We start from the raw sequence: 144179 nt of genomic DNA on the forward strand, positions 1-144179 counted from the left end.
ATCTCACTCTTCATGTTCTATAAACGATTCGCCTAGTAAGCCGTTGGAAACCAAAGCCTCATTTATAAAGACATGATAGACAACTAGTGAAGTATGTCACATTACATAACGTGAATGACTCCTTGTCATTTGCTATTGGTAATCTTCTGATTCATTATGTTGACTGAGAAATATTATATGCACTGATGGGAATTGTATTAAGTCAACTGTAAAATAATTCCTCTTTTTAGGGGTCTAATCCCTGTCAAGCAATCTGTGACCTCTTGCATGGTAAAAGTGGTGTGCATATTTGCAGTGGTGCAAAACATGAGGGCATCCGACACCTGACAGAGCTATGACTCCCCACACCGAGATCACCGATCCCTGCTTAGTCTTCTATCTGCGAGGAAACATTACTTCCTCTGGCCCTCACCTTAACAAGGGATACATCTTAGACCAGACAGACCTCATCTTCAGTCAGTGTGTGCTTGTGTACCAAGTATGTAATATAATGCCTGTATAAATGAAACTTAGCTATTAGGCAGAAGGAATTTGATGCACTATTCAGTGCTCAATTTGAAATTAGGTTTAATACAAAAACAATGCTTCAGATATGCCTCATGATTTTTTAATAAATAGGTTATCCAGAACAATAGGCTGTATTTAATGACAAGTTTCAGTGTGCAAGCTTCTTGCGTCTGCCCTTGAGAATAACCTGACACACCCACGACTGATTCACTCCTTCAGAGCAGGTGCAGATTGCTCTGCTCAATAATCTTTACAATTAGACCTTATACAATGAGCCCAATCAACCTTAACACTCTGTACCAAGAAAGAGAGAACTCACAGATTCACGGCAGGCAGATAGAATGTGAATAAAAATGGAATGTAATGATGCGGAAGTTGCTAATTTCAAAATGTATACAGAATACAACATAGATGACATATCAAATGTTTAAACTGATATGTTTTGGAATGTGTGGGGATAAAAATAAGGCTGTCTCCGGAAATGTCATTTGCTGTTCTTGTTTTGTATAGGCCTCCGACATCAAATAATGTATTTTTTGATCACCTAATTGACATTCTTAAAAAATGTGATGCGAAAGAAATACTTCTCATTGGGGATTTTAATATAATTTGGATTGATAAAAATGGTAGAAAAAAGCTAAAGGAGATTACTCAAAAATACAATTTTACTCAAATGATTGAAAAAGCAACTCGGATTACGAAGACATCTCAAACACTTATTGATCTAGTCTTTACTAACAAAGCTGACCGTATCGGTAAAGTTTATAATTTAATAACGGGTCTTTCTGATCATAATTTATCATTAGTTGCAAGGAAAATGTCAAAAGCACGCTACCGAAATTTAAATACGGTTGATATTAATGAATCAGTACTCTATATCTCCAGGAAAGATATTAAGAGGTTTGATAATGAAATAAGAAAGGTAAACTGGTTTGAAATGGTAAATGGTAAAGACAGTAATGCGGCTTCTAGTGAGTTGATAACGATGTTTCAACAGCTTGTTTTTAAATATTCTAAAGGAAAAAAGGTAAAGCCTAAAGGCAAAATCCCTCTACCTTGGTTAAATAATAATATATGGAAATTGATGAGAACTCAAGACTCCCCATTAAAAAAGTCCCATAAAACGACACTCACTACTGATCGCCTGATCTTTAATGGACTTCGAAATAAAGTCATTCAACAGCTAAGACAAGCAAAAGCAATGTTTTTTTCTGAACATAATTAAACAAGCAAAGGGCAATTCTAAACAACTTTGGCAAACTATAGACAAATTAACTGGAAAGACGCAAATTAAGAGTGGAATAATAGAGCTGAAAATAGATGACAAAAACCACAAGGATGGTCTAACAGTTTCAAAATTTTAATAACTATTTTATTGATTCAGTGAGTGAAATTATCCAACACGCCTCTGGATTGCCTCATCCTTGTTTATCACCTCAGCCCTCCACTTATGATCATGAGGTTCTGTGTTTTAAACACAATGATTATTCTAGAACAGATAAAATAATACAATCCTTATCTAACTCAAAAGCTAAAGATTTGTGGGGACTTGATAGCCCTCTCATTAAAAAACATAGGGAGATTTTAACACCAGCTATTACATATATTGTGAATAAATCTATTGATGAGAGTATCTTCCCCAGTGTCTTTAAAACAGCAGTTATAACCCCAATTTATAAATCTGGAAGCAAAAATAAAATGATTAACTACAGACCTATAAGTATATTGCCTATAGTATCTACGTAAAATTCTTGAGAAAGCCATCATAGAGCAGCTAACCGATCACTTAGACTATAATAATTTGTTCGGATTTAGATGTAACCATTCCACCGACGCAGCCTGCTGCTATTTGATAGAAAGGCCGACTTGGACAAGGGGGGCACGGTGGGTGCCATGTTTCTGGACTTGCGAAAAGCCTTCGACACGGTAAACCACCATGTCCTCCTGTCTAAGCTCTCTAAGTATAATCTGTCCATGGAGACATTGCATTGGATACAATCATATCTCTCAAACCGGATGCAATGTGTGAGGGTAAAAAATGTGTTGTCCTCTCTGAAGCCCTGCACAACCGGGGTCCCACAAGGATGAATTCTGGGACCCTTGTTGTTCAGTATTTACATCAATGACCTTCCGGCTGTGTGCGAGGGCGTAGACATCATCATGAACGCAGATGATGCTGTCATCTACGTACATGGGAGGGATATGGAGCAAGTAGCCACTAAACTGTCCTTAGCCATGGACAAGATAAGTAATTGGCTTAAATCTTCTTGCTTAACATTAAATATTGGAAAAACTGTTGGAATGTATTTCGCTAAGTCCAATAAAGTTAAAGATATGCCTAACATCTATGTTAATGGACAAAAAAAATTAACATTGTGACTGAGACAAAATATTTAGGTGTCCATTTTGGACCAAACTCTAAGTTTTAAAAAACATATTAAAAGAATGTGCAACTCTATTAAATATAATATCTCTATTTTTAGACACATTAGGAATAGTCTGACAACTGAAGCATCTTTCATGTATTTTAATGCCATGATTTCTTCACACATCACCTACAGTTTGTCCTGTTGGTCTCAGGCCAACGAGACCACACTCAAACCGCTCAGATCGGTATATAATCAGGCATTAAAGGTGCTTGACAGGAAAGCCTCGCTATCATCACTGTAATATTCTTAGTAAATATAAAATATTAAGTTTTGACACTCTAATTCGATATACAAATTTAAGAAACATTTTCAAAATTGTTAATAATATTGCTCCACCATCAATGAAAAAAATTGTAAAACTTTATTCTGAACAAACGAACCGAACATCTCGCTCCACTGCTCACAGAAATTGTGCTATCCCGAAGAGATCTTCTGCCTTCGCACAGACAGCCTTCTCATTTAAAACCATTAAACAATGGAATCAACTCCCAGACAGTCTAAAGTTGTCTGTAGATCTGAGTAATTTCTCTCAAAACTTAAAGAAATACATCCTCGATAACCAGTTGTGTCAGCATCAGCAGACTTCAAGTTTACAAATGTTACATTGAGGTAAATATTTTTGACTATGTTTTATATATTTTAGGTTGTGATGTTTTCATTTGACTATCTGATTTTTCTGAGTTTTAAATATTATCACTTAATTATCATATAATCACTATCTGAAATCTGAGTTTTAAATATTCATTGTTTAACTAATATTGCATGTATTTGTTAGTTCTACTGACAGTTATTTGTAATGTAATGTTTTAATATTGTGTGCACCTGCCCGGGACTGCAGATGGAAATTAGCATTTGCTAACTCTGGTACAAAACATCTCTTCGTAAGATTAATGTATTTTGTACATTTTCCCTGACAAATAAACTGAATAAGAATAAGAATAAAATGTATCATTTTAAGGGACAAATAAGTTGATTTTAAATTTCATGGTATCAACACATCTCAAAAAAGGTCAAGGCCATGTTTACCACTGTGTGGCATCCCCTCTTCTTTTTATAACAGTCTGCAACGTCTGGGGACTGAGGAGACAAGTTGCTCAAGTTTAAGAGTAGGAATGTTGTCCCATTCTTGTCCCAATTTGCCATAGTCCATTTTAAATTAGCTTTGGCCCAGAGAAAACTACTGCACTTCTGGATCATGTTTAGATATGGCTTCTTTTTTTACCTATAGAGTTTTCGCCGGCAACGGCGAATGGCACGGTGGATTGTGTTCACAACAATGTTTTCTGGAAGTATTCCTGAGCCCATGTTGTGATTTCCATTACAGTAGCATTCCTGTATGTGATGCAGTGCCGTCTAAGAGCCCGAAGATCACGGGCATCCAGTTTGGTTTTCCGGCCTTGACCCTTACGCACAGCGATTGTTCCAGATTCTCTGTCTGAATCTTTGGATGATATTATGCACTGTCGATGAAACTCCTTTCTGATATTGCTCCACTATTTTTCGCCACAGCATTGGGGGAATTGGTGATTCTTTGCCCATCTTGACTTTTGAGAGACACTGCCACTCTGAGAGGCTCTTTTTATACCCAATCATGTTGCCAGTTGACCTAATAAGTTGCAAATTGGTCCTCCAGCTGTTCCTTACATGTACATTTAACTTTTCCGGCCTCTTATTGCTACCTGTCCCAACTTTTTTGGAATGTGTAGCTCTCATGAAATCCAAAATGAGACAATATTTGTCATGACATTTCAAAATGTCTCACTTTCAACATTTGATATGTTATCTATATTTTATTGTGAATAAAATATAAGTTTATGAGATTTTTTAATTATTCCATTCCTTTTTTTACTCTTTTTTTTACAATTACTTTTTTGGAATCGGGTTTGTACATAGTAATATTCTAATATATTTTGTGCATAATAATGTGTATAATGTAGCTGCATATTTGTTTCAAAACAATTTCACATTCACCCTGGACATGTTTAATGAGGAGCAGCAGCAACTGATAAATTATGCTAACAATATATAATTAGAGCCCACTTGAGAATGTTGATGAGTTGTGCATAATCAAGAGACTCTTCACCCTTGTTTCATGTGAGTCTCTGAAGAGGGCAGAGTGCAGGGACATGCCTGTGCTATTTGTGTCATTAAAGACATAATACATCTGCACAGAGGATTCTATTGTTCTCAAATAGACAATAAATATATAAATATAAAAAATTTATATAAGGGGGACACATATCTGTTTATTATCCACATCCCCCATTTTCAAGTATTTTGAATATCCCATTCCAAAACTCATATTTACCACTTGCCTATATTCATTTTTTGTCTACTATTTCAGCTGTGCTTTGTACAATATGCTTTGCTTACACTTAACACACTAATATGCTTCTAATATCCAAATCCGTTAAAGGGATTTTTAGGCTGCATTAATTAGGTAATCCGGAACCGGAAACACTTCCCATAACACCCGATGTACTTGCTACATTGTTAGAAGAATGGCATATACGCTAATATTAGTCTGTTTCTCTCTTATTCCAAGGTCACTGTAGCCACCAGATCCAGTCTGTATCCAGATCAGATGATGGATCAGCACCTAGAAAGGACCTCTGCTGCAGCCTGGAATTGAACTGCTGGTTTCATCTGGCCAGATGAGAACTTGGCCCCCCGACTGAGCCTTTTTCTCAATTTTGTAACCGATGGAGTTTTGGCTCCTTGACGCTGTCAACTCTGGCTTGCTTAGCGTGGGACACTTCATTTACAGCAATATCATTGATTAGATTGCAAATGATTGCACAGATACTATTTAAACTGAACTGAGCTGCATTATGACATCACTGAATTCAATGATGAACTGCCTTTAAGTGTCATTTTGCATTATTGACACACTGTTTTAATTAATGTTGTTCAGTTGCTTTGAGACAAACTGTTTTGTTTAAAGCGCTATATAAATAAAAGTGACTATGCATGCTAAACAATACATATATATGCTATTATAATCACATCTGGAGCTCATGTCTTAATCTTTTCAGGGTCATTTCAGTCTCATGTACTAAAACGCAGCATCAACCTCTACATGAAAGGGTATTTTTTCCATATGTGAAATGGTTATATTTGGGCTAGAAATGTCCAGGATGTCCGTCCCGGTTACGAAATCAAACACTGGCTTCTGAATCTCATGAGAGCGAGCATATCGAACTCTACATGCTCGGCTGCCCTAATGCAGCAGCGACATGCACTCATGCAGGATATCCTACAACAGAGTCGGAATGGTGACTCCCTTGTTTGCTTGTTTTTATTCTGCTCCATTCCAAGCCCCACATCCGTCCACTGGTTCAAAGAGGGTTCACCAAGTCTCGAAGACTGTGGAATCAGAATTCCTTTCTTGCCTATCACACAGAAAGGGAGAAAGATAGAAAGAAGCCGACTTTGTAGAAGACAGAGCAGCAGGGGAGTGTATTCAGTGAAGCCTCATAAATATCTACAATGTCTATGATAAGCAGAGAGGACCTTGTGTTCTCACAGCTGGTTCTCTGCCTCACTCTGAGTCGAAACATGCATCATTCCTGTCGCCCGAAACACTAAAAAGTGACCCCTCCACAAACAATGGCCAGGACATGTCTGTACCTGAGTTATAAAATGATGACACAATGAAAATCTGATGCTTTAGAAGCTACAGAATTTTGTATTTTTAATTATTTTAATAATATAAAACATTTTTAATATTTCCTGCATTTATTTGATCAAAAAATATATAATGTTATTATTAAAATATGTATAAAATATGTTATTATTTTCACCCAAACTACATTTATTTGATCAATTGAAATTCAATATTCTAATATTATTATTTTTATTATTTTTAATCGTATTTTAAAATGTTTATTTATTCCTGTGATGGAAAAGCTGAAATTTTCATGATTTTAGAAATCATTCTAATATGTTGATTTGCTGCTTAAGAAATGTTTATTATTTTTTATCAAGGCTGAAAACAGCTGAGCTGCACTGTAATCATTTTATAGAATTTATAGAATAGAAAGAATAGCATTTATTTGTTTAAATTGTATTATTATTAATTAATAAGAATGAAGGAAACCGCTGATGCCGTCATCCATTAGATTCCACTACAGGGATCTGCTTCAGGATCTGAACTGCAACAATAAAGTAAAATTCGACACCTGTTGACCACACCATGTTTGCTGACCACCATTTCCAAGCCAAAAGGTTCTCAGGACACGGAGTGGGCAGTCATATCCTGTTTCACTGCCCCCATGTGCACACCATTTCTCATTAGCATACAGATGGACAGTGTGTTGGAATCATATTGTGTGTCCTCCTGCTCTTTGTTTGCCGGTCATAACTCCAGAGGTGGGCACAATGCTTGCTGCTCTTCAAAGAGCTGGTCACACCTGGGAGTGTTCTGAGAAAGGGAGTAGGCACCCATAGCCAGCTGCACAGATGGCCTCTCACGCTAAAGCACAATGGGTGAGCTGTAAGAGGTCCATGTGTCGGGTTACATATGAAAGTGCTTAGCAAAACTTTGGGGAGCTATGATGCATAAGAGGAGCTCATTACTATTTCATCATCAGTAGTGACATAGTGGAATCATCATATTGTGATGAGCTTGTGGTGTATGGTAGGGTTTCTCATTACCTGCAAACCATAAATACCCTTTAAGAACCCTTTCAAGGGATAAAAAAAAAAAGAGTAATTGCAATTTTATCTCACAATTCTTAGGGGGAAAAGTCATAATTGTGAGTCATAGTACTAGATTTATGAGATATAAACTCAGAATTCTAAGAAAAAAAACGTTTATTGAGTATATTGAGCCAATGCGGGTTTTCATGATTTAAAAAAAAAATGACAAAACGTTAAAAAAAGTGGTTTATACCATTTAAAGCTTTATAATATTTTAAAGAAAAAAAAAGACTAAACATAAAGCAATAAGGGTAACACTTTAGTATAAGGACCAGTTCTCATGATTAACTAGTTGCTTATTAACATGCCTATTATCAAGATATTAGTTGGTTTTTAGTACTTGTAAAGCACATATTCTGCGTGACCATATTCTACATCCCTTATTCCCAATACCATAATCGTAACAACTACCTTACTAGTTATTAATATGCAGCACATTAGGAGTTTATTGAGGCAAAAGTCATAGTCACTGGTTTGTTAATAGTGAGAACTGAACCTTAAAATAAAGTGTGACTGCAAAAATGTGTTTTATGTGATTTTATATACATATACATATATATGTAGATAGTTTGGTTCAGAAATGGTATTCTGTTTATAATAAGCAGCAAAACATTTTTTTTTCTCCTACTTTTAATTTGTGTTATTTTTTTTTTATTTTTTAGGAAATAAGCTTAACTTTATAATGTCAGGACAGTTGTGTTACACTGATATTTTTTACCCTACAACCCCACCCCCAATATATAAAATTAGTTTTAATTCAGAGAATACTAATATGCTCATCATTGCACTTTTTATGTATTAATGCTCATCATTGCATTTTTCAAGTTACTAGATGTGCATTATGACATTGATGTAATATACATTGATAAAACCAAAATGAGTAAAAATGTGCTTGGAACATGCAATAACTGATGTTCAGTTAAGGAAGAATACTACCACAGGCCTTAAGAAGATACACTGAAGGTTAGCAAATGTTCTAAGAAGCAAAACAAACAGACAGGAAGACTTGCATCACATTGAACAAAACCCTGAGGGGGTGTTCTATGACCTGTTCCCATCTCGTTTCCTGGCAACAAGTTTTTCATGCAGCGCTGGTTGTACTATAGAAGTTTTGAGGAATGCTGTAGGTGGATTGAAGTCAAGTCACGATTCATAAAATCCACCTTTTCCAAGAAACTCAGCCTTCAGGTCTGCAGTGATAACATCTGTTCTGTACAGTACCTCAATCCAAGAACTCACAGCATCCATTTCAATGCGATAAACCCCAAGGAGCTGCACTTACAGTGTGGAGCAAACTTAAAATACTTAAGAGAGATCTGAACACAAGCACGTCAGTGTGGGTGATCCATAGCCGAGGGCGGTGGAAAATGAAGCCCTTATCTGTAACACAAACCCACATGCTGGTCATGAGATGCTCAGAAGCTGGTGTAGCTTGAAAGAGGAAACAAATGATCACTTACATGTCAGATTCTGAGTGCCCTGTCCTGAGGCACTGGAAGCAGAGTGAAAGTGAAATCAGGAATTACTGGAAACCAGGACCAGTCTCAGCAGGACAATTAAAAAATAAATAAATAAAAGACTTCATAGCAGGCAAGGCATGATGATGCCATGAAATGATTATTATGATAATATGATTATTATTCCAAAGGCTCAAATGCAAAATAGGCCTACTAAAGAATTAAAAGACCAGTTGATGCACATTTGCAAAATAATAAGATTATATGGTTAGATCATAATTCTTTAAACACAGACAGATGGTAAGTTGGGGCTATAACTATAAAAAGACTACCTAAAGATTTCATGCCACAGGCTATGTTTGAGTAGGTAGACTTGGGAGGAAATAACAGGAAGGGAGGACAATCCCTTGTTGACACCTGCAGTCTCATGTGCGCTGATTACTGGCAGCTTAGCTTGGCTTTAGTGTCATCTGCGCATCCACATCCACACAGTTAGCCTTATTGAAATATTCCTCTCATTTGTTGACATTTTATGTCATTATTAAGCAAGAAAATGTATGCTGAGCTGTTGGCATAAAATTCACATTAAGTCGATAATATATGTAAACAAAATCATCACAATTTTCACAGCATGTTGCTTAACAGGAGTGGTGCAAAGAGACTCCAGCGGCAAGCATTTCTGTCGATTTGTGCTGCTACCCTGTCAGATTTAGCTACAATCACAATAACACAGCCAATCAGAACAGTTTCACTCTGTTTGGCGCTTTCTCAAAATCACAAAACGTGGCTACTGAACAGCGTTAGAGTTAAATATTAAAACACATACCATGTATATTTGCAATGTATTTAGCAGTGATTTTAATGGCTTATTAATAGTATTAATGGTAGCCTTTTGTAACTTTAAAATTTTGTCACAGAAAATCCCATTCTAAACATCTATAATCGATCAATATGCCCCCGTGCATGTTTGATGCTAACTGGTCCAGTAAGATTTCAGTGTGGGCGGGGCTACCTGACGCAATGCCGCCAGGGTTTCCGCTTGTTGGTTTTCATATGTTTGAAGATTCCAATACCTAAAATCTATTTACAATCTGATAAACAAGTATATTAATGTAAGTTAAACATTTCCATATTTTTTATTTTATTATTTTTTTTTCCCATTGTAATTTTCTATTTCTTTTTCTTTGTGAAATAACCCCCTGGCTGCAGTAAAATGTTTAATTTGAGTGATTCAATAAAAAAAAAAAATGAATAAAAAATTAGGAGATTCCGCCAGTATTAGGCTACACACTATATATATATTTTTTTATAATAAATTTAAATTATATATGCTGAAAAAGTTTTCAATTTGTATCTTTACCCCTATTAAAAAAAAAAAAAAATCTAAAATCCATTTGATTTATAAACATCAAAGAGCCCTATGAATTTTTTAATTGGTATTTTCTTGTAATTCTTCTTGAAATTGTTGTGCGATATGTTTGTTGGTAATAAAAAATATTTTGAAGAAGGAGGAGAGCAAAAAAAGGGTACCGGTACATGTTATCTATCAAAAACGATAATGTATCAGAACTGAAATCAATAGCTAGATTCGCACCAATGTTAGACATGTTTCAGTTAACGCACTTCCCTTACGATAAATGTTCCATGGTGGCTTTCAAACGGGCTACATGAGTAAGGGTGATACATTAGGCAGCTAAAGATGTTGGCTTAACTCAGTTGGCTGTAAGTTAATATGACATAGGCCCGTCCGTGGCTCGCATGGAAGTAACAATATGGGCTATCCTTCTACATTTAAAGCCCAAAACAGAAAACAACAGGCCTTAATTTATCACCCTCCAACAACCTAGCGTGACAGAGCTCCCGGAGGATGTCTGGGTATTCCCCGCTGAAGCGCACTGCTAATCAGTCCTGTGGTAAGCTGCTGCTAGAAGCCAAGTCAGCACATTACAGGGAGCCAGCAGTTGATATGGGGCAAGTTCAAATAAACATTCAGCAGCACCATTAATGCATTAAGCTCGAATGATCTACAGTGAATCTTATCAGCTGCTTAGTGTGTGGAGCAGGATGGGGGAGTGATGACAGATCAGGACTTCAGGGAAATGGAAGTGCCCTGTCCTTCAGCAAAGGGAAAGATCGGAACCTGCATGAAATTTAGAAGCTGCCGCTCAGCATGAGCTGAAATACTGACCTCATCAAGAACATTGTGTTGATACATTTTCCTCCATGTAGATGATTTATGAAAGCAATGACAGTGAAGAATAACAATGAGAGTGAACAACTCCCAACAAGTCAGCCCGTATTTAAAAAAATGGAAAAATAGAAAGGTTTTAGGAAATGTAGCTGGTTGCAATGGAAAACAAAACCCACACTTTCCTGATACAAATAACTGAGCTTTTCTCCATATTTCCATATACTTTTGCTGGAAGCTCAGAAGATAGGTATATATTAACAGGTGGACTATGTATGCAAATAATTTGAAACTATAAAATGCATAACTGACTGAAGAAATTGGCAGCCTTAAGATAACCGTTAATGATATTTGCTCACAACATGGGATTCTGAAACCGGTTTCTGCCTCACAGATTAAAAAGGTACTATTACTGTAAAAACAAAGTTAGAGTCACACTGTGAAATAGTCACAGTTATGGGAAAAAGAAGTCACATAAATGCATAAATTGAAGTATAAAGTCACAAATAAATTTTGTGCCTGATAAAAGTGTGCAGAGAAAATGATGAAGTCAGCACAAAACATAAAGCAGTGCAAAACATGCCTCCCACACATCATTTTCAGTGTAAAGTGAGTCTCCCTCTGCAAATCAAACCAATGACACAAAGACAACATCTGGAATATTCAGAATTCAGACTGGTGTTTAAGAGATAATTCAGACAAAAATGTCCATTCTGTCATCATTTATTCACCCTCATGTTGTTCCAAACCTGAATGTTTTTTTTTCTTCTTCTGCCGAACACAAAAGAAGATCATTTGAAGAAAGTCATACAATATAAGAGTTAGGTGAATATACGTATATATACTGTAAATATATATATCTAACCATCTAACTTTTTTTTATTTTAATTTTATTTATTTTTTAGCAAGTGAAAGGCCTTTTAGTTTAATTGTAAAAGGTTGTGGTTCATATTTCAAGATAATCACTAACTGGAATCAATTTAGGTTTATTTGATTTTATATACAGTAGGCTACAATATAATTTTTTTGTCATGTTAAAATGTATCAAACATGACACATCAGGCTTTGAGCATTTATTCGTATATCTTTCGATCATTTAATGTCCATACTAAGACATATCATTGGGAGATATAGAGTGACAGTAACTGATATTTAAACACTTTTTAGGTAGGTTTGCAATGCTGTTATAAATATATCATTGATATTACAAGCTACAGAATTTCAGAATTGCACCTTTTTTGGCCATATAAATATCAGCAACTGCATCAAACTGCATATTTTTGCTCCGTTTGGAGCTTCTTTTATTTTTTCTTAATATATCATATTTTATATATACCATAAAAACCAATGTGTCAAATATGATAGTAAACAAAAACACACATGCAAACTTTTTTTTATTAATATTTTGTTACTACAATTTCAAACAAATTAAACTGATCTAATATCTCATGTCGGGCATTACAAGGTTAATTAAAAAAAATGCACCTGAAAGAAACACAACCAAGGCAAAATCTTCATGTAAATTTGTCCCACGCCCACCATTAATTTCTCTTAGCAAGCTAATCCCATTAGGGTGTATTATGAAATAATCATAGCATCTCTAGAGAGGTTTCTAGTTCATTACATTAAACGGCCAACAAGAAAAAAGGCACAAAAAAAAAAAAAAAAAAGGGCTTAGGGCCTGACAAATGAAAGATTGTTTTGTATTGATAATGTATTCAGTCTGCGTACAGTGCACAATCCCTTTCTGGGTCATCTGAACAAAGCCATCAGTAAATCAAGAAGCATAGAAAGCATGCTTAAGTTCCCTTGCCATGTCTTCTCCTCTCTCCTGCCCCACAGATCACACTTGTTGTGTGTCTTGTTGTGAGGCGTGTGGTTGCTATAGCAAAGTCGTGGTAGTTACACTCAGTTATTTAATGCTATTATTTGTGACCCCCTCACCCAACCACCTGTCTGTCCCTCCTCCACAATCCCTCGCCCCGGACATCCGCCAGTAAGGCTGTCTAATGATTACCAATGTGCCTAAAAAGAGCAGAGACGAAAGCAAACATTACCCTCACAACTCGACTCCTCTCGAAGCTCTACATAACGAAGAGCTCAATCTGACCCCTATAGAGCTCTGGATGAGAAGGACTTGACAAATTGTTCAACACACTCATTTGGCACATGAAAGAAAAGCCTAATATTACCTAAAGTTCTTTTTTGTTCATGGCCATAATTCTAACCTTGAAATCAGGATTAGGTAAAAAATAAATAAATAAAAGAATTAAATAAAAAAAAATAACACCTTCAAACTCAAACACGTGAAAATTGGCAGGGAATTTAATAAATAGTTGTAACCTGGATAAAGGAAGATAGGAATTATGTCTTTGTGGCAGATTTGCGGATGATTAAGGGGTAATACAAGACTTGTTCACCTTAAAAATGGTTGTCGAAAGCAAAAATGCATTAAAATGCACATTTTGTGGAAAAGTGTGATGTGCTAGAGCAAAACATGCACAATATTTTGGAGTCGGCACTCCAGAATTAGTAAGAAACAAGTTCTGGATTTCATTGAGCAAATATAATGCAAAATAGTGTTGTTTATGAGTCATTACACCCCTTTAAAATTTTGCATATGTATAATAATGAAACAAATATAGACTCCATGACCTAAGACCGTAACCTCTTTATTCATTTAAACTGAATGCAGATCAATGTAATACAGAGTGCACATGCAATATTTCATTTCTGAAATATATATATTTTCAAATTTCAAAAGATTGTATGTGTGTGTGTGTGTGTGTGTGTGTATATATATATATATATATATATATATATATATATATATATATATATTCATTTGAGGTGCCATAAATGAAAACAATCTGTAAACAAATGTGAGATTCAAAAGAAATGTAAATGCAGTAGTGAACACCTCTCTTGAAATACTGAGTCTGAAAATCAAGCATTAATAAAAGTAGCACATGACAATAAATCAACAATTTATACATTTTTAAAAGAAATCGAACCCTATCCTGAGATAAATGTACAAAACACTCAAACAAGTTAAACGTTTCTTTTATAAGAAGAGATTAAGAAAATGAGGAAATTATATCTGAGGCATTGTGATATGAAATAATGCTTCCAAAACAAATGCATAATTCTTAAATGTCTCATTTGCATACTTGAAGAGGAGTGCTTGAAGTTAATAACACTCTTATTGTGGACCAAACCAAACCAGTTTTGTCTTTTTCCACACTTGTTTTGACTGATTATATGAACATGGTAATTTGTAAATTTGCACATTGACCATATGTATTGATAAAGTTATAACACTCAATCACAATAGAATATAGACTACAGAGTACAGTGATAGGACAAAGGAGAATGCTTTACAGTAAGATCCAATCAGCTGACAATAGTATTCAACACTGTAGTGATCATTGTCATAAGTACAAAGATAGTATTAACAAATGTTTGTGCACTTCAATATCATTCACAAAAGAATTAAGCCAACAAAATATAGGAAAAATGATCGACTGATTAATTGATCGATTGAACTTAAACTAGTGTATGCTTTGCGCATACGAGAATCTGAACTGAACCACAACAGAGCGAAAATCTGATTCAGAAAGCTTCAGCTCACCTTAATAAAAAGTTGTAAGCAGCCTCTCAAATTCCGGAGGTATCGTGGAGAAAATTGAGGGCATATTGATTATATTCAAGCATTTATAGACATCACCCTATATATTCATACAGGAAACGGCAACAAATGATTTTCAAGTATCGCATTCAAGGGTTTTCAGAAAATCACTAAGTTTTGCTGCTGTGACTTTAGGAGGTACCAGTCTTCTGACACTGTATGGTATTTGAAAATATTAATTTCTATTATTTTTTATTTTTTACTTCAGCAGGCAAGCTCATGCACCCCTCGTACATTCTGTTCCGTAAGTTCTGAAAGAATTCAGAACACTGTTATAGATTTGATGATTATGGCAAAGCAGCTTTAAACCTGTAGCACTAGCACTGTACTCACACTTTAGGTTATTGTAGTAGATATTTCATAAATAAATTCTGTGCAAAACACACACTCAGAGTATCAACTTAATTTTGAGCGGCATTAAAAAAACATCTCAGCATTTTTCAGCATCACCACTAACCCTGAATGTCCCAAAGTCAGCTTTGGACCTGAGATTTAGCAAGAGCGTAATTGTTTTTCTTTGTCATTGATTGTTCTATAAGTGGCTCTCAAGTTCTCTCATTTGTGTAGCTGCCTGTGTGTTGTTCACATAATTCACATTAATTATTGTTATTATTTATTTTCTTATTTTTATTTAAAAATGCATGTCATTCTACTAAATAACCTGCAAAAGTGGTGGGAATATGGCTAGAGGTCTCACTTTCTGACCACAAAGTACAGCTTCAATCAGGATTGATCCAGTTTGTGATTTTCAGTCTGATGGTATCAACACAGTCTTTCAGATCTTACCCTCTCAAATTAGAGTGGAACAGATCACCATTACAAAGTCTTTAAGGGCCGTGGTGTGATTTCAAATGGCTGGCTGAAATTCCTGGCATGTTAAAAACAAAGCATTCAGTTACACAAAACAAAGTCACAATGAACCTTTTCAGCAGATAGCACACAAGTGCGGCTTCAGTCTGAAATAAGACAATAGCTAGAACCACAACAAACAGATAAAAGTGTAAAAAATAGCAAAATAATTACCAGTTAGTGACCATTTTGATTACTATATATAAAAATGTATGCAATGACTTGTATTTCTCGATGGCTTGGAACTGTTATGTTACACGTTGGTGGAGATCTTGTACTTTGGTGACATGTTGCTGTGGAACCAGATGAAGCTGAAAATAACGCCCATTGTTTTCGGGATGCTCTCGTCAAAGGCGAAGGTCATGGCTTCATGAAGGGGAACTTTGACCACCTCGATCAATTCGCCCTCTTGGGGTTTACCTCCTCCCTCTCCGACGCGATTCTCCTCAGACACCTCAGCGTAGAACATGGTCTGCTTCGATCCGGTCACTCCAACTCCTGACCTGTGGGGGAGGAAAGCACAAGGGACTCAGGACACCCGATAATGACAAGCCAAAAGGAGCAACACAAGAATCACCGAAACCTTGAGATGCCTCAGTTTTCTTTCATAAGACACAATAGCTATGAATGTTTTGCAAGATTTAAGCTCAAGAAGCAACATTTGTGTGAAATAAATGCTAATGCTTTAATACAGCTACAAACTATATTATTTCTGATTTCAAATGTTATTAAACTGCAGCTTCACAAACAGTGTAGTACATTTTTAGCAAGATTTGAGCTAAAAACATCACATTTTTGGTAAATATTAATGTCAAATGCAGTTGGTTACAAATGTTATTGAACTAGCTGCCCATGGGTGTTACCCAGATGGTGAGTCAATGTTCTAACTGCCATTAAAAGCACTTAGTCATGAAAAAAAAAAAACTTCCATCCATTAACTGATGTATAAAAAAAAAAAAAAAACAACATAATGGATTCCACAAATGAGGAAATATACACCACTCACTAGCTTTAATGTGAAATGGCAAGACTAGGTAGAGGCACAGAGGTCTACTATAAAGACCTGAAGGCATGGAGAAAGACCTTTCAAACCTTAATGGACAACAACATAGCAGCATCTGGTAAGCTCCACTGTGACTGAGGCGTTACCTCACCTGAGACTCTGTCATGGAGATGTCACCATGGAGAATCTCCCTGACACCCCAGAGCATTACAGAGATGGGAAGCTTCCAAAAGCCCCTTCGTTTCCTAGTATTTTGTAGACTGAAACAGATTTTTTAAAATGAGCTCATGAAATATGGAAGAAAATTACAAGGCTGTGATGCCTGCGCACCACTGAAGTGATGGATGATGGCCTGAGGAGATAAAAATGGAACAAGCCCCGGAAATCAGTTTCTAGGATGAGTTTAAACTAACCACAATGTGTGCATTGAAAAACATGAATCTATATTTGAGCGACGAATTTCAAGAGAATCTGCAGGACTCCACTGCGTCTGTCACCAATGAAGAATGGGGTCTATGCTGACACCCACTCATGAAGAATAGAGACAAGATATGACAAATGAACTCTTCTGAAACCCTCCTGGAGCTCTAAAGGAGCCAGAAAATATGGTACAGTACTTTTACAGTATTTCTATGGAAACTATGGAAAATGCATCATCTTTCATAATTGAATCCTCCCTTATTTAGTAAAAAGTTTAGCACTGACAAATTACACTAATTTTGCAAATTGTAAACTCAATGCAGATTACTCATGTTCCTTCAGTACTGCCCAAAATAACTTGGATTAATGGGGTCATGAACTGAGAAATCAAAATTGCCTTGATCTTTTGACATATAGGAGGTCATTGAGGTATAATAATATCCTGTAAGTTTCAGAAATCTTCAACTGAAAACTTTATCATTAATTTAAAAACAGCTTATTAAAGTAAGTCTACCAAAACGACAGCTTGTGGAATGTACCACTCTGTGATGTCATAGTATGGATAAGCACCGCCTCCGCAGAAGATCATCAAAGCCTTCTTCAACACCACTGCCTGCTGAGCCCCGCCCTCCTATTCGCAAATATGGTAGGTAAATGACAAAAGGCAAACGCAGGTCTACGCAGAAACCAAATGATAAAGATGACTCTGAAGAAAACAGTATGCTGTGCAGTGTGAAGTTATGAAAAAACACAGTCTTTGTAATGCCATCCCTTCTGATCCCAAAGTTAGGAAAGAGTGGATGAACTTTATTTTTAATGAAGATCCATTCCACATCAGTAGGAACCTGGTCCTGTTTACTTCATTTTACAGCAGATTCGTTTACAAATGACACTCAATTCAACAAGATTTTCAGAAAGATTGAAACTAAAATACTGTACATATTTTTCTAAATGTTTTCTTTACGTATTCACTATAGCTGTCTGTTATTAGAGATCGTTTGATATGTGCATATATTGATATACTGCAGTGGGCGTTTACTTCTGAGTCTACAATCCACCACACCTATTCAAACAGAACATATTGGGGGGGGGGGGGGGATTAAAAAACAATAGCCTATTAATTGTAAATTATGTACAAATCTTGATAACATTATAAGTGGACCACAGAGAACAGAACGAAAAAAGCAGTTAATGCAATGCTTTGATAGAGCCATAGTGCTTACACATTTCTACTAAAACCTTATGAGGCTCAATGTTTTCAAAATTCATAGGAAGAAAAGCTTCTTGAGCATGAAATCAGCATATTAGAATTTTTTCCTAAAGGATCACGTGACACTGAAGACTGAAGTAATGACTGCTGAAAATTCAGCTTTGCCAGGAATAAATGGCATTTTAAAATATAAAAGTTATTTTAAACTATAATAATATTTCACAATGTTAATGCGAGATTTTTTACTAAATAAATGCAGCCTTAGTGACTATAAGAGTCTGTGGGTTTAAGAATTTTATTAAATGATAAACAATGCCAGAAAGAAGGAGAGAGTAAGTTCATTTTGGCTGCTTCTTCCAAGTTTACATATTTATAAAGCAGACTGGTTGGTGCTGTGGTCTAGTGGTCGTGTAAATGCCTATATGGACAATGTGTCATTTCCTCACCATCTTCTCCACAACATTTCCTCTTCCCTCTCTCTTCTAATTTGGAAATTTGGAAAACAATTTCACTGTTTAACACAATCAAACAGAAGTAGGTCATCCTCTCTTTGCATTCCTTCATGTCCTTGCCAAGCCCATGAAAGCAGCAGGTGCAGCTTGAGGTCCACAGGTGGTGCAGTTTATGATGCTTCAGTCTGCAGGTGCGTCTGACCATGTGCATTTTAGAGGAGGATCCTTTGCGACTCCATGTGGTATTTTAGCTAATCAGAGATTGCTGTGGCACAGGTCACAACAAACAGCACCAGGCAGATGTTGCAGGCTCACACACACACACATGCAGACAGACAGGTGTGTGAATCTAGCAGGTGTGAGGCGGCAGAGGTTTACGGCAGCCTCATCATTAAAGACTGATAAGAGCATAATGCAGCACTGTTTCTTCTTCTTTTACAAGAGATCAGGACACATTTAACCCCTGAATACTTTATCTGAGGTTCTTTATTCTGGGGGTATAGGGCTGGTAATGATGGAGAAGAAGGTTAAATATTAAATAGGGAGAGAAAAATCAGTTGAGATAAAAATGTATGTCAGCCATGACAAAGTGCATTTTACCAGATATTTATACATTCCCTTCACACACACTTTCTTATATACTGTTCAAAAATTTGGAGTGAGTACTATTATATTACTATTAAGTCTCTTATGCTCATTGCTCACCAAATGTATTTTATTCCTCTTATGACAAAGCTGCATTTTTAGTAGGCATTACTTAATTATTTAGTGTCACATGATCCTTTAAAAATCATTCGAATATGATGATTTGGTGCTCCAGTAACACTTTTTATATTATCTTTAATTTTTTTCAGTTCTTTTGCTTAACATTTTTGTGGAAATTGTTATTTAGTTTTTCAGGAATGTTTGATGAATTGTAAATTCAAAAGAACAGCGTTTATTTGAAATATATATATTTTTTTATATAAATGTATTTACTGTCACTTTCTGAGTGATCAGTATTAATGCATCCTTGCAGAACCAAAAATAAAAACTGATAGTAACAGATGTAGTATACAGTATAAATAAGCAAATATTATTTTCTTAATATATGTAAATGATAAATATAAAGTCCTGCAGGGGATCATTTTGCAATGATGATGGGGACACTACAAAAATATCTACTTGCAGAAAGCTGTGATTGACCAATCAGAATCAAGAATTTCAGAGAGACATCTAATAAAGAAAACAAATAAGCCTGTATAAACCTCATGACTTGTTTCATTAACAGTGTATCACTGATGAGACTGCTTGTGTTATTATTAACCACTTTCACACTTGAAAGCTGCTAAATTTCCAGAACAACGTTCCCACATTCATTATTAGCAAAAGCAGCAGCTTTCAGGGTTCTATACTCACTGACATCACCAAAATACATTACATCTGACACCCTTTGCAAGAAATAACTTGCTGAAATTTAATTTGATCACATTTCTTAATACAATGCCGCTAGCTAGCTACTAGCATGCTAAAAAAATGTGACTGCATCATATGGGCTGATAACTTTGTGTGAACTATGCTTATGAACTTACCATAACATAAGAAATGTGACTTCTTTAAGATGGGTTCTCACCTGTATGATGTGATCTTTCTCAGTTTGGTGACTGATACATCATAGCCACACTCTTCTAGCACTTCCTGCCTGGCAATCTCTTCCAGAGAGAGGTTGGGTTTGTCCACCAATCCTGCGCACAGCTCGTAGGTCACGCCAGCCGAAGCGGGAGGTTGGTGGCTCGACGTCCCTTCACTTGTCTCTCCTGCTTTATCATCTTCCGGGACTTTAGGTTCTGCTGGTGCAGCCTCCGCTGACTCTTCCTCTGCAGGTTGCAGGGGTTTCGGTTTGCTGCGCTCCCATTCGCTCATGTATACAGCTGTGGAGAAAGAAGACGTGTCACTCATCGTTCAAGAGCGCTTCTAAATACAAAGAGAGAATTTGATTGATGAGGTCTCAAACATAATCTTTGAGATCATGTAGGCAACAAGTATGTGTTTGAGAAGAAGTTGCAGAGGGGTCAATAAGGGTGCCCAAGACAAAGAAAAAAAGAAGTTTTTAGAAAAGTATAAATAAATAATTCATTAGGGTTGTCAAATCCATTAATTGCATCTGAAATAAAGGTTTACATAACGAGAAGGTACTGCGTGTGTATATATTTAAGAACTATGTAATAAGTTAAGTAAATAAGCTAAGTAAATATTTATAAAATTTATACATATATGTGTGTGTAGCTACATACATACAAACATACACTGTACATACTCGTTATGTAAACACAAACTTTTATTTTGGATGCAATTAATCAAATTAACAGCCCAACTTTTTAATACATATTTACTATTTACATATAATGTAACCATTACCAGCATAATAACAATTCTCTTTATCTTAAATACTCAAGTACACAGAATCATTATTTTCAAAATGGGTTTTAAATATATTTTAAAACCATTTATATAAATATTTATATAATTGTAAAATATCATGAATGTATGAATATATATATGTGTGTGTGTGTGTGATTTTTTACATTTATAAGCATTATGTTTTTTAAGATAAATAGATGTTTTTTTGGGGAAATTATCTTATACTTTAAGAGACTTACTGACCTTGTAATAACAGCAATGGATTGCACAATATGTCTATAATTGTAATATTTCTACATAGATTTTATAATGTTTTAGTTATTTTAGTGCTAAATGCAAATCAGAAATCCTTGGCAACTATCTATAATAAAAGGATTTGGATATGTTATTTTATTTCAGTTAATGACATTTCTTTTATGGTTTTAGCTTTAGTTAACAATAATAACCCTGAGCTGAACTCATGGTTCACCACACATACAGTAGGTCTGAGCCTACAACCATACAGATATCTATACCCAGATCTTTAGTACTACGCCCTTCAGACGAATGTGCTGTACATTTGGGACTGACTGAGAACTCACTTAAAGGAAAGCCATCCTTGAGAAGACTTGTTCTTATGTTTCCCTGCACAAGGCCTGCCTTTTCATTTAAAGCATTGTTTGAAGACTACAGAAAAAAAAACTGTAGAAAGACGTCTCTCTTTCAATGCAAGGCTTTCCTTCCATTCTGAGAAGCAGGGCGCCGTCCCTGGCGAGCATGTATAGAACAATAGTGTAACAGTGTAGCCCGCGCGGGGCCAAAGCTTCACAGAGAGCACTGAAAAATGCTCTGTTTGCACGACGACCATCGACATGAAAAATGTTCCATTAGGAGACTCTTATTGTTTTAGAGGCTTTCTACACTGCATTAGGTCAATATATGCCTTTGTGGTTTTCTCTACGTGTAATCTAAACACTGAACGTTTCATTTAGAAGTGACTAAAGATGGTACCAGTTCACTAGACCAAATGAAAAAGCCTAAAAAGTCATAGAAAGTGCAACACATTTGAGGGAAATTACCTGAATGGATGTGGCAAGGTCCTAAACTGTGTTTTACCAGAAAAATTTCTATCATCCATGTTATTGTCAACCAAACATTTCAACATAGCAACACTAATAGCGGTTATAAAACGGCACCTGATATCTGTTGCGTATCAGATGTTTTTAAAAATCTGCAGCAGAACAAAAGATATTTTATCATCTCTTTCAAATAGAGATAACAGAGGGATCTGGGTGTTGTACGTCACTTTGTAACAAGATACATTGTGAATGAAGTATGTGTGAGAAAGTTTGGATGCAAATCTTTGTAAAATCCATGTCAAGCTGTTGTTCTGCTGTGAAATCATACTACAAAAAAGTTAGAATAACCCATAAAAAGAAGATTTTAGGGAAGCACAACTCGGAAAGATATGAAACAAACAGGAAGCATTAGTTTGCAAATTTCACAATTGAATTGAGATTGGATATTAAAAGCAAAATCAATTCCTGAATTAAACAGATGCAGCATCGCAATTCAAATTTAAGAAAGCAGAATTGCATTACCAGTGCTGGATTTTTTTCTTATTAGAATGAAAGGGAGTGGAATTTCTAATTCCAACTCATTAAGTAAATGGGAGTCATAACCCTGATATCTATAGTAATTGAAAAACCTTACAGCCTTAAACCTTCTGAAAGAATCAGGGAAGTAATTAAAGATAAAGATTACAACTAAAATCAATCAAAAGTGTGGACAAACATCAGGAATGAACAAAGACTGCAGGGCATTACCTGGGCGGAACTGCTTGACCAGGATGAAACAGTGTGAGGTGGTGTTGAAAATCAGCACAGAGACACTGGAAAGAGGGAAAAGCAACAAATTTAGAAGTTGAGTTGGCATTTAGAGAAGCGGTTCCAGTTTGATCAGTACTCAACAACGGATGTCTTTGCTTCTTGTTAATGCATCCAGTCCTGCCAGAGCAACAACACACTGATCCAACAACTCATCTAGACTTAGTGATAAAGAGAGAAAGTGAACATAAGCATGTGTGTGTGAGAGAGGCACATGGAAACCCTTGCTCCATCAAGCCCCAACAAATCACCCAGGATTAACACCTTGGATGTGGTCTTGGCTTTTCACTTTATCGTGATTTGAGACTGACCATAATGCCCTAAGAAGAAGAGAATAAATCCGTGTCTTAAGGATCCCTGTATAATAGGATTTACCCACTGATGCATACTGGGATAGCCAGGCCTCTGTGGACTGAAAGCAAGCTAATAGCTCAGCATGGCAGGAGGTCAGAGGACAGAGCGTTTCTGTACAGCACTTTCACACTCATACAAGCAACATCTTCCCTACTCTTCAACCAGGACACATACCTGACATAACATCTGTTGCCATCATTATGAGACTTATTAAAATTGAAAAATCATTGAAAATATGCTGAAAGTAAAATTTATTTAGTCGATTTTCTTTATTAATTGAACTTTAAGGGACAGATCTTAATAGTACAAGGCCTTAAAGTAATATTTCAATGAAAATTTACTGAAAATTTGCTCACCCTCAGGCCATCCAAGATGAAGTTGAGTTTGTTTCTACATCGGAACAGATTTGGAGAAATTCAGCAATACATCACTTGCTCACCAATAGATCCTTTGCAGTGAATGGGTGCCAATAATTGCAAAAAGCTAAGTGTGTTTATAAGTAATAAATCAAACATTAAGGCGTTCATCTTTAAACCATCGCTTCCGACCCCTTAATCCACTGTATAATAACATTTCCTTCACTTGTATATGGTGCTTAATTTATTCATATTTCTCTCCAATGTTCCTCTGGAGAAAGCAATAATATGGATATAGGACTCGTATTTTAGCTTGAAACAACAATTTAAAGTTAAATTTAAAAGTTCTGAGTCATGTGGATTACTTGTGGATTATTGTGACATTTTTATCAGTCGTTTGGGAGGATCCATTGGTGAGCAAGTGATGTAATGCTACATTTCTCCAAATCTGTATCTTTTTGGGGGTGATGTTTTCCTTTAAGGTGTGGAAACAATGACACATTAAAAAAATTTCGGCAAAATACTGCATTTAGCAATGCATGTATTGCAGCTTGCAAATAAGTCACTTTCAAAACAAGCAACTTCCTATCGGTCAACATGGCAAATGCGTGGGCAATTTGAACCAGCTGCGAAATCTGTTTGGGCAAATCTTTCGGCTTTACATGAAATTCCCAATTGTCTGACAGCGCTCTATTGAAATGAGTGGATTTTGCCTGCAAAATTTGGCACAAGGCGGCAAATGTGACCACACCTTTCGAGTGCAAGATTTTCCGATTGTCACAGGCCTCAGATCATATGCTATAATACGTTGTATTAGTGTGATTGTTTCAGTGGCAATGGAAAGAGACGGCTCTTTGAGTGGGGAAAGCGGATATGTCTGTAGAAGCAGGAAGCCCTGCCCTGCCTTTCCCATGGTGAATGCGTGCCAGAGATTACCACACAGCCTGAATGTAAACCAACACACACTCTTGAATCTTGCCCACAATATGTATTCACATACAAGCATTTGTTTTCTCCTGTAATATTTTTTTTACATGGCTACACATAGAAATAAGTCTTAGCAATAGGACGCACAAAAAGGTACATCAGTAGCATTTTGGTTAAACTTATCAATTATGGATATTTAGTTCATGCTCATTTTTCATATTTTACTAAGATCAACTTACAGTTAATCTTTAAAAACACTTATATCTTAGTGATGCACCAAAACTTCAGCAATTAAATATTCACACGAGGCTGCAATAAATTAAAAATGTATTTATTTATTTATTTCCAGTTTCGGTCTTAATAGTTTTGGAGGACCACAATCATTGACCAAAAAATGTCAGAGCTCCTTCAATGATGAAAGTGCTTCTGAAATGATATAACTCAGATCATGCACATGCACAGATCATGCACAAACATTAGGAATGAAAGCTATCATCGGGAGACACAATGATCTGATGGTTTGACGCCTGATTAAGAGCCGTCCTGTAAATTTTAAGGCACAAATCCAATGTCTATCAGTTAAGATCCTCCCGTGGATCTAGTGTACTGTCCCAAATGAAAAGTGCAGTCTAGATCAACCTTTGAAAACTGTGCAGCTGACAGGTCAGTGCCCCAGCGAGCTAAGGCATGTCTGAATGGCGTGCTCCTCGCCGCTTCACCTCTCCACCCTGGAAATACTGTCGAAGTCATGCAGGATGTGTCACACACCGTTAAGCATGCTATCCATTAGGGTTGTTTGGCTCTCGCTGCAGAATGCAATGCAACCGGAGCAGCGAAAAAAAAAGAAGAGGACTGGTGCTGGTGATCATAAGTATCAACGCATCACAACACTGATGCACATCATTGTAGTAAGTTCGTGAGAGCAAAGGAAGAGAACAAAGGGGTCGGCTGGACTGCTGACGAATTTATTAACTCAAATTCAAACTTAAACTTTATAAACACCAATGGTGACTTTTACTCTGACATCAACACAGACACGATCGCACAACACTTCCGGTGTACTCGTTCCGGTTCCGTTTCCGGTTCGCGTCAGCAGTCCGTCTCTCTCTCGACTGCTTCCGTCTCTCCTGGCGTTTTATACTCTCTCCGCGCCATTTACTGAAACAAGAGACAGGTGTTGATAGTTTTTGCCCAAACCACTCACTTACCGCTCGTCTCCTGATTCTCTCTCCCGCTGCAGACTTCGCTAAACCACACCCCCCTGCCACATACCCCCACCGCCCGTCTCAGGCCGGGGAAATATCTGGTCCACAGCCCCCCCCCCCCCCCCCCATTTCTGGAAAGGAAGTCGGCCACCGCCATCTGAACACCCGGCCTGTGGATCACCTTGAACTTAAAAGGCTGAAGAGCCAGATACCAACGAGTGATCCGCGCGTTGGTATCCTTCATGCGGTGGAGCCACTGCAGCGGATCGTGGTCCGAACAGAGGGTGAACTCCCGTCCCAGGAGATAATAGCGGAGGGTGAGGACGGCCCATCTGATGGCAAGGCACTCTTTCTCTATGGTGCTGTACTTAGCCTCTCTCTTCGAGAGCTTCTGGCTAATATACAGCACCGGCCGTTCCTCCCCCTCTATCTCCTGTGACAGGACTGCACCCAGCCCCCTGTCCGACGTGTCTGTCTGCAATAGAGTTGTGACGTTCGCGAACGAACCGATTCTTTTGAACGGCTCATAAACATGAACGATGGGAGCCGAGTCGCGGCTGGAGGGGAGCCGTTCTTTCTGTCGTTCTTTTTTCCTATGCGTGTTTCACACAGATGCACACAAATGAGCTCCTCCGCGAGACAGAACAGTTATAGGGGGAGGGGCGCACCCAGCGCAGGCCAACCCTTTATAGCGTTATGTTATTAGTTATTAGTTGTGCATGTTCATTGCAGCCCACTTTGTTATTGTTCATTGACTTGAAGGGGCTGATGTCCTATTTGCAAAGTTTACAGTAGTAATAGTATGTAGTATGTAGACATTTCCATTTTATTTATTCTAATTTTATCTACTTTAAATATTTTTTGTTTTCTATCAAAATGTTCTTGTGTGATAACAATGTTCTTGTGTGAAAGTGTTTGTAGTAAAAGCTGTTTTGCACAGAAATTCATTGCAGCCGGCTTTGTTTTTGATGTTTATTTGAGTAGGTATTGTATGAATAACATAAGTCAACGTAGCTTTACACACACACACACACTTTGTACTAAAGGTAAATCCAAAATAGTGATGTCACTGTCTAAGCAGAGGGATTTGTGCAACCCTATGGAATATAGTCCACACATGACAAACGAGGTAATAATCAATATTTCAGAATAATTCAAACTCAGATATTGGTGTTTGATATCTGAGTTTTAATTATTTGACTACAAATCTCACCTCATTTTTCCTCCCAGTAATTATTTCCAGGATAAACTGAGATGCCCCCAAGCTGGCTTCTTAAAACTGACTAAATATTTAAAAAGAGCCAAAAGAGCCGTTCTTTTGAACGGCTCTTTGAAAGGAACGGATCGCGAAGATCCGGATCCCCTCAAAGAGCCATAAATCCCATCACTAGTCTGCAACAGAAAAGGGAGAGAGAAATCAGGAGAGTGTAACAACGGCCCGCCACACAGGGCAGCCTTGACCTGGGTAAATGCCTGCTGACATGGCTCCGTCCACTGGACCGTATCTGGCACCTCCTTTTTAGTAAGGTCAGTCAAAGGGCTGGTGAGGTCCGAATAATTAGGAATAAACCGTCTATAATATCCCGCCAGCCCCAAGAACTGCCTTACCCCCTTTTTTGGTCTTGTGGTGGGCGACGTCGGCTGTCTTGTCAATTTGGGGACGCACCTGTCCATGCCCCAAGTGGAAGCCCAGATACCTTACTTCCACACGCCCAATCGCACACTTCTTTGGGTTGGCCGTGAGTCCCGCCCCCCTCAGCGATCTCAGGACAGCCCTCAGATGCTGCATATGCCGCTGCCAATCATTACTAAATATAATGATATCATCCAGGTAGGCAGCCGCATATGCATATCTTATCCATGAGGCGCTGAAAGGTAGCCGGTGGCCCGAACAACCCAAATGGAAGGGTAACAAACTGGTGTAATCCAAACGGCGTTGTGAAAGCTGTCTTTTCTTTGGATAATGGAGACAAGGGGATCTGCCAATAACCCTTTGTTAAGTCCAATGTCGAATAAAAACGAGCCGTGCCTAGCCGATCAAGCAACTCGTCAACCCGCGGCATTGGATAAGCATCGAATTTCGACACAGCATTCACCTTGCGGTAATCCACACAGAACCGGACTGAGCCGTCCGTTTTCGGAACTAAAACTATCGGGCTCGCCCAGTTACTATTGGATTCTTCTATTACCCCCATGTCAAGCATTGCGCCCAATTCAGCCTGAACTACCTTTCTCTTGTGCTCAGGTAAGCAATACGGCCCGCTGCAAACTACCATGTCTGGCTCGGTCTCGACATGGTGCTAAATCAGGTTAGTATGGCCCGGTAGGGGCGAGAAGACGTAGGCAAACTCTGCCTGTAATTTCGTTAAATCAGTGAGTTGGGACGGCGAGAGGTGATCTCCCCCTGGGGCCAGGGCGAGGGATTGTGGTTTGACATTCGCCTCTGGTCCGAGATCATCCTCCCCGCCAATCACCGTTGCCAACATCACTGATTCCGCCTCATTCCATTTTTTTTAGGAGGTTGAGGTGATAGATCTGACGGGCCCCGTTCCTATCGGACCGTATTACCTCATAATTGAGATCTCAGACTTGTCGTGCGACCTCAAACGGTCCCTGCCACTTAGCCATTAATTTAGAGCTCGACGTTGGGAGTAATACAAGTACTTTCTCTCCCGGTGCAAATTTGCATAATCTAGTTCCCCTGTTATACAGCTGGCTCTGGTGGTCCTGGGCTTGTAACAAATTCTCCATTGATAGCCGCCCCAACGTGTGGAGTTTTGTTCTCAAGTCCAGCACATACTGAATTTCGTTTTTGCCCTGAGATGGCCCCTCCTCCCAAGTTTCTCTCAGTTCATCCAGCACCCCTCGGGGCTGGCGTCCATAGAGAAGCTCAAACGGGGTTCACCAACTGACATTCCGGACAAGATGCGCACCACCTGCGCACGTTGTCGTGAATGCCCGGCCAAAAGAAACGGGTCATGAGGCGATTCAGTGTTGCTGCCTGTCCCAAATAGCCCGCCATAGGATTAGAATGAGCCACATGGAAAAGCATTTCCCTGCAGCTCTTCGGAATCAACAACTGGGTTGTATTCACTTTTGTCAGAGCGTCTTGGGTCACTCGATACAACCGATCTCTTAAAATGGCAAAATACGTATAGGTGAGCGGGTGGGCAGGTTGGAGAGGCTGGCCATCGATGGAGCAGACCTGTTGAAACGCGTGTTTTAATGTCTCATCCTGAGACTGCTCCAGAGGAAAGTCATCACGCTCCGAGAGAATAAGTCTCCCGATTTCCCCGGATCATCGTCCCCACCTCCATCACTGGACACCTGTTCACGAAATGCTCCGGGTCCCCGCAATGCCAACAGGCCAGCCCAGACCTCCCCGCCGCCGGGGCGGGACACGAGGAGGGCCGGGTGGACGGGACTTAGGGAGAGGGACAGGTCGAGAGAGAGAAGGGGAGGAGAGAGAGGGAGAGAGAGAGAGAGAGAGAGAGATGGTAAGGGTTCGCCGACCCCTGGGCACGCCACCATGTGGTCCTCTGCTAGATGGATGGCCGAGTCCAGTGACGGGTCGATGATATGTTCCACGTCACTCCCCTCGGCCAGTAGCCAATTGCGGCAGGAGTCCCGGAGCTGCTGGGCCATCGCGAAGGGCCGACCGGATTCCCCCAGGTCCAGGGAACGGAAGCGCTGGCGATGCTGCTCCGGGGTCCGGCCGACCCGCTGACTGATGGCCCATCTTTAGGTCATCAAAGACTAGGAGGTTCGCCACCGGTAGCTGTTGTGCGACCATCTGGGACTCGCCCGAGAGCAGGGGGATCAGACGGACTGGCCATTGGTCGCGGGGCCAGCCGCACGCTTCCGCGGATTTTTTTAAACAGTTCTAGGAAGACTTCTGGGTCGTCTTGTGGTCCCATCTTGTGGAGGGGTAAGTGAGCGGGAACCGCGGGCAGTCCCGTGGTTTTTGCCCAAACCACTCACTTACCGCTTGTCTCCTGATTCTCTCTCCCACTGCAGACTTCGCTAAACCAGGCCCCCCCCTGCCAAAATCATATCACACTCACACATGATACACACTCATCAACACTCTTCAAAGTCCTCACAAAAGACAATGGCATCCAACTCGTCACCTCCCAAACATCAGCAGAGCTCTCATTAGAATATAGCAGTGGCACTAATGACCTGAACAGATGCTGCTTTTAATGACTTTACCTTTCAACTGCAGATCACCTCATTCATCAAGCCACCAAACAGTGCAACAAAACAATGACTAGGTCAAATGGTGACATCAAATATGAGCACGCGCATACACAAAGTTTGGGGTTGGTAAGTTTTTTAGTTTTTTTTTATAAATATGTTAATGCTCACCAAAGCTACTTTATTTGATCAAAATACAGTAATTGTTCAGAAATCATTATAATACAATGATTTGGTGCTCCAAAACATTTCAGAATTTTGAAAACAGTTCTACTGCTTGTGAAATCTTTTGTAACAAAAACTGTCTTTGTCACATTTGATCAATTTAATGTGCCTTTGCTGAACAAAAGCATTTATTTCTTCAAAAAATCTTATTGACCTCAACCCTTTCAATGGTAGTGTTCGTCAAAATAAAACCACAAACTCCCATATTCAAATAAAGTGTTCAACCTTCAATGGATTTACAACTAAACCTCCATGGTTTTAGTGGTGAGTACCTTGGTTTTAGTGACTTCATCTCAACTCAGTCTTGTCCATGCACCTTGTCCTGAACTAGTTTGATACTATGGTTTGATATTGTGACAATCTTTTTATTTGAGTTTTTCTTATTCCCGTTGTTGCTTGAATTGTGCTGGTGGTCCAAAATCCATTTTCTTAATTTGAATTTAATGAGGAAGGAAAAAGACTTGTCATGTTGTGAATGGTTAGAATATGGAGTTTCAAGCCCACAGAAATCACGTTTTGGTTCGCAGACCATTTTCTCACAGACATGGTCCAGACGCTCCTCATCGAAGAACAAAGGCCTTCTTAAGAAACGTAATTTAGGAATGTGCTGTTACTCTTTTTATATTATTGGCCAGAGACTTTGTAGTCGCTTTGTTCTCCTTTCTGAAAATGATTGAATCTCCATACATCTCCATGAGAAAATAAAAGTGTCTTGCAGTATTGACACATGGTCCACTGAGGTATTCATTCCTTGCTGATAGCTTTAATGAACCCTGTATGAAAGGTCAGCCGTGATCTCAAGGCAGCAGTTGACAACTGGAGAGGTACAAAGAGGCTGCTCTTAGGTGTGTAATGACCCAAAAACCACTTTGGGTCGGTGGGAAGGGGTTGTGTGGGAAACAGAGCTGAAGTTTAACTGCTTCTGCCTCTCTCTTGGACACTTCAAACTTGGTCAGGGATCAGCGAGTGCATTGAGGACAGGTGGAGGGCTGCAAATGCCTACCTGAACCTACTAAAACAGAACTGTGTATCAAAGTGAGAAAAAAGGGACAGATTTATTGTGACAAAGCTCAATGGAGACATGATCATGTAAAAGACAACTGAAGAGAGATCAAGATGTGCACACATAAAGACTTGTGGGACAGGGGAGACCTTATTGTTGCACTGTAGTGAGACATTCAAGCACCAAAAGCCTCAGATCCTTCCAGGTTTAAAGTCGTCTTTAAGTATTATGTGAAAACATGCAGCTTAAAGGTATAGTTCACCCCAAAATTAAAATTCTGTCATTAATTAATCACCCTCATGTCGTTCCAAACCCGTAAGATTTTCATTTATCTTCGGAACACAAATTAAGATACACGCATACGTTGTTTACATTGAGATCAAAACATGCGCATACATCGTGAAACTCTCCAAAATGGCACCAGGGTGACGCGACAAACAAGGAGACAAATTGTTGAATAAAGTCGTTATTTCTCTTTTCTGTGTGCACAAAAAAAGTATTCTTGCACCTTCGAAAAAATACGGTTGAACCACTGATTTCACATGGACTATTTTAATCTTGTCCTTACTATGTTTCTGGACCTTAATCATGGTAGGATCATTGCTGTCTATGGGAGGGACAGAGATCTATCAGAATTTGTAGAAAAAAATCTAAATTTGTGTTCTGAAGATGAACAAAGGTATTACGGTTTGGAACGACATGAGGGTGCATAATCAATTACAGAATTTTCATTTTTTGATGAATTATCCCTTTAATGCAAAGGACAGCTTTCTGAGAATATGGTTAGATAGACAAAATGGAAAGTCAAATCTTAATTTCTCACTACAGCAGAATGTTCCAATTACTGTAAAAAATGATAGTGATTTTAACAGTAAAAGACTGTAAAATGCTTTGGTTAGCAAGCTTCCATACTTTAAACGGTTAAATAACTGTCATTATATTTATTGTAATTTTACAGTAAAATAATATTTTATTTTTTAATTGAAAAAGAACAAATCATTGTATAATTTACAGCGAGAAACCGTAAATAGACATTCCCAGAATTCCCTGCATAACACTTCAAATTTGATGTTTTTTCATTGAAATAAGTGTTTCTTCTTAGTTTTGTCAGTTGTGTACATTAGGGTTTTATCTTAGATGTCGTGTGTTACCATGATGGTGTTTAGTGTCTGTGTGAATGACACTGTACACCTTCCATATATATATATATATATATATATATATATCAGTATTTGCTTTCTCAGCTTGTGGAAAAGCCTTTTTGTGATGAGCTTTGATTCATCATGTGACTTCATCATCATCACCACCAGTTTTAGGTGGTTATCAGTGTATTAAAATGGTACAAAACAGATTAGTACTTCGATAGGTTGGTATATTAACATTATACTTGTTTTTCTCTGTTTTTTTGTGTGTGTGTATATAAATAAATAAAATACCTTGCTATGTGTTCTGCATTAGCTAACAGACTTGTCATTTGCACTTACATATTGTTGCTCTTTTGTTAGTTTTGATTGCTTCTACTGTTCTCAAGTCAATTTGGATAAAAGCATCTGCTAAATGACAAAATTTAAGAGTAATATCAGTTAATGAAATATGTTTTTTTTTTTTTTTTTACAGTGAATTTAAGTCTGTAAAACCTATAATGTTGATACCATATTTTTTTTCTGTAAAGTTCTGGCAACCAAAGCTGCCTGTATTTTACTTGTAAATGTTACAGAGTTTTTTGTTTACAGTGTACACTCCAGAAAAATAAATAAATAAATAAATAGAATAAATAAAAACAGTAAGACACATCCTCACCTATCATGGGTTTGCATACAGTCCAAGGACTTCTTTGTTCCATTCTGTGAAATAAAAGCAAATTTAAAATATCATATAATTTCTTAAATAACACAGTTCAGATAAAGATGTAAAACAAACAAACAACTGAGACAGACAGTCTGAATATACAAAACTGTAAAAAGCCTTAATCATTGCATTGATGATGGCTTACATTTAAAAAAATAATAACCAAACTATTGTAAACTTTTAGAAACCACATCGAAAGATGGCCTGTAAAAAAATCTTAGTTCCATTGGAAAAGTGGTTAATGTAAAAGATTTTTGAAGGTTTCATACAAAACACAGATCTTTCATTAATGTAAAGTTTAATGAAAGGGATAAAAAGATGTTCAATAATAATAATAATAATAATAATATTGTTGCTGTTTAAGCCAAAATAAATAAAAAAAAAACATGCTGGATTGCTATAACAATGAGCATGTTCACATTAAAGTTCTCATGGATATAGAAAAGATACCAAAGTTAAAGAGATGTTATATAAACTATGAAATTGCAACTTTCGGATTTAAGTTTGATACGAAGGTTTGTGTATTTGAGTTCTCAAAACACCCCAGCAATATTGGGAAAGGGTGTGCAGCTCTTAAAATGTTAGTATTAACAGCCTAGGCTTATGTTTTGTGTACAATACATGTACAGTACTAAGTGTCTCTCACCCTTTTATATAAACCTCTAGCACGCTTGATCACCACAGTGCCTGAGGACAGGGATTCTGAGACATGAATCTCACAAGAACAGACATGTTTCTGAAAAAGGTTGTTGGTGTTGCCTAAGATGATGGGGGATCGGCATAGTGCATGTGCGTTTGTACTCTGTTTGAAGAGGCATTACCTCCTGTTCAATCTACATACTTGTAAATCATTGCCATTTCTTTATACTTTATACTTGTCGTTAGGGCTGGGCGATTTTGCATATTTTATAGATTAATCTGAATTTATTGTTATGCCACGATTTAATTTTTTAGAAATCGAGAAATAGCGATTTTGATAGAAATAGACAATTTGACAATATGCCAGTGATAACAGTAAATAGAAAAGAATGATCCAAGCGCATGTCAGCGCACGTGATTAACCGCTCACGTGTGAAATGCTCTCTGAAGGACCATAAATTTAGTGCTAGGCAGAATTTACACAGCGTTTTTGTGTTGACAAAGATGCGACGCGGCAGTCGAATAGGTAAAACATGCAAGATGGGATGGGAGTGAACTTAACTTGAGCCCAGTGTTTTAAGAATGGGGTTTCATGTATGGGTCAAACAAATCCATGTTTACACAGAAAAAACTATGGAAAAGCAGCGCGATCTAACAAAAAACTTGTAAAGAACTACTGCTGTATGTCTGATATTTTATGTTTACATCATGGTGACAGGCTAAAAGCTGCTATTGTTTTAAAAGAACCTGTATAATGAAAAGTCTACTGGTGTCATACTTTCAGTCATTTTGATTTTGAATTACCTTGACTTTTGAGATTTTCTAAAATAATTTTTCTCATATTATTTCTGAACACATATGTATAACACAAGTTTGTGCAATATGTAGTTGTAGTTTTGCATCTTTTCTGCAAATATATTTATCAAGTAATTTCTTTAACATTTACATCATGTTGACAACTTCATGTGTGCTGCACTTGGAATAGAATTTTCTTTAACTAGAAGGTTAATAAAGAAAAAGTGACTTGAATCATGTTGTATTCACATTTACATGTACCTGGTACTTTTTTTTTTTAATACCACTGCAGTTGAGGTTCCAAGTGATCCATACCGTTACCAAAACGTGACGTGTAAACTCTGCTGATCATGGATTGGCCGGAGAGAATCTTGTGACACAAACACAACAGAACCGCAAGATTTAAATCAGCACAGCCAGAGAAGGATCGAACGCAACAGTTTTGAATGACTGCACCTTTTATATCTCCAAAAAGTGGCCGCTTGGTTTTCTGTTGAGGAAGTTCAGACCTTCATCTCTTTGATAGCAGAGAAGCAGATCCAGCAAAAGCTTTATGGGGCAACGCAGAATGTAAAAGTTTTTCAGGAAGTACAGGTGGCGCAACTATAACGACGTGAATAATCCCGCCTACTCTAAAGCAAATCTATACTGTAGTGGAAACGCAAGTCGAGCCAAGCCGTGCCGTACCACGCAGTGAAAAAACTCCTTAATTGAGCTGTGCATCAAAGGTGAAGTGCCCTGTAAGATGCTTGGCATCACAGAAGTGTGTTCTCAGCAGATCCTTTATCATATTTTCCCAAACAGAACAATTCAAATGAAATTAAGTCTATGCTTAACTCTGAGACTTTGCAGCCAATATTTGTCTCAACACATACTAGATCATGTGTCATATCTGTGAACAAGTAGCCTACAGCCTTTATAACAAGAAAGTTTTGAAATTAGTAATTTTCTTTTCATGGATGCTCTTCATGGTTACACCCACAGTAACTATTCACTCACCATAAAAGAAAGAATTAACACATCACTCCCAACTCTGAAAAATTAAGCATAGCTCAGCATAAGCAGCATCTTCCAGGATTGTTATAACTTTAATCAGCTAAAGGATCATGAGACAACTTTCACATTTTGAAGTGATGTTAATTATACAGAATGTGGTTCTTTAAAAAAAAAAATAATACAAATTATGAAGATATATTATATTAAATTATTTTATAGATATATTTTATTGTATTTACTCACTTTTTTGCAGAATGTGGCCTAGCGAAACCCTCAAATTGATGGTCACTTTATGCAGATTTGACAGTTTTTTTTATATGCATATGTAAGTTGGTTGGTGTATAAGCACAAAGCCAGAAATAATCAAAACGCTTCATATCACCTCTCAATGAACAGACACTGTGCTATTTAAAAAATGCAGCACCTTTTTCCAGTTGAACAGCTTAAGCGTGACCTACATAATCATGGTTGCAGGTCTGATCTGTTAATAAGAAGCAAGCTCCATTAATGGAAACACTCATCGGTTACCTGAGGCAGCAGTGTAAAACGAGAGTGTGGAAAGTGAACCTGCATACCAAGCATGGTCAGTGGATCCGACTGGGTCATGTTTGCTTTGGGCAATGCCGCTTTTCGTGCTAATGACCTGTATCTTTTGGCTCCAAAACGTGGCTGTTTTGGAGGGAAGACTGAGAGAGCGGAACAAACTTCAGTCTTGTTGCTCTGTATGGTGTCAGATCTGCTCCATTAATCCAAGAACAGCTAGTTAAATGCCTGAAAGGGTCTTTGTAATCTTCATACTCAAGAATCTGCTGCTTTGCAACATGAAAGAAATGCATCCTAAAAAATTGCATCCTTTTGACAAATGAATTTCCAATCATTGGTGATTGTTTAAAATTCAGTAATTCAGATTTGCTATGATGAATCATTTAGACTAGGGCTGTCACATTTTCTCTATTAAATTTGAGTACTCTATTATTAAAAATCCTTGATTGCATTTATGCCCCAGTCGATTAACTGGCAAAATAATGTAAGTGGTGAAGTCCATGGTCGAGTATCCATGAAAAGCATTACTAAACCATTTTAAAATTTAATTTATGTATTTAGCAGACGCTTTTATCCAAAGCGACTTACAGTGCATTCAGGCTATCAATTTTTACCTATCATGTGTTCCCGGGGAATCGAACCCCCAACCTTGCGCTTGATAGCAGATTTTAAACAGAAACATTTTAGTTTAATATGCCATCTATTTATATGTGGGAAGATTTGCATAACCCCACTGATGATTCAAAGGCGAGTTTTGAGCAGTGTAGAGTAGAGCTTGTTTGCTGTTTCTCCAATCACAAATGCAAACATGTTTTTATGTTTACACAGCGCGATAGGCAATGCAACACGTAAAAAGACAGTATAAGTTGTTATAATCAGTAATTATGTCCCCTCTGGATGGGGTTTTATTGGGGTTTTGTATTGTCGTGCTGGGAGACGCCATCAAAGTATACTAAAGGGCGTAACATTTCCGTCACATGCTTGAGGCATTCAGCCAATCACAAGCACTGGATAGCTGGCTAACCAGCATATACTAAGAGTCTATTGTTTGCTTAGGTCTATTTTTATTACCACTAAAAATGATCAGAGTAGTGTTGTCAAAAGCAGGGCTTGAAATTAACGCTTGTCCGAGACATATAGATTTTGTAAAGGGGCAAGTGAAAGACAATTTTACTTGCCTGACCAGAAAAGTTACTTTTTATTAAAACATCAAAAACAAACAACAACAAGTGCAGCACTGAAACTTTGATGAGAACAATTCAGATTTTATTACTAACAGTGTAAACGGTGACTGATCATGGATAATTTATTGACAGTATCAATCTGTCTTGTGCCCCGTTCGAACATGTTTGAGCAGTGAGTGCGTGATGGTTTGAAAATTCCGGCTGATGATGCACATGATGGACTTGGAAACCAGCATGTAATGGTGAGTCTGTTAACTTTTATATCTTTATCTTTCTGGGAAAATTGATTATCCAAAAGACCGGCTTGATGACAGCATTACTGTAGTTAAATCTAAAGTAGTCTTAATGTGCCGATCAACGGTTTCCCCTGTCGGTTCACAATTCAGCTATATTCAAATCAGTGTTTCTTTTGGTTCACAGTTTAGCTAAAATGCAAATATTTAAATCGATGTTTCTTTTGGCTCACAGTTTAGCTAAAATGCAAATATTTAAATCGATGTTTATTTTGGCTCACAGTTAAGTTTAACAAGTGTGTTTCCATGTTTATTTTAGATGTAACATTTACATTTCATTACCCTTAGCTTCAGTATTTTAACATCAGCATGTGTGCATCAATTAGCTTTTTGTTAAAGCGAAGTTAGCTTGTCTTTTTATATATATTATCGTGTCTAGTATTTATCATTACTGCAACTGAGTTGTTGAGCTGAGCTTAAAGGGTTATGCTTTCATGCTAAAAGTTTATGCTGAAAGTTTCAGTTAGTCTTGAAATGTTTTATTTTATGTTTAAATGTTTTTTTTTCTCTGTTTTAGGTGTTCATGGAGCTCTAATTAACGTAACAGGATTGTGTGCAAGAATCTCAAGCATGAAATCATTGATCAACATAGTCTTTGTCTAACTGAGATATTTCAGTCTAGGAGAGAGAAAGTTGGGCAGCTGTTGACAGCTTTCACAACAAATCAAGGTTGGTCCATATCCATTAAAGACTTGCATTGCATAGTTTTTAACAGCTGAAGTACTGAAAATGTATCACAAAACATTTACAATTGGTTGTGTAATGCAAAAAAATGGTGCTTGATTGGTTCTGCTTTCTTGTGATCATTTCTTTAATTTTATTCATCAGTGATTCATTTTACTCCTAACAGACTAAAGAGCCAACTGATGTCTGGTGCTCAGAGGACTCCCGACCGTCCTTGGCCACAAACCTACAGATTTCTACAAAGTATTCTTTGTAAGTAACCTCTTTTTTTCTCTCAGAATATCTTAAAGAACATAAAAACATAATCATTTCACCATTAATTGATAGTTCCTGTGTTTTATAAAAACTCTGAGAAAGCCTAAAACTATTAAATTATTACAATAGCTCTTTTAACCTCTTTGGGGGATCTGTTTGCTTTAAGGTTTAGTTCATCCAACATTTGCTCACCCTCATGTCGTTACAAACCCTTTGGACTCAAGTTTTTGAGAGGAAATTTTTTTTAATACAATTTTAAGTATAGTTCACAGAAATTTAATTTAAGTAAAATTTAAACTTTAAAGATTTTTAGCTGAAACTGTGGTCTTTGGTGATACATTTAATCCAACTCAATGGCTACCATCACTTGGAGTAAAAAAACAAACAAGGAAAACAAAATTAATACCGGTGTCGCCTGATGATACATTGAGGTGTTATGAAGCAAAACAATCAGTATTTTCAGCATTATTACCTTTAACCCACAACCCCGGCACACAGTCCTGAGGTGTTTACAAATGTCTGGAGAGCAAGCATTGTGTGTCGTATTGGTCATCATCAAAATGGTACTTGCGTGTACTTATCTTGGATCCCACAACCTATATACAAATAAAAAATAATTTGCTTGTGCAGTCAGTTTCAGGAAGATTGCTCATGTGTGAGTTTGCTCCTGCGCATACATTATATGCGACAGGAAACTCACTCTCCAGACTGTTGTAAATGCATTCAGGACTGCTTGCAGAAGACCAATTGTTTTACTTCGTAAGACCTCAGTGTATGGTCAGGAGTATCCACAGGTATTATTTTTGTTTTGCCTGTGCATGTTTTTTTTTTACTATCAAAAATAGTTTCCATTGACTGTTTTATATCAATCACCAAGGACCACAGTTTCAGCTAATAATCTTTTAAGGTTCTACTGAAGAAAAACTCAGCTACACCTTGGATGGCCTGAGGATGTGTAAATTACCAGCAGATTCTCATTTTTGTGTGAACTGTTTTTAATGGAACATCACAAGTTTCTATTCCTGCATTAAAAGTCCATGTTACCAAAATGTAAATAATCGTTGTGAAGACAGAACTCCAGCAGTCGTAACAAATTGCTTAACATTACTGATTATGTAATGAGAAATTTCATGATTGTGCTCTAATGTTGTTAGGACTCTGATGACGATTACTGATGAAATTGGAATCCTCCTCATTAAGCATGAAGGCTCTCGTCTTCTCTCCATCTCAATCCAGCCTCATTGAAGACCATCATTGAAGGAGAAGTTGTGATGGACAATATTGACGACTTGCCAAAAGCTATGTGCATTCTGTATGGACTTGCATACACACTGCATCTCAGCTACCCTAAATCTATGAAAAATACATTCCAGTTCATCCAACAGGTACTTTTCATGATAAAACAGCTTACAATGTAAGGAAATGCGTGAAGCTGCCATGAGAAGCCACTTGTGTTTTGTTGTATAAGACATTAAAGTGTGTTCTGTCACTGCATATTAGTGCTGTTAGTGCTCAGTTAATGTGTGTTCACACAATTTTCACACAAAACACAATTTTCACACAAAAAGGGATATAGCATATATTGTTGACTACTGTGTGCTCATGTTTCTTCCACAAATGAGTTACAATTGTTAGTATGTGCTTTCAAAGATCATTTTTACTTCTGTGTATTTTAGTTCTGTGGCTAAGTTTCATGCATTGTCATGTTACCATTTCTTTGGCAAACAATAAAAAAAATGTGCATTGAAATCTGTTTTCCTTTGTTTTTTTCCAATTTATTTGAAAAAAAAAAATCAGAGAAAAAAATCCCAATATATGTCTAATTATATTGAAATTACATAAATATAACATGTATCATTACTTAAAAACATTGTTAATGTTATTTGCTAATATATTTAAATGTGTAGTTGTAACTTACAATAGTTATTTATCAAATAATTGATGTGAACTTAAGATTTTGAGTAAAGACTACTAATGTAAACTTGATTTGTCTACTGCATGAACTTAAAGTTATATGTTAATACAACTAAAGTGGTTTAGTTTGAATTTGTGTCAAAACTTAAAAAGTTTCGTGCAACGGGTGTCCACGCAATGTTCTAATCAAGTGAACTAATTTGGGCTAAGAGTGTGGTTATTATGTGCAAACAGTGAGAAACTCTATAAAAATCTATTCCGATTTGTAGCTTATGACATATAAACCCGTACATCAACCCGATCACTTTATTTAATGGTCATGTAAACACAACAATCAGATTCATCAATCGTAATGAATTCAGTCCGATTGAACCAAAAAGTGGGCATGTAAATGTAGCCAATGAGTCAATGATTCATAAAGACAGTAACTTGCTTCATTTATTGAATGAATTAGCCATCTACTGGCGGTTTTGTTTCATATTTAAAAGTAGGCCTATCATTGCATTTTTCCAACATTGTGTATTTATATGTATAAAAAAAAAGTGAAACATTTATTCTTATAACTATTTATGCATTTTCAATTTCACCGTGTAAATTATTGTATATTTGCCATTTTTCAAATATCAGCATCAGCCGATAAGTTTTTCTGCTCGGCTGATGTGTTTGAGGCGGGACTTTTATTTTGATAGCGATGAGAACGGCAGCGCCTGATCACACAGCGCTCACATTCTCCCTCTTGTTTACTGTCGTTGTTAACTGTCTAATAATCCAATAAAACGGTTAAACAAAGGAATTAATGTATACAGAAAGTATTACGAATGCTTATATATTATTACTACTAGAAAGGCAAACATGATAATACTTTCTCGTTTGCCATCAGCATTAAGCAAATATGCATTTATATAATTTAAACAAATCTTTGAATGAGTAATGAACATTTAATTTCACAAACTTTAAAAGCTTAGTCAAATCCAGCTGTGAGATCTTGTGAAGTGTGCATTTTTCTCCAGCATGAATTGAATGCTTTAAACTCGTGATTTCAATTTATGCCGTGCTTTATGCATTTGCCCACTGTCATATTCATGTAATTTTCACTGTGTGCTTTATGTAAAATGAGTGTTAACCTTGCTTTATTTGAAAAAATATAAATTCCCAATGCACACAAACTTCCCAGAATACTGAATGCCCGGTTGGTTACAGTGTTTTCTTCCTTTAATTATTATTTTATTAAATATTTATTTGTGAAACATTCTGTCATCTAAAGTATAAGTATTTTTATTTTACACATTTATTTTTTATTCATTGTCAAATGATTTCAAATTTCTTAAATATTAATAATAATTAAAAAATATATATCTGCTTTTTATCTGCAAAAAAACTCCTAAAAGTTTTTGTAGGTGCTAAATTCTTCAATATTTTCCGCAGGGTCAGGCAAGTGGGGATAAAAAGTGCCTTTTCATGGCAAGTGTATACTTGAGTACATACTTGTGGAGGTGAAAGTGGGTATGTAAATGAGTGGAGGAGGATGAAACCTGCAGAGTTTTAGACCGTCAAAGAAAGTCTTTACGCTACTATTATCTGAGCATTTCTTTGGTTCATAAGGGATGATGCCAACTACAGTATCTGAAGCAGAGACAACCCGCAGTTTACGGAGAAGCTTGAACATTTACATTCCACGAATGTAAACCCTTAGTCTTTGTCTGAACACCAGTATTAACCCAACCATCACAAGCAACTTGAAAGAGCACAGAGAGGGAGAGGCTAAGCAAGTTCATGCACCTCAAAGACAAGCCCAAAAACGAAAGAACTTCAAACTGAGCATTAGCTCTTACAGGGTACAAAAAAAAAACACAAGAACGAAGAGTAAGGGCTTTAAGAATGAGGGTACAACAGATTAGAGTTAATGTTTGTTGCTCAACAGAAAGGTGATGCACATTCACATACCTGTTTCTAATAGATGCCATTTTAACAGTAATGAGTGGCTACTGATTTCACAAACTGATTCAATTGCAATAGTGTAAAAATATAAATAAAAAGAGTCATAATAAGAAGGCCTCAGTGAAAAAAGAAATCTGACTGATTTATAAAATTTAGTAATCTCAGTACAGTTTCTAAATTCATGCCACCACACTGTAGAAGTGATCCTAAAAATGGCCTTGATTTCAAAGTAGAGCACCAAATGCTCACAATCTCATCTGCAGATAAACTCTGCAGTTGAATAAACAGCATGTAAACCCCACAAGCCTTTACAAACTATGTGAGATATAAGCAACAGATTGAAGCAGGTACACAGATGCCAGCGTATGTTGAGAAGACGCATTTACTGTCAACATACAGGCAACTGGGAGCAATATGCCATTAGAATGGGAAAGAACAATATTTTGCAATAAAATAATTTTTAAGAGTAATTTAATTTATCACTGTAAGTTGGTTCTTGATGTTGCTTAATGAAATTCTGCAAAGCATCTCGTCTAAACGAAGAAAGTGAAATCAGATTTCAGAGAGTTGCTCTGCATGAATGGATCCTTTAGAACCAGACAACATCCTAATTTATAAATTCAACTTATGGCTGTTAAATGCATATATGGTTGTTGTTTTTAAATCAAACACTTTGTAAGAGGTAATCACAAGATAAAAAACATTTTTAAATAATATGAGTAATAATAATTAGCAATCTACTTTAACACTTTTTACATGAATATAATATTTAATAGCATATAATAGTATATATAAAACAGTATATTATGTTACTTAAACCCAGGTACATAAAGTATTAAGGCTACTGGCTCATAACATATACTGTTGAACTTGAACCCAAGATCAATATACTCTACTGAATAAATGATTCTGTTGTACAAGAAATTCTGGTTTAGTGGAGGGCTATAGGCTTCACTTCACAAGAGAAATGTGGTATACATTTGGCTGCACCACTTGGCTTTCATGGTAAAGCATGTTGTAGTACAAGGCAGTGCAGCATAATGTACAACGTTAAGTCAACATCTGTCTGGGTTCTAGCCAGATTTTGAATCAACAACCTTCAGGTTCCATGACACTTTTGCATCTTTTTCATTAAAGCTTGAATCTGGTCACAATTCACTACCGTTATATGGATAAGAGTGAGCAAGACTTCTATTTTTCAATTTTCTCCTTTTGTGGTCTGACAAACACAGAAGGAGACATTAAAATGACACCACCCTCAGCAAACAATGACTGAATTTTAATTTTTTGGGGTGAAGTATCGCTTTAAAGGGAAAAATCTAAGTGTCCAGTAGAAATATTTTTAATCCATCATTCAATTGTATTGCCTTCAGAAGCTCTGATGAGGTTCTTGCTGCTTTTATGGTTTTCCCCTACAGGTCTTTTCTGTGTGGCCAAACGTGTTTAGGGTCCTCGGTCTTGCACACAGATGGTGGGGGTCCCTCATTATCAGGGCCACTCTCTTTAGGTCAACAAGAAAAGCCTTTTAGGACCCTGGGAATCACAAGCGACATGGATTACAACACAGATTACAGGGAATGGAAGGAGATGCAGGGCCTTGAAATTACTGTGCCCCATTGGTCCTACTCGCAATAAAGGCTTATGAGAGAAAAGGGAGGAGCGAAAGGCCTTGTTCTTTTGCATGCTTAAAGTCTAATTATCATCAGCTTGCAGTTTATAATGCTGTGACCCCGACAGCTGCTGAGAATTCAATTGCCGTCACGCTGCCATTTACAATCAAGGCCTTTAATTCCCACCATGTGCTGTTCAACTTCAAGATTTAATGCCCTCATCGCACATTATTCCCACTAGGATATCATGTGCCAAGCCCTGCTGATATTCATAGTAAGAAAGATGCTGTATGGATCCGTTAGGGTGTGTTGGTGTGAAATTCAAGGGATAATGAGCAAAAGGAATCATTATTTTTAAATCACATTCTTGTTTACTGCACTTAACCATTCATTTTCTTCTAGATCCTGAACATCAGCCCAATATTAGTGCTTTAAATGTAAGATGCGTTTCTTTGGGAAAGCAATTATGTGCCACCAGCCCGGAGAGGGTACAAAGGTTAATTGAGTCCTCAACCATACTTCAGATCTCAAAGGCAAACCAAGACGTTATAACATCAAAACAAACAAAGTAACCAAACCCGCCAACCACCAAAACAAATCACTTTCTGTGTGAACAACAAAACCCCTCCCCGATGTGGACACATGCTGATTGCCCTTACAGCTCATAAATTACGACCAAAAAAAAAAGAGGTTAAACATTTTATGGAAGGTTTCTTGTCAGCCTCTCAGATGTGACCATCATCTTCGTCTGCCATCTTTTTTTACTTCAAATTTGAACAAGTAAGAGCAAATGCAGACGCATCCACCATTTTAACCCAATTGAAAAGGCTTTGTGTCGCTGCTTCTTTTTCCAGTGCTTGCGCTTCAGAGCACAGGGGTAGGGATAAAAGAAATGGGAGAACAGAGGGAGCTCAACCTCTGTGTCTCCATCTGCTTTCTTCGTGCCCTCCACCCCTCATCGACCCCACTCTCCTTCTGCCCTTCCATCCCACAGGTGTGAGCTTACCTCCCCAAATTGCCCCCTCAATGTACCCCCACCCCATTTCAAGCTCCATGCTGGGCTTAAGTAGCGCTCATGCCTCTAAGCCTGGGGCTACAAGTTCCTGCAACCATTACAAATGCCTACTGCTGCCAGTTGATGGGAGGGTAAAATAAACTTGTTTGGTTCTTATGATATTGAACACTGTGACAGGCTTTTCTAAATTGAATCTGTCAATGACAAATAAGTGCGTCCACAAAAAGTAAAAGGGTTAAAAAAAAAGTGTTAAATGCAAAATCGTAGAATTGTTGTTGATTTTATATGGTTTAGAAAACCAGAAAAAAATTATACCATATTCAACATTTTTCACAAATCATTAATTTTATTAATTAAATTATTAATACATAATAATTGTTAAGTTTAAGGGGAGTCTTTTACACTGTTTTATAACCTGAATTAGCCTTGCCTTGCCATACAAAGGACAAATTATACAATATTTGAATTGACGCTTGACAAACAGTCTTTAAGTTAAATTAAAATTACTTTTTAAATTTAGAAATCCAAAACCTGCTTTTAATAAAAGCAATGCACTGAAGTCATTGTCTGTATGAATCGATGTTTGTTTGTTTTTTATTTAAAAAAAAAAATTTTTTACCCTTTGTAACTTTTCTTTCACTAGGGAAAAACAAGCATCAAAAACTAACTCTAACATGTAAGGGAAGACAGCAGCATACATTATATTTTCCACTATGCTACTGATTTATTAACTTTTCAAAGCACCACACATCATTGTTCCTATGAACAATCCACAATCTCACAGGGAAATGATATACAGGACACAAATACAATGCACTGAATTGCGGCTGAAAACCTCTAGCCACAAGATTGTGGCTATGCCATGCAGTGGGAAAATGTTTTTGGTGCAGTCACTTCCAGATTCTCACTGTACAAAACCAACATCTGTAAAGAGAGAGGAAGTCAATGGTGATATAAGGCTACGCAGTCTTGGGAAAGTAACAGTGTCCTGACATCAGTTGTGTTATGGTTTTGGAAACAGTGAATAAGTAGTAAGCTTCACTACGACACTTACCACGCAATGCATGATGACAGGCCAGCCTTGGGTGACAAAGAGTACTTAAGGCTCAATAGCCTTTCTTTCGCTTTTCATCTGCTTGTGCTCTCATTGTTTTAGAGTTTTTCTGTAAAGCAGTCAAAGAGAGGTGGTCTACACAGAGGGTAGGGTTAACGGCTTTCATGGGAAGCGCACATTGGTCACTCTCACCTTTTTCTTGCTCATTGGGCTCTAATGCATTCATTACCTCTCTTGCACACATCTGCCTCACGTAAATCCCATTTCCTGTGTCTATTGAGCGCGCCCAGTGGCCTGGTGCTGGGGCGATGGCTGCCACACGTTTCCCATGGCCTCCTCACCCTTCTGCTCACTCCAGCATCCCTGCCCCTATTGTTCCTCATCTGTTCTTCCCCACCCAATGCACACTGTTGTCTGCCCACCAACCCCTGCTTTAATCCAACACCCCTCCTCTCCCCAATACACTCTCCTTTGAAACCCCCCTTTCATGGCCAAGACCCCTGCTGCTAAAGCAGTAGCCAGGCAGCTGGAGCAGTTGACCATGTTGGCTCAGCTGCTGGTTCTCGGGACCTGAGTGACTCTGGGCTCTGCACGAGAACAACACTGGAAACCGGCTCAGGCTAAATTTCATTATCCAACCACTCTAATTAATTGCAACTTAATCCACTGGAGGTGGATCCCAAGAGAGAGCACTGGATGACTACTGTACCTGAGATACAAGAATCTGCTATAGAATAGGGCTGCACGATAAATTGCATGCAATATTTAATGCACATCTTGTCAGTAAAGCCTGTTCTGTAATCAGCGGTAAATCTTAATCACCTGCGTGCATTCACATGGAGCAGTATTTACTACACCGAGCCATTGTTCACTGACAAGCTGCACAAAACCACAATCATATTTTGTGCATGTTTTACGCAGCTTGTCAGTGAACAATGGCTCTGTGTAGTAAATGCTGCTCCTTGTGAAAGTGCGCAGGTGAGATTTACCACTGATTACAGAACCGGCTTTACTGACAAGATGCGAATTAAATATCGCATGCGATTAATCATGCAGCCCTACTATAGAAGAGCCTGCCATAACAGATGACAGTCAAAAATAATTTCTATCATGACAACTCTCTGAAGGATTGACATGGTTATGTAGAGGATTTTAAAGGTGCACTAAGCGATTTTTGAAAGCACCAAAACAAACATGCCCATACCTAGGGATGGGTACTGAAACCCGGTATTAAAATGGCCCAGGGGCTAAATTATGAAAGACCGTAGTATCAGTAAGATCTGACGGTATCGGTTCTGCTTTCGGTACTGGAGGGGAAAAAATTAATGTACTATGTATTTTTGCTTAATAAAGTTATCATGCACATTTGATCTCACCAAACATTTCTAATGTGCGATCATATTAAGACGTTTGTCTGTGAGATCTGCGAGATCTCTCATGCGTGCTGCCGAGGCTGTCAGTCAGTCTCACACACACCACAACGAGCGCGGCACATGCACAGACATAACAGTATGAAAACTCCCGCTTAATAATAAAGAGTGACGATGGCGAAGAGATTTGCTTAATAATGTTATCGTGCACATTTTATCTTACAAAACATTTCTAATTTGCGATAATATTAAGACGTTTGTCTGTGAAATCTGTGAGATCTCTCATGCGCACCGCGGAGGCTGTCTGTCAGTCACACACACACACACACAACAAGAACGAACGCGGCGCACACACACGCATAAGGGGCCGTTCACATATCGCGTCTTTTGCGCACTCAAGTTCGTTATTTCAAATGTAATGGAAGCGACGCGTCCGCACCGCATCGAGTTAAAAACAACTCAACTTTTCAGAATGCCGCAAGCGCACCGCAGGTCATGTAACTTCCTCACCTTTTCTGTGACAACGTTGAAAGATCAGCCAAGATAAAGGAACAGCTGATAGCTGTATGTGGATTTTTAAATTAATTTAGTAGCAGTGCTACTGCAAGCAATTTTTAGTGCTGCAAATCCATTTATCTATTGCTGAAATTTCCGCGTCTTCATGGAGAGAGCAGGTCATGGTTGCTTAGCAACGGCAGACTCCTCAGGAGCGCAAGTGTCCGAAGGCTTTTGGGAAAAAAATCAGAAAGCAGCGTGCCTAACGTTTTCCACGCGTTTTTAGACGCGATATGTGAACGGCCCCTTACAGTACGAAAACTCCTGTTTAATACAAAGAGTGACGATGGCGGAGACAGCAAAAGGTTCCAAAGTGTGGTTATACTTCACTAGAGTTGATGCTTGTTGTCATAAGTGCAACAAAATTTTTGCATGTAAGGGCAGAAACACAAGCAATCTGTCAAAGCATCTTTCAAAAGTGCATTATGTGCAGACAGAGAAATGCAAAGTTTTCGACTGCCTAACACAACGTACCGATAAGAATACTGTTAAAGTACCGGACCGTTAAGCAGTATCGGTAAGAGTAGTAATACCGTTAAAACCTTAACGATACCCATCCCTACCCATACCCCAACAACACAACCATGGCATAAAGACAATCGCAGAAAGTAGTGAAGATGACACAGGCATATTTAAACAAAAGCCAACGCAGAGAAGTTGTGTGAAATGAAGCAAAATCAACGTTACTCACATGTCAAAAAGAAACAATGCAACCTATTAAGGCTGGGTATCAATTCAGATGTCCCAATTCGATTTGATTTAGATTCACAAGCTCTCGATTCGATTCTCAATTTTTTTTTTATTACATTCATTGAATATAGTTTTAATACAAATACTATTGAAATTTAAAAAAAATGAACAGTAAACATCAGTTTACAAATGGTGAATTTATAAAAAGGAATTAAGAGCCACAGGCCTGTATTTTAAACCTTTTCTCTTTTTTGTATAAGGTCCTTTTTTTAAACAATAATAGGGCCATATAAAATGTTCTTCTTATTTTTTTCTGGTAATCAGACGAAGAAATAAAACAATTTAATTTATCCTAATCAAATGAAAAAAACTTTTTTTTTTGTTGGCAAACAAAGTGCTGTTTACTGTTAAAATTAAAAAGAAAACATGATTATTCCTTTAAAAATAAAGAATAATTAATATTTATTAGTAGTAGTTGCATTGTTGTTATATTGAGTCTTAAGACTGCTAAATAGTCATATATATATTTGACAGTTTCTTCACGTTAAAGTAAACTTTTATTTTGACGGGTTGCCGTGAGGACTTGTAGCTGCTGTGTATGTGATATGATGGTAGTTTTGTCAAATTAAACAAAATGCTAATTAAATGATTCTCAGAGCAGCTGGGGATGAAATTTGTGTATTCATATCATCATAGTGAGACAATTATGTCACCCACGCTTGTGTAAACAAGCACAATCCACCATTTATTTATTCATTTATTGTAGAAATGAAGGTGCCTTTACACGTGATGTCAAAATCCTTCCATAGATTTGTAGTATTACTAGAATTTTACCTGAGAATTGCAAATCATGCTTGGTTCTTGTCAACAGTATCTCTGCCATGATAAGCAATGAATGAGTGAGTTACAGGCTTTCTGTTGTAACATTGCGCAAGGTAAATAAAAGGGTGACATCTAGTGGAGAAGACTAATGAAAAGATTCACATTAATCGGATCTTCTTTTAAATGTTTTCTGAAATAAATACCGGAAAAGATCGTTTCATGGCTTTTGAGAATCAGTATCGAATCAACGTCATTTAAAAAAACGATCAATCGAAAAAAATAAAAATTTTTGCTCAGCCCTACAACCTATGCTATGCTATTCGAGCCCTTCCTGCTCCTTGAGTTCTCTCCACTAGGGATGGGTATCATTTCCATTTAATTGATACCCATACTGCTTATCGATACTGGTACTTATCGATACAGTTATCGATACTACACTCACCTAAAGGATTATTAGGAACACCTGTTCAATTTCTCATTAATGCAATTATCTAATCAACCAATCACATGGCAGTTGCTTCAATGCATTTAGGGGTGTGGTCCTGGTCAAGAATCTCTTGAACTCCTAACTGAATGTCAGAATGGGAAAGAAAGGTGATTTAAGCAATTCTGAGCGTGGCATGGTTGTTGGTGCCAAACAGGCCGGTCTGAGTATTTCACAATCTGCTCAGTTACTGGGATTTTCACGCTCAACCATTTCTAGGGTTTACAAAGAATGGTGTGAAAAGGGAAAAACGTCCAGTATGCGGCAGTCCTGTGGGCGAAAATGCCTCTCTGGCTGAGCGCTGAGTGTGATATTTCTCAGTCCATCTCAATGGACACGCACCCGGGCTCACCGGCAGCGAGTGGTTTTAATAAAAAGGTGAACGGTGAGAAATATGCATTTAAAGTCATAAATATAAGTGGAATATATCAAAGTCATTTATGTGTGTCAATCTTCCTATTGCCAACAGGTGGTGCTATCTAGTGTTGGGCGATATGGTCATTTTTCAAATCGTCATATCGTCAGCCCGTGAGATCGACGATACACAATATTATCGAGCATGGGTGGAGCAAGAGAGAGACTCTTTGTTCTTGTCATAGCATAACTATTTGGTGTTTTAAACCGCGCAGGTGCGCGAGAGAGAGCCTATGGAGTCACCAATAATCAAAAAAAAATTACTTTCAAACATACTGACTGATTTAACTAACGTTTAATAGAAAAATACTGTATTTAAAACAGCTAGTTCATACATAGTCGGACGCAACTGTCATATCGCACGTCCGCATCTGCGCAGGGAAGTTATCTGTCTAAATGTTCTGCAAAATCAGTCAACGGTGAAAATCAATAGCAGATTTCATTTAAATTCCAACAGTTAAACACTAATATTGGGCATAAACGAACATTTAAATATAAAGTATTTAAAACAGGTAAGTTGATATATTTGGAGTAAAGTTGAATTGAACTGATCATCAGTCATACAGCGCTCCGGACCGCGCGCCTCATGACGAGTCTGACCCACCGTCACAGAAACAAGAATGAGATGCATTCTACCATAACTGTGGCATTAAACTCAGTTAGTGAGGGCTTGTTTAATATATTGCACATACAGTATATAGGCTGTTTAGATTACTTGTTAAAGTGCAATGAAATACCTTATATCTGCAGACGATGTACGTCTGTTTGTGGATGGAGACTTTGTAACGGCCAAAACTATGTATTTTGCATGCATCACATTATAGTGCGGTGTGCATGAAAATAATAACAAGGCGGCAGATTGAACTTATTATCCATAGTGGTTTTCACGTAGTCCTTCTACGTCATCACCACATAGTGTGTTACTATGGATGATAAATTCGCTCTGCCGCCTTGTTAATTATTTTGTCTTTACTTTATTTGTGACACCAAGAAAGAGTTAATCTCTCATGTATGAGAAGAGCGCGTTGCCATATACCAGCCATTAAATGTGTGCGCACCAACTCATCGTTTTCTCTTTCATTTCATGGATTTAACTAATTATCCGAGTCAAAGCGTTACAACTTCACCGACTACATGCTCTAATCCTCCTGCGCGTGCGAGGTGTGTGTGTGAAATGCGGGCAGTGAAATTAAGTAAAATAGCTGGGCAGTTTAAAAGCCGAATTATAATAAGCAGCCTAATAAAAATAAAAATAATAGTTATTATTATTATAATCTAATACATTAATAGGAAAATGAGCCTAATATTGTCTTGATTATCGACAGAGAATTCTGCTTATGTCGATATCTCTGACGATCGTTGATACACGATACTATTGTCTATCGGCACAACCCTAGTGCTATCATTATAATGGAATATTGGCCTTCAGATGTGTTCAGGGCAGGACTCTTATCCAACATGTGAAGTTTGGGGAAGATCGAACATTTTATGCCTGAGTTACAACAACATCTCTTGTCAATCTGTTCAGGTTCGGAGTCTTATCAAACATGTGAAGTTTGGGGCACACTGAAAAAAGTGTTTCATTCATCAAATTAAAATTTTTTACTGCAAGCGATTTTTAGTGCTGCAAATCCATTTATCACGTCATGGTTGCTTAGCAACGGCAGACGCCCCAGGGGCGCAACTGCACGAGCGCTTTGGAAAGAATGAGAAAGCGGTGCGACTAGCGATTTCCACGCGTTTTTAGGCGCGATATGTGAACGCCCCTAACGCGTGTTTGAAACCCGCTCCAACACAGACTTACTTTATTTTTAATTTTATCCTTACTTCAGCCGCTAAGGGTGATCATACCAATAACTTGTAATCTTTACAAGAATATCAGAATCATGCAATGAGCAAGTCTGCGTTTATTAGACACTTAATAATATCACATCAGTTTGTGCTTTTAGAATCGCCGAATCTGCTGCGGTCGTTCCATCACATCTGCAGCAGAGACCTGAATCAGGAAGTTGGTCCCCAGATCACACGGTAACCAGTTTAACCGTAACACTGGAGAGCGCCAGGATGTTTTCCTCTGAGGTGCTTGTGCATCGCATTTGTGTTGCCTTGGTACACCATATCGGTTTTGCAAAGGGAACAAAGGGCCATTTTATTTGGCCTCTGTTTAAAGTATTCCCATACTTTTGATAACAGTGGTCTCTGTTTTTGTGATAGAATGCAACTTTCTCCATTCCCAGTATGCCATTACGCGAGATGTAAACAGTGTGACGCGTCGACGCATTTCACGAACGTCGATGTATTTTTGTAGTCAACGTAATCGATGACGTCGACGCGTTGTTGCAGCACTAATCGATAACAGTATTATTTGTCCTGAAGCTTATCGGCATTCCAATATCGACTCAATTAACGTCTTCTCCCTGTCATTCCAAGACATGCCCCCTTACTTCCAATTGGCTAAAAGTGTGTTTTGGGACTCGGTACGATGCTGTGGTCAAGTGTTTTCCAAAATTGTTTAGTGCACCTTTAATGTGTATGGTCTTGACGGAATAGATCTGCTAAAAAAAAAAAAAGAAAAAGTACAGACTACTACTACTGCCAACACATCCACAATATGCTGCCATGAGCATGTAAGAAATACTGCTGCTACATGTATAACATATTAAATAAACCCTATATACCATACATGAATCTCTTTGAGCTGGGGAAGGTTGAGGGTTTCTGAAGTGTGCTGCAATTGGTACAGCAAGCACTAGCCAAGTATCTGAATGTTAAGCTCATTTGCTGCAGATACAAAAAGAACCAATCAGCTGTGCCACGTGACAATGTCATTATGTCTTATTGAGTTTGACCTATACAACTGTGCTGTCTAGAGTTTCATGCCAGATCCTTGGATTTGGTACCAGTGTTGAGACCAGAACATATTTTCATGGTCTTGGTTTTGTTATGGACTCATCTCATCAGTTTTGTCTAGGAGAATCTGGACTTGGTTAGACCCTCATCCAGTATTGGACTCAGCCCTCTCTGTTCTCTGTTTTGACTCCCAAAAGTGCATGTTGAAGCAATGTAACAGTAGACAATTTTTAAAAGAACTATGTTTTAAAGAACAATTTAATAATCTAAAGAACCTTTTTCCACTATAAAGGACCTTTTGTAGAATAAAAGTTTCATGGAGGTTAAAGGTTCTCCATTTAACTACTATCTTGAGTATAACACACTTTAAAAGAATTCACATGCAAAACTTTATTTTCCCCGCATACTGAAAAGCAGTGCATAAAACTCACATATGTAGAACCTTCTAACATGGTACATTACGATTTTTGTTTTTCTAAACCGAGACTTGAATGTGGATGAGCAAGTTTGTTTAGCAGAACACAGTTTGCAGGATGGAAAGTGCCATAATGCAGAAATACATTTTCTCACAGTCACTGAAAACTGATTAAAAGGTGTAGTGCCAAGGTGAGATGTGTGCTGGGCGGTGGCAATATTTGAAAGTACAGGTGGCGGAATGGATTGGCTGCAACTGTCTACTGCTACATGGCAGCAGGGCTGTGTGGGTGGCAAAGAGCTGTGACTCAGTGATGCGGCTGGTGTTGAAAAAACTCAACTTCCTTCACAGAGGCAAAGGCTGGAGGTGTTGCTGCATAGACTGCACTTATCTTCAGCTGCACCTGAAATAGTGTCTGGTATTTTCTAACCTGCACTTTAAAGCGACCACTTTTAATGCATTTAAGACCTCCTACGATCATTCATAATGGAAAAACAGGACAATTGAGGCCTAATTATTCTTATCTACTAGTCTGAATTCATACACATGCAATCCTGACGACACTTTGTAATTATTAACATGAATTATATATATATATATATATATATATATATATATATATATATATATATATATATATATATATATATATATATATATATATATATATGAACTGACAGGCCTAAAAAAAATACACTCTAATGGACCTGTGGAGTATTTCTAACACAAAGAAAATCTATTTAAATGGCGAACATTATTATGACCTACCACAGCATCAATTTCATAGGGGAATCCTGTCTTTTTTTCAACAAATAGGCATGCTTAAGTGTTTAATCAACACTCTGTGAACACTTTACAATGCAAAGGCAGGAAAATGACAGCCTGCCAAACATTTTCACAGGGTAGGGTTAGGGTATACCACTCAGTAATTCCAACATAGAAACTGTTAAAAGAAATGTATTTTGTGCATATGAATGTGCTTGTGAAATGGTTAGCAGAAATCTAACCAAATTGGGAAATCTTTACCAATAATCAGCCCTACCCTGAATGTTGGCATGGTGCTTGGCAAACATTAACATTCTTTTATATAATTATAATTTATAAGTTGGACTTCCAAAGAAATTATTTACCTGGTAAACCATATACAAGCTGAGACCTGAAGACTATGGAACATAAAGGTTCTTTATTGGCACCTTCATTCATAATGTAACTTAGTGGAAAAAAAGTAGGAAAGAAAAAAAAAGGTTCTTCAGAAAGAAGGTTTCCCCAATTGATTCCTTCATGGCATTTCTGTGAAACACTCCTTCTGGAATCTTTTTTTTTTAAACAGAGACTGGAAAAGGGTTGAGTCTAGGGCTGAACCAGAATATTTGATTATCTGAATATTCGTTCGGTGGGTTCGCATTCGATTTTCAATTTTGAGATTCGAATATTCTTTTCTTTTTTTCTCAAACCCCTGGCATCCCCAGCGAAACTGTTCTCATTTGCTTAAATATGAATTACCCATGAGTGAACGTCATGATTCATTTCATCTGGAATAGAAGACAAACATGCCGAAGACCTCAGCGGTGTGGGAACACTTTAAATTGAGTGAGGACAAGACAAAGGCAGTGTGCCAAATATGCAATTTGAAACAGGCCTACAGCAACAGCACATCAAAAAAACAGCTTGGAAAATACTTGCAAATACAGCAGTTATAAAAAAAACAAAAAAAAAAACATACAGTAGCCCAGCCTAATAATAATTTGTCCACATTAAAAGTATTGCTCTTAACAGACCTGTGTGTTTTGTATCACTACTGCAGTTAGGCGCCCGCTTCCGGCTCGCACTGTTCTGTAGTTTAATAAAAATTTATTCATTCTTAATGTGTTGCGTGTCCATATTGCACCAAAATGCGACACTGCACTCCCTTGGGTCCACAGCAACACACCCGCCATGCGCGAAGTCGATTGGATGACCGGTTTTCGACATAATAAAAATGCAAACAGACAGACACAAAGAGATTCCTGCCTTTATTACACTGTGTCTACACCGGATGCGACTTGTCTTGTTGTGCCGCGCCGTAACAGCCTAGTCTGTCTACACTGGATGTGACAAAACGACTGTTGAAAATCATTCGAAATTTCTGTCAGTACATCATAAATACATCATTCCGCGCTGCATCCAGTGTAGACAGCATATGTTCCATTGTTCCAATATTCTGTGTTGATTACTACAGAAGCTTCGAAGCTCAAAAAATGGTATTCGGACCAGCCCTAGTTGAGTCCAAAGCCGCATTTCCACCACAGGAACTTTACCCAGGATCTAGGGACTTTGGGCCGGTACTAAATGCCCCTCAGAAAGTCCCTGCTGGCGAGGTGGTACTTTTTCAAAGTTCCTGAACTCTAGGGGACGGGACTTGGGCACTAAACATGCTAATTGGTTGAGTTCATGCAGCATTGTGATTTCAACCACCATTTATTCGGATCATTTCCAAATATTACTTTTAACAAAATATTACTTTTTTAATTTATTTAACAATGCATGCATACATGATGCTGTTTTGTTTATAGTTCTTTAACCAACTTAATTAATAATAATTGGTTCATAAACATTATTTTAAATATTGTTTTATTCACAGTCATGTATTCTAATGCTTTGAATAAACATGCAGTAATATTTTGCCTCAGAAGAGAAGCAAAAAGCTTTTCTTCACCCTAACAGAAATTATGCATTTAAAATTTGAACACACTTAAAATTTTGATCATATTTAAGTAAAAAATTTGAATTTAATTTTTTTTAGCTATTTTGACAGCCCTAGGCGATTCAAGCCCGAAACTGTATGAGACTGAATACCGGCAGAATTCACATTTCTGTTGTAAAAAGAGAAACATTGTGCAGAAGTATTATTTGTTGTTATGCGTGTTTGTCCGAAGCTGCAGTTGCTGTGTGACGCCTGTTCAAAAAAAAAAAAAAAAAACCTGCACGCGCTCCGAGAAAAGGTCGTTAAAATCATTTTCTTATTTTAGTTTTCGAAACTTGTGTTGGTTGATTCGTGCTTGATTCGTGCAATAGATTTTCGAACATAAAGTGACAGTTGACACGGTCACGGTTTTAGACTAGAGAGGAGAAGGGATGGGAAAAGATCTGGGCACAGTTTTTCCAGAACTTTGTGCCGAGTTAAAGCGGTGTCGAGCTGTTTTAAAGGGGGGGTGAAATGCTATTTCATGCATACTGAGTTTTTTACACTGTTAAAGAGTTGGATTCCCATGCTAAACATGGACAAAGTTTCAAAAATTAAGTTGTACGTTTGAAAATTAAGTCTTCCGGTTTGTCACAAATTTCGGAAAGTTTATTTCGAGTATGGGTCTGTGTGACGTTAGATGGAGCGGAATTTCCTTATATGGGTCCTAAGGGCACTTCTCCCGGAAGAGCGCGCGCGCGCCCGTAGAGCAGAGCAGAGACATTCACTGACCAGAGCGAGAGAGCGAAATGTCACCAAAGAAGTTTGTTTTTGGTTGCCAGGGCAAAACAACCCTGCACAGATTACCAAAAAAAAAAAAACAGCATTAAGGGACCAGTGGATGGAAATTATTTTTACAGAGCATCAACGGAGTTGTGCAAGTGTTTTTGTTTGTTCCCTGCATTTCGAAGATGCTTGTTTTACATACAAGGCCCAGTTTGACGCCGGATTTGCATATCGTTTATTTCTTAAGGATGATGCAGTCCCAACGAGAAAGGGTCACGATCGTGTGTTGGAACCGCAGGCGGTGAGTAAAACTGCTTTAAATATCTCTGTGTTGTTAACTTAACTATCGGCGCGTAAGCACATCAAGTAAACAACATGCGATGTTGGCATCAAACTGCACTTCCCACATGTAACATTACACCGTAAAAAAAAACAAAAAAAAAGAACACAAAGTGGAACTTAGTCATTTTCCAAAACCGCTAAGCAAATATATACGGTTTCAATACATACCACATAGAGACGTCCTGCTGTAGTCGTTGCTGCTGCTGCTCTTGTTCAATTTCAGCCTCGGGATCTGATTCTGGATCATAACTATACGGCTGAATCTGACTGTTAGCCATGGTTTGTTTTGGATGATGGTTTTTTTCCTCACGGTAATGTCACAGTTTCCAGACGCTCTCAACGCAAAAGCCTACTCGCGCTCGTGATTCTTTAGCTCCGCCCACACGTCACGCCTCCAGCCGCTCGTGTTTTTCAGAAAAAAAAATGGTACAGACTATCTTTCTCTTACAAATATAATAAAACTAAAGACTTTTTGGAGATATGAAGGATGCAGTACTACTCTATAGGTACTCAAGATTAACAGGAGATTGAGTGAAAATGAGCATTTCACCCCCCCTTTAATGAATTTTTTTAGATGTATTATGGTGCCCGAACCCTTATGACTTTGACCAGTGACCGCGAACATTTAGTTTACTGCAGCCGCAGCCATCATTACCAAGCGCGAACCGTTGACTCTGACAGTGAGTGAGAGTATGAGACGAAGCGAACGCACAGGCCACAGTGTGACATCCGTGTAAACACAGATGACGTCAAGAGTTTTTTTTTTAATTAAAGAAGATAGCCTTCATTTGTATGTAGGCCTAGGCAATTTATATATTTACAATACTTAAATATAATTAATAGTATTTTATTGCGTTTGTATTAGTTGTTTGAAGAGTAAAAAAATAATTGGTCGGTCTTAACGTAAATTTACAATCGGCAAGTCGGTCGGACTAAAAGCAAAAAAAAAAAAAAACATTGAGTCGGTGCTAAATTGACAGGGTCGGTCGGGTTACGGCAAACAAGAATATTTTTAAGGTTGGCCTAATCATTGGTCTGTATTCAATTTATCTATATGTTAAAATGAAAATAAAAAAGGCAAATTGATATAATATTCAGTTTCATTGTAATGGCTGTATATATATATACATTTCCCTGAACTAAGTACATTCCTGCAGCTATTATTGTGTTTAAATGAAAACGAAAGGAGGAAGTTGTTATTTGATATCCTATTTCATTTTATTTTAAATATACAGTGATGAAAATTGCAGTAGCCAAGGCGAGCTGACTGATGTTATCAAGTGCACTGCTATTTGCAGAATTACTGGATTTGCGTCGTCACAGACATCACACTCCCGAGAGGAATGTGCAAAGTCTGAACTACAGAGGATGCAAGTCCAAAATCATCGTACTTTGTACTGAGAAACGCTCGCAGACCTACGTCACCACTACGTTGCCTAGTCTTCCCGGTACTTTAGACTGCGGTGGAAACGCAGAAAGCAACAGGTCTGGGGGAAAAACAAGTTCCTGGGGGAAAAAAGTTCCTGGTACAAATGTTCCGGGTACTTTCGGTTGAAACGCGGCACAAATCTAGACTGAGACCAGATTTACACAGTGTAAATATGCCTGTACCACGCAACCTAGAAATCATGCTAATGTTAAAAAATTATTATTAAAATCAAATTAGCCTCTGAGCAGGATCTGAACAAGGCAATTCAGCGCAAATTTACTTTTTTTTACTTTTTTAAGAGAATTTACAAATTTACTTTTTAATTAAGAGACTTAATCTAATAGCAAGAGAATCTGGACAGAAAGCCCGGTACATTCCATCCATGCCTGCACAGTGCAACGAATGCAGATGACTAAGACACCTCATGTATGAGGTGGACCCAGGGTCTGCTCGTCAAACTATAGCAGGAGGAAGCATTACTTTACTCCAAAAAATGCAGCACATAGCTTGAGGATAACAATCAAAGAGGAAAAAGTTTTAATGCATGTCAGCACAACAGAAGAAAAAGGATGTCAATTCAGGAAAACACTATGTGTTGACATATTTGCTACCATGGTTTCACAGAAAAGGATGGGGCTGCATGCCAAAAAGCAGTCAGTACCAACAGGTTAAAAGATTAAACCATAACCGTAGGCTTTTTTAATATAATATGTCATATGTCAGCTCCATGCGATCAGCGGGAGCTCAGTGCTCATGTATCCGCTGAGAGCAGTCTCTACTCGGCTAGACCTTCTGACATGTGCCGCTGGCTCTGATGTCTCTTTAGTGGTTAAACATAAAATATAATTGGTTTTGGATATATCTAACAGGTAATCTTTGGTCTGTATTCAATTTATCTATATGTTAAAATGAAAATAAAAAAGGCAAATTGATATAATATTCAGTTTCATTGTAATGGCTGTATATATTTATACATTTCCCTGAACTAAGTACATTCCTGCAGCTATTATTGTGTTTAAATGAAAACGAAAGGAGGTAGTGTTATTTGATATCCTATTTCATTTTATTTTAAATATACAGTGATGAAAATTGCAGTAGCCAAGGCGAGCTGACTGATGTTATCAAGTGCACTGCTATTTGCAGAATTACTGGATTTGCGTCGTCACAGACATCACACTCCCGAGAGGAATGTGCAAAGTCTGAACTACAGAGGATGCAAGTCCAAAATCATCGTACTTTGTACTGAGAAACGCTCGCAGACCTACGTCACCACTACGTTGCCTAGTCTTCCCGGTACTTTAGACTGCGGTGGAAACGCAGAAAGCAACAGGTCTGGGGGGAAAACAAGTTCCTGGGGGAAAAAAGTTCCTGGTACAAATGTTCTGGGTACTTTCGGTTGAAACGCGGCACAAATCTAGACTGAGACCAGATTTACACAGTGTAAATATGCCTGTACCACGCCACCTAGAAATCATGCTAATGTTAAAAAATTATTATTAAAATCAAATTAGCCTCTGAGCAGGATCTGTACATGGCAATTCAGCGCAAATTACTTTTTTTTTTTTACTTTTTTAAGAGAATTTACAAATTTACTTTTTAAGAGACTTAATCTAATAGCAAGAGAATCTGGACAGAAAGCCCGGTACATTCCATCCATGCCTGCACAGTGCAACGAATGCAGATGACTAAGACACCTCATGTATGAGGTGGAACCAGGGTCTGCTAGTCAAACTACAGCAGGAGGAAGCATTACTTTACTCCAAAAAATGCAGCACATAGCTTGAGGATAACAATCAAAGAGGAAAAAGTTTTAATGCATGTCAGCACAACAGAAGAAAAAGGATGTCAATTCAGGAAAACACTGTGTGTTGACATATTTGCTACCACGGTTTCACAGAAAAGGATGGGGCTGCATGCCAAAAAGCAGTCAGTACCAACAGGTTAAAAGATTAAACCATAACCGTAGGCTATTTGAATATAATAGCAAGAGCTACAGATGTGTTGGTATAGGCTTTTTGCTAATAATCTATTTATAGAAATAAGAAAAGGAATGCAACACCAAAGTAGGTTAGAAAATAAAACCAGGGTCACAAAGTAAACACAGTTTCAGGCAAAAAACACTGAGAGTGCCTAAAATATTATTTTACAATTATATTCCTATGTTCCTGTGGCTCAAGTGGTAGAGCATTGCGTTAGCAGTGCAAGGTTGTAGGTAGGGCTGTAGCTATTGAATATTTTAGTAATCGAGTATTCTACCGAAAATTCCATCGATTAATCGAGTAATTGGATAAAATGTGTTTTTGCTTAATTAAAGTGCAATATTAATTATGCAAGAGAAAATAAGACTCATGTTTCCTTTTTTAGATTTTTTTTTTTAATGCATAGAATGCAATGCATACATCAAAAATAAACGTTTAATTATTACACATTGTTTCTTTGTCTGTACTTGTACTGTGAACAATGACAAGAAAGTTGACAGATGAATTAAGTGCATTTAAGTGCCATTCAGTTGGGGTTTTAAATAAAGCATTTTCTGAGATGCACATTAAACATTAAACACATAAAACATTAATTTAATTTATCTTTTAATTATTGAAAATTAAACTTTTCGTCAAACAGAGGGGATTTACTTTGAAAAATAAAACATGGAAGAAATGTTGTGTGAGTAAACCTTAAAAAAAATAATAATAATGTTTTTTAGTAGTAGGCTATGTACATTCTGCTGAACAATAGTAATACATCTCTGGCAAATACTTTTCTTTTAACTAAACCGGACTTTTATTTTTGATGGGTTGACGTACCTTTAAAGTTCTGTGTATGTGATGTAATGCTAGTTTTACTCAAATCAAACGGTCAAATGCTGATGTGACTGTCAGAGCAGTTCTGGAGATGTTGTTCATGTGTTCACGTCCTTATTTAGTGAGACAGCAGATGCTGAAATCACAGAGAGCGTCACGCGCACTTCAGTGTGTGTTAAAGGAAGTCGCGCTTATGCTCCATTCATTAACACAGGCACGCAGAACATGCAGGATTCATATTTAAATAGGAATTAATATTTACAGATATATGTCCATATCGTAATTTGATGCAAGTGCAATGACCTATTTTTGATTAATTCATAAAAAAATTGGCAAATTCCGTGTCATTCTGCGTTAAACTGTAAATTCCGTTTTTATGACTGGACTCCGCGATTCCCTCCGCGTTTTCTGCATCACGGAAATCATAGGGCCCTAGCTGTGTTATGCCAGCTCTATCTTGCAATCGACACACGCCACAAAGTTCTCTTTACGTTTGTCCGCGCCCTCAAATCAAAACACTGCTGACTCCTTGCAGTATGCGATTTTCAGACGCAGCGCTTTAGTCTCCTTCTGCTTTGTCACAGAAGGAGTTGTTGTTGTGTCACATTAAAAAAAATCATTCAAAATCACATCAAATAAATTAAAAGAGGCTTTGAGGCAGAGGAATTTGCCTCGACCATTTTTTGTAATCGAGTTACTCGAGGAATCGTTTCAGCCCTAGTTGTAGGTTCGATTCCCAGGCAACACATGTTAGGTAAAAAATGTTAGCCTGAATGCACTGTAAGTTGCTTTGGATAAAACCGTCTGCTAAATGCATCCATTTTTATTATATATATATATACAGCACAGACCAAAAGTTTGGACACACCTTCTCATTCAAAGAGTTTTCTTTATTTTTCATGACTATGAAAATTGTAGAGTCACACTGAAGGCATCAAGGGCTATTTGACCAAGAAGGAGAGTGATGGGGTGCTGCGCCAGATGACCTGGCCTCCAAAGTCACCGGACCTGAACCCAATCGAGATGGTTTAGGGGTGAGCTGGACCGCAGACTGAAGGCAAAAGGGGCCAACAAGTGCTAAGCATCTCTCGGGTAACTCCTTCAAGACTGTTGGAAGACCATTTCAGGTGACTACCTCTTGAAGCTCATCAAGAGAATGCCAAGAGTGTGCAAAGCAGTAATCAAAGCAAAAGGTGGCTACTTTGAAGAACCTAGATTATGACATATGTTCAGTTGTTTCACACTTTTTTGTTATGTATATAATTCCATATATAATTCCACATGTGTTAATTCATAGTTTTGATGCCTTCAGTGTGAATCTACAATTTTCATAGTCATGAAAATAAAGAAAACTCTTTGAATAAGAAGGTGTGTCCAAACTTTTGGTCTGTACTGTATATATATATATATATATATATATATATTAGGGGTGGCACGGTTCAACTTTTTCACGGTTTGGTTTGTTTCACGGTTTTAGAGTCACGGTTTTCGGTACAGTTCGGTATGTGCTATGTTTGTGGAAAAACGATACTTTCTAATAAAAAAAGAAGAAGAATATTCTATCCAACTACAAGCAACATCACACATAAATACAATAGAGTAAAGATACAAACAATAAACAGTGATTTTCATTTTTTTTTTTTTTTGTCAGGTCTAGCACAAGTTTTTAGGCACAGAAATTTAAAAAGTAATCAAATGTAAAACAGCATTGCATATTGGACTAAATAAATTAAAGATAATTCTTTATTAAAGTTATATAAGCTTTTTAATCAAGAGCAGTGAGTGATTTCTTTGTTGTTGCTGTTTCTATTAATATAAAGACTGTCACTTTAAGAGAATGCACTGATACAGTGGCCTGCGTTCAGCCGGCTATGTCTGCTGTAGGATACTTACCAAGACGGTAATTTTTACATATTTTTTGTCTGAATTTGTCCATTTAAACACAATACTTCAGAGAGATCTTATATTTGCGCGCTTCGGGTTAACGCAGTCACAATTCTTCTCACCGCGTGCGAGCTCGCGTCCTCTGGCTCTTAAATGTTTAAACTGACAAAGCTTAAATGAGTTTAGTTTAAATACATATTAATGTGTGCTGTTCAGGTCTCATCTGTGCGCGTGAGCTTTCAGCAACCGGATTATGACGGAATAAATGACTGCTCATATTCCAGCATAAGTCATTCACATTGATCAAGAGTGAATGGTTTTTCCAGGGATTTTTTTTCTCATCGCTATTGTTGTAATGTCTGGGAATCCAGAATGCGCATCCATCAACAGAAACATATATTAACTGCTAATAAACCATAATAAACCATATTACAGATGCTTTGGATTTAAGTTGAACCGCGGTCCCATCGCGTGCCGAACCGTGTGTGGTGAACCGAACGGTACGGGTTTTTTTCAGCGAACCGTGCCACCCCTAATATATATATATATATATATATATATATATATATATATATATATATATATATATACATATATTATGTGTATATCCCCCTATGTGTTGTGATGGTGAGTGTTGCTGAATGTATAGCTTCAAGCTAATGTTAAAAAAAAGTCTGATAAACTCACTCTCTCTCAAAACTAAATACAAATAAATAAATAAAATACAAAATGATCATTGCAGCCTGATTGGTCAATAGTGTAGCATTGTATCTATGCTAAACCCAAAAATGAATTATTGAGAGTAACTGCTATGATATAAAACATCTGTTCACCCGACTGCACAGTTACCACAGAGAACTGTTTTGCCATCAACATTCTGCTATGCCAAGAATTCTTTTCTAGTAAGGAGAAGGATGCCACTTAATTTTTTAATTTTTAATAATTTATCCTTATATTTAAATTGTATATTTATGAAAGCAAAAAGGCCTCTACTAAGAGATGTCTCCATCAATTGCTTTTACCCATGATAACTATCAAAAATACATAATGCCCTATATCTATAAATATTATGTGTTTATATTCATCTAGCTATCTATCTATCTATCTATATATAACAATCATTATTATTAAATACTTTTTTATTTTTTAACAAATTGTATTTTAACATTTTATATTATTAGAAATTATATTCATAAACACACACACAGACATACATACATACATACACACACACACACACACACACATACATAGACACACACATATTATATATATATATATATATATATATATAGCATTTTAAATAAATGTTTAGATAGATAGGTATATAGATAGATAGATTTAATAACATATCTTGTGTTCTAGCATGTCTATTTATTTCACACGCGTTTCCAGTACTACCAACTGTACAATATTGTGTGTAAAAGCTTTCCTAAGACAGCTGTGCTGCTGCTGCTTGTAATGTAAAGCATGTGCTCGAGGAAAAGTGGCTGCTTTCCTGTCTAACCTTTTAGCGCAATAGCATCTTGTTAGTCATGCTAATATGACATTATACGAAATCAGCAACATTTCCTCTGAAATCCTGAATGACGCAATTGATGTTATGCTCATTGTGAAACATTACAAACAATGTTGGTCGATAAAAGCAATGACAGAATGAATGGGGGTTGGGCAGCTGACAGCAAAATGATGAGGTGTGACCGCATCACTGACAGATGATAACGTGCAATTTAGACTATAGCAACTCACCTGGTTATACTGCACCCTAAACGGTCTCAGATAGTTAGAGCTGGTGCACGGAACCACCTGAATATTATTGATCTGCTCCATGGCTTTGATATAGCTGCCCACGGGTACTTCTCCCCACAGATTGCCCAGCCGCAGACTACTGGAGGAGAATAGGGGAAATGTCTACGGAAGCCTGTGAAGGGCAGAATAAGAACGCTCTATAGTCTTTGCGTTGCAGTAATGTACGGACTATGCTGTGCAGAAAACAGCCAGTCAGCTATTGTTGCGGGAGGATGACGTCATTTATTTATTTAAAGGTTAAACTACGGACTCTGTCGCCTCAGCACACTCCATTTCACCTTTACCGCGCGCGCGCGCCTGACGCGCGAATGCAGGCGTGTCTGGCTCGAGCAGGCGTTACCTCAGATTTAGCGCCAACTTCAGTAAGCGCGTGATTCGCTGAATAAACCGCCAAAACTAGTATACTTGCTAATTTTCTGTAAATCTTTAAAGAAACGGATACTGCCCAAATGCCTGCCAAATAAGGTATTCAACCATCATATTAGCTTTGGCTGTAGTATAATTGTGGAAAAAGAGAAAATGACAACAAAATTAAACACTTTGTACATAATACATTATACAGAGAGTAACAATAATTTATTTTAATTATTTTTTAAATATTTGAAAATATACTAAATGATTTATTTCGCCTATATGCCTTAACATACATATTTCTTTGTTTTCTCTTTCTTGACCAGACCCATTTATTTTGTTAATCTGCCAAACAAGTGCCTTAAAAAGTGAAATAGTCTAACTTTACATTAATAACTTTTACATATGAATTATGTGAGCTAATTAGGTCGTGTCAATAATCTGAAACATTCTTTATAGCCTACTTTTAGGCAGCAGTGTTCTATCCTAGACATATAGCCTTTCTGTCTTCCATAGCAGAAGTGTTTCATCCTCATTGATGTGTTTCAAATACTAAAAACATCTACTACTGCGAAGTAAATCTTTCTGCTTATCTGTTGGCCTTAAAACATCAGTAATCTCAGAGGAAACATCAAAAAATGTGGTTTCAATGTAGTTTGAGGAAACTAATGGAGGTTTCTTTTCTGAACTTATGCCTCTGATAATGTCTCATCAAAACCAGATGAAGAAGCTTATCCTCTCTTCCTTGGAACACCTTTACTTATCTTTACTTTCTTTTCTTTTTTTCTCGATGGTTGAGTCTTGAGTCTTGTTGAATATGTCTTCAAATCAGTGATGAAGTAAGAGAGGAGGATGCTTGTTTGTCACCATCAGCCGACTGCTGTAGCCTATATCCAGGCTACAGCAGTTCAGGGAAGTCGTGGCCTAATGGTTAGAGAGTCGGACTCCCAATCGAAAGGTTGTGAGTTCGAGTCCCGGGCCGGCAGGAATTGTGGGTGGGGGGAGTGCATGTACAGTTCTCTCTCCACCTTCAATAACATGACTTAGGTGCCCTTGAGCAAGGCATCGAACCCCCAACTGCTCCCCGGGTGCCGCAGCATAAATGGCTGCCCACTGCTCCGGGTGTGTGCTCACAGTGTGTGTGTGTTCACTGCTCTGTGTGTGCATTTCGGATGGGTTAAATGCAGAGCACAAATTCTGAGTATGGGTCGCCATACTTGGCTGAATGTCACTTCACTTTCACTTTCACTCACTTTCAGCTTAAGCATGTTCTCCCATTACTTTTAATTTGTGTATATATACTGTTTGAATGACAGCTTGGTAAATCTGTTGGCGATCAAATATTTAATGTCGCCATCATCATAAGTACTTAAATTATCATTAGCACGTAATTTACTCTCTATGATAATCGGTTGATATACCATAAGGGAGGCTAGCCTCCCTTGCGAGGTTTCTTTTTTCACCAATGGAGGCATGGGAGCTTAGCTCTCTCCCGGCCTCCCCCTCCCCTTCTCATTTACTTATCGGTTGTTATTAAATCAGCAGGTTTGACACATTCACAATAGAAAAGTGACACTTTTCAACTGCAGTAGCTTCAGTATGGTATTACAGCTGTGAAATTACAAACAAAAAATACACATTCTGAGACATGAAATGAATTGTGAATTTTATTAACATGAAATCGACCCATTTTCACCTCATAGCTTTGGGAAAGCTGTGCCACCCCCGATGAGTCGCTACTGCCTCTTTGTAGGGTGACAATTTTCCTTTGTCTGCTTTAGATGTCTGTGATCATAGCTCTCACATATAGAAATGACATCTAGTCGGTTCATCATAAACAGGTGGAGAATATGTCTTTTGATGGTTTGACATGATTTCAGAGACAGCAGAAGTGGAGAGAACTGCTAATTGCACTGAGGAAATCACCCTGTATGACTGTCAGGTCAAGGTTACAAGGTACATAAAGAGCATAAAATTAGCTTGCAGTTCTTGAATTATGTACATTATTTTAAATTTTCCAGTGTCTATATATCTTTTTTAAATAATAAAAAAATAAATTATCCAAAATACAAGCATTTAGTGAAAGAAATCAAATTTTTACTAGAAAAGCTCTAGTTTTATAAAGTTGTATGAAATTTTGTTCTCTTAATTGATCATCAAACAAATGTATTTGAATGTGCTTTTGTTTTGCATTAACCTTCTTCTATGTTCAGCAATATCTTTGAGGCTTTTGCCTCTCCAAAAAATCAAACAAATATGATAAAAAAGACACCAAAAAAGACATGTTTTATTTCTCATGTGGTCATGGTTTTCTCTTTATAACCACAGTGATTAATGTGATGGCAATTCAATCCACAATATACTCCACACCCTGTTCTTTCAATCACATTTCTCATACCTCTAATCATAGTTCTCAGAACTCTCCCACACTAACAGTTTCCGCCCCTTGGTTCCTTTTTCCCGCCCTTGCAATCTTCTGAGTTTGACTGGAAAAATACAAGTTCTAATTTGATCTAAATTAGATCGTTTGATTAAGGCTGGGTGGAAGTCAGTCGATAAGGCAATTCAGTGTGGACCCCGGGGGTGTGCACCTTTCCAAACATCTTAAGACGCAATACTGTGTGGTACAGTGATTGTAGTTGCTAACAATAATACAATAATCAGTACAATCACTGAGCACCATACAGGCCCGGGCCAGGAGGTGTTGAGAGGAGCTGAAGACGTGTAACACCCAGGATGCCCTTACTTTGATGGAGAGAGAATGATGTCACCCAAACTGCAATATGGCACTCCATCTCTGACATACCGAGGGTCCCAATCTCTTCAAGCCAGTTTCCTCCTCGGAGGGCCAGAAGTCCCACCCTCCAAACACTGGCAGGATGTAACACTTTTGCTGGCTGATTTACATCTAAATAAACATTGCTAGACCAAACAATGTGCGAATGGAATGGAAATGCAGCCCTTTTTTCTCCACCCGGCCAATTGATATGAACCGATTGAACAAGGCTGCAGTCTATGATAAGCAGTACTGGGGGTTCACAGTTGTGGCTTTCAGAATTGAAGAAGTGGTTCACAGAGAGTTTAAAGGACCTTTTACAGGATTTGAATATGTGTTTCCATATGTATGCATGCTAATTGATATTAATATTTCTTAATTTATTACAAAAACTTTGTTACAAAACTTTGTTCATTTCATAGACATCACTAAATATAACAATAACTTGCAGTTCAGTAGGTGAACTGGATGTTGATTAAGTTAACTGCTCTTGATGGATTCAGTGCAGTGAAGGATTTCTCAGATTGATTCAAATCAGTAACTTGAACTTTACTTTGAGTTCCGACTCGTATAGTCAATAATTTGGGAATAAGACTACATTGGTTGTGCTGTATGTTTTTGAATTACTAAAAGAACCAGCTCATAAGAGTAATTTGCAATTACTCACATTCACAAATCAGTTCAAATGTATCTTTTGCCTAATTTCTGTCTTATTCTCCAAGTTCTATTTCTAGCACGAAGTAAAATGCTTTGTACTGAAAGAGATTAAACATTCACAGGATTTGGAAGATATTTATATCTGCCATTGTAAATATAGCCTTGTGTTCTGCGGCAGAGCTTTTGTGTGAACTGCCCTTGTTTTGAACTTTGCACAGCATCCAAATAAGTAGCCTAAGTAGTGAAAGTCTGAGAACACAAGATAACTCAAGATGAGACATGGCTCATTACACAGTCTGTCTGAATGGAAAACGGATACTGGATATTCTGGTCTTCCTTTCAGTCAACATGAGGCCCCTTGCAAGACCCCTTGTATCTTATCATACCATCTTTTTGGCTCGGGAGCCCCAACAGTGTGCTAATCCCACACCCCTGTGCGCACCTCACGGCGTCGCTGTGGTTTGGACCATCCCTTCACTCTGAATTACACTCTTTGGTGCTGCAACACAAGCCAGGCCACTGCTGGCTCCACAGAATACAGGGTCATGGAGCTTCACACACTCCTTTTTCATATTTCTAGCTTCTCTCTGTCTCCTTTAGTATTCTAGGCACAGTCAGTTTATCAGCATGGGTCAAGCAGGGATTTGTTGTTGCCGGAGATGACAAAGGTCAGACTTCTGGGAATGCACTTAGCTGAGGTGCCTGCTATCCTTCTGTTAGCGTTCACAGGGTGTCGAGCCAGACACGACATCCCGTTATAGATTGTGGTCTTGAAGGTCAGTTGCATATGGGTCAATGACATATAAGAGTGTACACTATAAAGAAAAGGATCTTCTCAAAACATGCAAAATTCTTCTTAGTACTATATTGGGTTCATAGGGTTTTGACTCTAAAGTGACTCTTAAAGTGTCTTTTGTACTTCCAGCTCTAATGTAAGTGTGTATATATATCTAATGTGTGTGTGTATATATATATATATATATATATATATATATATATATATGGGTGCATCTCAATCAGCTCTCTTGTTCAGGGGTCAGGGCATTGGTCAGGGAATTGGCCATTTTAAGGGCAGTCTCAATCGCGAAATCCTTCCAGTGCACTGGAACGTTTGCTCCATGAAAAATCCCACAATGCACCACAAAATCTAGGGAGCATCGGCACTCACTATGCTCCCTTAGTAGAAATAACATTACGTTCCTGAAGCGTGAAACATAAACCACACGAGTTAACTCGATAAATATAATGACACACGATAGAAGATTTTAAAAGACTAGGGCTGGGTAACGAACTTCGATGCCTTTATGGTATCGAACGACAAACTTCGATACTATTACTCAGTCAGAAGCACTAGACTAAGTGGGCGGTTTTCGTCGGGTGTGAATGACAACGCGTAAATTGACAGACACTGTAGATGTGAGAGTCGAGAGATATTTATTTATTTAAATTCTAATATAAATTACTTTATTGGGCATGAAAACTCATTGATGGCATGGTGGTAATAAAAACATTCGGGGCTTTACTGAAAACATTCGGGGCTCCAGCCCCCTTAGCCCACCCCTAATGCCGCCCCTTCTCTCTTCCCGGAATAGACTTCCAGGAGGATTTTTATAACGCTATAATAGTATCGAAAAAATTTTTATCTTTCGGTGCCAAATTTCGGTTCCAAAAGCCAAGCGGCTGTTTTTTTTTTTTTTTTGCCAAGCGGCTGTGTCTGTGTGAGCTTGTAGCATACGTGCATGTAAGGACCTAAATTCGCCGTGATTGGCTGTCCACCACCACGTGACGTGACTGGGAGGATTTCTGAAAATACTCGCAGTCACACAACACAAGTGTAGTTTTCCGTTTTACAATGCCAAAGAGGTCTAAAGTGTGGCAAAGTGCAACATATGCGAATTTCTCTAAGCAGCAGGCCACTGTATACGGTCACTTAAAACATAACCGACTGTGTTTACGAGAATACTTCCAGAGACAATTATTTTTATATAATTCTGTGTGTATGTGTTCATTCAGAAGTTACGATACGCGAAAGTTGAATTCATTCTCTGTACACGCATTGTCTGAAATGCTGCACAAAATCGCATGCTTTGAATGAGTGAGCGCAAGCTCCGAACGCGCGCGAATTGTTTAAAATGCTTGAATCGGCAATATTTATAAACAAGTGCAAACGATCAGCTACGATCCGTTTCACCCCTTCAAGCGAGTGAACAACGCGAATCAAGTTAGGAATTTTACCTCTATTCACGATAGCCCATCGGACTGGAAAACACAACAGCTCTGCACCTCAGATCTTTCCAGTTTGTGAAACCCTGGTTTTCACACTGGTTTCGTTAAACAAAATAAATTATTATTTTAAAAGATTGACTCAAAAGAATCATCGGTTCACTAATCGGATCATGAACTTGTATTACCGAGCCAAAGATTATCTATTATTGAACATCTCGAATGAATAAAGACTTCAAGTTCATCTTTAAAGCACATAAAGCTATCGTTTGAGTTTATAAACTTCTATTTCATGCATGATTCGTATGGATCTGCTAACTGAATGCAAAGTGTGAGTTCTAGAAGAATGTTTGTCTTGATGAGCATGTATCGCTCACTAGGGCTACGTTCACACTGCAAGGCTTAATGCTCAATTCCGATTTTTTTAAAAAATGCGATTTTTTTGCAAGGCGGTTCACATTTCCAATTAAATGGGACCTTTTGTGATCTCCTGTGTGAACGTGAAATGACCCAGAAGTGACCCGCATGCGCAGAAGAGTACTCAACGCTCAACGACGTCACTCGTTGTTTGCAGAAGTAGCTAACGTTAAACATGGATGTCAACAACAGTGTAGTCAACAGCGGAGCTCTTTTTTGCAGTATTAAAGTTATTTTCCCAACGGAGCCAGCACAATTACAATCTTCTCGTTTTAAGAAGAAAATTAAAAAGAAGGAGGAGAGCAAGGTTTTTGGCCATGGCGTTTTGTGGAGCAGTATTAGCAACGTCGGTACAGAGAAACGTGTGGGTGCGGAGTCGCAGCCAGGAGTGGTGGGATACTGATGTCATGTGAGTGGCTTCACTAATACAGAATTCATCAGTTCATCTTCTCGTTCCCGCCTACTTCAACGCAGAATTATGACGTTTGTAGCGTATCAATGACGTACGGGTCGGATACATGTGGCCTGGCCGTTCAGACGGAGGTCGCATTTCAAAAGATCGGATACGTATCGGATTCAGGACCACATACCCAAGTGGCCTGGGTCGCATTTGAAAAGATCGGATCTGTGTCGTTCAGACTGTCATGAAAAGATCAGATACAGGTCGCATAGGGGCAAAAAAATCGGAATTGGGTCGTTTCAGCCTGCAGTGTGAACGTAGCCTAGGAGTCGCTAAATGAACAGCTGCTGTTCTTTTTTTTTTTTCAACAGAAGATCAGTTGCCCTATTGGTTAAAATCCCCAAACTGTTTACTTAAATATTAAATAATAAATGACATCAAAACAGGTGCGTTTGCGTTATGATGTGGTGGGCTGCTGTGGGCCAGAATGTCCAGGGCAACTTTTTGGTCCCAGTCCGCCCCTGAATGGCGCACCCCTATCCAAAAAGCACAACCAGTTGTATTAATAATGTTATCCTGAGTGTGAAGTGTTACCAGAATTTGTTTTAATTAAGGTGAAAAATAAAAGTTTTGTGTTTAATGTGTTTGTGTTGATGTTGAAATGGATTTTAAAACATATGGTATCGAAAAAAAATGTATCGTTAGGAACCGGTATCGAAACTGAGGTATCGAAATTGGCACTGGATCGAAAGATTTTGAACAATACCCAGCCCTATAAAAGACAGAACGTTTTAGTATATTTCGACATAAACACACAGCGCTAGACAGGTAATGAACACATCCAATTATTATTTATAATTCATATTTGGCTGAAATGTTGTAAGAACATGTAACCAAACTATGTGTTTAAAGAGAATAATAAAAAATACATAAAAATTAGATTGGTCCTGCCTGTTGTTTCTTAATTCCAGTGATGACGTTCTACTATGTTGTCCGTTGACACTGTATGTAATCATTTCACTGGAATTCGAGTGACCGAATTCATGTTCACAATCTACTGATTCACGAGCTCGGGAGCTAGGGAGCTGATTGAAATGTGACCATACACACACAAATAGAGAGAGAGAGAGAGAGAGAGAGAGAGAGAGAGAGAGAGAGATAGGTCTATACATATTTGGACACTGACACAATTTTCATAATTTTGGCTCTCTATGGCCCCAGAACAGAATTAAATCTGAAACTCATGGACATCAACAGAGACTGGGTTTCCTCTTTTATGATGCTTTGCCATGCCTTCAATGCAGCTGACTTCAGTTGTTGTTTGTTTGTGGGTCTTTCTGCCTTTAGTTTTGTCTTCAGCAAGTGAAATGCATGTTCAATCGGGTTGACATCAGGAGATTGACTTTTTCTGCCATTCTGCCAAACTCCTGGGTTGCTTTTGCTGTATGGTTTTGGTCATTGACCATTTGTACTAAAAAGTGCAGTCCAGTCAACTTTGCTGCGTTTGGCTGAATCTGGGTGGACAGTATATCCCTATACACTTCAGAATTCTTCTGACTGCTTCTGTCCTGTCACAACATCACTGAAAAGCAGTAACCCAGTGCTACCAGAAACCATGCATGCTTTTGCCATCACACTGCTCCAACATGTTTCACAGATGAGGTTGTGTGCTTTGGATCATGAGCTGTTCCAAGCCTTCTCCATAATTTTTTCTTCTCGTCGTTCTGGTACAGTTTGATCTTAATTTCAGACGGTTTTGAAGCCTAACAATTGTCTGTTTGACCACATGATGTGGGTTCACAGAAACAGATACCAAATGCGAATGGCACACTTAGAATCAACGTAAGACCTTTTACCTGCTTAATTGATGTAGAAATAACAAAAGAATAGCCCAAGCCTGTCCATGAAACAGCTTATGAGTCAATTGTCCAATTACTTATGCACCCTTGAAAAAGGGGGGAGGTACATAGAGCTACAACAGTTTATATATAGTAGTCTACATATATATTACAATAATGAAAATGTCATAAATACGTAAAACATTCTTGTTATAAAAAGGTCAAATTATTTAATATTTTAAGACACTCACTGACCTTGACACACATCCATGAGGGGACTTCCACATCCTCTCTATGATGTCGTTTCCTGTTTCCTGTCATGATGTTTTTCCCCTACATGTGTCTGCATGGTTGGAAAACATGACTTGACATGATTTGGCAGCTTTTTAAATATCTAAGTAAGTAGGTAAAAGTGATGAGTGTTCTAGCATTATATGATTTATCAATTAATGATTTTCATTGATAAATCATATTATGCCAAATCACTGATGTAAAAAGTAGCATGTTACTTTATATTTATAATATTAAAAGCAATATATTGTAAATCTATTAAAAAAAAAGTTTATGAGCAAAAACAAGTAAATAAATATTTGTGTCACCTTGACATTTATGAGCCTGCACCAAATATAGAAAAATTAATTTTTATACAAAAATTTAAATATCCTCATCATAGAAAAGGTTAAAGATAAGTTAAAAATGACAAGTGTCCCATATTCCTTCTTGCATTTCCTTTCAATTCCAGTATTAAAAACTAGAAATGCCTTTATAAAAATCTGAATAAACAATTCAAATATTACTCAAAATAGAAGAAGTTTATCGATACTGTATGGAGACGTTGCTGAGTTCCACTACAGCAATGCAATGAATGCACCGTGACCATCACGAGTCAAAAGCTGGGCTGGAAAATAAAGGGTTCGTACGTGATGCCATGTGGGCAGGTGTGATGTGCGGCTTTGGCTGGGATAAGAATGGCAATTGCCTGTCACATCAAACGAGACTTCGACCCTCCTCCCTTTCCAGGTAGGGCCTAAATTAAGGCAACCCGATCTGTGTGGAACTTGCCTCTCCTGAATAGTCCTTCAAAGCAGCAGGCCTCCCTTCCATCCAAGGCCTTTGTAATGGAATCCACCGCTGTTATTTTGCTTCTTGTATTTTCAGGCAGAGCTATTATTGTTCTCGGCCCCGGATGTGTTACCCAGACAGAATTCCCGCATCCTGCTCTTCATTTTGCACAAAAATTATGATCGCGTTCTCAGACCAACAACTCAAGTGTCACAAATAGAAAAAAGATGGTGAAAGAGGCAGTTTGTGATTCTGATGTGTTGAGAAAGGTGATGGTAAAGTGATAAAGGGGCGCCGGAGGAGGTATTTTTAGAAGTGGACAAAAGTGGCAGTCGTCTTTGGGGATTATAGGGCCACAGGCCTGACAAGCCGACTGAACCTTGATCTCTCACTCTCTCAATTTACTAAGGAACAGCTGACCACCCCCTTTCCTGGAGGGGAGACTATTTTAAATGCCTCGAAATTCAAATCCTATTGTTTTTATATGATGCTTGCACACAGTCGAGCTTGGCCTCAAATTTAGGGCTCTGGCCCAAGTGTGTTTGCGAGATGGGTTGTGCCTCTCATCACCATGGGAATGCACGTTCCCTAGCTAATTACTCGCTTGAATTGGCCCACAGAGGCACAGTTAATGACATGTAACCTGATCCCAAAAACCTGAGACGCTCCACAGAAGGTGCAGGCTGTATATGGAGCAAGGGGTTACGGAGGGCTGCGGCAGCGGGGGCTGTAGTGGAAAAGGTGACAGGAGAGAAACACATTGTGTCACACTAAACCAACTGTGCAAATGCAATTCTGTCTCTAATTCCATAGACCATTCTGTGCCCTGTGACGGTGGGGGGGGAATCGGTGCTGGTCACAGTTGTGGTTGATGAAGTTATTTGGTGGTGATAGGTGGGTAAGGCGCTATGGCAGAGGGCCCTCGGTTGCAGCTGGGTTCATTAACTACAGTCTAAGAATAATAATTAGTGCTTTTGTTGTAGCAGTGGTATGCTAATGACATGGTGGGCTGTAATCACTGCAGAGAGTGGGACTGCAGCGGCACTGTGGCCATAAACATCAACTGCACATGATGTTGCATCAAGTAAGATTGACTACAATAAAACGTACAAGAGGTGATTAACAGCCCCGAAACAAAACTAGAGCCTGGTTACTACCAGGAATTGTCGGCCTCTTTCACAGCTTATATAGTTAACATTTGGTCTAGCCTTACAGTAATATGGTTTATCAATAAGCAATCATAGTTAAGGTTGGTAACAGTTTACAATAAAGTAATGTATTTATTAAAAATTTGTTTATGCCACAGCTAACATGAATGACGAATACTTTAACAGCATTATTTGTTTCTTATTTATTTTGTAATTTTATGAATTAACATTCGCTATTGTTGTTGTTATTATTATTATTATTAATTTGAAGATTGTACAAAACAAGACAGGGAACATCCAACAATGCAAGAGACATGCACCAATGAATGCCAAAAAAAAAGAAAAGAAGAACACAAGGAGCAACAATTGAGACAAACAAGTAGCGGATCAAACATCAAAATACAATAAAGTACAATAATAAATAATTTGACATGCTTTTTAAAACATTTGAAGCTCTGGAATATTTTCAGAAGCTCAAATAGAAATGTATTAAAGGAGGAATTAAAAAAAAAAGTTCCCATTTGAATGTATGCTTATGATATAATCAGCAATAAAACAAAAGTTGACAACATCAGAGAAACTGGAATTATTATTATTATTATTGGTTAATTAATAAGTAACTTAAAACAGCTAATGTATTGAACAATAATATTATAATGTATATGAACAAGCATGAACTATATCTTAAAGGGGTCATATGATGCAATTTAAATTTTTCCTTTCTCTTTGGAGTGTTACAAGATCTTGATGCATAAAGAAGATCTGTAAAGTTGCAAAGACTAAAGTCTCAAATCCAAAGAGATATTCAGACTCTGCCACGCACCCCTAAAACGGCTCGTTCAAACACGCCCCCACATGTCTGCGTCACTGTGTGGAAATATTTGCGAAATGCCACCCAAATGTTCACGCAAAGAAAGAAGGTGTGGTTTCAGTAACCGCAGTTAGTGTTGAAGCAGCCATTTCAGGGAGATGCTGTGTGTATGAAAGCAAAAACACTTTATTTGGGTTTCCGAAAATAGATGCATTTAGGAATGTTAAAGACTACTTATGACTGAACAGCAAAGCATTTTATAGACGACTGTTTCATGAACCTAGGAGAGGAGGTAATTCTGACTTTGCTACCACAATCTGGCGCTTCTGAATCAGCTACTGTAAGTATGTTTTGTTATTAGTTTAAGTATTTGCTATTGAATGTTCAAATGCGGAGTTTTGCCAATAGTATCTGTGCGTCGCGCGTGCGTGCTGTTACCCTTTCAGGCTTGAACTGATGGTAAAACTAAGTCTTTACATTTATTTTGAAAGATGAAGCTCGTGATTATGGAAAGTGGCATTACATTTCCAACGAGTGCTTGCGGTGTTCGGCCAATAACAATGCACTGAGTCAGTTGGCCAATCAGAGCAGACTGTGCGAAAGGAGGGACTTTGTAGAAATCATCACGTTTGAGAGAGGTGGGACATAGAGGACCTGCAATAATGTACAGTATTTGAAAAATAATGTGTTTTTTGAACATTTAAGCATGTCAACATATTCTGTTACACCAAATACACACAAAAAAAAGATCTTTAAAAAAGCATCAAATGACCCTTTAAGTGTTTATTGCTAGGTCATACTTAATGATACCTAATTAATTAACTAACAATAATGAGTGGAACTTTATTGTAAAATGTTGCCTCAAGGTTTAATATAGTCCAAAACAAGCTGAATCAGAGCCCATTAATCATCTGAGGCTAAAATTAAAAGTAGAGTAGAAAAGTATATGCATTCACACATTCATTATCGAAACATGATTACATGAGTGTAAAACACATGCAGAAATCATCTGGTTATACAGAACCTCTTTTAATCACTCCAGGGCAGAATTCATTATCAGTGTGAAGAAACAGTTTCACACCCCCACTCAACAACCAGCATTCATTTTCACCTCTGGCTCGGAGAGAGCAAGACACCTGCAGTGGTAAAAAAAAAAAAAAAAAAACACAAAATAAAAAATTCATAATCCTAAAAAGTGAGAGACTGAAAATGATACAAAGTTAGGGTTTGTCTTTTTTGAAACAGACATGGGAGGTTATGATAAAAATCATGACAAATACAATCCAGAATGCTGTAACTTCTCATACACAATGACCATGATTTACACGGAAAAGTTTTTGTATGTTTGCTGCTTATCTCTTCCTGTACGTTTGCACATCAACATGTAGTGTAAATTGATTAGTCACAGATGGTTTTACAGTAAGCTGTTAATCACATATAGCACACACTCATACACACTAATATGTATAATGCCTACACCCTCCAAACTGATTCTCATCTACGGTAAGATATTTATCACACAGCTATTTACTTTTCAGCGACAGTCTTTACAAAGGGGACGTGATAAGTCTGCAACTTTCTGAGGGATAAGCGCCATCCATTGGTCAGAGTCCTGAACTGCCATTTTCACCCCTGAAAGCCAGAGAATTTGTGTTAAAATGAATTAAGAAGTACTGTGTTCAAACACAAGCATACAAGGACATCTTCAGCTCAGCCATTGTACTCCTCAGTAAAACTCTAAATCAATCTTTAAGCAAACACATGTCATGCAGCTGTAAATCTATCAAAAGATCCTGTTGCTGCACAACAATTCCTCGGCTGAGGCAGCCACACTTGCGAGGCCTTGGGAAAAGATTTCCAGAGTCAAGGCCCAGCCAGGGTGTTTTGTCGTGCTGCGCTTTTGATTCTGCAGCCCTCCCATGGGTGCCAGCAGTACGTCAGTGACCGGACGGCTGTAAATAAAGCCAGAGAGTTTTGGGTAACTCCCTAGAGGCTCCCTCTTTTCCTGTGCCACCCGCTTCAGAAGGGCAATATTATTCTGTCCCCAGGTCTGAAGAATGATTCCATTGTACTAGACGTAGAATGCGGCCTTCCTCTGAGCCCACTTTACCGCCGCCGCTCTTTATTTAAACAACACCACCTTTATCTGCCCTCCACTGTACGTGCTCCTGCTGTCACTCGCCGGGCTCTGCTGGCTTTGGTAGATAGGCCCCGATAAGGGTGGCGCTCTATGCAAACATGTCCCAGCAATGGGACTGGGTGACCAGCAGGAAGCATCAACAAAGAGCGGGGTATTAAAAGCTCTCGACAAGTTTGATTGTTTCCCATCGTGATAACCGTAATTGTACGGTGCTTTAAAATGGCTGATATCCTGTACGTGCCTTTCATTGTTGCATTGTTTGGCATTAAAGACCACCAGGGAACAACTTATTAATAATAATTTAGAATTATGCTGTATAAACGCGGGGTAAATAGTGCAATAGTGCTTAAGTTATTTGAAAGCTACGTTGCAGGTTTGTCAGCCACGGACGGCGCACAACAACAATGTGTTCCTGAATGCTGATGCATTTTTGCCTTGGGGTTGCATTTGGATCTTTTGTTTAACGTTGGATAGTTTCCTGTATATCACCACACCTGTGTGTGCCCAGAAATCAGTGGAGGGGTCAGACCGCCTGCCCATACATGTTAACATTTTTCTCTCAATCAGGCCACGGATTTGGTAATCCTAAAAAACAGAAGGGATCGGCCTAAATCATAATACACTCCTTTTATGGTTTCTATGAAGAATGTGTGCTTACTTAAAAGCTCAGATCCTGATAATTGGATTTAAATAACACATAAGAACATAGTGTTTCACATCACCAAGGACATTTGGCCAGTTGCTATGGCCTAATGACACAAAACTGCCAGTATGTTGAGATACTCACAGCTCTCCATAAAGGAAAACTTCTCTCCAAAATGAAAAATGTCATAATTTACTCACCCTCATGCTTTTCCAAACATGGTTGACCTTGTTTTCTTCTGCAGAACATAAAAGAAGATATTTTAATAATGTTTTAGCTGTTTTGTATATACAATGAACATCAATGGGGTTCAGAACGCTCAGGCTAATTCCAACAATTACACTACTCCAAAAATTTTGTATTTTCGAAATAAATTAACAATAAACATAATATTAAATAATGCTGAATGTCATCTCTGTGTAAAACCTGAAACTGCAGTTATTTGCAGAAATATCTTCTTTACGTGGGTTGTGCGTCAGCACAGCTCTTCACCGTGTATGAATCTAATGTTTTGAGGCGTATGAGTGGGCTGTCAGTCAAGCGCCAGTGTGGATATTTACTGTACTTGTATGTACAAAATAAGAAGTTTCACCATAAAATGTCATCTGTACAAGTAACATGTCTGCCAGTTTTGTTCTGACCAACTGAAAAAACAAACAAACATTAATTTGCAGTACCAAAAGTTAGCTCAGCTCACATCAAAAAATGCAAAATAAATAAATAAATTGTCACGGCTTACGCAAAATATTAGGCATCACAACTGTTTGTAATATTGACAATAATAAGAATTGTTTCTTGAGCAAAAAAATTGCATACTATGATTTCTGAAGGATCATGTGACGCTATAAGCTAAATGAAAAACAGTTATTTTAAATTGTAATAATGTTTTACAATATTACAGTTTTTACTGTATTTTTTTAACAAATTAATGTAGCCTGATTTAGCGTAACATACAAAAAAACATGAAAAAAATTGTGCTGGGCAACAATTAATCAACTAACCAACTAACACTAGCACTTTTCCTTTTCTTGTCTTTTAATAAAAAAATAAAAAATAAAAAAAAAATAACAAACCTAGGCGTTCTATACTAGACTAACTGAGACTTGTCATGGCACTTGTATACTGTTGCTGTTCTCTTGTTGACCTGACTGCTTCTATTGTTCTCATTTGTAAGTCGCTTTGGATAAAAGCGTCTGCTAAATGATTAAATGTAAATGTAAATGTAAATCACGATTAATCACATCCAAAATAAAAAACTTTGTTCATATAATATATGTGTGAGTACTGTGTATATATAAATATATATAATATATATATATATATTATGTATACATAAAGACACTGATTTTTTCTTAAATATGTACATAATATGTACATTATGTATATATATAAATAATAAATATACATAGTGCATAATAAATAAACATAGTAAACACACAAATATATTATAAACAAAAACTTTTATTTTGGATGTGATTTATTGTAATTAGTTAGTGTCCAGCAATAATAATAATAATAATATATATATATATATATATATATATATATATATATATATATATATATATATATTACCAACCTCAAACTTTTGAACCACAGTGTATGCTCTTTTTGAAGCTTGAACATTTTGGATGCCATTAACTTTCATCAAATCAACAAACAGCTTAAAAAAAAATCCAAATCTCTTCACGTTTTGCAAAAGAAAGACATAAGCCATAAGTAAGCCATACAGGTTTATACCATTTTTTATTTTTGAGTGAACTACTCCTTGAAGAGGAATCTAATGCCAGGCCTATATAATGTACCAGCGAAACCAGCATTTGAAGTGGAGTCGGCTTTCTCCCAGGGGTGCTTTGATTCCACCGATTCCACCGACTGACATTGAAGTGGTATATACTGTATACCATAGTTCAATTCGCCTATTTCTTTTCTCCTTTCTTTATGTTTAATTGCCTCCCCTGATGACAACAATCTCTTATATCGCCGCATTGTACTTTAGAAAGATAGTGTTACAGCAGAGATCATATTTCTGCTCAGCCTTAGCTCAATTATAATGTCCTACTACTCCCTCCAGGATCTATTGGCTTTACTGGAAATAGTGTTTGGCTTTAGTCTCAGTTCCTCCAACCATGACAGTCTGAGGGAAAGTGTACGATAAGCAGGACTTAAGCCATCATATGACAGAACTTGTTTAGGATTTGCCCGAGCAATTCAGAGGAAGCCTAGCTATATTGAATAATGATTGTGCAGAGAATAGAGAAATGTGCGGCCGGTGTTAGGAGGCTACAGAACATATGAATAGAGAAGAATGTGCCTTCTGAGTGCCATTGTTTGGGGGTGCACTGGAGGTGGTGTGCAGCTGGTTTATCCATGAGGAGAAGAGCGAGCGTAGGCGGCTAATGGGATGTGTTCCCTCATGTCAGTCCTGCTGCAAGAGAGAAGGAGGGAGGGCAGCAGACACGCAGTTTGCTGTAGAGCGGAACTCTTTTTCAAGAGGGATTAGCTCAAGGGAGCAAACAGGCCTATATAGGCTACCGTGGCACGTTCCGCGAACTATTATTATTAGCTCACGGAGGTACAGCAATGGAAACATGGAATAATCATTAACAAACCCATGTGTCAATCACAACAATGCATAGAGGTGGAAAATAGGTGGAAAGCTACTGGGGAAGGTTATTTGAGGTGCCTTATGGAAATCCCACTTATATGGCAGTGGTTTTCAAATTTTTTGTTGCCAAGGAAGAACCCCCACATAGGATAATGATCCCCTTGCAAATGTTTTTTTATAAAAAAAGAATAAAAAAAAATAAAATAAAGTATATGTATGCCTATATATATATATATATATATATATATATATACATAAAATAATTTAGTGTGTACCTTAAATAATAATTATAAAAAAGTCAACAATTACCATTAGCATAGACATTGGCTGTATTATTGCCCAGTAAACAGTAAACTCACAGCTTTAGTGAAGACCAATGTCTTGAGTCTTTATTTTGAAAGCTCATATTATGTATATTTGAATTTACACTGAAAGACTCCAAGGAGAAGGCTGGTCCTGCTCTACTTCATTTGTTAAAGCTGAAAAGATTAAAAAAGCTTTTCTTTTATTTGACAACAGCGCCATCTGGCCGGTCGTGTCATTCTCATGTTCTCATTTATTATAATTTACTACCATGTTAGTCTTTATCAGGTTTTATTAATGTTTGGAATGGAACAGTACATTTTGTTAGGCAGCATGTCAAGGTTTCACATGATTCTACTATCTAGATCTTAACAATAAGGAATTTTTCTGGTGGATTTTATTCATGTGTGTACATATTTTTTATATTTATTTAATTCTTATTTATTTATATTTACATTTGTATTTTAATGATCTAATATTAAAACTTATATATAAAAAAAAAATTCGGATTTTATTTCTATAAAATTATACGTTCGAAAAGGAAATTTGCAATAGTGGCTAATCCTCATTGTTGAGTCCTGCCCTCAGTGAGTACAATGGAAAAAGAAGAAGAAGAAGAAAAGAGAAAAACAACAACAACACACATATTACATTGAGCCAAAATTTAAATATGATTTATACTTAAAAATTCACATCAACGATTTGATCTGCCATTAAAGGAAACCATTTTCAATTCATTCTATCAAGTCATCATTAATATCAAACATGGCCAAATATAGGTCTGTGATGACACAAAATGCCCTTATATTGGTTTCCCATATCCTTCTACAGGAAGTCACATTAGTATGTATGAGGGTATGTGACTTTCTGTAATGCAGTGCATGAGACTGACCTATCAAATTCCTTTAAATGCACATTTAGACACCCAGTCAAGAAACACAAAAACCTGATAGTAGATTTTTATATTTGAAGAATAGTGAGCAGTGCTTGCTAATGCAAAAGTGGCCATCACAATGTCACAGTATTGCAGGGTTGCTGCCTTAGCCTTGCTATGTGTTTGCTAAGAGGTTCTCAGTGATTTTAGTGGGTTTCTATTTGATTACCAGGGTTTTTCTGGGTGATTTATATGGTCCAGACCGAAAAATATACAGATTCAGTTTGTTAATGATAAAATAAATAAAATACATAACATGATTTACATGATAAAGTCAGATGCCTGAGTAAGGTGGTTGTTGGGTTGTTGCTGGACTTCAAGCTTATGAAAGCAGATCAATGGTATTACTTGGCTGAGCTGAACCATTCACTCATGCTCACAGGCTGTGTTAATGAGACATTAATGGACGCCTGATGCTCTCACGCTTCTTTCATGACATCAATAAGAATCAGAGGCCATCTACTGAGCAGCAACTCATGAATGCAGAGGATGCCTGAGGCTTTTCTATATACCAAGTAGAATAAATGGAATCATGGGAACCCAGTCACACCCATCTCCATCTTTTTACCAGCATCCCCTTGAGAGTGCACAAAGAAGTGTGCAGATTATTCATAAACACAGACATGTTGAGATGAGTGGATTATAAATGAAACTTAACAAACAAAAAGAAGTACCATTATTATTAAATTATTCAAATTGTAATTAAAAAAAAAAAATTCTGTACAGTTGCGTGCAATTTTGCTCGGTTTAAAAGACATGCAGTATATAAATTAGGCCTATTTCCATTGAAATTATATATTTTTTTACTAAATCACAGAAACCAAAATTAAAGTTTTCATTCATCCAAATTATTTTCGGTTATTTATTAATGAATTAGTTAACCAGATTTATTTATAATCAACACTTCAATAAAAACAAACATTTTAATTACACATCAGGCAGTTTATCAACTTTTTAAAATGTAAATATGTCTCTCACAATATAAACATTTCAGTGGTGGCTGTAATAAAAATGACATTAATGAGTAAAGACATCACTAACAGGTTAAGTAAAAATATAATGAGTATGTAATATAGTATATATTTAGTAAATGTGGCTACAGCTATCTGTCATGCCACATTAAAGAGCGGATAAAACACCATTACACTACATTTATTGTTTATATACATATATATATATATTTATTATTATTTTTATTTTTTTTGAGACTTTGTTTCATATCAAAAGTAACAATTGGATGGCAGGCACACTACAAGCAATGTTTAGTTTTGTTCATGAATCAACAGAAAACAGCATAGACTAAGATCGAGCTTGGAAATTTAGGAATCAATATCATGTCAACAAAACAAAGATTGATTCAAATCAAGAAATCGATATTGTTAGCGTTCACACGGCTGACATGTTTACCTTTTGTAGTTTTTCCATGTTCGTAAAATAGACAGTGACACAATCAAAACATTGTCACCAAAGAAGAGTAATTGACAGGCATTCCAATTCTTTGGAAATCTGCAGAGCTTTCTTTGGAGCTCAGCAGATGTAGATGTGGGCCTAAAGGATACGCTTGGCAGGTTTTTCATGACTGGATGCTACCTGGTCACACTTCTGGAACATGGAAACACAAGATAACATAGAATTAAAAAAAAAATGTATTTATTATTTTTGTCTGACAACATCTTCCAGAGCTGCGTCCCCACAGGAGCACTATAACCCTGAGCTTGTGGCACGTATTTGATTGACAAATAGTTTTTTTTTAGAGAGAGAAACAGGGAATGTCAGGACCAGCAGGCTCATTGTTACACATCTTATCCACATATCAGTCACAGACCTGAGAAAAAAAGGACATCCACACTTTGTTGTAATTTTACCCAACCACCAAATGCATTCATTTGAAGTGTCACTAGTGAAATAATACACCAGCCTCAACTTCTTTCTGATCCACTGACTCTCTTTCTTTCTCTCACACTCTTTTTGTGTAGACACTTACAAAGAACTGAAAGGGCAAAAGACTGTCTTTCACAGTGATGCATTTTGTTACTTTGAGAGGGAGGGTATTGCTGTGATTGCAGAGATAACGGACAGAAGTGTAGCTGGATACTGCACTTAAGCATTCAGGTCTTTAAAATGAATGCAAACAAGTAATAAAAAAGCAAGGAACACAGCAGGATAGATTTCTCTTGAGAAAAGTGTTCTCTTGTTCACCGTCTATCCTGCAATGCATTGGCCTATGGAAGGGACTTATGGTTCAAAATGTGCTTCATAATCAGCAGAATCTTCTGAACAGCTTCTGCAAGATTAGTGTGATACAAAAAATAAAATAATAATACAACCCGAATTCCGGAAAAGTTGGGACGTTTTTTGAATTTTAATAAAATGAAAACTAAAAGACTTTCAAATCACATGAGCCAATATTTTATTCACAATAGAACATAGATAACATAGCAAATGTTTAAACTGAGAAAGTTTACAATTTTATGCACAAAATGAGCTCATTTCAATTTTGATTTCTGCTACAGGTCTCAAAAGAGTTGGGACGGGGCATGTTTACCATGGTGTAGCATCTCCTTTTCTTTTCAAAACAGTTTGAAGACGTCTGGGCATTGAGGCTATGAGTTGCTGGAGTTTTGCTGTTGGAATTTGGTCCCATTCTTAACTTATATAGATTTCCAGCTGCTGAAAAGTTCGTGGTATTTTTCGTTTAATGATGCGCCAAATGTTCTCTATAGGTGAAAGATCTGGACTGCAGGCAGGCCAGGTTAGCACCCGGACTCTTCTACGACGAAGCCATGCTGTTGTTATAGCTGCAGTATGTGGTTTTGCATTGTCCTGCTGAAATAAACAAGGCCTTCCCTGAAATAGACGTTGTTTGGAGGGAAGCATATGTTGCTCTAAAACCTTTATATACCTTTCAGCATTCACAGAGCCTTCCAAAACATGCAAGCTGCCCATACCGTATGCACTTATGCACCCCCATACCATCAGAGATGCTGGCTTTTGAACTGAACGCTGATAACATGCTGGAAGGTCTCCCTCCTCTTTAGCCCGGAGGACACGGCGTCCGTGATTTCCAACAAGAATGTCAAATTTGGACTCGTCTTACCATAAAACACTATTCCACTTTGAAATAGTCCATTTTAAATGAGCCTTGGCCCACAGGACACGACGGCGCTTCTGGACCATGTTCACATATGGCTTCCTTTTTGCATGATAGAGCTTTAGTTGGCATCTGCTGATGGCACGGCGGATTGTGTTTACCGACAGTGGTTTCTGAAAGTATTCCTGGGCCCATTTAGTAATGTCATTGACACAATCATGCCGATGAGTGATGCAGTGTCGTCTGAGAGCCCGAAGACCACGGGCATCCAATAAAGGTCTCCGGCCTTGTCCCTTACGCACAGAGATTTCTCCAGTTTCTCTGAATCTTTTGATGATGTTATGCACTGTAGATGATGAGATTTGCAAAGCCTTTGCAATTTGACGTTGAGGAACATTGTTTTTAAAGTTTTCCACAATTTTTTTATGCAGTCTTTCACAGATTGGAGAGCCTCTGCTCATCTTTACTTCTGAGAGACTCTGCTTCTCTAAGACAAAGCTTTTATAGCTAATCATGTTACAGACCTGATATCAATTAACTTAATTAATCACTAGATGTTCTCCCAGCTGAATCTTTTCAAAACTGCTTGCTTTTTTAGCCATTTGTTGCCCCCGTGCCAACTTTTTTGACACCTGTAGCAGGCATTAAATTTTAAATGAGCTAATTAAGTGGATAAAAGTTTAAAATTTCTCAGTTTAAACATTTGCTACGTTATCTATGTTCTATTGTGAATAAAATATTGGCTCATGTGATTTGAAATTCCTTTAGTTTTCATTTTATTAAAATTTAAAAAACGTCCCAACTTTTCCGGAATTCGGGTTGTAAATAAATAAAGACCTACTCCCATTGTTTCTCTAGTGAATTTCAGTGTCTTTAAACACTATTCACCATTTTCTCAAGCCAGTTTATCTACTTTCACACACAAATTTGATTTCATTGTTATTTATTAACGTGTCTGCTTATAATGGATCTGATCATAACTGGCTACAGAGAAACAATTAAAATGATGAATAGCAGAAAAAAAGTCCTGACTACAATCATTAACCTAAACCCTACATCTACCAAATGTCATTCCTCCTCATTATTACAAGCCCTCAAAAATCCTTATTTTGAACCATTTCTAATTATGTGCTTGTGCCAGGTAATTACACTGAAAGTCACAGTTCACTAAAACAGTGGTTCTCAACACTTTTGACTCCAAGGCTTCCCGTTGTCCACTAGAAACCTGCACATACATAAAATGTTTTTAGGGTTTTTTATTTTTTATGGCTGTTCCAAATCTAGAAATTAAATTTTTATAAGAATTCACAGAAAAACAAACTGTGTTTAGGGGTGAATTAAAATAAAAAATATCTTGTTGTTGTTTCTAAATATTTGAATGCTTGTTTATTTGTTTATTTTAATTAATTTTGAGACCCCCTTAGATGTTTTAAAGCCCCTAGGGGCCCCCGACCCCTTGTTTAGAACCACTGAACTAAAGGTATTTTAAAATGATAGTTTACCCTAAAAATTCAAATTCTCCCATCATTTACTCACCTTCATGTAATTCCAAACCTGTAAAAATGTTATTCTTCTGCAGAACACAAAATATCTTGATGAAAATGCCTTTTTCAAAAAATTTCCTTCTTCCCCAGAAGAAAGAAACTGATAAAGATTTGGAGCGACATGAGGGTAAATGATGACAGATCTTTTATTTTCCTTTCATAGGTCACTTCGATGCTGCGGTGACGTCACCACGTATGGGAACACCTTCGGTGTGACGAATGTCTGAAGCCCTATACCATCCCGCCAATCTTATTGGCCAAATAGCGCGTGGCACCGCCCAGCATGCGTAAGCATATATATACCTGGTGCCGCGCGCCATTTACCTCAGATTTCATTCCTTCAGTACGAAGCGAATCTTCTGTGCCCTATTATCTCGCGTTCTCAGCGATCATCTACGAGCAGTATACTCCTCTCCGCGGACGCGATGAGTCAACGAAAGGTAGGAGCCGTATGATGGGTTATCAGGAGGAGGCACTTATGAGAGGTTCGTTGCAGCCTCTCTACAGGTTCTCTCCTTGATAGCCTATGGCTACAGTAAAATATGCATACACTTCCCCTGTGCACTAACGCCATTAGGAAGTATCCGCGCTCTGGAGTGTATTTCTTAAGTCGCCTCGCGTCTAACCCCCACCGTTTCGCTTCTGCGGTCGCCGAGGCCCCGCACGAGGTGTTGGTTAGGGGCGATATGTGCGGCTTGAATATGAATACAGTGATGCACTGGAGTTCCATGTGCTCGCTCTCCCCCACTCGAGCGCGTTAATCAACAGTTTTGCTCTTCAAATGGTGGATTACGGCTCACACAGCCGCCGCGTTTTCGCTAGCGGCTTGGCCCGATGTTATCTTGTTGGATTGAATCCTGCCGTGGATACGCTTCAGGATTATATACAACGAAACGCAGCGAGTTGACGCACACGCTTTTCTTCTTGTTAATATGCCAGGGACTATGCCCTTCACTGAGAGCGCTGTTAGACTGCTAATGCACATCTACCCTCTCACTGCAGTCCCCATACTCTAACTTTGACTGTCTCGCAGCAAGGGCACCTCGAGGCTCATTGAACTGAGCTATCATTCGCGCGCCCCCTCAGACACTCTGCACAATCCAGTCTTCAGAGTTTGAGGGACGGCGCGGAGGCTGGCAAAGATGGCCAGCGTATGACGGTTCACACAGCCGCCACGTTCTCGCTAGCGCGTGGCCAGATGTTTATCTTGTTGGATTAAATCCTGCCGTGGATACGCTTCAGGATTATACACAACGAAACGCAGCGAATGTGACGCATGCGTTTTTCCTTCATGTTTGCTTAGGACTGTGCCCGCCTCCAGAGAGCGCTGTTGGACTGCTAATGCACATCTAAGCCTCTCACTGCAGTTTCCACACTCTAACATTTGACTGTCTCACAGCAAAGGCTCCTCGAGCGTCATTTAACTGAGCTATCATTCGCGCGCCCCCTCAGACACTCTGCACAATCCAGTCTTCAGAGTTTGAGGGACGGCGCGGAGGCTGGCAAAGATGGCCAGTGTATGACGGTTCACACAGCCGCCGCGTTCTCGCTAGCGGCGTGGCCCGATGTTCATCTTGTTGGATTAAATCCTGCCGTGGATACGCTTCAGGATTATACACAACGAAACGCAGCGAGTTTGATGCATGCGTTTCCTTCATGTTCTCTAACATTGACTGTCTCGCAGCAAAGGCACCTCGAGCGTCATTGAACGGAGCTATCATTCGCGCGCCCCCTCAGACACTCTGCACAATCCAGCCTTCAGAGTTTGAGGGACGGCACGGAGGCTGGCAAAGATGGCCAGTGTATGACGGCTCGCACAGCTGCCGCGTTCTCGCTAGCAGCGTGGCCCAATGTTTATCTTGTTGGATTAAATCCTGCCGTGGATACGCTTCAGGATTATACACAACGAAACGCAGCGAGTTTGACGCATGCGTTTTCCTTAATGCTTGCCAGGGACTGTGCCCTCCAACAGAGAGTGCTGTTGGATTGCTATGCACATCTAACCCTCTCACTGCAGTCCCCACATTCTACATTGTTTGCCTCGCAGCAAACGGTGCTTCGAGCAGCATTGGATTGAGCTGTAATGCCAAACGTTCCCTCAGACACTCTGCGCAATCCAGCTTTCAGAATTCGAGGGGCGATTCAAGGGTCCTGCACAGACGACCCATTTATGACGGCTCGCACAGCCGCCGTTTTTCGCTAGCGGCAAAGCCCGATGTTCAATCTGTTGGCCTAATTCCTGCCGTGGACACGTTTCAGGATTATACACAACGAGACGCAACGGCTCTTATACATACACTTCCCCTGTGCACGAACGCCACGAGCTTTTCGTGCCCAGATATTTTAACATGTATGACAGCGTTGCAGGAAGCGGAAATTTTGAGACCGCTAGTATGGTCTCGGCCGTGTGTGAACGCTTGCCCGACATTTCTCTATGGGTGTTACGCACGATTTGTCATGGATACACCATTCAGTTTCAATAAGGCCCGCCTCCTTTCCGCAGAATTCTTTCCACGGTGGCGAAGCCGATGGAAATAGCGGTGCTGCGACAGGAGATGTCAACTCTGCTGAGCAAAGGGGCTATAGAGGAAGTACACCCCTCTCAGATGGAGGCGGGGTTTTTTACAGCCGTCATTTTGTGGTAAAAAAAAAAAAAAAAAAAACCACTGACGGATTACGACCCATTCTGGGTTTACACCATCTGAATCTTGCACTCAGGAAGTTCCTCAGATTCGCTTTAGAGAGCAAAGCGTATTAGTATTTCTCAAAATGCATGGATGGATCTCTGGCCCCGTTGCGGCACCAGGGCGTTCGTGTTTGAACTATTTTAGGCGATTAGCTGGTGTTTAGCGCAATCGCAGACTCAAGCACACTCTCATGGGGATCTTGTGCTGAATCATTTAACAGCCTGGGCTTACGTATGGAATGTTTCACCCCGTTGTCTCCGCATCGGACGATTCCGGTGACACGGCGATGTGTGATGTCGCTTAAAAATATGTATGTCAACCGAATTCTCCTGACTGAATTCTCCTGACCGGAGTCCGGCTGGGGATTTGCGCTTCCCGAGAGACTGTCACGACGGATGCGTCTTTGACCGACTGGGGAGCTGTTTGTCAAGGGTTTGTCAACTAAATTGTTACTTTTTATGATGCAGAAATGAAAAAAAAAAAAAAAAAAAAAAAGTAAATTATAATTGAAGATATGATTTAATGGCATGTTTTTTCCCATTCTTCTTGCTATGGCATGGCATGCAGGCTAAATAAAAGTTTATCATGGGCCAACCTTGGTTTGGGCATCTTTGCTTTAAGAGTACTGTTGATTTCATGTTTACAACTTTTTAAATGAGGAAATAATACTGAGTGCAGCTCTGTTGTAGGTAATGTGCACATAGGGATATTATTACCTGTGTAGATTTTGAATGGTGTATGTTTTGTAACTGCAAAAATCCTCAGGGAAGCATGAGTGTAACAGGAAGGATTTACCTCAATCATTCCTCGGGGCATAATTATCCTTCAGACCAGCAGAAGATGCTGCAAAACAGCTACAATAAAAACAGATGGACAGTGGTGTAGAAAGAAATATGAGCTCACATGCAAAGAGACAAACTCACAAAAGCAGAGCTCACTAGTCCCTCAGTTTAATAAAAATCATTGGCACATATATATATATATATATATATATATATATATATATATATATATATATATATATATATATATATATATAATTCTGTCAAAATTATGATGCCTCCCATATTAAATTACAGTACATTAACATTTCACTGTTTAAGAGGATCAAATTAATTGTGACCACAAGGTGGTGCTGTTTCTCTACAGCAAAACGTCACAGGGGCTAATTTTGTTGTCTACGCACACACTTCCTCAGATGTCAAAAATAAGAGCTTATCTAGGTCAGCAGCTATGAAACCGCCCGCTCTTCAAAAAAAAATTCTTCTGCCATTTTACAATTTCGTTTTTCATGTCATAAAGCAGCAGAAAATCCCTCTTGGTCATGTCTGAATCCTGAAACGTTAAGTATTTTCAGAGTATCAGGTCTGTATAGATACAGACGGTTGGTCTGGGAATGCCCCCGTGAACGGATTTAGTCCGAGAGCTCTCAGTCCCTCCATTGAAGCTGTGTGTACGGTATACTGTCCATGTCCAGAAAGGTAAGAACAACATCATCAAAGTAGTCCATGTGACATCAGAGGGTCAGTTAGTATTTTTTGAAGCATCGAAAATACATTTTGGTCCAAAAATAGCAAAAACGACGACTTTATTGAGCATTGTCTTCTCTTCCGTGTCTGTTGTGAGAGAGTTCAAATCAAAGCAGCTGTTTATCCGGTTCGCGAACGAATCATTCAGTTCACCAAATCGAACTGAATCGTTTTAAACGGTTCGCATCTCTAATACGCATTAGTCCACAAATGACTTAAGCTGTTAACTTTTTTAATGTGGCTGACACTCCATCTGAACTGCTGTGAAGAGAGAACTGAAGATGAACACCGAGCCGAGCCAGATAACGAACAAAACATTGACTCATTCACGAGTCAAGAACCGTTTCTGTCAGAAGCATCCGATTCGAGAATCGAGGAGCTGACGATACGCGCATGTGTGATTCAGCGTGAAGCAGACCGACACACAGGGCGTCTGAACTGAACTGATTCTTTTGGTGATTGAATCTGAACTGATTCTGTGCTAGTGTTATGAGCGTGGGTAAACCGAAGGCTTGAATCAAGGGCAATCATCGCAAATGACGCCATTATACGTCGAGCGCAAAAGAACCGGTGAACCGTTTTCTTCAACCGGTTTATTGAATCGAACTGTCCGAAAGAACTACTGGTGATCCGAAAACCGATGCAACCGGTTCTTGACTCGTAAACGAGTCAGTCTATTGTTCGCTATATGGCTCGGCTCGGTGTTCATCTTCAGTTCTCTCTTCACAGCAGTTCAGTCAGTGTACTGTTTGAGTGCATGCATTACTCCGGGATATTGGTTTGTTTGAACTCAGAGGGAGTGTCAGCCACATTAAAAAAAAGTTAACAGCTTAAGTCATTTGTGGATTAATGCGTATTAGAGATGCGAACCATTTAAAACGATTCAGTTCGATTTTGTGAACTGAATGATTCGTTCGCGAACCGGATATACAGCTGCTTTGTTTTGAACTCTCTCACACAACAGACACGGAAGAGAAGACAATGCTGAATAAAGTCGTAGTTTTTGCTATTTTTGGACCAAATGTATTTTTGATGCTTCAAAAAATAACCGACCCTCTGATGTCACATGGACTACTTTGTGTTCCAAAGATAAACAGAGGTTTTACGGGTTTGAAACAACATCAGGGTAAGTTATTAATTACATAAATTTGCTATCTGGGTGAACTAACCCTTTAATGGATCACCAACAACCAATATATATATATATATATATATATATATACTCAAACAACTATTTTAAAAGGTACAAACATTCACTGACGATCCAGAAGAAAACATGATGCGTTAAGAAGATCAAGGTAAACTGTACTTAATTTGTGTTCTGGGAAACATGCAACTGTTTTGTTGCTTCCGAAGGGCAGTACTAAATGGAGAAAATAAATTATATTTCAACAAAACAAGAAAGCATTTGGACATCTTCATCCTGTTCAAAAGTTTTCACCCCCGGCTCTTAATGCATCATGTTTTCTTCTGGAGCATCAGTGAATGTTTGAACCTTCTTTTAGAGTTGTGTTTGAGTCCCTCAATTGTCCTCAGTGTGAAAAGATGGATCTCAAAATCATACAGTCACAGCTGGAAAGGGTTCAAATATGCAAAAGATGCTGGAAAACTGAAGAATCTGCAGGACCTGGAGGATTTTTCTGAAGAACTGTGCTCAGTTTAACTGTTCAGAACAAACAAGGGACTCATGAACAACCATCACAAAACAAAAAACAGTCGTGGATCATCCAGCTAACCACACACAGTATTAAGAACCAAGGGTTCACAATCTTTTGAATGGGGCTATTTTAATAATTTCAGCTGTTTTTTTGTTTTTTTTGTCTTGTGGACTAAATGTAAATATCTTTTATGTACAATATCTTACTCAGGACAATACTAAATAAAAAATAACATGCATTTTGTATGATCTTTCTTATTATAATTATTCACATTTTCACAGATTCTGCAAGGGGTTCCCAGACTTTCGCATGCCACTTTATATCAACAGCCAAGAATAAAATTTTCTTCTTTCATTAAGGCAAATGTGAAAGTTAACAAATCCAACAAATCTGATTTTACTAACTGCCATTATGCTGTACATGTCAGTAGTTTTTGCGTCCTGTGATAAAAAAAAGATAAAATGTCAGTATGTGTGGGTGGAATGAATCTACAAAATTATAAAGCTTACATCCGTTCGTTAGGCTGTTAAAGTGGAGACTGACAGGCCTTTTTAGTGAATGTTTCCTGGCGAGGCGCCTCACAGTGGGCCACTGCTGCCTGCCTCTCAGGCCTCCTCCAGCGCTCCGCAGTGGGAGATAACCCCAGCTGAGAAACAGAGAGCCAGCGCTGCCTTTACCACAGTTACAGTGCCATTCCTCCCCTCTGCTGTCTGCAAATCACACTGGGATCAGAGATGTCCTATATACAGAGACAAGGGCTTGTGCTTGCTGCAGACGACACTGTGCACAGCCGTGTCAGATGTGTTTCAATTGCACACTTTCATGCTGGATAGATTGTCTGGAATGTTTTGGTTCTCATGCTGTCATTTCCAACACAAATCATTTATTGTGTTCAACAGTTTTGGAAATTAAGGTGGTGGAAAAGAAATTGTAAAAAATGTGTAATAACATTATTTATTCTTAGTCTTGTGAAGGCTGATTTCAACCTAAATACACTCAATTAAACATATATTCCAATCTAATTTGACAGATTTACAGCATGACTGGCATACATTGTTTATGTTCACAAAGGAGACATCCCTTTTTTTTCCTCCATGAATCACGTCTTGCAGTACATTTCAAGTACCTTTGTCTCCTTGGTAATAAAGCACATATCTTTGATAAAACTTGGTTATTAATTTGATTATAAGAATATCATAGTTCTAAACATAATAATTCATATATTTTTTTATTAATTTAATGGGTAATTGAATGTCTGGGTCTGACATATGGATAAAACATGTATACATTTGAAAAGATGCTCAAAAATAAATAATAAAAGTATGAAAAAAATTAAGCAACACTAACAACTATTATTATTATGCCATGATCTAGTTATGAATTAATAATAATAATAATTCTAATCATAACAATTAAAAATAATAAGAATTATTATTATCATCATTATTTTGAAATTACCTAATTTATTATTATTATTATTTTACTTTTAGTTTTTTTGTTTGTCACCTTAAATATTCAAAAAAACAACAACAACAAAAAAGTGGTTAGTAAGTTTCTTGTAATTCCACATAAAAAAAACATGATTATTTACTTCAATAATTTATTTATTTATTGCATTTCTCAGTCAGCTATAATAATTAATGGCAAAGATCTCAGTCAGAAAAGAAAATAAAATAAGTGCCGGAAGTACAATAAAAGTAGTTGTATATAAGAAAAGAATTAGCATTTGTTCAGTGGAGGGGAAAAAGGCACACATGCATTGGTCCGAGCCTGATCATTTCAGCAAATGGCATTAATTAGAGTCACAGTATGAGCAAACAGCTCTGTACGTCCAAGGTTCATGTCTATTTTGGGAATGCTCATCTCCCTCACTTACACACCACTAAAAGGGGACATGCTTTTTCACCATGGCAGCTTGACAACATAATGACAACACAGTCAGCTCGTCAATAGTCAAAGCAGGCTAGACCTGCACGCTGTATACAAAGTGCCATTAAAGTTTATTCTGTTGGCGTGATTTTTTTCTTCGCGTTCGATGAGCTGTAATCATGATCTAATCAAAGCAGCGACAACGAGCTGCTCTAAAGCATGCAGCCGTTCTGGACCTTCACCTTCCATTAAAAGTACAACTAAAGTCCGATGATTAAATCTTGTGCTTGATTAAACAATGGCATTAATTAAACTGAGATGCCAGACAAGAGGCTATTGGCATCCGTCAATCATCCTAATTGCACTTGAAGTGGTTCTGGTTATTAGTCACTGGAGAATGTTTGTGTGAGTGTGTGAGGAATAATGCTTGTGGTTGGTGAGTTTGGTCAGTGACCGCAATTTATTTTGCTCCAGAACTCTTCACAGGAAGTGACATGTAAGGACACCTAACCATAGTTTTCTTGTTGACTTTGGAAGATGAATCAGGACATACTGAAGGACTTTTCATTTTTAAAGTCTAATTTAAAAAAAAGACTAAAATGTTATCCTTTAGTCTTTTTTTCCAGACATGCTCCCTCCATCCTGCAAAATCCTGACTTCTCATAATTAGTTAATTGTGACCACTAATTCATATTCCAAATGGTAATAATTCCATGTTCCAGAAATGGATTCAAAGCCAAACCCCACCTCCTCAATGACCCTGCTATCTGTCTATAGGAGCTGCCAAACAGCTACATCAGATAGAGATGAGTCAACCGCTGTCACATGACTATCACTCCTCCCCTGCTAAGAGACCGATGAAAAATTCATCTCCCACACATTCATAATTCAGCAGCAAAGGCAAACAGCCATAACCAGCATGCAGATTCAGGCAGTTGACCCTCTTGTCCCAATACCCCCAATATAAAGTATAAAGCAAAATGTATTCCCAGCAGGATTTTAGTATACATGCTCTCTAAAGCCTCTAAAGTACTCTAAAGTCTGTGTGTGTGTGTGTGTCTTTATGCTTGCCAAGGCTGCTTTTTTTATCAATAATACAGTAAAAACAGAATTATCTTGAAATATAACTATGAGAAAATAAGTGTTTTCTATTTTAACATATTTTAAAACTAATTAATTATTGTCACGGAAAATTGAATTTCAGCAGTCATTACTCCAGTCTTACTCCACTGTGATTTTATTATTCTTGAAAAGGAAAGTACAAAAGAACAGCCTTTTTTGAAAATAATTCACATTTAATTTCAGCAGTTTTTCACTGCTAACCACTTGTGATTGAATCACGCAAAACATATATATTAATATCAGGTGTAAAGATAACTGAACCTAACATCAGATCACCATGAGATCCCCAGTATCTCACACCAGTTGTTCTACGATTGAGAATGGCCTTTCTGTTTTGCATCTGTGCATCTCTATGGCATCCATTAATGTGGGTGTAATAATTAGCTGGAGATAGTTTTGCTCTTGTCTGTGTGTGCTGTATGTACGTATGTCTCCAGGAAGACAACTGTGAATGTTTGGTGCATACATCTTGGGATAATTAGCATTGTTGACATTGTTCTCGCCTGCCGTGATAATCTGTCTATGAGGGGCTTATTAGAATGAGTGTTTACAGAGTGTGCCTGCAGACCGAGCCTCTATTCCTCCCCTCTCTTCATATTGTCCAGTCTGACGCCTGGCCACAAAGCCAGTCCTCATGTCCTTATTGTTCAAGAACAACCAGCCAAGACAGCCATCAGCAGGCAGGGGGCAGATGGCCCTATTCAGGAGCTCTCACAATGCCAATACTGCGGGCCAACAGCTCTGTGTCTGCTCCCTGACTGTCTCCCTATATGTCCACAACCCAGCACAGATTCACTGAAGACACCAGAAGACATTAATTGCTGCCATGTATCAAGCATGTGCATTTATAAGAATGACTGATGAGTTTCCACTGGGGAGTGGTTAAAATGGCAGACTTTACAACCAACTAATGGAATGTGAGAAGGACCTTTTTTTTTGTTTGTTTGTTTTTTTAGGCCAGTGTGGTTTTGTCAGACTTGCTGGCTATTCTTTTTCCACAGTTGCCCATGTACTTATATGTACCTATTTAATTGAGAAAAAAAAATTGTAAGTAGAATTAAAATATTTATAATGTATTACTATTTACTATTGTATTACTATATACTAATGAAGTCATAAAATTAACCCTAATAATAGTAGTAATAATAATAGAAATAATGAATAAAAAACACAATATATTAAATAAATAAGAAAACAACGTAATTCAAAAAACATAATATATTCAAATTTACTGATTTAGTATACTAAAGTTACTAAACTAATTAATCATCATAATTATTATTACAATAAATAATAAATAAATAAAATATTTTCCTGTTTAATAATAATAATAATGATGATAAATTAAAATAGTTATTATTTATTGCTGATTATATGTTAATACATATTTAATAGTAGTAATAATAATAAATAAGTAGTAAAATATGCACTATTTTTTGCTGTTTACATTTAATGCATATTAAATAGTAATAAAGTAGTAGTAGTATTAAAATATTTACAATGTATAACCATTTACCATTTTAGTAATTTCCTTACTATATACTAAATAAGTCATACAATTAATCCTAATAAAAATAATAATAACCTTGCTGTTATAAATAATCAATAAATAAAAACAATGTAAATCAATAAAAAAACATACATTAAAATATTTACATGTCATCTTCATAATTATCAGTATAGTAATTATTTTTATAATCAAATATTATCAATTAATAGCAAATAACATACATTTTATTTTATTTAAAAAAATGATAATAAATTAGTAGTAGTAGTAAAATACTTACTATTTATTACTGTTTACATTTTATTAGTAAAGTACTTATAAATTAACATAATTGATCCTAATAACAATATAACAATAAAGGTATGTTGTTGTCATTATTAACAATAAAACACAATTATATTACAAATATTTACTGATTTATTATTATAAATTAATAATAATAATACACATAAATTGAAGTCTAAGTACAGTTCTGGTAGTGTCATGAATAAAATGTGTAACCTATGTTTAATAATAAAAAATAAAAAAACACAGAAGGGATCAAGAATGCCTGCAAAATCTCTTCCATGGTTTTTTTTCCTCTCCATGTAACACTGTTGTAAACTTTCTGTTAAACTTTTGATGAAGAAATGCCTTCATTATTTCAGTGAGGCACCTGCTCTGATTAAACACACTCAGTGGAGCAAAAGGCCCATCAAATTGAATTAGATATGCTAAATAGGTTTTGTTTGGAGGCGACACAGTCAGTTGACCATCAAAGGACTTAATATGTCTATCAGTCTAGACTCTAATCTAATTGTATTTGAACTCACTCTTGCAAAAACAAATAAACAATGCAGTGAGTGGGATGTGAAAGAGTTGCTCAGGCTTTTATGTGTGTAGTCAAACCGTGAAACTATACGAAAGCTGATTCATGAGAGTCAAATATGTATTCATCTGTGTTTAATGTGCTGAGGAATGGTTGTCATACAGACTTTTTCCAAACTATTTTGCTAATGTACTTCTTGAACAGCTATTTCTTCACACGTGCAATTCTTTAAAAAGAAAATAATTTACTAAACAAATAAATATATATATATATATAAAATCATGTTATATTGTTAATATCATAATGTGGGTCTCAGACAAAAAATATACTGAGCTTAAATGGAAATGGGATGATAATTTCTATTAAAATAAAAAAAGACTATCTTGCCATGGTAGTACTTAGTACTTATTGTCTGTTGGCTGATTAGATTTCATTATTTACTTCTGGAAATACAGGATAATTGAACGGTGAGCACTGGAAGCTGGCGCGTCTGATGAGAGTTTGTGTGGAATGTGATTGCGTGTCTCTGGTTTTCTGAAGAGAGGTAACGCTGATGGGGGTTGTTCACAACTTCAAATGAGGCCAATATGATTTCTGAGTCAATACTTAATGAATGCAGGAAGGTCTAAACAAAAAAAGCTTAAAGCTGTTTGTGATAACAGATCAGCAGTGATTGTTAGTGAGCTCATGCAGTGGGGGCACGAGAGGAATGAGACAGCTGCTCTTTTAAGTGATGGAATCCTCTAAGAGAGGGGCCAGGGGTGAGGAGAAGCACCTGCCATCTCTCCGTCTGCATGCCTCTCAACCCCCACTTTCTCCTATTCACAGGAGTGAAATAAACTCCAGCTCTATGGGACAGCAGCAGGGAGCCGCACAGTAATGCTTCCGGAGTGTTTGTCATGTTTGTGCTGATTGAAACGTAAAGGATTGTATAAATCATGCTCACACATTCTTTTCTTTTTTGAGCCTGTCCTCCAACAAAAAACGACCATATAGGCCATTTGTGCAAGCACCTTATTACGACCTGTATTTACGTTTTAAAGTTAAGCGCCCTCTAGCGGGCGTAAAAATAATGACAGTATCGCGTTGCGTCTGTCGTCATGAAATGACGTATAACGTCATTACCAATCAAAACGCACGTTTATTTAAATGCAATGTGTGGGCTTTTTACACCGATCTCACAGTATTTCCTACATATTTTACTAGGTGGCTTATTTGTTCGAATGACCACACCTAACCCCACCCCTAAACCTAACCCTCACAGAAATCATGCTAAATTATGATTTATTGAGCATATACATTTTCGTGCACATCCGTTCCCTGGGATCGAACCCATGATAGCTATCAATGTATAGCGCAGTAATCTACCAACTGAGCTACACGAAACGCAAATCAGAGTGCAAATAAAAGAGTACAAAACATTAATATGAAAATGACCTTTTGCCAATAGGGGCGCAATTGTAGTATACGCTCTGATGGGTCGTATTTCAGGGATTTGGACAAACGACCTATACGGGCGTATTGGTTGGAGGACAGGTTGGAATTAGGCCTGATTTATTTATGTATTTATTTAAAGGGACAGTAAAGACTTTTACATTGGTACAAAAAGATTTCTATTTCATTGCTGTTCTTTTGAGTTTTTTATTCAACGAATCCTGAAAAAAAAATCAATTTACACAAAAAATATTTTTTCTTGAGCACCAAATCATTGTATTAGAATGAAAACAGTCATTTTTAATTGTAATACTATTTCACAATGTTAGTTTTTACTGTATTTTTGATCAGCCTTGGTGAGCATAAGAGACTTCTTTCGAAAACATTTAAAATAAATTAAATTGCACTTGGCTTCCAAAATAGTTTAAAATTTTACATTTATTATTTATTTAAAAATGTAATTTATTTTTGAACCATTTAATTAATCAGCATTTAATTTAAAAGATTTATTATATAAATAATACTTATTAACTACCACTTTTTTGTTGCTTCAATTGACCCTTCGCAAGGAGTTTGACTGACAGGTGATCTGACCAATCATAATGCAGAATCTGCCATTTTGTTTAACAAACAAACCAGACAGTAGAGCTGATTAAAGTCAGTGAAAATGAACTTGAAAAAAATGGTTTCCGTTATTGAAACACGATACTTTCTGATGTTCATTCATGTTTATTTCATGCTAAAACTAGTAAAGAGGAAGAGATTATCGGTTCACATGCTGCTTGAACTGAGGCACTACAACAATCTGTAATGACACATTAAAGAGCCACAAGACGGTATTTAGTGTTTGAATTTCTTAAAAAAGTTGAGACTTTGTTTTATATCAGAAGTGACCTGCTCTGTCTTGTCTCTTGGCATGTTGTCAGTTTCCTCTTTGCTTCGTGATGCATTTTTGGCTTTTGTTGGGATTTTTGCGAAGGGTCAATTGAAAACCTAGATGCATAAACTTGACATATAAACTGCAAGCTTGACTAAAAAGTTGCAAGTTTCTCTTTACTTACTTTACATCTAATACTAACCAGAAAAGTCTCTCCTTCAAAAGTGTGGCTGTGTAATTTGTGTCCAGTAACCAGGCATAATTCCTCAGCAGCAGATGAGAGGCTCTGAGTCTGTAATAAGACACTACTCAAAGCAAATAACAGTCACACAAACCTGCGCAGCCACTTCAAAGAGGCCACATTTACTCAGCTCACCAGAGCGAGAGGACACACTCGGACCAGAGCGAGTAAACATTTGTCACAGGCTACTGTGGTCTGCAGTTTAGCACGTCACAAAATCCCAACCCAAAGTCTAATTTAATTCTGATGGATTCTCCTATGCTGCACTGACATTAATTATGCTATTTGATTCCCTTGTTAGTATTCAAAACTGCATTAATCAGTTCCCAATGTAAGCAAGATTGTCCCACACCATCTCATTACTGTCTGATTGTCCATAAGTCTAGGCTTCTCCATAACCAAGTCACATCCGAAAACCAGACAGAACTACTGGCCTGTTGCAAGGTGAATCCCATGAGAACACAGATAATGTTTTATTCAGTAAGGTGGACACAAATGAGAAAAAGCAGCATGGGAATTGAAGAAATAAAATGCATGTAAGTGACTATTTTATTTTATGGTCCACATATCTCCATTTATTTCATGTCACTCACATATGCAGCAGGGGTTCATTCAGTTACTAAAGTATGTGCCAGTAATGCAGGAAACATTTCATGAATACTGGATCATTCTATTCTATTCTATTCTATTCTATTCTATTCTATTCTATTCTATTAAAGACTGTGAACGGTATTGACATGTACTGTAGCAGATATTAGAACAGAGACCCAGTGATAAAGTGAGAGATAAATCAAGTGATACTAAAACTGGAATAATGTTGAATTTAGCAGGTGCAAGTAGAGCTATTAAATGTGTCATGAAATTACAACTCGGAAATGTACTGCTAAACACACAAGTTAACTTGGCAACTATAGCAGTAGTTTTTTGGCACTTCCAGGCGAAGAAATTCAGCATTTTCCACGCAGACTGTTGCCGAGTGTCTTTGAATCTTTGTCATGGTAAACCAGAAATATGACAATGGTGTAGTAACAAAATTAGTTACAAAAAGTAAATCAAATTTAGATCAGTTTAGAAACAGTCAGAGTTGCACAATGACAAGTGGCACAATTCAGTTTCACTCTAAATGAACTCATCCTTCAAAGGAGGCACTACAAAGCCCATAAGGAAACATGGAAATTATGCATTTAAATAAAACTGTTATGTGATAGCTCTCAGATCTGAATGTCTGTAATATATACTCAGCATAAAAATGAATTTTCAGTGTAATCAAGAAGACAAGTATATATCGTTTAAAAACATATTTTAAACAATATAAATACAAATAATATTTTATTTGTTTTTAGAAAATGTGTAAGAATATGCCTACTATAAACTTTTTGCAATTGGGGTACATTTTTTTTTTCAGCATAAGTCTGCAATTATTTTATTAAAAATACAGTAAAAACTGAAAAATGTTTTACAGATTAAAATAACTGTCTTCTATTTTGATAAATATTAAAACTATTCCTGTGATGGCAAAGCTGTTTTTACTCCAGTCTTCAGTGTCACATGAATACTTCAGAAATCATTATGATATACTGATTTGGTGCTCAAGAAACATTTCTTATTATCAGTGTTGAAAGCAGCTGTCCTGCTTATTTTTGTGAAAACCATGAATCATGTTTTTTCTTCAGTATTTTAGGAAAGAACAGCATTTATTTGAAATAGAAATATTTTGTAAATATCCTTACTGCCACTTTGATTCATTTAATGCAACCTTTGCTGAAATGAGTATTTCTTTCAATACAAAAATAAATAAATAAATAAATCTTACTAACACCAAACTTTCAAACATTAGTGTATAAACTGTATACTATAACTGAAAGTTAGATCAGTCTGAACAGGACTGTTTGGATTATATATTTTATAGATTTGGCACTGAAATAGCCATACAGTGAAAGCTGCATTATAGGCTGCATAGTAGCCCTTTTACACAGATAAAAATGCTGAGTGCTATATCTCTGCATTGAGTCATGCAGTAAGTTTGTGAAGCACAGATATGAGTGTGTTTCTTGGGCAACTCTCAGGATACAACAGAGGTTAATGTAGGTGTCCTGGAGTTTATCTGTGACAAAAGAACAGGCAGCCTGTGTCGAGCTCCTGCTTCAGTGTTCATGGTGGTAAATTACCTGCATTGTGTTTCCTGTCTAGCTTCTGTGCCAGCAGCACATGCTAATGCCATTAGAGCTGACCATGGGAAATAAACTGAAAGCACTCGAAAGGCATTTCAGAATAGAAATGCTAAATGTCCCCATCAAAATATACAAATAATACACACAGAGAGATTTGTTTATTCACAACGGTCTTTCAGAAATACATAAACCATGCAGTGAAGTAATAAACAGAATGTGATCTGTACAGTTCCAGGCTGTTTGAGCCTGTTGGAAAACCAATCTTAAGCTGGTAGCTGTATTTTGGAACACGAGAGTTGGTTTTAGCTGGTTCAAGCTGGTCAGTGCTTGTTGACAAATGACCATTTTTCGAAAACCAGCTCTAAGCCTCATAGACACTGGGACTATTATCGCATGTGCTTATCGCGAACATTTTTTGATGCATCTTTTGCATAGACTGTATAAAAACATGGATGTAATGTCCGTGACATCAATCATAGGTTTCCGAAGAGCGTTTTTGATGCCAAAAGTGGGCGGAGAGCGGCCGTCGCCATCTTGGCAACGTGTCACCCCACATCACTCCCGGATAATTGAAAATGGGCAAAAAGGCAGGAGCTGGTTACTGAAACCATGCCCACCTAGCTCGACAGCGGTGACAGCAGCTGCAATCCACCTGTCACTCAAGTGGCCACGCCATTAATTATGAACTAAAAAATCTAAGACTTAATATAATTTAAATGGATAAGTCATAAAAACAATTCACCCCCCTCACAGTTGTCATGAAGGCCAAAATTAGCTATATAAACCAAAATCATTTTTTGAACCAGTCTGTAAACATCTTTTCTTTCTCTTTTTTTTTGCTGTAAAGTTGGGCATTTTAACATGGGAAGTCTATGAGATTGACTCCCTTTTGCAGCCAGCCTCTAGCAGCCAGTTAACAAAACTACAGTTTAAGTCACTTCCGTATGGGCTTCACGAGAGAGCAGGAGGTTGTCGATTGGTCTTTTGTGTTCATACCCAAGCGATGAGCTGAGTGAACATGCAAATTCACTCCCTGACATTAGTTGGCGCTTAATGAAAAACAGAAATACCTCTGTACACATCGAATACTACTTGATCTGCAATTCCTCTCAATAACAACTCCCTCTTATCAAGATTTTTGTAATAGCATTTGTCATAAAGCCCTTTGTGTTCAGACACCAATGAAACCAGCAGCTCTATGTTCATCTTTCCTCGATGCATCTCCTTGGGCGCTGTCCCAAATGGCACCATAAACCCTCACGGTCTTCCTCTGAGTCTGCACTTTCGTGACATAATGTCGAGTAGAATCTGCTGTGGAGCTTGCCCCACTGTAGGCTCTGCAGAAATGCAGATCGAGGGCGCATAGCGGCTGCATAGGGGGCGCTTATGAGCACCCTTCTGAACGCTAAATGGGACAGGTCTACTTGCATCCTCTTCGTCTTTAGGAATGAATTGTGCTCTGCAAGACCATTTAGTGCACACTCACATTGGTACCCTTCGTTTAGTCATGCTGGCGATAATCACGCATGATATTCATCCCGATGTGAACAAGCCTTTACTCTTAAAAATAAAGGGTTCTAAAAGGGGGTTTAGAGCAATGCCACATAAGAACTATTCTGGGTTCACCAAAGAACCATTCAGTAAACAATTCTTATATTTGCACCAGCAAACCAGCATTCAAAACCCAACACAGGTCTTTTCAACAAGCATAATGAGAAAGAGGCAGAGAGGAATGGGATATGAGGATGGAGGAAAACTAAAGTGATGAACTCCATTAAATCAAAGCTAGACAGGGCACCTTCTGAATGCATCATTGCTTTACCAGACTCTGAAAGCAAAGGAGGCAGAAAGGCTTTCTAGTCCTGGTTTATTGCATTAAGTTATTCAGAGCACATAAACTTCCCTCTCTCTTTCGCTTCTTCCCCCTTCTCTCTTCACCGTTGACAGATGAGAGATTTCTCAAAGCACTATGTGTTCCAGAACAGGCCCACTCTCCCTCAGCCTACTGTCATGCGGCTTCACTTGTTCACTTCCTTCTCTTTTCCCTTGTTTTTGATATTCCTCTGCCATCACAACAGTCATCTAAACGCTCCAAATCCTGTGTTCTTCAAAGAGAGACCCTCCTTTAATGAGCCTCGCTTAACATGTGCTCCACAGATCTCAACTCACTCCAGTGTGCCTCTGACAAAGACAGACTGATGAGCCGCCACACAGAAAAAGAGAATCCTGCCACCACAATAACATTCATTGAGAATGCACACATTTTCGCTGATATTCAATTTCAATGCATCGTACTCATGCAAAAATGCTAATAACCACATGGCCTAATCAGTGCCATAATTATTGAGAATAATAAACTAAATTCCTTTTCATAATGGTAATTAATTGTCTATTTTTAGAGTAATTGGTCTCTCCGAAGTATAAAATGATTTCCTGTATATTGTGCTTTCTGCACGTAGTGACTCGTAGCGCTCAAAGACTCCATAAGGGTTGCCCACGGATGCACAAAAACTGCAATTACCCCTGATTGGGCCGACTACACAACTATCAATGTCAAAACCTCCCGCTCTGCTATATTGACAGCACCACACAGTTGAAACAACAGCAGCCAATCATCAGACCCAGGGGAGACCCTACAATGCTACAGACCACGAGTATGGTCCATTACACAAGGAATCCACTCGAACACACCAAGAGGCTTTCACCTGACTACCATTTTCCTCTTTCTGTTTCCTATAGCATCGGCTACTTTTACATTTAAGTTAGAGCTCACATAAACTGTTTAATAACCAGTAATTGTAAAGTAACTGTCAGATATTGTAACAAGGTGGAATATTTCATGTAAATATCCTTACCTATTAATTCCTTGCCCTGATTATTGCAATAATCAAACTTTTAGTGTACACTGTAAACAAAGACACTGTTTCATCTGAAAAAATTTAAGGATGTATAGTAGTTTGGGATCACAAAAAAAAATTAATACTTTTATCCAGCAAAGAAATATATGCTGTTTGTTTAAACTTTATATTCATCAAAGAATCCTGCAAAGATTTATCATAGTTAATAATACTAAGCAGCGCAAAAAATTAAACATTGATAATAATAATAATAAAAAAAACAAAAAAATTTCTTAAGCAGCAAATCAACATATAAGAATGATTTCTGAAGGAACATGTGACACTGAAGACTGGAGTAATGACTGCTGAAAATTCAGCTTTGCCATCACATGAATAAAATACATTTAAAACACATTAAAATTTAAATCTGTTATTTTATATTGTAATAATACTTCATAATATGACTGTTTTTATTATTATAATTATTATCAAATACATGTAAAAGCAACCTTGGTAAGCACAGAAGACTTCTTATCTACCAAACCTTTGTACAGTTTACAGTATATTAGTAAAAATGTGTACCATATTAAATTATATTGTCAAGTGAACTACTTTCTTTTGTTGCTAAAATTTGACTTTTAACTGTACATACTAATTGGCCCTATTTTTACATTTAAATTACCTTTGCCCTCATCTAATGTTTATTTAACCTTTAATAACACTAATAATTTAATAACGCTATTAAATGTAATCTTTTATATTGTATATTATAATGCTGTGATGTTTTAACTCAGTTGTAGCATTTAGAATTACTGGCTTCAATTTTTTTTATGTAATTAGACAAAATTATATAGAATTGTAGAATTGTCCATAACATAAAGCAAATTATCAACCTACTGGTATCAACCAAAATAAAGTAATATATTATGCATTGCTAGCAATTTCAGGGAAAAGAAAGAAACTTGAATCTCTGACCTTAGCTGAACATAAAGGAATTACATCAATAGCTTAAAACAACGTTTCTCAACCCTGGTCCCGGAGGACCCCCAACACTTTACATTTTGTCTTTCTCATTAAACACCTGACTCAACTTTGTCACAGCAAGTACGGTGAACATGCAGTGAAGATCTTTGTTGTAAAAAAGGAAACTGTTTGTATAGTGTACATTGATACGACCCCCTACAGAGTAAATGCAGACAGTGACTCACTCATTCCACATGACTTCATCAGCGGTGGCCTCCCGGTGATGCTGGGAAAAGGTGGATAAAGGGAGTAGGTGGGTGCAGGAAAACAGACCGCTATAGCCGCCCCCTGTTACTAAACAGGAAAATGGAAGGACTGATGCCATCCTGGTGAAAACAGGTGCGTGTGTTTTGATGTTCCCTGCAGGCATGGAAATAATTTGAGTGCATCATCCCAAGCACCTCTGAACTTGACCTGTTGAGATCAAAAGCCACTGAATCCTTCCTCGTGGATCTATTATAACTGTGCAGCAATGTGATATTTATGTGCATAATTCACTGAGCTTGTGGCTTTTGGTTCATTTCAATACAGCATATGTGAACATGTGCACTGATTGGCTGCTTATACATTGACTTTACAAGTGGCTTGTTGGCAAGCAGCTCGGTTTGGAGGTGGATAGTTATGGGCCCATCTGTGCGGGTGGTCACGGGTACCTAAAAGTCTCTCAATGGAGTTTCTTTCATGAACTGAATCTACCGGTGTGTTAACTGTAGAAACATCACCCTTCCCCCACTCCTACAAGGCATTTACACAAACATTTCTGTGAGAATATCATAATATAATACTTAACGAAGCCAATATTGATCAAACAAATAAAAATAAATTAAAATAAACAAAAATTGAGTTTTTTAGTAGTAATATAGGGAAATACCTATCTACAGATTCTGGCTAATACCAATAAATGGTAAAAAAGTATGAATCTAAATAAACAATTTAACACAAGAATCCTATATTTTAGTACTATTTTGTTAGTGGTAATAGAGAAGTACCAATAGGCACTACTGATACTGATGTCCAATACAAATCTACACTATTAAAATAAACCAATATAAATTATTTCTTATATTTTGTACTATTTTGTTATGCCACTAACAGAAGACTGAAGAAAGCAAGTGCTCCAAAAATGCTAACTGTTAGTGCATGTATTTGTGTGTATGAAACAGAAGCGTCTGTGTTGAAGCATCTGCTGCAGATGGGGTGCAGCACTAGAGTGGGCTTCTGTGACCCCCTGCAGCAGCTCAAGAAGCCCAGACCTCAGTAACAGCACTCCACACACAAACACTGTCTTGCAGATGTGGCTACACACAACAAAGAGGACTGAGGCTGTGAATGTAACTGAGTAGAGATACAAGGCCTTCAATCTTCTGAGACATCACACAGAAGATCAATGCACTAGTTCAATGCACATCACACACATCCACATCAACTGCAATCTTGTCTTAGTGTCTCTCTTGTTTACTAGCCTTTTTGCATCAAATCAAACGCATACACACAAGGACAGTTGAATTCTTCAAGCCAGTCAGATTAAGCACGTCTCATGAAGACGAACAGCAACACAGTTTCTCATTCCCAGTCCTGTCATCTCCATCTCCGTCTCAGTGACTCAGGTATCGTGACTGTGGTTGGTGCTCCAGGGGGGCGGCAGTGTCTTGTGATGGATTGTATAGACACTGGAGTAATGCTGTGCTAGTGACTCACCCGTTCCCGAAACCTCTATTCCACTATAGCGCTGCAACGGGCTACACACCTCCCACTAAACCGCATTGGTAGGGTATAAAGACTCCCAGGAGAGCCATCTATAAAGGCCTACAGCACACACCCACATGCACATCCAGTTATCCAGGCAGACACACACACACACACACACACACATACAGGGAGGTTTAATTCATGGGGGATATTTAACACACAGAAGCTCAGGCAAAACAAAGAGAGCAGGAGAGGGAAAACAAACAGGAGGGGGAAAAGAGGGAAGATAAAACAGCCACGAATCAGTGGGAGATGAGACAAACAAAATTATGGTGCGTGGAGATGCTATAAAAAAATATCTGAGATTGGAAAAGTAAATAAAAGTAATTCCTGACATATTTTTTTTATATGCATGCCATGAACACGCTTTGATTCAATAACCTGCTTAAAATACCAGTAAACAAACATCAGATACCATAACTTGCAATATAAAACAGTCCAATAAACGAAACAGTTTTTTTTTTTCAAATAAAATCTAAACAAATATAATTGTCTTATACAAGGAATACCGGTGTCATATATTAAAGTTAGTCACACTGTTTTACCATAAAAGTCTACAGTTTCTGTGTGTTGTTGCACTGTTAGTCGAGGAACTAAGGAAAAATATTTCACTGTATTACATCACATGTATGTAATATGTATGCAACAAATAAAGAAACTTCAAACCTTGATATGTGCAGTAATAAACATTTTCTCTGTAAATTTGAAAGAAATTCAGTAAATACAATAACAATGAATGATTTGATATATACCCAAAAATTAATATTCTGTCATTAATTACTCACTCTCTTAAACCCGTAAGACTTTCATTCATTTTCAGAAAACAAATTTGAATATTTCTGATGGAATCCGAGAGTTTTCTGACCACATTCAAGGCCCTGAAAGGTAGTAAGAACATTGTTAAAATAGTGCATATGATTCAAACGTAATGTTATGAAGCTACGAGAATATTTTTTTCAACAAATAAAACGAAAAAAAAGAAAAAAAAAACTTAATCATGAGAGTACCACAATGCATGCGTGTGCATTCCTCTGCTTGTGAACAAGTCGCAGTGCATGCATGTTTCACGTTAGAAAGCTAGCTCCTGCGTCAACAGTACCACATGTACAGTACGTGTCGTGGTACTCTTGTGAATGGCAAAGGACTGACACGGAAAAGAAGAAATCATTTAATATAGTAGTCAATTTTGTTTTCTTTGTGCACAAACAGTATTCTCGTAGCTCAATAAAATTACAGCTGAACCACTGATGTCACATGGACTATTTTAACAATCTCCTTACTACGTTTCTAGGCCTTGAATGTGGTAGTTGTGTTGTTGTTAATGCAGTGTCAGAAAGCTCTAGGATTTAATAAAAAATATCTTAATTTGTCTTCCAAAGATGAATGAAGGCCTTGCGGGTTTGGAACGACATGAGGGTGAATAATTAATGACAGAATTTTCATTTTTGGGTGAACTGTCCCTTTAAGGCCTTAAATTTGTGGAAAGATGGATTAAGGCATTTTAAGACCCTCAGAAACCCTGAATAATGTCCATGAGAAAGACTAGATCAAAGATTAAGACTGGCATGAGAAACACGCCTTTCTCCGACAGCCCGTGTTGGTTTAGAGGGACCATCAGACGGGCTGTAGAGGTTCTCAAGCAGCTGCGCTTCAGGCCACTTCAACAAATGTCCCTCCTAAATTACAGACCTCATTTTATTAGCCATGTTTGATCAGCTGGTTCAAAGCAAGCCTTGGCCGCTTGCACTCCCACCCATTTTACAAGAGTGTGAGAATGTAGTACAGTACTAAGTGGGATTGAGAGATCTGAGACAATCCCTATATTCCGGAACACTTGTAATCAAATGTCAAAACGCAAATGAGTTGTAAGTCATAACTTCACATACCACATCGCTGCACTGACGGGGCTTCATTAAAATGTGGATCCATTAAAATGTCTCCCTATTAGCCATTGCATAATTCATCATTTGGTTTCAGACACAAAAAAGGTTCATCTCAAAGCCCTAAAGGACAATCTCTCCTACATTAGCATCTATATTAGCATCCTTTTGACATGGCACCTCTGCAAGCAAACGTAATATTCCCTGGAATCTGAGTGTGCCCGCATTGCGATGCCAGACACCAAAGAGCTCTGCTCCGCTTGCTGAATTCTTTGCCTCTGGGTGGCATATAAAAGAGGTGTCCGTAAGAGGAGGTTAACTAAGAAACGGACTTCTTACTAGCTAGCGCTTAACCCCAGTAATGAAGCCCCCTCCTTACTGTAGGCACTGGTGGAGTCAGGCCTCTGGCACCTCATTAGAGACAAACCCAGTCAAGACACACTGTACCATCTTCCACAGTGGGATCTGGACTCTGATTTCTCCAGAGGAGCCCGGGGGGGGGGGGGGGGTACTCTTTGATGACAGTACCTGTTACCTCCTTTTCATTCTCTTCATCTTTTTGTCTTTGATTTATTCTAAAGGCCCAGTGTGACTCCAGGTGATAGCTGCGGATGGAGAACGATTTGATAATGAGAGCGTGACGTTATGGATTCTCTCTGGATATCACGGTACAGGTGAATAGCCTGAAGCATCTATTCGGACACAGAATTACCTTCCTCTGACAGACCCTCTGTTCAGAATGAGATACAGTACAGTTTGTTATAATCTAATACTGAGCTGGTATTTCAGTAAATCTAGTATTTATTTATTTGTAAAACAAGTTATTATCAAAATGTCTCTCACCTTGACAATACCAAGATAAAAGGTTAAGAAAAAGTTTTCTTGTAAAGCAGTGTTGGAAAAGAAAGAAAGAATTCCTGAACATGAATGTACAGTATGTGCTATTTTCTGAATACAGTACACTCTGTTCTTGTCCTGCTGGATCAACCAGGCCTTTTACTTCATAGTACATTAACTTTACTTTCTGGGAAAACTCAATTTTTTGTTTCCTCACACGTACCCTGAGAAGATTACGTAGCATGAAAAGGCTGGGGATATTTCTTGGATAGCCCAGATGACTTTGTAGATAAGTCCTGTGATCTCATTTACCCTTTGTTTTATGATCTACAATAGTTACTCCTGCCTTCAGATCTCTGTCAAGCCTCTCAATTCTGAAGACTGATTGAAATGGTCACTGACAAAGACTATGGATCCAGACACCTGATGCCATCACAAACTCTTCATATGGCTTTGTTTGATTATGATGGATGGGTCTTTGGTTGGGGTGTTGACATGAATCTTTCTATGAATGACAGCCTTTTCAGTTACTGAGCTTCAGTGATTGTTAAAATCTACCATAAATATAAACCAAATGTCTTTACTTTTGGAAAATATCCAATCTACTTATAATACCAAGATTGATTTTCAGTGGCTGCATGAAAGCGTGTACCGAAAAACAACAACAAGAAACATATTTCTAGCTGTCCTCATGGGCTTCAGGAAAAACAATCATCCTGTACAGCGCAACTAGTGTTTTCTGATTCTTGAACAAATGATTCATATGAGTCTGTTCTTCTTAAGGAATCAAAAATGCACAGCACAACTGGTGTACAGTAGTTTACACAGTTTTATGAGCGAGTTATTTTCACCAACAGCTGTACTCACCCTTACATCCCATTACATCACATTCACAATCACCACTGACAGGACTGAATGGCTTACGGCTCGCACACCACTGGAGAGGAGATCTTGACAGACTGGAATCGGCACCGAATACTGGTAAGTAAACACAGGTAAGTATAGTTAGTGTCATTCGCAGAGAGAAGCACTAAGAGTACGCTTCGTATGAACGAGCCCGGACAATGAGAGGTGCGTGGTGTGCGCTTATGAAGCAGAGTGGCTAATGGGGTGCAGGTGGGTATCGTTAGAACTCAGGTGACTGTGATCGCTGGGTGATTGTGGTTGGAAGAACCTGGCCAATCCGTGACATTACCCCCCTCCCCAGGGCCCACTCCTGAGGGCCGAGATCTCCGGCGGCGTGGTGGTCTCCCTCGTCCACGAGGTCCAGGATATTGAGGATGGCTGGAATGGAACTCCTTCATGAGCGTGGGATCTAGGATGTCGACTCTTGGGATCCATGATCTTTCCTCTGGTCTGTATCCTTCCCAATCGACGAGATATTCCAATTGACCACCCCAACGTCGGGACTGCAGGATTTCCCGAACGGAGTAGATGGACCCTTCCTCCAGCATCAAGGGGGGAGGGGGTTCCTCTTCGTGGCCAGGTTCTGTGGAGGGAATAAGAGGTTCGTGAAAGGGTTCGAGCAAGGAAATGTGAAACGTGGGGTGAATTCTGCATTGCGGTGGTAGTTGTAGTTTGTAGATGACGGGATTGACCTGTTCCAGGATGGTAAAGGGGCCAACAAATCTGGGACTAAGTTTTTTGGAGGGTAGTCGTAGACGAATATTGTGAGTGGAGAGCCAAACTTTATCTACCGGAACATAGACTGGGCCCGAAATCCTCCTCCGGTCAGCGACTGTCTTGGATCTGCGAACTGCCCTCTGCAGATGATGGTGAGCTTCGTCCCAGACTCTCTCGCTCTCCCAAAACCAGTAATCCACTGCAGGGACCTCAGATGGTTCACCATTCCAGGGAAATAGAGGGGGTTGGAATCCAAGAATACACTGGAATGGTGTGAGGCCTGTCGTGGGTTGCCGCAGTGAATTTTGGGCATATTCCGCCCAGCCCAGAAACTGGTTCCAGGAGTTCTGGTGACCATTACAGAAGGTCCTGAGGAATCGCCCCACTTCCTGGATCTTCCTCTCCGTCTGGCCGTTGGTCTGAGGGTGGTAGCCAGAGGAGAGGCTGACTGTCACACCTAGGAGTTTGAAAAAGACTTCCATACCCGAGATATGAATTGGGGTCCCCTGTCCGATACAATGTCTTCTGGGATCCCATAATAGCGAAAGACATGATTGAAGAGAAGTTCGGCAGTCTCCAGGGCAGTGGGGAGACCTTTTAGTGGTAATAGCTTGCAGAACTTAGAGAATCGATCTGCTATGACGAAGATGCAGGTGTTTCCATCTGAAGAAGGTAAATCAGTCATGAAGTCAACTCCTAGGTGTGACCAAGGGCGGTTGGGAATTGGCAAGGGAAGGAGCTTTCCTGCAGGTAGACATTGCACACTCCTTACAACCCTGTACATATCTCCTCACATCCCTTGCCATGTCCGGCCACCAGAAGCGCTCGGATAGCAGCGAGAGAGTGTTGTTGGCCCCGGGATGCCCAGTGCCCAGAGAGGTGTGAATGGTGTGAATGAGATCTACCCGTTGTGTCCTAGGAATGAACTGACGATTAGGTGGGCAGCCCGGCGGAGGTCTGGGGTTCAGGAGTGGCGACGGCTGGAGGAGCAGACCATTCGATGGGACTGATGATGATATCTTCGGGTAAAATGTTGGTGGTTGTCTCGAGTGTTTCTAGAGAATCATGTAATCTGGATAAAGCATCGGCACGGACATTCTTAGGACCAGGATGGTAAGTAATGGAGAAGTGGAATCTTGAGAAAAATAATGACCATCTGGCCTGACGGGGACAGAGTTTTTTTGCATCACGGAGGTACTGGAGGTTTTTATGGTCAGTGATCACTTGAAATGGATGGATGGCACCTTCCAGCCAATGTCGCCACTCCTCCAGGGCGAGCTTGATGACCAGGAGTTCTCGGTTGCCGATGTCTTATTCCTCTCCGCCAGGCTGAGCTTCCGAGAGAAGTACATGGCACATGGATGGAGTAATGTTGGTGTCCCATGAAGTTGTGAAAGGACGGCTCCAACTCCGGAAGTCGAGGCGTCCACCTCCATGACGAAAGGGAGTTCAGGGTCTGGATGCATCAGGAGTGGTGCTTGTGTGAAGGCAGATTTGAGGGAATGGAAGGCTGCGGCAGCTTCAGGAGTTCAGGGAAGATTTTTCGGTTTACCTTTGAGCAAGTTGGTGAGTGGAGTGGAGATGATGCTGTAACCTCGTATGAAACGTCTGTAAAAGTTGGCGAATCCAAGAAATCTCTGCAGTTCCTTGATCGTGGTGGGTTCTGGCCAGGTAGTTACCACAGTAACCTTCCTCTCAGCCATGCGGACCCCCTGTCGGTCAATGAGGTAACCCAAGAATTGGACTGATGGGAGATGAAAAGAACACTTCTTGGCCTTCAGGAAGAGGTGATGTGCTCTGAGTGTGTGGAGGACCTCCACAACGTGGTGGCGATGTTCGGCCTCACTCCGGGAGTAGATGAGGATGTCATCTATATACGTAGACGACCACGAAGCGATGCAGAAACTCCCGGAGGACTTCATGTTTGAAGTTCTGAAATACAGAAGGGGAGTTGACCAAACCATAACAAGATATTCATAGTGGCCAGTAGGGGTCACAAAAACGGTCTTCCATTCATCCCTTTCATGTATTCTCACCAGGTTGTAAGCGCTGCGGAGGTCCAACTTCGTGAAGATAGTAGCAGAACGAAGTTGTTCGAGGGCTGCAAGGATGAGAGGAAGGGGATATTTAAATTTGACGGTGCATTGGTTTAGGGTCCGGTAATCAATGCATGGCCGTAGTCCTCCATCCTTTTTGGCAACAAAAAAGAAACTGGATGCTGCGGGAGATGTAGAATGCCGAATATACCCTTGATTGAGAGCTTCCTGTATATACTCCTCCATGGCCTTGGTCTCTGGAAGTGATAACGGGTAGATCTTTCCTCTGGGCAAAGGAGCATTAGGAATCAGGTCAATGGCGCAGTCCCATGGCCGATGAGGTGGTAGCTGGGAAGCTCTCTTGGGGCAGAAGATGTCTTGGAAAGAAGAGTAGATGTCAGGAATCTTCATGGACTGTTTCTCGAGTGGACTTTCAACTGATGTGACATAGACTGGAACAGGTTTCGGAATAGGACGTGGAAGAACCGGAAACCATCTTGGTAAGCATTCCTTTCCCCACTTTATTACTTCCCCGGAGCCCCAAGAGATGATGGGATCGTGCTTCACCAGCCACGGACGCCCAAGTATGATATCCACATTGGCTCCCTCCAGAACCAGCAGCTGAATATCCTCCTTGTGTAGGGCTCCGATTTGAAGTGAGATGGTTTCACATTTCCGGTGAATACGTGGACGTGCAGTGATGAACTTGGTTATGGGTTGGATCTGGTAAACATTTGACGAGGCTTCGGTACGGAGCTGGAGCTGGCGACAGAGGGTCCCCGAGATGAAATTTCCTGCTGACCCGGAGTCGATAAGAGCGTGAACTGAAACAGAGGATGTAGAGGTGGTTAACTGGACACAAGTAGTGAGAGGATGCATCTTTTCATCATTAGTACTGAAAGCACTCACCAATGTTCGTATGGGACGAAGGGGACAGTTCAACTGAACATGCCCACTGGCTCCACAATACATGCATAGAACCCGGGTCAGCCTCCTCTGTCGCTCAGCAGTGGTAAGTTTACCAGATTCGATGATCATAGGTTCTGGTTCTGGAGGGCTGGCGGCTTCAGATGGGTGGAGGAGTGCAGTAGCGTTAGAATGGGACTGATAAAATTGTATACGGTCTGATAGATTGTTGTATGAACTTTTCGAGCCCCATATTATCATCCAATGCAGCCAGCTGCAGACGGAATTGGGGTGTAAGACCAAGCCGGTAGGTGGTCAGTAAGGACCGCTCATTCCATCTGCTGGCTGCAGCTAGAGTGCGAAAGCGAAGGGCATATTCATGAGTAGACATCGGTCCCTGAGATAAATGATAGAGTTGCTCACCGGCTGATATCTCTCCATCTGTTCAACCGAATACTTCCTTGAAGTGGGAAACAAATGTTTATATAGAACTCATGGCTGGGCCAGAGTAGGGCGTCGGTCGGGCAATGGGACTGGAAGATGCGGTGGTCGAAGAAGTGCTTGGTGGTGGTAGTGCCGGTGGTGTGGGAGGCGTGATGTAGGAGAGGACAATAATACCCTCTTCAATGAATCCACCAGCTCTTGGAAGGGATCTGGATCACTCATGCTGTTTACTGTCTTTTGGTCCGGGCTTACTGTTACGGAAGCAGACGGACAACAAGGTAAGTAATGATGATAGTGTTTATTATAACAGCAGAGTATCAGGATGAATCAACGTGCAGGAATGGGTGAGTATCAGAGTTCAGATATGGAGAATTCTTGAGTGCAATCCGTGAATGAATAATAGTTCCTTCCTTTGCAGGAACGACGGGAGGAGATTTCCGGATGACAGGCTGACGGCACACACCCACGCACCACTGACAGGACTGAATGGCTTACGGCTCGCACACCACTGGAGAGGAGATCTTAACAGACTGGAATCGGCACCGAATACTGGTAAGTAAACATAGGTAAGTATAGTTAGTGTCATTCGCAGAGAGAAGCACTAAGAGTCCGCTTCGTATGAACGAGCCCGGACAATGAGAGGTGCGTGGTGTGCCCTTATGAAGCAGAGTGGCTGATGGGGTGCAGGTGGGTATCGTTAGAACTCAGGTGACTGTGATCGCTGGGTGATTGTGGTGGAAGCACCTGGCCAATCCGTGACAATTACTTATGGATTACTGTAATGTTTTTATCATTAAATTTGAACTCTCAATCTGATGGCACCCATCCACTGCAGAGGATCCATTGGTGAGTAAGTGATGTAATACCAAATTTCTCCAAATCTGTTTTGATGAAGAAACAAATTCATCCACATCTAGAATGGCCTAAGGGTAATTTTGCTTTCTTGGGAGAATTATTATTTTAAAAAACAACAACTTTAAACATATTTACTAAATCCAATGTGTTACCATTTTGACAAATCATGTGATGTGGTTTAATGGTGCAGATGAATTTACACATTAAAAAAGCATGAACAAATAGTTTGTTGCATAGTTGTTAGACGCATAGGCATCTGTATTCCTACGGTTTACTCTGTCCAGTAACACATTAAAACAGTATCCATCTTTAGATTTTCACAAATCATGCAAACTGACTCAGGGAAACAGAATTTTTGGTGTAAATGTCTGCAAACATATCAGTGGATGCAGGTGGCAGGAAGATGGAGCCGTGGTGAGGTAGGGAATGCTGAAGGAAACTCATAATCCCTCTCAGTGTGGTGACAGCGAAAGGTGGTTTGAAGGTTTCTGCTTGGAAAACAAATTGAGTTTGCTGCCGTCTCTCTGAGCCCGTATTTATGAGTCTGTCAAAGACAGCTGCGCTGCACTGGGCTGTCTGTCTGTCTGCAATGATGTGTGGGCAAAACAGAGATGAGACACCCACACAAACGCAAAGCACACACACACACACAAAATTCCAACGTGGGCACAGTCAGTCTTCTGGGTAAGCATTCTTCTACACCTCTTGCTCTCGTAAATAATTTGGACTGAAAAAAACACCACAACAAGAATGATATATTAAATATATACATCACTGTCGTGTTGCAGCTATTTATCAGTACCTTGTACTTTGTGATATACACAACCTATGGCACAAAAATTTCTGCATTGTGTCAAACCAGGATATTTGTCTGGATATGACTGATCCACTCTGCCCAAGCTTTCCATTGGCTTAACCTTGGTAGACAGACATTGGTGGACAAACCCTCATGACAGAATGTCACAAGCAGCCTGACATTCAAAGAGCCATACAGGAGTATTTGCTCAAGACAAGCACTGTAATTAGGTAACAGTTGCTTGGCAGCTCTGAAAAATCCCAGCAGTCAATCTTTCCTTCAAAAGCAATGGCTTATGAAGTCAACAAAGCTTTTCTCCGAGGCAGAAATTCATGATGGCTCATTTCCAACATAGTTGCCACATAAATGACCTTCACATGTGATGTTTTAAGCTATGTTGAACCATAGCTCACATTACAACTTTAATTAGCTATTGAAATTACTTGAATTATTCATTTTATTGCATTTAAGTGTCTGAACATTGTAGAGCACTACAGTAAATAATATACAAAAGACTTAATTCACACTATAATATGCAAAATCCATACACTTAAGTGGCACTTAAGCTTGTGGCACATTTAAAAGGACAAAAATTCAGACGTTCATACATTCCATGCACTTTAAACATCAGTATACACTTTTAATACGCATTTAAATGATATATTTTAAAAGTGAGGTCCAGGGACAAAGTAAAAAAAGTACAATCTGTATACAATTTATAAATAAAATAAAATAAAATTGAACATTTATACAACATTATTTTAAATATATATATAAAATATATATTATAAATATTTTTCAGTTTAATTAAACTTCCAGTTAGTTAAACTTTGGATCTTTGTGCGAAGACAAATTAAAAGACAATCAACTGTTTTAAATATTACAGATAACATGTTGTCTGAACACAATTAATACATTTTACTTTATTCACACAGTATAAATGGGTCTACATATAAAAATACGTAAGAGATACGTATTTTTCAATTGCAAAGCAATCATATTCATGTAATGTGTACACAACTCATTGTATTTATTGAAACTGTACTCATTATTGTAAAAATAGAGATTCTGTGTTTCTGTATAGGGCATTTACATTTCAGATCTCTTATACAGACCTCACCATAAACGCCTCTAAAGCCTTAAAAACCTGACACAAGCAGCACACGTCTGAAATATGCAAAGACACCCCGGCACACACACACAAAGCAGCTCCAGCATTCTGCTGTCAAAGCAGTCATGTGTATCACTGATGTGCCTCTCTTCTAAGCATTTGCAGTGAGAGGCAATGCGTGTGTGGACGCATCGTGCGTGATTTACCTCTCCTCTGGGCATGTCTCAGCTCTGTTGTTACATAACCTTAGCCAAACAGATTTGGGAGTGCCTGACTGAACGCACACGTTTTTTTCACCCACAAAACCTATTTGAAATTCAGACAAGCCAGAGCACAGTCGATAGAAGAGAAGAAAGGCTAAGCCGTGCTTGAATGCGTCACATCACGCTGGGGTAAGCGTATCCACATAAGCCTGCAATTTCAGCGTTTATTCGGAAAATTCCCTAGTGAGGGAAAACCAGCTTGAGCTATAGGAATCACTAGGCTTGGTCAAACACCTGAAGTGTGACCCCTCCACATCCTGAATCCATAAACTCAATCCAAACATCCAAGATATTGGAAAATTCCATCCATTCATCCATTTTCCATACTGCTTTATCCTCTACAGGGTCACGGGAGGCTGAAGCCAATCCCAGAGTATCAGGAAAGATAAATGAATAGCCAGTTACTGGAAAAATATAATTAAAATTCTGTTCACTACTTACTCCCAGGAAGACAAAAAAAAAAATAAAAAAAAAAATAAGGTAACATACATCCATTACTTATTATTTCATTAACATTTTAATAACATTTGCATGGATAAGATATTATATTTACTACACAATTTTAAATAAAACAAAAATAAATAGAATTATCTAAAAAAAATAAAAAAATCTGCCATTTTAAATTGTACAAGCCAACTCAGGCATCACAACATTATCATGACCAGTATAATATATATATATATATATATATATATATATATATATATATGTGTGTGTGTGTGTGTGTGTGTGTGTGTGTGTGTGTGTGTGTGTGTGTGTATGTATGTGTATATATATATATATATATATATATATATATATATTCATTTTGAGATTTGTTAAAGATTACATTTACCATGTTATTATAATATTAGTTTTTTTAAAGATTTACTAAGTGTTAGATGACGGCGAAGGTAATATAATGAAGCCAAAAATAGAATAAATTAGCATAAACCATTTTATATCCAAAATTTGCAGATAACACTGAAATTGTTTTACTTTTTTTCAGTCAATAATCAATATACTGAATGATGATGCACCCCTAATAATCATATTCATATAATAGAATAATAGCACATTTAATGCGCAATATGTCCAAATGTCTGGCATTTGGCACATATATGCATTTACAATTAGAATTTTCAAAACTAATCATATGATAATATGAGATTGTAGTCAACTGACTTTAAGGTATTCAAGCATCAAAGGTATGAAACTGTATTTCAAGGACAGCACTGGTAAAAGTTCCCATTCCGTGAAAATGCTCAGACTCCTTCCATTAACACTGATACAATGATAATATGCTCACAATTGAGAATGATATAATGTGATGCTGATTAATTTGGAAATATATTCAAGTATAGCTAATTCAGAAAGAGCCTCTTTTTCACTGAAGATCTACGTTTACTTAAACAGTTAACAAGCACATTTATATCTGCTGGCTCCTATCTACAATAATAAAATTTTGAACATGTCAGAATGACATTTCCATTTTCTTTCTGTTTTATCTTAATTCCAGGCTCAATTTGCTGTGTCATAAATTTAAAATACTGCCCTCCAAGGGCTGGTTCTAAATTGTATCATATTGTATAATATGTCACACCATCCAGAACCCAACGGCTTAATTTACAGATAAAATTACTTGCTTTTCTTTCTGAATGATAGATGGCATTTAGGAAAAATGTCATTATGGAGTTAATATACCTTTCTAAATGTGTGCATACACTGTGTGAAAATGTGACTTTGTGGTTATGCATGTGGGCACATCTGTGGACGACAGTGACCGTGTCAAATCAAACAGCGCACACACCTAGGTCACGGAGAGGATGTGGAAAAGCTGTTCTCAGCAAAATAGTCTTATCCATCCTTTCCATCTATTACATGACAAATCTGCAATGCAGTGAGTGAACGAACCCCTCCTCCCCACTTTTGACTTTGCATCTGATTTGCTAGAAGTACTGATGGGGTTTTTTGGTTTAACGTGATTGCCGTGTGTCAGAGGGCCAAGAAACCCAAGGGTCATTTGTGAAACCAGTAATGAAATTGGTTATAGTAAGGTGTTTTTTTGTTTGTTTGTTTTTTTTTACTATTTATATTTTTTCATGTTGAATTATTATCAGATATGCTATTTATACAGAAACCGATATAAAAAATGCTGCTTACTATAAAACATTATACACTGGAAAAAAAAGTGTGGAAACTGTTACAAAGAAGCAGCAAGACAATGGATCAAACGTGAAAGACTTTAATAGTATTTTTGTGTAAATGTAATCTAGTCATTTTTGTTTTATTTACTTACAAAATTTTATTTACAATATCACGTTTTCTTTTTTGACAGTAAAGAATAACACTGGGCATAACTGACCTTTCGCTGCACATCGTGTTTTTTTACAGTCTATGGTTTTCACACAGTGAAATATACAATGCAGAGCAAAAAGGACACTGACAACACACCGACAGACAAGACGGAGCAGATTACTTTTACAATGAAACAAAGTCTCAGCTTTCAAATGTTGTCATTTTTTTTGCGAAATTCAAACAATAAATACAATTTTGTGGCTCTTTAATGGGACATGACAGATCGATGTAGCTCCTCAGTTCAAGTGCCACATGATCTCTCTTCCTCTTTACTATCACACGAATTATAATAAACATGAATGAACATCAGAAGGTATCTTCCTTCAACTGCGGAAAGACGTCAATACACATCAGTTTACAAGTTCAAGTCCACCGACATAAATCCACTGTCCTGTCTGGTTTGTTTGTCCTTAAAAATGGCAGATGTGACTAATCAGATCACCTGTCAATCAAACACCCAGCAAAGGGTCAATTGGGGGAACAACAAAGGCCAGAATCAAACTTGAATTTTCCACATGAGCACTAAAGATCAGTGCATTGGCCACTAGGCCACAGCTTCAATCCAGTCATTCTAACCTCTAATCTTAGCAAGAAAAAAAAGTTTGCTATAAAAATGATAACCATGTCAGAGCTGTGCAGGGGAGAAATATGGATATGGCTGGATATTGTGGATGACCAGGGTGAAGGGGCTGCACTGAACACCACTGATACAGAGTCAACAGCACTGATTGATTAGATGGTGTTGTAAGACAGAGAACCAGCTTTGTTGATCTCACACGAATTGAGCCAAACATCGCTGACAAAACTAATGACGCACCGCGTGGGCTTACGCTGGACCTCAATCAATCAGCCATTACTGCTGGATAACAGCTCCAAGCCCGCTCGCATGCATCCCTCATTGATCTCAGTTATGGCCACTGTTCAGCTTCAATTTACAGTGTCATTAAGCTTTCCATTGCTCCACCTCAAAAGGGCTCACAGGGAGACTCCAGCGGGGGATGCAGGACAAACTGTGTCCATTAGAAGGAAAAGTATGAATGTGTTTATTTATGTATGTTCATATTTGCAGAATGTGAAAGTGTTATGGAGAGCTCTGGCTATTATACGAAGGGGAGGGAGGGGAGGGGAGGGGAGGAGAGGAGAGGAGAGGAGAGGAGAGGAGAGGAGAGGAGAGGAGAGGAGAGGAGAGGAGAGGAGAGGAGAGGAGAGGAGAGGAGAGGAGAGGAGAGGAGAGGAGAGGAGAGGAAAGGAAAGGAAAGGACGTGTGTCCAAGTATGTTGTAAATATATTGAAGTACACCTTTAAAAGGGCACTTTGTAATAATAATAATAATAATAATAATAATAATAATAATAATAATAATAATAATAATAATATGTAAAGTTTTCATATTTAATAATAATTTATCAGGCAGTGAAGAAGTACATCTACTTTGATGTATTGACAAACATACAAAATCACATTTAAAGTACCTGTGATTATAATTTTAACTGATTGTTATTCAATATAACATTAAACATTCATATATTTTTAAATGTAGTAAATTGTAACTTATTCATGAAAAATATATACATTTTAGAAGAAATTTACATTACAGTTTCCCCTAAATGTTTGCCATTCAGTAGTATACTCTACCATATTTTAAAGACAGTTATAACATTACATAAATAAGTGCTTATTGTAAGTGGGTAAAATAACTCTCAAAAATTCAGCTAATTGCTTTTAATGTACATTTAAACAATAATACATTTTCATTTATATGCTTTAACATGAACATGAGCATATTCTTTTAAAGTATAGAAATTCTGTAGTAGTTTTTGTACTTCTTTTTGAAAGAATGTATTTAAATATTAATATTCTGTCATTTACTGACCCTCATGTTGTTCCGAATCTGTAAGACTTGTTATTTTGCAGAGGTGAAGACTGTCAAATCGTCCAAAGTCCCAAGTCTTCCAAATTTGACTTCAACTCACTGACTCTGCTGGAATGAGAAAATCTAATAATGATGTTAATTTAGGTTAATTTAAGTTCCAATTCTGCACAAATTCAGACTGGTTTTGTGAACAGAATCAAATGATTAATAAAAAATTTTTTGCTTTTGCATTCTTTTTGAATAATTCAGTTCCTGATCATTTTAAATACATGAAAAAAGCAACAGCACAGTTGTCCAAATTTCTCCTGCATTCCACAGAAGAAAGAAAGTCACAAAGGTTTTGAACGACATGAGTGTGAGTAAATAATGACTTATTATTTAGGAAACTATCCCTTTAATATCCAGATTTGCACATTAGAACACACATATTGCTTTTCAAGTTAACAGAGCTGATATTCAAATGGCCTGCATGCAGAGGATTTAGAGAGTGATGAAAATGAATTTTGATTCATAATCCTTATGGCTCTCAAGGGACCCACGTTGACACTGCACAGCTCCCTAAAAGTGAGCTCCCTAATTGAGGTGGCATGCACGACCAGCTTGATTGGTTCCTAAAGCCCTCAGAGGAGAGGTGGGGGAGGATATTAGCACCATTATGGGAATCTCTGCTCGTCAAGCCATCGCTTAGGTTTGGAGGAAAAGTGAGGAAAAATCAGAGCTGATTAGAGGAAGTGAGCAGAAGTATTTAATTAAAGATGCACACAGCTTATGTCCGGAGAGACACCATTTCCCATCAGAAGAGTCTGAGTGACAGCAGCACATGCTAGAGAAAGAGAAAAGAGCAGAACGAAGGTTATATTCAAATCACTATTTTATGACATTACATTTCACTTAACGGTTCTTGAACATCTGCACTCCTCCACAGATGTGACTATAACAGTGTTTCGTGTGCTGCTATACTGAATCTACAATACCACAGCAAAATAAATTATGTTTTCGCTAAATAGTTAAATTGCAATTTGAATTGAATTAAATAATGGAGAAACACTATAGGTGAAAAAAAAGAAAGAAAACTTCTGCATGTGAATGATTCTAATGAGATGGTTCTTTGAAATGGTCAAAAAGACTCACAAATCTCAAAGTCTCAAACTCAATGGACTGAATTGCTCTAAAACTAAAAAAAAAAATTAACAGACAACTCATTATATGCACTATAACATAATTCACTATATGATATAATAATATGTACAAAGTTAGGGTTCCATTAAAAAATTTAATTTCTTTTCACACAAAAAGTATTCTCATAGCTTCATAACATTACAGTTGAACCACTGATGTCAACATGGGCTATTTTATCGATGTCTTTACTACTTTTTTCAAATTTCATCAAAAATCTCTTAGTTTATGTTCCAAAAATTAACAAAGGTCTTACAGTTTCAGAACAACGTGAGGGTGATTAATAAATGACAGAATTTTGGGGTGAACTATCCCTTTAATATGCACATTTCTACTAAAGATTCCTTCATATATGAATGAAAACAGCATAACCATTAATACCTTAAGCAGACGCTTTCAAATAGCAACAACTTAATGAGCCTCTAATCAAAGTAACCCTGAAATTGACAATGCATGGGAGAACACGCTGGACAAAATTCACCATTTTAGATTCCCATAACCTGAACCCTTGACAAAACAAAAACAAAAACAACAACAACAAATCTACAAAAATTTAAATCTCCGAAGAAATCCAGAAATCGTCCTGTTTTGCAGGCAATGAAAAGAGCAAGCGCTTGAGTATCACTATTAAGTATCAAGTGTGCTTGAGTTTCACCATTAAATGTGCCCACTGTGTTTTTATCTCCTAATGAGAGCCATTTGGAAAGGCGTATTCAGCTAATATCATCCATAACAAGGGTGCTGTTTAATTGCACATCTAATGTATCGTTTATTGCTCATGAGTCATGAGTTGAGTATGACAGCAGAAGCTGGCAGTGTGTGTTTTGGTGGCTCTTTTGTCCCTGAGAGAGAAATCTGTGCTCATTCAAAACCTCCGCCAGGATAAGCCTCCTAAACCCCGGCAAAATGATCCCCCTCCTCTTCCCGAGGGGGAAAGCGAGACAGCTGTATCTCAACAGTGAACAAAGACAGCAGAGGCACACTGAGACATCTCGAAATCTCATAAGGAATCATTTGAAACTGCTAACAACCATCTATGATTACATTTTCCTTTAGCATGCCACACCACACATTTAAGGAAAAACAAAAATACCAAGACATTTTACTCTGTAAACCACATTATGTCAAAGTCTGGTTTACTGTTACTCGCAGAACAAAATGTGATTTCTTTAGGAAACAGCAGTTGCAACAAAATACAGAAAACAACTATGAAGGTAAAAACACTGAAATCATAATTTACATTTAATAGGATGATACATGTGCTTTTATGGTTGCTTTTTCAAGAAAGATGTAAGATCATCATTTACTGTCAAAACGTCATATTCAACATTTAGCATTTTGTTAATATTGATAAATTGATTCAGAAATCCTGAAACAATTTTACAGTGATTTTTTTTTTACTGTACATTTAATAGGATTTTGTTTTACAGAGTGGGCCATTCTAGCTGAAGGCTAGTTGAAGGGGGATCAGAGGCAGACGGGCTGGACACGTTCACAGATGGGATTACTGGTGCTACAGCAGAGCCAGTGTCGCCATTGCCAAGTTTTAGTCAGCAAGACCTCTCTCTAATATTCTCATTTACCACCAGGCCATGACAAGAGCCAGCCTGTGCCTCTGATACACCTGATTATCAAAGAACCACATCTGCGAATTAATAGCAAAATGCCTGACAGATGCATAAAACATGATGTCTGGTTTAGAAGCACAAGCAGTTTATTTATACCCAACAATATTTACATTTAAAAGCCAGTCTAAGGTTGTAAGTTAATTGTTCAGTACACATGGGTTAAATTACTAAGGCATGTAAGTAATAAATGATTACTGATTAAATACAAATAAAATAAAATACATATATTGCTTCATTCAATCAATCATTCATTCTTCCATTCATTTGACATACACTACTGTTCAAAAGTTTGGGGTTAGTACAGTACATTTTTTTTTTATTAAGTATCTTATGCTCACCAAGATTGTAATTATTTGATCAAATTGACTAAAACATTAATATTGTTAAACATTATTACAATTTCAAAATGCTGTTTTCTATTCCAAATATTTTAAAATGTTGTTTATTCCTGTAACACAAAGCTGGATTTTCAGCAGCCACTGTCCAGTCTTCAGTCTCGCATGATCTTTCTGCTGATTTGGGCTCAAGAAACATCTATTTTTATTATTATTATCAATGTTGAAAACTCTTGCACTGCTCACTATATATATATATATATATATATATATATATACAATCATGGCCAAAGATATCGGCACCCTTGATAAATATGTTCAAAGAAGGCTGTGAAAATTCATCTACATTGTTAATCCTTTTGATCTTTCATTTAAAAAAATCACAAAAATGTGAAATAATAAGAATTTAAAATGGGGGGAAATATCATTATGAAATAAATGTTTTTCTCTAATACACATTGGCCACAATTAGGGGCACCCTTTTATTCAATACTTTTTGAAACCTCCATTTGCCAGTTTAACAGGTCTTAATTTTCTCCTATAATGCCTGATGATTTTAGAGAACACCTGACAAGAGATCAGAGACCATTCCTCCATCCAGAATCACTCCAGACCCTTTAGATTTCCAGCTCCATGTTGGTGCTTGTTCTCTTCAGTTCACTCCTCTCATTTTCTATAGTGTTCAGGTCAGAGGACTGGAATGGCCATAGCAGAAGCTTGGTTTTGTGCTCAGTGAACCATTTCTGTTTTTTTTTTTTTTTGAGGTTTGTGTTTGGGTTATTGTACAGTTTGAAGATCCAAACATGGCCCAGTATAAGATTTTTAACAGAGTCAGTCACTTTCTGATTTTTTATCTGTTGGTATTTGATAGAATCAAAGATGCCATGTGTCTAAACAAGACATCCAGGACCTGAAATATAGCAGAAATATAGGCCCACAACATCAAAAATACAGCAGTATATTTCATTGTACACATGGGGTACTTTTTATCTCGGTGTTCACCAAACTCATCTTGAGTGTTTGCTGCTAAAAAGCTATTTTTTTTTAGTTTCTTCTGACCATAGAAGTCAGTCCCATTTGAAGTTCCAGTCATGTCTGATAACTGAATATTCTGGAGTTGTTTTTGGATGAGCTAGGAGAATTTTTCTTGTAGCCCTCCCAAACAACATGTGGTGATGTAGGTACTGTTTGACAATTTTTTTAAAGGTTTTCTGACCCCGAGACTCATCTATTATCTGCAATTCTCCAGCTGTGATCCTTGGAGAGTCTTTAGCCACTCAAACTCTCCTTCTCACCGCACATTAGGACGATATAAACACCGTCCACTTCTAGGCAGTTTTGTAACATTTTAATGTTGATTGGAAATGTTTAACTATTGCCCTGATGATGGAAATGGGAATTTTTACTGCTCTAACTCTTTTCTTAAAGCCACTTCACTATTTTGTGAAGCTCAATTATCTTTTGCTGCACATCAGAAATATATTCTTTGGTTTTTCTGATTGAGGGAATTTGGGCTTTGTTTTCCCTCCTCTTTATATTTCTGTGAAACAGGTAGCCTTGGCTGGATAATTTCAAGTTTATAACCACGCCGGTGTGCTAAAAATTGTGAATATGAATGGGAATATCTTTCAGAGATATTTTACTATAAATTTCTAGGGGTGCCAATAATTGTGTCCAACTAACAATTATTTGAGAAAAATACCCCTGTTTTAAATTATTATTATCCAATGAAAGGATACATTTTTGTGAATTTTTTTAATAAAAGATCAAAAGGATTAACAATGCAGATTGATGACTTATCTTCTATCTATGATTTAAAGTTGTTTATACTATCATATGAATCTGCTGTACAAATAAAAGCAATGATAAATGTCATTCACACTCCCATTTCCATGCTGTATGTGTCACAGGTTTTGGGGTGTTGAGCCTGTTTTTGAACTCAACAGATCCTCACAGTGACATACTCAGATGACATCAGCGGCTCCGTCTCGTTATTCAGTGTTCCTGCCTCCACTCTGAGCTCACTGTCACTGTCACAGGTCAGCAACACATGACGAGAGGCTTGTGAAGCACGCACATCTCTCCCAAGGGGGGCATAAGATGGCCCAGAGTGTTGACGAATGCATGAATATTTCATGTTTTCTCTTCGATGAACGGCCAAAAACCGAAAGGAGCACACACATCACATCTGCTATCCATCAAAAGACAAGTATAATACACAAAAACACAAAGAGACTTCATCATCACGATTTCAGCCAATTAAAAAGAAACCCAATAGGGCTGGAACCATTGTCAGGGGTTTGCTCACCTCTAACACGTACATTAACAGCTGTGTAAAGCTGTGCCTCTGAGCCAGGTGTCAGCTTTCACATGGATAAATCAAGGTGTAATGGAGATAGCTTGTCCCATGCAGCACGTAGAGCGAAAAAAGGATGAGGGCCATGCCCAGGGCAGAAGCCATCCGCAACCATAGATCAAAAGCCTGACTCAAACATGTGCCCTCCATCTTTCACAGAGACCATGAACACGGCCACAAGAGTGCAGAACAAAGCACTTCAGATAGGTTTTTGAACATTTTACCTGACTTGAACCCTAATTATTGGCACAATAAGCATACATGATGTCCCTGCAGTATGCTGGGCAAATGTTCAATCATATATATGTGTAAAAAAAAATACCTAAGACCACATTTAGACCTTCGTTCATCATCAAAACATAAATTAAGATATTTTTCAATAAAATCCCGGAGCTTTCTTATGGAAGCATATGGGTAGCAATATTCAATTTGGAATGTAATATGCAAAATGACAATGCAATATGTAAAATGGCAATGCATTTCTGTATTTACATATACATTTACCAAAACATTTGTGCAACGTTTGGTGCAAAATGAAAATTAAATTACATAACTTTCATTTGCCATTTCATACACTACTTTTAATATGTAAAATGAATACTAATTTTAACGCTTTATAAGTTGCAAAATTAAAATGAAAATGTATTACAGAAATGATTAGATATGTGTAACATGTTCAAGCAAAAACTGTGGCAAAATTATCATTCAAATGCTATTTTTCTTAATTGCATTAACGCTCACAGTCAAGACACTTACGATTGCATTTTCATTCAGTGTCCCACAATGAATGTAGCAAAATTCAATGTGCACATTGAAAATGCATTCCGAGCCGATCACGTGTCCGCCCCCTCCCGCCATGTCAATCACTGCGTGAACAAGGTGGGGCTTGCAGAAGGTCAAGAGACTCAAATCTCAAGAAGAGGATTCAAGTGAGAGAACATGGACAAGACAGTTGTTCAGTGTAGTTTTTGATCATTTCGGTTTTGTGGCTTCAATATTTAATTTGCACTTGTGGGCGGAGCTGAAACGCTGCTTCCATCTGATTGGTCGAATCGCTCCACCTTCAGCTCGGTCTTTTCATTCTTTCAGACAGAATAAGAGTCAGTGCGAGTGCGGCACTATAATGTCTGAAACCACCGCTCACTGTTAATTAGCATAATATTTGAATCAGATGTAGCTGGGCACATAATTCGTGCTGCTGCGACCTGCAAATTATTTATAGGTTGTAGTATTGTATGAATATAGACCCACTGATAAATACAGTGCAAATAGTTATGTTTCCTTGGATAACTTTTTGGATTTTTACTCTGAGGCTCACATGGCAGTAAATAATATGATAAATAAGCAGTCCATACTTTTTTTTTATTAAAAACATTAAAAACTAACAGGGCTATAACATAACCCATTAAAGAAAACTCACACCATGTCTACACCAGACACAAGTGGTGCTATCCAACAAAAGACAATAGAACCCAGTGATGTTGTCTACATTGGATGCAGCGCAGCGCGATGCGACACGATCCCCATCAGTAAACTGATGCCTCGTTCTATTTATGACAAACTGTACTGACTCTACGTACATTCAAAATATTTCAGCGGGGCATAGCATGACAACTGTCGTGTCCAAAGTAGACATGATCAGACAGTGCCTGCTCTATTACAAATAATGTATATTTAAAAAAAACTGTGGCATTAAAAGATGAAAATATAACCTAGAAAAGATATTTACACTTGCTCTGTCCTACGTCCATGACACTGACTCACTGCTGAGTTGCCAGTTTTAATCTTAACAGCTCTTAACAACAAATGTGCACTTGTATGGTTAAATAGATGATGCTAAAAAATACAATAACTTAAGGTCTTTCCAGCATTAAGGTAATTTTGAAATCATCTTGTCTCAGTTACAAATTTGACTGGTAAATGATAAAGAATGATAGCCCCTTTTGTATTGCATTGCAGTGCATGACGGATTGATAAAATGTCAGAGTATATAAATATAGTATTTTTTTTTTAAAGAACATGAAGTCAAAGAAACACCCACATCAGACCTACTGTATAGGGTTACTACAATATATGAATTACTTATGTCCAGTATGTGTATTAGCTGTTCATGTAAAAGCGATAATTTATATGTAAAAGCAATAAGTGTAGTATTGTTGCAGCCTTCATGATTTTATTCAATTCCATGTCACAAGCTCATGATTTTATTATATTCTGTTTAATTATAATTCAATTATAATGTCCACTTTACTCATTTATGAAAACGTATTCTCTTGCTGTTAATGCTGTAAATCATACAGGGCAGTGATTCAGACTGATTAAATCCAGTAACTTGTTTTTTTAACATGGATAACAGATTTTAATATTAAGTTTAAACAAGCAAATAAAGAACAAAATGACATAGGATGTAATGAGGCATGAGGAGAATTTCAGCATGTCTGAGAATATTTCCAAAATAATTCACTTTCTCACAGCCAGAAGATGCCATTCTATCATTCACACACCACAAACAATTTCCCTCCTAATCGAGAGTGTAACAAACCATTTGAAGGCTGAATTAATTTGCCTCCTTCACAAAAGAAACATAATAATCACTTCATTGGACTTTAAATGTATTTGACATTCTTCGCCTAAAAAGTCCAGATGTTTCTGTTGGCTTTCATTGACCTCAAAATGGGTTTGTGGCACAGTCAGTGCACTGGAGCCATAGTGTTTCTGAATTATGTACTATAATAGAAATGCCAGTTTACCAGATATGACTTGGAACAGAAAGCCTTGATATCCAATATAAATCCAATTAGGCTTGTTCTTGTACAGCCAAAATGAAGGTCTGTCTTGCTAGGCAAAATGACCACTATTCTCTAAATCATCCAGAGATGTCTAGTAAAGGAGTGGCTGCCTATTACTGCAGATTAATATCTCTTCTTAGAGACTGAGATTCAGGCTCCATCTGAAGTAGTTAGTTTGGGAGGGACTTCCTGACAATTCTTCCATTTGGCATATTACCACAATCAATGGACTATCTGTCAGGCCTTGTATTTTAAACACATAAGGAAGCTGTTTGAATGATTTCTTAAAGATGATGTCTGGAGATTAGTATGTAGAATATGTCAAGGCATCCTTTGCAAAATCCATTATGGACGACAGATAAACTTACGTTACTCCCTCATTCAATCGCTCAACATTCAATACTTTAACAACAATCGCAGACATCTCACCGCTGTAACCAGGAAAATATGATGTATTTCCATATAAAAGGTGACCTTATTGCTTGTGTCTTGCCATATTAATTGCATATCTATTGTAGAGTAAACTAAAACTAATTAGAATGTCAACAGCATGTTCAATATTGTTCCTGGTCATTAACCTTCTGGTAACCTCTATGAGTGGAGTCGGGCTGGCTGATGTTTGTGAATGTGGAGGGACTGCAATTTTCTTCCGTTTGCTGAGGTGGGCTACTGGAGACAGCTCTGACAAATGGGGCAATGTGGCGAGACCCACTGAGACTAGTGTACAATACTGCAAACTCCAAAAAAAAGGTAGCAACAAACATAACAGTGCTTGAGATTTCTGTTACAGCAAACATATGGAGAAAGCACACTCTCGTGGGTAAGCATAAACTATATCTAAAATAAATTAATTTAGTCTCAAGTGTAGTGTTAAGTTAGTCTCAAGTTAACCTTATAGTTGACTTACTGTATATAGTGATTCGCACAACAACCAATGAATCTGTGCACAAGTTCTTTACAAGTGTGCCAGATTTGAATATAATGGACAAACTAGCTACAAAACAGACAGAAACTCTAGTCTATTTCAGTTGCTATTAATTTTGTTCTATGAAAAAGAACAGATGAGAAGATGACAGAATTGTCATTTTGTGATCTAACCTAATAGAACATTTTGTGCCCGCTGCTGTTTACATGCTGTGCAGCACATTTCAGACATGAGATTGTTCACATTAAAGTAATTTGTTGTCTCTCGCGAGGATGAATTTAGAATCCCGACAGATTCAAATGAAACTCATGGTTAGGTTTAGAAAAAAAAATATGGACTGCTGACGGAGGTGCCAAATATTATTGATTTGAAATTGCTTTGTTCTATTTTTTTGTCTCAATTGGAGTATGAGTCATATGTTTCCAAAAGTTCATTCATAAATATGGGATTTTGTCAACTGGTTAACCTTAAAAAAAAGATTCCAAGTTTGTGATGAGACCAGATTGAAATATGCAAAATATGATGGATACGACTTTTATACCATGCTAATGAAGCTGAGTAAACCAACCTAAGGTGGTTAGCTTGTCTCCAAGCCTGGCCAAAACATTCCTCTCTAATGTTTTGGCCACTTGTCAGTATGTCAGTCTGGGAGTAGAGCTGTCCACCAACCAAACTAAGTAAATACCAGCTTAAAGAGGTGGTTCACCTAAAATTGAAAATTCTGTCTGTCTGAAAATTCTTAAACTTAATTTACTCACCCTCAAGATAACCATATGTAGGCCAAAAGTAAAGTTCAGCACATTTTTCTGCAGAAATTAAATACATCTTGTTCATCCATGTGTGTTTGTTTATTAATTATTTTTGCTTATTTGCTTATGCTTTCTGCTGTCAGTAAGCATAAAGTACTTTCAATTATATCTAACACATTTTACCATGGTTAGCCGGTCTCCAATCCTGACAGACATGTTCCATTCTTATGTTTTTAAATCGGTTTTGGTCACATGTTTAGCTGACCAACCAGCCAAAAGTAAATACCATCTTAATTAAAGGGACAGTTCACCCAAAAATGAACAATTTGTCATCATTTACTCACCCACAAGTTGTTGCACACCTGTACGAGTTTCTTTCTTCTGTGGAGCACAAAAGAAGATTGTGACGAGTGGGGCGGGGCCGAGAGCCGTGGGAACAGGAGCGAGGCCGGTGGAGTGATTGGAGATGAACGACACCTGTTCGACCCACCTGTCTCGAGTCCCAGGGAGGAGATGGAAGGATATAAAACAGGAGCGACGATAGTGAAGGACGAGAGAGGACCAGGCCTGGGTTTTAGTTTGTGTTTTGCTTTTTATTTGTGCGCGTCAGTCATCCGTGAGGGGCTGACACGCTGTCTTGTATTTATTTGGTTATTAAAATCTCATTTGATTGTTCCCGCCTCCTTCTTCCCGATGATTATGGAGATTTTATCATTACAAAGATATTTTGAAGAATGTTGAGAACCAATCAATATTGAAGACCATTGATTAACACTGAAAAAAAAAAATACATAATTTTCATTTTGGGGTGAACTTTTCCTTTAACACAAGTTTAAAGCTTATGGAACAGTTAGACTATCTTAAACCAGCTTAGACCAGGTTGTTCCACCTGGTTTAACTGATCTTTTCAGCAGTGCAGTAGTAGCAGCATCTTTTTATGCCCTTCCAATGGCCCTTCTCTTGAATATTTTAACAGACAATGACACCAAAGATTCAACAAATCAATCATGAGGTGACAAAAGAAACTGAATATGTCTTCAGCAGCCTTCATCATTTTGAAATAATTCACCAATCCCCTCTATCCTCAGACCCCCTCCCTATTTTTCAACCATCTGCAGGTGTTCTCATACTGCTGCTCACAGCTGTCAGCTCTCATGGTCAAAGATGAATGAGGTTTTCACCCGTCCCACTCTCTCTCTCTATCTATGTCTCATTCCTTGTCCCTCACAAACACTTTGGAGGGAGTCTGTATGTGGGTGACTGTCATTGTGCTGCGGTGGGTATGATTCACAGAGCTCTCCCACGTCTCCTGATGCGGTAAAATGATCATAAAAGAGATTTAAAGAAGAGGGCAAAAGACAAGCAGCTGCTCTGCAAGGCACAGCTCCTCACAGTATGTCTAAGAGAGGATCCACAGCCTTCTGGGACACGGTTTATGTCATATTTGATTGTGTTTGTTCCTAAAGATGATGTCACTTCCATATTTCCCCCTAACACTCACATCCTCCGATCTACATCTTGAGGTCTCTGTCATGTCACAATACTTACTGTGAGGTTTTAACCTCCTTTAGTGAAGCAGACACATACAGTTCAATAGGACTTTCTTAGAGAATGATGTTTACTGTTTACTTGTAGCCAAACTTTTTCTCCATTTTCCCCTCTGATTTTAATGGAAAAATCTGCCAAATTGATTTAAACTGAAGCTGAAAGTACTACACACTTACTGACAGCTGAAAGCATTAACAAAATAAAGTAAAAATATGTACTAAACACACACATGATGTGTTTAGATTCTCTAGAAATCTGCTGAACTTTACTTTTGACGTACATACTGTATGGCTAAATGGTGACTAGTTGTGGTGGTAATATATTTATGATCATGTTTCTCTCTTTGTTATAGTCTACTGTCCTATCAGTATAAAATAAAACTTTTGCATGTCCTGTATTGTGATTTGCTATGATCCATTAAAAACCTTTTAAAGGGATAGTTTAAAAAGTTATATAATTTACTCACCCTCGTGTCATTCCAAATCTGACATTTTTTTTCTCTGTGGAACATAAAATAATATTTTTTGACAATTTATGAAACAATGAAAGTCAATGGTTACCGATATCATTTGGTTCCTAAAATTGTTAAAAAGGCTAGTCAGCTAGCCATATACACAACATTTTGAGCTCAGTAAAGAAAAAAAAAAATATATATATATATATTTAAAATAATTGTATATATATATAATCCTATTTCAAATAAATCATTATTTTGAACTTTCTATTCATCAAAAAGAATACTGGAAAAAATGTATCATAGTTTCCACAAAAATATTAAGCAGCACAACTTTTTTCAAACATATCTGGAGCAGAAAATCAGGACTGGAGTAATGCTGAAAATTCAGCTTTACCATCACAGGAATAATTTACATCTTGAAATATATTCAAAATAGTTATTCAGTTGGGAATAATATGTCCCAATTTTACAGATTTTTACTGTATTTTTGATCAAATAAATGCAGCCTTGTTGAGCATAAGAGGCTTCATTCAAACACATTGAAAAAATCTTTACTATCTTACCAACTTTTAAATCATACATATTCACAAATACACTTACAAACACAACCATCATGAATAGGGTCTATATATAACATACGGACGGCCCACAGGCAGTTTATCAGTGACAGTGCCTGTCACTCCCATTCATCTCCCAAACAGAATGCAGCCGACATGACAGCCAGCAGAGGCTCTATTTGCTGACAGCTCTGACCTTCTTCGATTAGACATTTCTATTTCCCCTCCATCCCTCTCTCTCTCTCTTTTTCTCTGGGGGGTCAGTCCCTGGGTATAATACGTAGTGTTGACAGTGAAGTATGACAGTTAAGAGTTCGACCTTGGGCTGCCGTTTGCAGCCGGAGTCGCACCCACTGGAAGTGGCTGATGTACTGATGACCTTGCTATCATATTTCAAACATCCAGCACTCTGCAGATGAGCATGTGAGAAGATTTAATTTCCAGAGGACAGACTCTATTTTTTTGTGTCACTGGACATGCATCCCATATGACATGGTGCTAACGTGAGAGAACATTTACCAGAACAGACAGTGTGTGGAACTTCTTGAACCTTTTATCCAGCTTCACAACTGTCACAACATGGCTAATGATTCGGGATTTCTGGCAGACTACAGACACTTGAGCTTTGGTCCCTGTGTGCTATCTTTATCTCCACTGAAAGAACGTGTATGAGCATATGTAAGGGAAAATGTAAAGCAGCCTACGAATTCTGCTAAAAACATTTCAATGTGGAAAACAAATGGATTAACAACAAGACTAACACTTCACTTCAAGACAACCAGTGTTGGGGAGTAACTAGTTACATGTAACGGCGTTACGTAATTTAATTACAAAATTATTGTAACTGTAATTAGTTACAGTTACTACGAAAAAATGAGTAATTAAATTACAGTTACTTATGACATTTTTAACGATTACAAAGGGGATTACATTTGAATATTTACACACATCCACATACAGATTTAAATGATTTCTTTCCCAAATTGCACTGACTATTCTGAGACATACCGCCCTAATAATTTCCGGGATGCGGAAATACAGTCTGGTTCGTAGAATCCCTTCATAAAAACTAAATGCCTAACGCGGACGGAATATGCCACATTTTGGATGACTAAATCAAAAGTAGGTCAGTACAGTTGAATCAAAACATGACATGGACTAGTGTCTGTGAATATAAAGCCCCAAAAATGCAATAGCTATATGACTTGCACATTCTGCCTGTCTGTGGAAATCAGGCGCGGACTGGACACCGGGAGAACCGGGACAATTCCCGGTGGCCTGGCAGCCGATTTTGCCCCACTAGTTAATATCATTATTAATTGCCTGCCGAATTTACTAAAGCGATCATTTGCGAATCCGCCATTTGATAATTAAATCTCTAATAAGTCATGAAGTGTTAGTCATGACTCGCGCGCTCTCCGCGCCTCCGCCAAACGGTTTGGATCAGACTCAGAGTAATCAATGAGAGAGAGAGAGAGAGAGAGAGAGAGAGAGAGAGAGAGAGAGAGAGAGAGAGAGAGAGAGAGAGAGAGAGAGAGACAGAGAGAGAGACAGAGAGAGAGACAGAGAGAGAGAGAGGACTGCTGGAGCAGAGAAGCAGAACTCCTGTTCAGGGTTTCAGGTCAGTTTCATCTGTAAAGATGCTTTTTTGTCTTTGTTTTTTTTTATTTATTTAATCAAGCAGCAGCACGTTGCTCATAAGTCATCACTCAAAATACTATATAAAGGACATCATTATTATCAGTTGTAATGTTACAGTAGGAATTTATCTGAAAAAAAGTCCGATTTTGTTATAGGTTTAGGGGGAGCTACGACAGACAACAACACAACCCTTACAAAAATTTACATTTTAATATTTAACTATAAATCCAGAGAAAATGGTTACTATTGTTTAAATGTGGTAACCAAAAATGTAAAATTAGTTTACAAATGTATTTATTTAAAAATAAATACAAATCCATTTGCAAAAAAACAAAAACAAAACAAGGTTATTTTACTTTTATATAGGCTAATAAAATCATGGTTAATTTTTGTAAGGGAAAAACATGACTCGTGTACAGTATTAGGATTTTTCTATAAAGATATTGTTGTATTGTAGAGTATTATATTGTAAAGTATAGTTTTGTTCAATCTTGAGTATTAAAGTCATGAGAGAGATGGATAACAGGGCAAAATAAAGAGACTGAAGAGAAAAATAGAAGTGAAGGTGCCGTTCAGGAAAGAACTTAAAATTATTTTGCATGTCCCCAAATTAAAGATTTAAACCTTTTTTTATGTCAGGTCCATACAAAAAATAGTTTTGTCCATGAATTTGTTTGTATGAGTTTGAATTTTCCAGTCTGAATTTTTTTCCCAGTCCACCCCTCATGGAAATTAATGGCAAAGACATGGTTTCATTTACTACACATAGGCCTACTGAAGCTCGCAGTGTTTAAAACCTCTGCTGCCTCAATATAAGAGTACACGAGCACATAAACATAATTTCTAGAACTGCTCTGTGTCACTTCATGTGCATTTTACTTATTTTGAGAAAACTATCATCATATACAAAGAGACAGCAGTTTAAAAAAACACCAATGTTTCAGGAGTTTATTACACAGAATATGTCACATGCTTATTAGATAACTGTATTTAAGTTGATGTATATGCTTTTATTTATTATTCTTTAATTTTCACAAATTTAGAAAAGTAATCAAAAAGTACTCAAAAGTAATTAGTTACATTACTTTAATAAAATAATTGAAAAAGTTACACTACTATTACATTTTAAACAGGGTAACTTGTAATCTGTAACCTATTACATTTCCAAAGTAACCTTCCCAACACTGAAGACAACAATGTTACATTCATCTGCAATTCAAAAAAATAAAAATAAAATAAAAAAGATAAAAAATAATTTTCCATGGAGAGCTTGGTAACAAGCTAGCATCTATAGTCTTCTTTTATTTAAAGTTTTCTCTCATTGCATTCTTTGTTCTTCTATATAGCAAAGTGACCTTTCTGACATGAATTGATATAAAAAGAGAAGGATATCCTTGTGGACAGTGTGCAGACATATAGTGCATTGCTGGCGGAAACACCACACATTTATTATATATTTATTACATATATTTATATATATATTGCCGTTAAGAAAGAAATACACAAACAAACACTCCCACAGTGCACTACAAAAGTGGAAAAAATAAAATTTTTATTCATTATTTTTATATACTGAATTAATGATTTGTAGTTAAACTACTAAACATTTATTCTATATAAAACTATATTAGGCATTTAAAGAGTATACAAAATAATTTGGGCAGTGTTTTTCAATAATTTTCCAGTGTGTTGGATTTACACAAAGCATTAGATTAATAATTTAATCTAAATGATCATTTGGTAATCGTTGTAATTGAAAATTGTACAACAAACATTTGGACATAAGTCCTAGCTATGGCCAATAAACCGATAGATGTCTGGTATTAAATTCTATACTGCTTCCTGTCAATAAATTAAAAACATTTTTAATTGTTACTTTAGCCATCACAACAATACCATTTACATTATGAAAATATATATTATATATTAATGTCGAGATTTTTTGCAAAGGTTTAACAGTGATACATTTAACAGGGTAATTAAATTATTATGCAAAAGTGATCTATAAGGCAAATGAGCATGAGCAGCAAAATATCCATTATCAGCTGATTTATCCAGCATAGACTGTCAACATAGACTTTTTTGTACCTGAAATGATAACTAAATAGTTTCTTTAGAATATTTAGAATCAAGCTCTCCACAGAAAGAAGAAAGAAAAGAAAAAAACTGCATATTCAGCATCAGCAGAAGGTCAAAGTCATATTTCCTTTTTATCCTACCCTATTTTTCCTCTTTTCCCTATTTATTTTGCTTTGCATTCACTGTTAATCTCTTTCCCAGAAAGGTGCTTGTAGTGAAGGAGAGACAGCCTGTAATTAGACAGTCTGCTCAGTCTTCATGTAAACTGTGAGTGGCTCTCCCATTGGGGGCCGTCGGCCTAAAAAGAGTGGAGGGACTGCAGAGTGACAGGCAGGTCAGCCAACCCCAGAAACACATTCTTCTTACAGACCTATTAATAAGGCTTTTCAATTCATAACAGGGCCGACAGACGCTTCTCCAGGGGCTGAGAAGTGATGAGACCCTTTATTCATGAGGACAGGGGAACAGTATTGATTAAACAAAGCAACAGAGCTGCTAACATAATGCTGGGGGAATTATTGCATCATCCAGGGGTTACAAAGGCCTGTCAGACTATTTATACAGTCACACTGAGAGTTATTCTTGTAAATAAATCATCTTAATATAACTTGGCCAAATTTTAGCTCTATATTTCCAAGAAATCTCTGTTGTTGTTGTTGTTGTTGTTTTTTTATGTACACAAAGCAGTTCAAAAGACTACAGAAGTCAGGGATACGCCTCAAAATGGTATACGTCCCGCTGATAGAATGCATCAGCACACATAATCAATTCCCCATCCCTCCCTGCCTCTTTCCCCGTATCTCAGTCTCTCAGAGGCTGGCTCACATACTCAATTAAGAAGATTAACATCAAGCGAGAGGGGAAGTGTGTGTTGAGTCCCTCTGACTGGCTGAGAAAAAAAAGGGAGGAAAGAGCCAGGCCATCCACTCTGGAGGAAATCAATGTAGAAACACACCCCGAGCCACAGACAGTGCAGGGCGATACCTATCGGCCGATGTGACGGCCACGCATTACAAGAACGATAACACTAATCTTTCCCAGCAAACTTGTTGCAAGTGGAGGCTTTTGGAGAAAAAGACACCCATGTTGGAAAGGAAATAAGTGTGTTTTCCAGAACATTCGGTGGAAAGAAAATAAAGATGTCATCTAAAATGCTTGGCCATTCACAATGGATTTCCAGAAGGAATACTCTAGTGATCATAAGAACACTGAGCTGAAAAGCCACTTTTCTGTGACAGACAAATACTGTATGATAAATATCAGCCAAGAATGTGACATTTCCTTAAATTATCTTTCAAATATTTTTGCCAGGATCACACCTTCTAACGTTATGCACTGTACACTGTTCCAAAAGGGTGTTTTTGCAGTGATGCCGTAAAAGAACCATTTTTGGTTCTCAAACCAAAACTTTCAGTGAACAGTTCCTAAAAGAACCATTTTGAAATATCGAAATAACCTTTTCTGCATTTGAAATCTTCCATGGATGTTCGAGGTTCTTCATAGAAACATTGATGCCAATAAAGAACCTTTATTTTTAACAGTATATAGTTAAAGTTTACATTTTTTACCCTGCTACTACAAAAAATACAGACAGTTATTAAAGGTTACTGAACACTACCGCCATCTGCCATTGGTTGAACAAACAAATAAACCCACACAACATTTGAGAATTAAATCACAATCACTGTAATGATTGCATTTCCCAACAGCATTGTTAAATTAAGCATATAGCATTAGTTCTGGCAAGTCACGCGAGTCAAGCTTGCATCAGCTAACTCTTAGCTGATCCCATCTACCTACATTATAGGAATACGACACCTATCACGGCATTCCTATATAAGCTCTATTTAGTATTATTCAGCAGCTTTTTTGCTTGCTCGCGAGCAACTTACCCTTCTCCATCCCCAGCTCCTCCTTTCGCCACAGTCAGGGCCAGTGTTTGGAATAACGGCGTTTAAAAGAACGGTGTTAGGTAACGACGTTATTTTTTCAGTAACGGGGTAATCTAACTAATTACTTTTCCCATCGTTACAATGCCGTTAACGTTACTGAACGTTAAATGCGGTGCGTTACTATGCATTGATTTAATATGCAATCCGAACGCACCCCTGGATCACACAGCGAGTGAGCAGGTGGGTTAATAACGAGATAAGCGATTATGATTGGCTAAGGCAGAGTCATGTGTTTCATGGTAACCAATCAGAGCCAGTGTTTTTACACACACGCGCCAGCAGCGCCAAACACACACAGTCACACAAACGCAACAGCTACACAGAGATTCGCAGCAGCAGGAGAAATGGCGAGTCAGGAGCAATCCGATGAAAGGTTGGCATTTTCAAGGTGGAGAAATAAGCACTACTTCAAATTCATTGTAGTCAAAGGCAAGAACGTGCATGTAATGTGTACATGTAATGTGTGACACACGCATCTACAAAGCTAGTGGCCAAAAACACTTTTCTTACAAAGAGTGCAGGATAAAACTCTTGCCGTCTGTTGACGTGCAATAAATATCGAAAGTTATGTACGAACAACTGTCTGTTTTACTCATTTCAACGGACTTGTAAAAACTGCTAAAAAAATACAAATTCTTTGACATATAGCAACTTTTTTTTTTTACAGTAACGCAAATAGTTACTTTCCCTGGTAACGAGTTACTTTTATTATAGAGTAATTTAGTTACTAACTCAGTTACTTTTTGGAACAAGTAGTGAGTAACTATAACTAATTACTTTTTTAAAGTAACGTTCCCAACAGTGGTCAGGGCTTGGCTTTCTGATATTCCTTGTTGAATCAGACTCCTTTTTCTTAAACAATGTAACACTTAAATATCATTAAGTACATCGATGATATCTGCTCTTTTTACCCCAGGGGGTTATTAGTGCTGCTCTCCCTGCTCATTCATGACAGGCTGCATGGATGGGCAGGGAGTTTTTTTGCCCAGATAAGACCATACCGCCAAACCAAACTGCATGCTAAGTGTCTATCATTTTGACAATAGTGGTCCTG

General features: G+C 37.9%; 1 protein-coding gene across 1 annotated transcript; it reads right to left on the reverse strand.

Moving 5' to 3' along the window:
• Positions 1-14118: 14118 nt before the first annotated feature.
• nudt14 (nudix (nucleoside diphosphate linked moiety X)-type motif 14) lies at positions 14119-65809 on the reverse strand. Its single transcript, XM_059512979.1, has 5 exons — positions 65455-65809; positions 33237-33280; positions 23110-23174; positions 20517-20814; positions 14119-16322 (listed from the first exon to the last, which is right to left on the reverse strand). The coding sequence occupies exons 1-5, from the start codon at positions 65533-65535 to the stop codon at positions 16073-16075; spliced, it is 738 nt and encodes a 245-aa protein (XP_059368962.1). The 5' UTR covers positions 65536-65809; the 3' UTR covers positions 14119-16072.
• Positions 65810-144179: the final 78370 nt, after the last annotated feature.

This window comes from Carassius carassius, chromosome 27, assembly GCF_963082965.1.
Source record: "Carassius carassius chromosome 27, fCarCar2.1, whole genome shotgun sequence".
NCBI lineage: Eukaryota > Metazoa > Chordata > Actinopteri > Cypriniformes > Cyprinidae > Carassius > Carassius carassius.

Coding starts and splice junctions, on each gene's coding strand:
- nudt14 (XM_059512979.1), bottom strand. CDS start 65,535: ATGGAGCAGATCAATAATATTCAGGTGGTTCCGTGCACCAGCTCTAAC. Junction 23,175..33,236: donor TGTATGCAAACCCATGATAG/GTGAGGATGTGT, acceptor CCCTCTTTCCAG/TGTCTCTGTGCTGATTTTCA. Junction 20,815..23,109: donor GGTCAAGCAGTTCCGCCCAG/GTAATGCCCTGC, acceptor CTTTCTCCACAG/CTGTATACATGAGCGAATGG.